Below are 144,179 nucleotides of genomic sequence, written 5' to 3' on the forward strand. Positions count from 1 at the left end.
TCGCGCTCCCTGCCAGGTACTCCGATTCCTATAGCTGTACGGCCAATGGTTCTTCATCGTTCCAGTTTTATTTAATTTGATGGTGGTTATTCCAAAGCCAAAACATGGTCCACAAATGGCGGCAACATGGGGGGACAAACGAGCCGCAGCTCTCGCTGAGCCTTGCAAACTAATTGCTGGCCAAAATCGCTATCCGAAGGTGACGACAGGTGGGTGATTCTCATGAAGCTGTAGTGAACATGTCCGGGTCCTATTTAAAAAAAAAACAATATTTTATTAATAGTAACTATTAGATTTTCTACGAAGACATTACAGAATACTATAGGGATATGTTTTTTATTAGCATTTTAACACAATATCATAGCATTTTAACGAAAAAGTATATATATATATATCACGAAATGTGTCCGGATCCATTATTCTATTTTTGTTTAATTTTCATAAAAAGTCCTTTTTGCATAAATTGAAGAAGATTATGTAAAGTTGTGTAAAAATGTCTTAACATTGATATTTATGGTATTTTGCAAAAGGAAATATTACATTTATAAAACTATTAAAATTATTAGTAATTATTGTGTTACAATAAATGTTCCTCATTATCGTAATGCAACTTAAAACTACATTGTTCCTTTAAATTAACAAGCAGACCCATGATGCATCACTTGGGACAAAAAGTTTAACATGGAATAAAGTTCAGTTGTTCTCTCTTCTCTCACATCATATTTGTGTTAATGTCATAGAATCTTACACTGTGGACTCTCATTACCGTTATGCTGCGGTATTTCGGTAATGAGAGGTAATTCATTCAAAATGTAAGTCAGTGCTATCCCTACCATGTGGTCTGGGGAGGGGGCATCCCTCATATGAAAATGTAAGAATACTTTTACAGCAGGATATCACCCACAATATAGCATGCTACGCTTTTTAATAAGTGACCATTTTGATTGTGGTATTCTCGGGGCGTCCACGGTTTTCCCATGCATTTAGGTTTGCTGGCTTTTTAGACCAAAACATTTTACTGCTACCTTAAATTTGGATTTAGCAACAAGTTAGAAATAATCGTACGGATATGGCATCAAATTATTTTTTGTCATGGGAACCTTGAGACTAGGATCTGACACTAAGGGATTATTCAATATGCAGACATGACTGATGTCTTACCTCAGTGAATGCCAACATGTCTCCTCTGATAAGGTTGTCATCAGAATGTTTTGTTTAAAGGACAGGCTAGAGGGCCATGATCCCTAGAGAGAGTGACAGAGACAAATGAGCATGTAGTGATCACCTGGCAAACACATGGCAAAGGTCTTGTCCTACTTGTCATAGGGTTCAAACAAATACTTAAGAAAAAATCAATACTATGTATGTTAATATATATATATATATTATACTAATACTATATATATATATTCAGAACCACTGGCTAGCTGGATATTTAAAAGAAAGTCACTAGGCTGATTAATTTAGAACATTCAAACAGGAGCATATTTTTAGTATGCGAGAAATTAATTTCTTCAAATCATTTATGCTCTGGGTTACAGGTTAATGATAAAAAGCCTAAATGCTAAACACTTAGGCTGAATCGTAAATATATTATATATTGGACCTGCTTGGGCCTTTGCAGTGGTCAAAAAACAAAGAAACAAACAGAAAATCACAGTATATGAGGTTAAATAACTGGCTGTTATTACAAGTACACAACATATATTAGTACAGTATACTGTAAGTCTTTTTCATTACAATTAATTTACAATACAACTAGTCTCATTATCATCACCTTGGCTTTTATAGGTCTAGTATGCAGGGTATTAGGACAGGGATACGTTAGCTTACTGTATAAACTACAATATTCAGTACACCTGAACTTAAGTACACTAAAAAGTTCAATTTGCTCTCTCAAAAACGCTGTGTAATCAGTTTACCAACTTCAATATTCACATACTATTTGTTCGTCCTTACACACAGCATGGGAAAAATACAAAAAAAGTGCAAAATACTCAACAAATTTGTGCTGATCCAATGCCACAAAGCACATGGTTACACAATACACTGGTTTCAGATACTGCCAAATAAACAATATGCTACACAACATATATTTTAAATATTAGCATACTGTTCTTAAGGCAAATTGTTATTAGCAATGATATGCAACAGTAACTAACTAAAGTGTCATTATGATCTCCGTTCCAGTAAGTTCAGAGAGCTCTTTACCTTGTCGGCCCTGCAGCATGCTGTCTGCTTGAATGACCCAAAGCTCTCAGCAGATCCCACACAGCCAAGGCCGGCAGGAGGGACTCAACTAAGATTCCTCAGTGTGAATTTTCACACTTCTGAATATAGGTCTTGAATTACATGACAGCACTAAGGAGCCCTGCCATGACTTATTGATCAAAGCAAGTATCTTGACAGGTGCTGTATTGTTCAGGCTTTCATTAGCCAAACAAATGGAGTATCCATTCTTATATTACACGATTAACATGCTTTAACGTAAGTGTTGATGTGGTATTAAGATATGTGAGATGCATTTGCATTGACATATCACTCTTATTCTAACACTAGTGCATTTCATTGGAGACGTCCACCATATCCTGCACACCCTCGGTACTGCTAACAACTTTTGAGCAGAGCTCATTAACAACACTATGGACATTTCACTGCACAAGTTGTCATGTCATTCCAACAGAAGAAAACATTTGTGTAAATACCTGGATTTACGTTTCAGACAGGGCTAAAGGGTCACTACAGAAATAGACAGAAGCCTGCCCCTTTTGAGTGTCCAGTGTTTAAATAGCCAAACAGTTACTTTGACGTTGATTCTGTCTTACCTTTCATCAGTTAATAGTAAAGTTAAAATATGTGAAATAGTATATTTATAACACATTTGGAAACATCTATAGTACAATAGAGGGCAATATAGGGGGTTTCAACATAGGTGAAAAAACATCTAATGTGTATATAATATAACAGTACAATAACTTGACTAAGGACACTAATAGACCTACTGTACGGTACATACAATCACTTGACTCATCTGCAACCCATTACCAGTACTCCTTAAATGGCACTGATGGCCTTGCCTCAGAGTTCCCTCCATGCAAGTCAATGATCAATGAAGGTGAAGCCACTTGCTCTTTCCATCAAGGATTGGGGGATCCCTCCACTCAGAGTCACATTCCTGCCTCGTCTCAGGTAACCTTCATTGGTGCCTGTACTGTGGGGGGTCTAAATGGTTGGGGAAGCCACTGTTGTCTGGGCCTCTCAACTCAGAAGCCATCTCATAGGGAGATAATTGGGGTGATGATTTAAGCTGGGTTTGACCCTTAAGGCAGGCCACATACGAGGTCACAATGCCACATATATCTGTGGTAAGGGACAGGAGGATGAGTGAACTGAAAGACTATAGATCTCATCACACCTCTGGTGACAGACTCTAACATCTTGGCAGTTGCACTGACCTGCGACAGACACTTCCCCTGAAATTATATACAGTGTCTGCAAGTACACTACAAGAGACACATGCTCAAGGCAGTCTAACTGAATTCAAACGCAGACGCAAATCGATACAAAATATGACCACCGCTCAGTCCTGCACATTCTCTCGCTTGTCAATTTGTCTTCATCTCCTACTCCAGCCCATACTCTTTAAACTTTTGTGTATGTAAGGTAAATGAGTATGTGCATAGTGTGTGTTTGTTTTTGTGTATATGTGTGCTTCACTGTGTGTGTACTTCTCTGTGTGTGTGTGTGTGTGTGTGAGAGTGTGTATGTGGGCAGGGCTTAAATTTCACTGCGGGATTGCGGGTATTGCGCATAATTTGTTCAAGTCCCGCAACTCTAGCCATCATAATGCGAGTGACGTTAATATAGCCTAATCATTAAGTGGCGTGAATGCGGTGCTATTGACCGGACTGATCAACTACCGAGTTGAATTGAACATAGCCTCATGCAGACGCACACACACACGGAGAGAGAGAGAGAGAGAACCACTTTGCGCTTACGCAAATAGGCTACGCTACCATGGCAAACTTTTACATCTGGAAAGAGCTCCTTGGTAACTATCCTGCTAGCTCAGGTCACGTCAACACTTGATCCCAGAAAGATTGTCTTCGACATGTCAACATTTATTGTATCTAATGACATAGAAAACATAATGATTTGCATACACATACCGCACTATGCACAACTTTTATTCACTAGCGACTACAGCCTAAAACCGTCAGGTTGAAGGGGGGCTAATTACTCCATAGAATTACTCTCAGGTATTTTCTTAAAGTGACAGGCACTCAATTACACCTACTCATCACCAATGTGCACTCAATTGGACCTACACACCACATTAAAGATATGCCTAAGTGTTATAGGTTAAACGTCAATATGAGGCATTCAAATGACTAAATATGTTTAGCTAGTAGTAATTACTAGTAAAATGCTATACTTTAAAAAATGCATTATTAAATAAATACACTCTATATGAATTCAAAAATATATGATAGAAACATATCACATAAGCTATCATTTTCAGTGTGTGTTTGTGTGTGTGGAGAGAGTCAAGCAGAATCTAGGATGTCCACTGTTGTGAATGATCCCACTACAGTATATATTACTGATGACGTCAGGGTGGTGGGGGCCCCAAAATCAAACACTTTTTTTTTTAAAGTATCGAAGTATTGAAATCGCAATTCTTGACTTGGTATCAGAATCGACCCCACCTCCCCCCAAATTGTGTAAATCCCCCCCTACATGAATAACCTAAGGGGGGAATTCCCCCCCATTTTGAAAAATGAATTTTAAGCCCTGATGTGGGGGTAATGGTGTGTGCGTGTGTGTATGTGTATTTGTGCTTGCTTGCCTGCATATGTGTGTGTGTGCTTGTGGGTGTATTTATGTGCGTCTGTGTGTATGTGTGTGTGTGTGTGTGTGTGTGTGTGTGTGTGTGTGTGAGTGAGAGTGTGTGCGTGCCTGTGTGTGTGTGTGTGTGTGTGTGTGTGTGTGTGTGTGCGTTTTTGTGTATGTGCATGTTTATCCGTGTGTGTGTACACTACCGGTCAAAAGCAACTGATCTCAGCTGGTATTCTGTCTATAATGGAGGAGAATGGAAATTGTGTGTATGTGTGTGTGTGTGTGTGTGCCCGCACGCGCATGCGTGCGTGGGTGTGTGTGTGAGTGTGTGCGTGCCTGTGTGTGTGTGTGTGTGTGTGTGTGTGTGTGTAGCTGATATGGTCCCCCATGAACGAAAGTCCAGGAAACTTGACATGCATTTGGAGGATGTCAAAATGATCCCACACTTCAAATTTCATGCAGTTTTAAACCTGACAGCCAAAGATACCTGCGATTACAACGCATAGTTTTTGCCATTTCATTTTTAACTAGGTGGCGCTACACCTCAAATGAGTGGATATGGGATGTGTTGACATGGCCCCTGGAGACCAAGATACCAAAATACTGTAATTTGGTCATCCTAGGCCCTACGGTTCTCGAGATTTTCACAGAAAGCTATTCACAGTCCCGGGAATCATTGACATAAAATTACTAAAGAGAAAAATCCGGAGGAAAAAAAAAACTCTGACTAAACCCATATGACCGCCGTTTCGCTAGTGCGGCGTTCATAATAAGCACCATCTGTTAATGTTACAATAAGGTAAATCATTTCAGGTTTCATATTCCTTATCTGAAACACTGATCGAATTGCATAGTCAAACAAGTAAGACACTGCACTCAGTTTACTAAACCCTTGTTTCATATTTTACTGCTTTGAAATGCAATCAAAAGCAGTTTCTTGTTTTGAAAGTAAATTACACTCAATACATCACTCCCAGTGGACAGTGTAAAAACTGACTTGTGCAGTGATTTAAGAAGACCCTTGGGGTCACTGGAGTGGGCCAGCTCAACAGGCCTGTCTCAGGCTCTTTATTTATGCCCACTGAGAAACAGATCACCTGTTCACGCTCATCCCACTCAAACAAAGATGGGGTTCCCGAGATCAAAGTGGCCAACAAGCTGCCCGTCTCTATCAGAGAGAGTGACCCCGCAAAAATTTCACAGGGTTATCTTTGTCCTCAAGGATAAAAGGAAGGAAACAATGCCATGTCAACAAGATGAGGCTGAGGATAGTGCTTTCATTGGCCATTTAGTCACTTGTGGAGAATGAGCCAGCGGCGACCTTGGCCTTGCCTAAGACCTCAACAAGGAACAGCTGCAACTCCCCTGCTGCTGCAAATGCTCCTTCTGACGCTTGCATCACACACTGCCAATCGGGGGAGGCTCAAACTAATTTCTGACACTGATAGTGTTATTAATCCTCTGTCCCCACTGGCCATTTCAGCTATGGATTTACAGGCTGGGGATGCACGAGACGGACCTGCATTAACATATCACTCATGTTATGACACCATTGCTTTTCATTGCATGAGGCTACTAGACTCTGGAACGTCTGGGCCTTGCTATCAACTTTTGACTAGAACAAAAATACATGGATGGAAATAGGTGGTTTACTGCACAGCAAGTATGCATGACAAACCACCTGAAAAAACATTTGTGCAAATACCCGAATTTACGTTTCAGACAGGGCCAAAGGGTCATCACATAAATAGTTTATGTAATGGTGATGTTGTGTCATGAAATGCATGGCATCTACCTAATAAGAAGGAATGCTGAGTGGTGCTGATGAGACAGTCTGAAACCGCACCCTGTTCCCTTCCCTCTGTCTCAGTTGAACTTATCCAGCCCATTATTCCTCCCAGCTTTGTCCCAGCCTATTGTCTGCCAAAGGGTAAGTACACAATACCTAGAAACCCATCCCTCTGACAAATAGGACTCTTCTTTTCTAATCCACCACACTAATACCTTAGGTCTATTGCCATATTTGAAAACCAGCGTTTCTATATAAAGAGACACCAGACTGAAGACAAAGAACAGAAATCGTCAATCTCATCCAGGTAGGATCATGGAGGCTGCCTTTTCTGTATGATGGGGGAACCATAGCATACCAACGGGCCAGGCTATTTCTTAATTTGAATGCAAATTGAGGGATTGTCATGATGCCTATATATTGTCATCAATTGTGTACTTGATTATGCATAGGGTTACCGGTTTATTTTTGATCATACAAAAATTTCAGTGCATCTTGCTTAACTGTTTTTCTTCATTTTTACAGGGTCAGTCACACATTTTTATCTTCTCAAGGTGAAAGGACAACTGGTGAGTTTTAATTTAAAATCTAATATAATGATAAATAAACTCATGAAAATATTCATAATAAGGACTGCAATCTCTTTTCCACAGACACAAAGATGGGAGACGCCGTCATGAGGGAGTTTGGGCCGGCTGCCCCATTTCTGCGCAAGTCTGACAAGGAACGTCTGGAGGCGCAGACCCGTCTCTTTGACATGAAGAAGGAGTGCTTTGTGCCCGACCCTGAGGTGGAGTACGTGAAGGCCTCCATTACCAGTCGGGATGGTGACAAAGTCACTGTCCTGACTGAGCACGGAAAGGTAAAGTGATTGCTCCACAGGGTACTACAAGTATACTGAGAAAAAACAACGGCACACGTTTTTCACTGAAATTGCCCTTGGTCTCTTCGACAGAGTGTGACAGTGAAAGAAGTAGATGTCCATCCTCAGAACCCGCCAAAGTTTGATAAAATTGAAGACATGGCGATGTTCACCTTCCTTCATGAACCTGCTGTGCTGTTTAACCTCAAAGAGCGTTATGCAGCATGGATGATCTATGTGAGTACACCGCAGTCATGCATCCTTACAGAATACTGGGACTGTGGTATGGACCATTTCTCACCATTCCTTCTCTTTCCTCTACAGACCTACTCTGGGCTGTTCTGTGTCACTGTCAACCCCTACAAGTGGCTACCAGTGTATGACAAGGAGGTGGTTGTTGCCTACAGAGGCAAGAAGAGGAGTGAGGCTCCCCCTCACATTTTCTCCATCTCTGATAACGCCTACCAGTACATGTTGGCAGGTGATCACATCTAATTGTTTTAACAAGTACTCACTACTCTCTTGCCTACCAGCACCTAATATGTGTTTATGTATGTGTCATTTACAGACAGAGAGAACCAGTCTGTCCTGATCACGTAAGTTTTAATCAGAAAAGCACAGCAGTCAAGCAGTCATTATTCATTTTTGTCTGATTATGATTTATATACCATCATTCTACTACTGTTTTACTATTACTGTTTTTTGTTTTAATTGTGTGACATGTGCTTCCTGGTTCATTCACTTCATGTATAAGTGGAGAATCCGGAGCTGGGAAGACTGTTAACACCAAAAGAGTCATTCAGTACTTTGCCAGTATTGCCGCTGTATCTGGGAAAAAAGATGCAGCCTCTGAGAAAAAAGTAAGTCCAAGGCAGCTATTTATTTAACTCTACTCTGCACTACATAGGCTACACCTAATGGACAAGCCATCCATGTAAGCATGTGGCCTCTCTGCTCTAAATAGTAAAATAATGTATTTCTGTGATATACAACATACATGGCAAGGCATATATTTCCAGCACCAGCTGTGCGTTGTCAAAGTCGGCTCAGACTATCTGTCTCAGGAAACAGCCACCTACGAAACACAGCTGGAAAACATCCCATTAATCATGCTCCAGCACACCATTTCTGTGGACAACCTATGATGTTGATGCCTGAAGGCATGTTAATCACTGAAGGCAGCTCTATTTTAACCCTTCCTGTATGGGGGAAAAGCGGTCAGCTAATGCTACTTTTGGCATGGCATGAAGATGAGATTCCATTTCTAATATTCTCACTACTCATACAAGTACAAAGAGATGGGGAAAGCTCGGTTGTCACAATGACAACTACAGTATATGTATGCAGGTTATCTAACTGATCTATTTTTTATCTTCGATATTAGGGAACCCTGGAGGATCAAATCATCCAGGCTAACCCAGCTCTTGAGGCCTTTGGTAATGCAAAGACCATCAGAAATGACAACTCATCAAGATTTGTAAGTATTACACAACATGTCAGAGACTTTTGTCTATCCTTAACTGCATGGTGTTTAATCTGTTCTTTGTCTAACAGGGAAAGTTCATCCGCATTCACTTTGGGGTCAGTGGAAAGCTAGCTTCTGCTGATATTGAGACCTGTAAGTAAGTTTAATTTGTAATGATTATTTATTTATTATTATCTCCAACTCATACTGAAATTTGACTCTGCTTTCAAAACATCTCCTTCAGATCTTCTGGAAAAGTCTCGGGTAACATACCAACTGAAAGCTGAAAGAGACTACCATATTTTCTACCAAATTCTCTCCCAAAAGAAGCCTGAGTTGCTAGGTGAGATGAAATACTGTCAAACAAATATGTTGGTGTTTAGTTGGCATACTTTTAAAATAATGATGGTATTACCGGTATTTGAAATGTCTTATTATGGTTGTTATTTTTTATTTTTTGAAAGAATTGTGAATACGCTTTATAGTCTACTGTATTTCTCCCGTCCTTGTCCTATGCAAGCATCCTTTGTTTATCCTTGAATTCAATGAAAGCCTGTCTAGAGGCCTTTTGCCTATCACCAGGTGTGAAATGTTAATGTTGGTAGACACAGTGAGGGGCCAGGCCTCTGAGGAACTTCCCAGGAAAGGGGGTAGTTTTAATTAAAAGACAATAGAAGCTGAGACTTGATGTCACCAAAAGGCCACACCCCCCCCCCCCCCCCCACACCACACCTTTACGTTGCATATTCATTCTAGACTCCTTCTCTTTGTGTGTAACTTTAAATATGTAGACTGTTTCTGTATAGTCAGAGAATACTGAGAATACTGGTGGAACCCATGATGGGGTGACACAAACATGTACCTCTCTCCCTTGAGGGCCACTGGCCCCTCATTGAAAATAATAAAGCCTGGATCCTGATTTTCCTTCGTCCTGACTGAGTCTTAAGAGAAATATGGTAGTAAAAATATACTATCATGTTTTACTGTAAGCAAAATTCTTGTAAAGGTAGTACATTGTTTACTACTATCTTGAATTGTTATTATGATGTTGTAAGTTGATTTGGACAAAAAGCGTATAATGCTACATTTCAAAACACATCAAATCACTGATGTTTAACAACTGTGCTTGAATCTACACTAGAAATGCTGCTCATCACCAGCAACCCCTATGACTATGCCTACATCTCCCAAGGAGAGACGACCGTAGCCTCCATCAATGATGCGGAGGAGCTAATGGCGACTGATGTAAGAAAACATAGGAAACTCTACAGGTCATATGAGCAGTTTACAGTAACAGTTTGTGACAAAAACAGCAATGGTCTGTTTCCTTACAGGAAGCTTTTGATGTCCTGGGCTTCACTGTGGAAGAGAAGAACAGCATTTACAAGCTGACTGGTGCCATAATGCACTATGGCAACATGAAGTTCAAGCAGAAGCAGCGTGAGGAGCAGGCAGAGGCCGATGGCACTGAGGGTGAGTTTGACTCACTGACTGGTACCTCATGAGTTTAAAGGTTCCAATCAGTTCCAAAGACGTTAAAGGTTCACGGTCTATAAAAGTTTCCTTTTCAAATCCACAGATTGCGACAAATCAGCATACCTGATGGGTTTGAACTCTGCTGACCTCATCAAGGGTTTGTGTCACCCGAGGGTCAAAGTAGGCAACGAGTGGGTCACTAAGGGCCAGAATGTCCAACAGGTGAGCAGCATGACCTTAAAGCCACCCTTAACACCATTTTCCCTCTATATTATATTGGAGTTATGTTCATACTTTGTTGCAAAAGATGCATATTTAGTTTGCTTATTATTGCGCTTCTCAACCAGAGGGGGACTCCAAGAGCAAACCTTGTTAAGGATCTCTAAATGAATGATGAACATTGATCTAAAGGGAAATTCCATGCCCCACCCTTCTGTGCAGGTGAACTACGGCATTGGTGCACTGGCTAAGTCAGTGTATGAAAAGATGTTCCTATGGATGGTGGTGAGAATCAATCAGTCCCTGGACACCAAACAACCTCGCCAGCATTTCATAGGAGTGCTGGACATAGCCGGTTTTGAGATCTTTGATGTGAGTGTGTACATAAGAATACCCACACTTTATCTTTAAAATGTGCTGTATACATCTCTCTGATTATTGTTAAATTGACCAAGCTATTTATGTTACAGTTCAACACTTTTGAGCAACTATGCATCAACTTCACCAATGAGAAGCTGCAACAGTTTTTCAATCATCACATGTTTGTGCTTGAGCAAGAAGAGTATAAGAAAGAAGGAATTGAGTGGACATTTATAGATTTTGGAATGGACTTGCAAGCTTGCATTGACCTCATTGAAAAGGTAGCAAGTGCTCATTGCGTTCAATGCAAAAAATGAATGCCTCTATATGACATCTTAGGGATCTTCACATACCGCATAATCAATAATACATGCTCAACTCAATCCCATACTGTTTTCTTTTCAGCCTATGGGTATCATGTCCATCCTTGAAGAGGAGTGCATGTTCCCTAAGGCCAGTGATGCTACATTTAAAGCAAAGCTTTATGACAACCACCTGGGGAAATCCAACAACTTCCAGAAGCCGCGAGTAGTGAAAGGAAAACCAGAGGCCCATTTCTCCCTGGTTCACTATGCTGGCACTGTGGACTACAACATCTGCAACTGGCTGGTGAAGAACAAGGACCCTCTGAATGAGACGGTTGTTGGACTTTACCAAAAGTCTACAATGAAACTCCTGTCAATGCTCTTTGCAAACTATGCTGGAGCTGAGTCAGGTAATAGTGGAAGTGTAATGGCCTTAGTCCAAACTTTACAACAGTATGTAGACTGGAACAGAGATAGTTAAAGCAAAGCTTTTTTTTTTAGTAATCAAGGATCTTTGACTGTAATACAGGTTTTTGTTAATATTTTTCTCTGTATTACATTTCAGATTCTGGTGGAAAGGGCAAAAGTGGTGGAGGAGCAAAGAAGAAGGGCTCCTCTTTCCAAACGGTGTCTGCTTTGCACAGGGTATGAACGCTATCCATAATCAAACAACATTTGCTGCCTTTCAAATGTGATAAGCTCAGATTCAGTTTGACATGGAGTCTAATCTGTTACAGGAAAACCTGAACAAGTTGATGACGAACCTGAGGTCCACTCACCCCCACTTTGTGCGCTGCCTCATCCCCAATGAGACCAAGACTCCTGGGGCGATGGACAACCCCTTGGTGATGCACCAGCTGCGCTGTAACGGTGTGCTGGAAGGCATCAGGATCTGCAGGAAGGGCTTCCCCAACAGGATTCTGTACGGGGACTTCAAACAGAGGTGACAATATTTAGTCTATTATAAACCATAAATCTTTCCATAAAACTTACTTCCATACTCTCTTTTGGGGACATACTTTTGTTAACATAGTGCATGAAACTGTGCTTTATTAATAATGAAATAACTTGTCACCACAATCCTGTTTCGGGAATTTGTATAAGATGGAAATGTATAATTGTGTACACATTACAGATACCGGATTCTAAATCCATCTTCAATCCCAGAGGGGCAATTCATAGACAGCAAAAAGGCTGCAGAGAAACTACTGGGTTCTCTGGATATTGACCATAACCAGTATAAATTAGGCCATACCAAGGTAAGATATCGTGATACAAATGGTTTATTATTTGGTTACTGAAACAGCTGACAAATTTGCTCATTTTGACATACAGGTGTTTTTTAAAGCTGGCTTGCTTGGTCAGCTTGAGGAGATGCGAGATGACAGACTGGCTCTGATCATCACAGCAATACAGGCCAGATCCAGAGGTTTTCTGGCAAGAGCTGAATTCCAAAAGATCCTTGAGCGCAGGTTGGAGAAATCAAAAAGTTTAAGTTTTAAAATGTTCATGTTAAATATATCTTCAGTGTTAACTTTCATATGCTAATAACAGGGATTCTCTATTGGTGATTCAATGGAATGTCCGTGCCTTTATGGGTGTGAAGAACTGGCTTTGGATGAGGCTTTATTTCAAGATCAAGCCTCTCTTAAAATCAGCAGAAACTGAGAAGGAGATGGCAAACATGAAAGAAGAGTTTACAAAGCTCAAAGAGGCCTTTGCTAAATCTGAAGCTCGCAAAAAGGAGTTGGAGGAAAAAATGGTCTCACTTCTCCAAGAGAAGAATGACCTTCAGCTACACATTCAGGCTGTGAGTTTGTAATCACCTATCAAATGTGTTCAATCAAATGTGAGAATTCCGGCGATTTTTCACATAGATCTCTGTTTCCGAAGGTCACCAAGTACTGTCAGTTGGGAAAAAATGAAAACAATCAGTTCTACCCAGCTGGAGTTGCTGCAGCCAACGGCTTGAGCTGCCAGCTACAGTGCTACACTCTGGGGGCATGTTCATGAGCCTCTGTATTCATGTCCCCAGAGTGTAGCACTGTAGCTGCCTGGCAGCTCTAGCTAGAGAAACAGAGAGCTGTGTGAAAAATCACCGGAATTCCCCTTTAATAGGGTGGAGATAGCTGCCAAGATAAATTGTTTCTTTGACTCACTGACAGGAGCAAGACAATCTCTCAGATGCTGAGGAGAGGTGTGAGGGGCTGATCAAGAGCAAGATCAGTCTTGAGGCCAAAATCAAAGAGCTGACTGAGAGGCTGGAGGACGAGGACGAGATGAATGCTGAGCTGACTGCTAAGAAGAGGAAGCTGGAGGATGAGTCCTCTGAGCTCAAGAAGGACATTGATGACCTGGAACTCACCTTGGCTAAAGTGGAGAAAGAAAAGCATGCCACTGAGAACAAGGTTTGTTTGTGTGTGTTTTTGGTGGAAGGGTGTGTGGGCATAGCTGTTTTTTTTTAATCACAATGTCTGGTATCATTTTCTAATTTCTGGCACTAAATACGCTTTTACCTTCAGGTGAAAAATCTAACTGAAGAAATGGCAGGCCTCGATGAAATCGTTGCCAAGCTTACCAAGGAAAAGAAAGCTCTGCAAGAGGCACATCAGCAGACTCTAGATGATCTGCAAAGTGAGGAGGACAAAGTCAACACCCTCACCAAGGCCAAAGCCAAGCTAGAGCAGCAAGTGGAGGATGTAAATACACCAATATAGTCATACATTTTGTTTTGTTTTTGTTGTGGGGGTGTAAGACATTGTTTTGATGTTTTGTTATTCCCCAACAGCTTGAAGGCTCTCTAGAACAAGAAAAGAAGCTGAGGATGGACCTTGAAAGAGTCAAGAGGAAGTTGGAGGGTGACTTAAAGTTGACCCAGGAGAGTGTCATGGACTTGGAGAATGACAAACAACAACTGGAAGAGCGGCTGAAGAAGTAACCATAGAAATGGAATAACTATTCAGCTGATTTATTTAAAGATTGTTTTTGTTTTTACTGAGAAGTTGTCCTCACTGACACATGCACATTTGCTCTCCACAGAAAAGACTTTGAAATGAGTCAACTCAACAGCAAGATTGAGGATGAACAGACAATGGTCATTCAGATCCAGAAAAAAATGAAGGAGCTACAGGTAATATTTTCAACTTGCAAACTTATAAGAATGATTCAAAGCCATTTAATCCAAACAAACTCTAGGTTCTGAGACGATCATATAATGTATCTCAAACATAGGCCCGTATAGAGGAGCTGGAAGAAGAGCTTGAGGCAGAGCGAGCTGCCAGGGCTAAAGTGGAGAAACAGAGAGCAGACCTGGCCAGAGAGCTGGAGGAGATCAGTGAGAGGCTGGAGGAGGCTGGCGGAGCCACTGCTGCCCAGATTGAGATGAACAAGAAGAGGGAGGCCGAGTTCCAGAAGCTCCGCAGAGACCTTGAAGAGGCCACTCTGCATCACGAAGCTACGGCCGCCACCCTGAGGAAGAAACAAGCCGACAGCGTAGCTGACCTGGGAGAGCAGATAGACAACCTGCAGAGAGTCAAGCAGAAGCTGGAGAAGGAGAAGAGTGAACTCAGGCTGGAGCTGGATGATGTGGTCTCCAACATGGAACAGGTTGTGAAGGCCAAGGTAAGTCTAAAACGAGTCTAAACATAACGTTTATAAAGTGCAGGAATGCATTAAATGCATGTGCAGAATATATTAAAAACACTGAACTAAATAAAACAAAGGCAAATCACTTCCACACCTCAGGCAAACCTAGAAAAGATGAGCAGAACCCTAGAGGACCAGATGAATGAATACCGAACCAAGGCAGAAGAAGGCCAGCGCAGCATCAGTGATTTTACAATGCAAAGAGCCAAGCTTCAGACTGAAAATGGTACTGTATTATACATATTACTTCATGTCTTCTAAATTATCTGGATCATCCTGTGGTCGTCCTCTAAAAAATGTTTCTCTTTGATTTGACTTAGCTGAGTTTTCCAGGCGACTTGAGGAGAAAGACTCTTTAGTCTCTCAGCTGACCAGAGGCAAGCAGTCCTACACCCAACAAATTGAGGATCTAAAAAGACAGCTGGAGGAAGAAGTCAAGGTATGAAAAAGAGTTTGACACATCTGGGAATTAATGTTATAACAGTTTGTTATAGCTTATTTAGATACAGCAATAAATGTCTGGATAATAAACAACGCAGAAGCATAGGCTAAAGAGGCGCTAACAATGTAAGCTTGGCTGCTGATTGTGTAAAGTTTTTTTTGTTTTTGTTTTTATTTCAAGGCCAAGAATGCTCTTGCTCATGCAGTGCAGTCTGCTCGCCATGACTGTGACCTGCTCAGAGAGCAGTATGAGGAGGAGCAGGAGGCCAAGGCTGAGCTGCAGAGATCCATGTCCAAGGCCAACTCTGATGTGGCACAGTGGAGAACCAAGTACGAAACTGATGCCATCCAGAGAACTGAGGAACTGGAGGAGGCAAAGTAAGGATTTGAAGTTTTTCTTACACACATGCATCTGATAAGTAGCCTAAGTCAACAACCTTAGTGGCACACTTAATATTTAAATATTTACTTAATATTTGATGCTGACTGTAACACAGGAAGAAACTGGCTCAGCGCTTGCAAGATGCTGAGGAAGCTGTGGAGGCTGTGAATGCTAAATGCTCTTCCCTGGAGAAGACCAAACACAGGCTCCAGTATGAGATTGAAGATCTCATGGTGGATGTTGAACGATCCAATGCTGCAGCTGCTGCCTTAGACAAAAAGCAAAGGAACTTTGACAAGGTACATAGGACACAGCCTTTTGTAAGCTGAACATGAACTTAAGGAGGGTAGACTATGGCAAGTATTACAAAGGGCTATTTCCAATTTAGGTCTTGGCAGAGTGGAAGCAGAAGTATGAGGAGTCCCAGACAGAGCTGGAGAGCTCCCAGAAGGAGGCCAGGGCTTTGAGCACGGAACTCTTCAAACTGAAAAACTCCTATGAAGAATCTCTGGATCACTTGGAGACAATGAAGAGAGAGAACAAGAACCTCCAAGGTAGGCTAGGCTAGGCCTACCAAGAATTGTAAGCTTAACAACAGGAACATCACGTGAATCATCCTAGCACAACCTAATAAACATACTTCATGAACTTGACATTTTTCTAATTCTGCAAACAAAATGTAACATGTTAATAGGCTATTTTAAATCTTTATCTTCGATTTTTAGTTAGCCTAGGGGTAGAGGGAATTCATGCTATGCATGATAATTAGCCTACTATAGCTTTTTAGTTCATTGTATTTTATTGTAGCCTACATACATTTCGGAATACCCCTGCTTGTTGAATCCACTCATTTTATTTATTTATTTTTTCCATATTATATTTTTTGAGTCACTTATTTGTTCTAAAAAGCCTTTCAAACACGTCAATGACTTCATTCATTAGCAGAAAGCTAGTGTGTTGTGGGCAACAACGACCCAACCTGTAAGAAATCGAAAGGACGTAAGTACTCGTTCATTCAACTTTTGACCTATAATCCATATTGATCTTGCAGAAACCACAATCCAATCTTCGAATTTTCAACGACAAAAGGTGATAGAGACATATTTAGCCGTCTAGCTCCATAGACCCCCATTGTTTTTGCACTTATTCGTGATCGCCCCTAGCGGAACTGTAGCAGATTGCAGGTACAATGGAGTTAATAGGGAGTGATCCGGCTCTCCGTAAACGGGCTCTGACTCAACTGCTATAACGAAAGTGCAGGTCGGGTCCTTCTAATGCATTTATTACAGACGGGAAACCCTTTTGAAATTAGAATAATTAACTCAGAGCCGTATAGAATGACGCCCCCTGATGGCATGGCTGCCTGCACTGAACAACTAACTCCACTGTCTGGAACCTTCCAACCGTCAACCGTTTCCACAGGCAGGTCCAAATGTATGTAAGCCCTGTCAAATCGAAAAAAGGCCAAATCCCACCGGTAAAAGAAAGAAATAAAGAAGATAATAGGCTATGTTTTTTAAGGCATTTATAATGAAATTGAATTGGCGCAATAGAGAAAAACCTTTTTACATTTACTAAATTAAATCATGCACAGGGAGATGGCATAAACCTTATCTTATAATCTTCTGTTTGTTCACTCTATCCACAAAACATCTGAAGGAACAAATTCAGTGTAGAAATATTCATGTTGTGTAAAGCTTATTTGATAAAGATCCTTATCCCTGATAATATTAGGCTGCTCAATGTGATCAAACTATTTCTAATTGATATTTCTTTCAGAGGAGATTTCTGATATCAGTGAACAACTTGGTGAGAGTGGCAAGAGCATCCATGAGTTGGAAAAGATCCGTAAACAGCTGGATCAAGAGAAATCTGAGATTCAAGGGGCTTTGGAAGAAGCAGAGGTACAGTATTTTATCCCCAGCAATATGATTGGAAGATGGTTGGATGGATGGATTGTTTGATTGATTGATTGATTGATTGATTGATTGATTGACTGATTGATTTCCATCTTTGAAAAAATCTCACCAGACTTCCTTGGAGCATGAGGAAGGTAAGATTCTAAGGGCCCAGCTTGAGTTCAACCAAGTGAAGGCTGAAATTGAGCGCAAACTTACTGAGAAAGAGGAAGAGATGGAGCAGGCCAGGAGAAATCAGCAGAGAGTCGTAGACACTCTGCAGAGTTCTCTGGAGTCCGAGACCCGCAGTAGGAACGAGGCCCTCAGGATTAAGAAAAAGATGGAGGGCGACCTCAATGAGATGGAGATCCAGCTGAGTCAGGCCAACAGACAGGCAGCAGAGGCCCAGAAGCAACTTCGAGGTCTCCACATGAGTCTGAAGGTAAACCCCTTCTGGATAGAACACACCACACAAAACACGACAATAAGGGCAAAAGACAACAGCAAACTCTTAACTTTTGTCTTTCAGGATGCCCAGCTGCAGTTGGATGAGTCTTTTCGTGCCAATGATGATCTGAAGGAGAACATTGCTATCGTGGAGAGACGCAACAACCTCCAGCAGGCCGAGCTGGAGGAGCTGATGGGTGTGGTGGAGCAGACTGAGAGAGGCCGCAAGCTGGCAGAGCAGGAGCTGATGAATGTCAGTGAGAGGGTGCAGCTGCTCCACTCACAGGTAAACCAAGCGCTCGAATTCCTGAACTTTAACAACATTATGTCAGTCATTGTCAGTCTTTGTCAGTACATTGTCAGTCTTTTCATCCAAATTCATCTTTTCAAAGAACACCAGTCTCCTGAACCAGAAGAAGAAGCTGGAGAATGATACAACCCAGCTTCAGACCGAGGTGGAAGAGGCTGTTCAGGAGTGCAGGAATGCTGAGGAGAAAGCCAAGAAGGCCATCACTGATGCTGCCATGATGGCAGAGGAGCTGAAGAAGGAGCAGGACACGAGTGCTCACCTGGAGCGCATGAAGAAGAACATGGAGCAGACCATTAAGGACCTACAGCACCGCCTTGATGAGGCAGAGCAAATCGCCATGAAGGGGGGCAAGAAGCAAGTGCAGAAGCTGGAGGCTAGGGTAAGTTTTGATGCAACAAAATCATTCAAACTATATTAGGTTTTGCTTCATAATTTAATGTGAACTTTTTGCTTGTCTGATATACTGTAGGTGAGAGAACTGGAGAATGAAGTTGAGTTGGAGCAAAGGAAGTGTAGCGATGCTGTAAAGGGTATTCGGAAATATGAACGCCGCGTCAAAGAGCTCACTTACCAGGTATAAGGGTTTTTGTTCTCCACTGAATAATTGAAAGTTCTTTCAAACCACCAAGCAATCTCCATTCAATTGCATACATTGAAGTGCATTTATCTTTACTTCTAGACTGAAGAGGACAAGAAGAATCTCACCCAGCTGCAAGACCTGGTGGACAAGCTGCAGTTGAAGGTCAAAGCCTACAAGAGAACAGCAGAGGAGGCTGTAAGTATCATCCCCATCCACTTTCAGACTCTCTGTGTGTGTACCAGAATATTGTGTTCAGGTCAGCAGTCAATGTTAATTCATTACTGATGTTATGTGGCACATCACAGGAGGAACAGGCCAACACCAACATGGGCAAGTTCCGCAAAATGCAGCATGAGCTGGATGAGGCTGAGGAGAGAGCCGATATTGCTGAATCTCAGGTCAACAAGCTGCGTGCCAAGAGCCGGGATGTTGGTCCCAAGGTTAGGAGCGCCCGCATAGAATACCTATTTCATTTTTATTCTCTTACTTATATGTTGAAATATTTTTTTTTTTCATTTACATTTTTCTGTTACAGATAGGACATGATGAAGAATGAAGACATGAGATGAGGCATATTACTTTGTGTACACCGTCTAGATTTAACAAACTTTGTGTAAAGTCGGTTGACTTAACTCTTCATTATGGAGGGATAACAAAACATTTACCTCTCTAATGTTAATGTCTTCAACTCTTATCCAGTGTTACTCCTCCCTGCATGCATTTCAGTAGAATAAAAGACTGGAGAGAAATACAGCTTGATACCTTTCTTTGCATTCAGCTCTGTCCTCTGAAGTGTTGCATTTCAGTAGCTGCAGAGCTGCTCTGTTTTGGTTCTAAGTTGCTCATAATAAACAACCAGAGTTAGAGTCATAAAATGCAAATGTCAAGACTTTTTTAACGTTTTTGTTATAAGACACATATCACAAAGATCAGCATCAACATTGCGACTATTACCGACTAAGAAAAGAAACAGCCAAGATATCTCACAGGATAAGGCATCAGCCATGATATATTATCATATAAGTATTATATGTGGGGAGTTTCAGTCTGTTTAGCCTGTGCCTATCACTTCAATACACCATTAGGCCACACAGAGGCAGCGCATATCTGCACTGAAGCACAGCCCCCAGCAACTGCACAAATGTGATGTAGGAAACTTAGATAGAATATCTCTTTGAAATAGCACATTATGAAAGGTGCATACTGTATTTTGGAGGATGAGAAAACTCAGCACAAGCACAAATCTTGGCTACTCTCTCTCTCTCTGCCTCTGTTTAATTTACTGATTTGTTAATAAAATACAAATGTCTAACCTGTTATTTCAGATGTTTTAACTTTTAAGGTCAACTTCTCCACTAATAAATATTTGTCAGATTCTCAACTGCTATTATACTTTGCTGCATACATTTTTACATCTTAAACACGCCATGCATCACATCATCAAGGCTCATCCCAGGTTTTATCATGAAATATATCTTTCTTTATCATGTGGCAGTGGTCTGAGTGATAGAAATGTTCATTAGACTTTAATGAAATTATGAGATCTAGTGAATACCAATAACCATTACAAAGACACGTAGCTACAGTAGCAGTTGTTGGCTTTCAGTTGTACATTAATATGTACTCATTTTGTGTTGTTCTTGTGTTATTCAATGTAGACTTACTTAAACATTACTCACAGTGGTTAAATTAATAATTAAATCAACAATGGAAGGGGTTGAGTTCATTTTAGCATGATAAGATAAACAACCCTTACCTCTTGATATCCTGAAAAGCGAGCTGACTCTGTGGGAGCTGTGCCATGCAGCTCATTTCTTTCCCATCCCATCATCCCGTCTTCAGTGAGGTACAGGACTAGGAGTGCCCTCAGAAATGGGATGTCTATTACAGATAGCTGATGATATAAACCCTCTTGTATGTCATAGCCCCTTGGGATGTGTCTGGCTTCATTTCCGTCTTTCATTGACACTATCCATAGCTGTCGGGATGATGAGAATGTAGATTTAAATATGTATGTTTTTCTTTCAGAGAGAGTGATATCGCAGAGCTTGATGGTAGACCAGACAAGACTTTGCTCTGGCGTGTGGAGTCCATAGTCAGCCTCAGTCCCAAGTACAGTGGGGGTGTGTGCATCTTCTCTTGAAAACATAAGCTAAGGGCTGGGAATGAAGACTTCAAGAGATGTGATGAGCTCAGAATAGAACTTTTAACTATTGGAGGAAAAGTTCTCATGGCCTGTCACTCAGGTGACCCCCAGCATTCTAATCTGTTATAGATACTGATGTATGTACACTACAGAAAACAGGAATTGTATAGAGCTATGTCGTTTTGGCATGTGGGTTAAATGTCACAATGAAAACAAAAACAATATTATAAAATTGTTTTAAAGTAATATTATTTTTTTCTTTTGCCAACTAAAAAAAATAATGTTATGTTTGATATATAAAGTACAGTCTATGGATTTATGTATACACAACAGGTAAGTTATCAGTATGTATGTCCACCTTTGTCTCCTCCCACCTGTTGCTGTTACTCTTAAGAGTGTAGCAACTATTGCCCTTCCTACTGAATGAGAGACATCAGGAATTTCACAGGGTTATCTTTATCGTCAAGCATGAAAGGAAGGAGCTTGTGTTGCATCAGGGAGCTGTAATGGAGAGCACACATGGCACATAAGCATGACTTCCTTATCATAGTAGAGAACAGTGAATCAAGTTGCCCTCTTGGAAGCTTCACTCATCAGCTTTCCCCCAGCACCAGGGTGTTGCCCATAGTGCAAATGCTTCATAAATGTGTCCCTTGCTTTTCTCTTTGGTCTTCCTAACACAAATCTACATGCAATGGATTAACAGTGCTACACAGATTTTGTACTGTGATTTCTGTATGTATTTGACCAATCCACTGATTGCTCTATTTTATGTAATAACAATGAAACAAATACCATTTTTGTTTGATTTTTATTTTATGATTAATATTCACATCACTAGTTAACAATTAAACACAATGAACATCTCTCAGAAAGAAAAATACATCTCAAAATAAAAGGGGAGACAATGAATCCAGTCTACCTAGACTGATGTCTACAGTCCATTGTCCACTGCATGCTCTTATGGTGTGTTAAATAGCAAGTACACACTTATTGTGCCTTTCGAGTAGATGCACAACTAGAGGGGCTCCTTGCTGGTTTCCAGGAGCTGGCTACCTACTGTAACACATGCCACAAGACAACTATAATTAGTCTCATATAGAGGTGGGGAATGGACATCTCAGCATTCACATTCACTGACTGTGTGTGTCGGGTGCAGCAGGTGCGGAATCACTGTTCCAGGGGGTTACTGATGACCTTTAACCTTTCTCGTGCACTTCCTGAATGCTGTCTGTTCCACACGGCCAGTTACAGGTGTTGTGACGTTTAAAAGCTCTCTCTACATAACACACAAAAGAGTCAGGAATGCTTGTGGTGTGAACTTGAAGTAGAATTTGACTACACTTATGCGCAGTTGTTTGAGAAGTAGTTACTCTTCATGCAAATTTAATTTGAAACCCTAAGTAGGATGGGGTATATAAAAGAGCAATGTGCACAAGGCAGATTGTTAGCAAGGTGGTAACCCTGAAAGTCAGCACCTTTAAATCAGCTGTCCCTTAACTAAACAAAAGGATACCTCTAGCTATCTAGTAATTTATTTAGTGAGTGACTCATTGTTATCTTAATAACAGACTGAAAAAAATCCTGTATACATATACTGTATATTCCTTGCATCTTACTTAATACATTGCATTTTTAAAAACATTCTTGTTCATCAGCCCTTTTTAACAAAAAGGCAGACACGCTTAAGAATAAAACACTGTCCAGAGAAAGTTATGTAAGAATCCACAGCTTTTCTTTCATCACATAAGTTAACATCCAATCAAGATTTGATTTTTTACCCTCGTTCCCTGTCGTGATTACTGTAACACTGTGTGTGTTGTCTATTTAACAGTGGGGACCTGTTGGAAGGGTGCAAGCAGTGACTGAGCATCCGAAAGGTGAAACACCCGGCAGACACGGAGAGAGAGAGAGAAGAACTGACTGACTGTCTGCCTAACTGACCGACCGACTGACTGACTAACTGACTGGCTGGCTGGCTGGCTGGCTGATGAGTGACTGAGTGACTGAGTGATCAAAGCAGATAGAAGGTACTTTAAGCACAACAACCAAAGACAGATGCAAGCACTGCTAGGTGCACACTCACCACCAAAGGGACAAAAGACAGGTCAGCGGAGCACACTCACTCACTACTACACTCACGGGCAAACAACCTGGAGTTCTCACAGCTATCACACACACGCCACCTACGCACTACTCCATGGCTATACCGTTGCTGTGACTCCTTTCAATCATTTCACTTTTTTTTTGTAAAATCGATTCAAATCTAAAGAGAAGTCTGGGGTATTTTCTCACTGAATACACAAATTATAATAAGGTGCTTTTCAAATGATTGCTTTACTCCTACTGAAGTGGTTACTGAAAGCTTTCTACTTGGCCAACATACAGTATGCTACATTTGTTTCACTGATAATTAAATGACCAGAATGGAATTGACCAGAGGAAAGTTTCAAAGTACTTTCTGTTGAATAGTAATACTTTTTGAGGGGTATAATATACCTAATGCTCGAATGCTAGCGTACTTGACAAGCATTACTGGTACACGGTCAGCAGCACTGTTACAAGAGGGCTCCTCGTCATCCAACCCTCCAAAACTTGGATCACTAGAGGATTTTAAAGTGTACAAAGCGCTCACACTGTGCCATTTAAATGTCCATACTCATCACAAATAAAACACAAGAAAAGCTCAATAAAATACTGTCCAGTACAATAGTAATTGCAAATATCAAAAGTCAAAATAAAAATTCACAATCTTATATCTTGACATTTTGGGATAGGAATTGGTCTTACATCCTGTGTAGACCATGGTTCCCAATATTACCCTTTAGCACTTGACAAAAAAACTGGTTGTCACCAGTCAGGCAAATATTATCCAATTTCTCATTTTGGTGATGCTTGTCAACATGTCTCCACCAACGAACTTACAAGTTAAACAGTGATTTTTGATAACACTAGCTCCCAAACCATGTCATTCCAGAGACAGGTAGCATAGGTGGTTTATCTATTACACTGTGTGCCATTTTTAGAATATGCCTTCATCATTTGTGGTGTAAACAAAACCCCCTGCTCACTACCAGCAGGTTTGCTCTTCTGCCTCCTTACATCTTCCCCTCTCTCCTCCTACCTCATCCTGCCTGTACACCCTAAGTGGGGATGCATGTGTTGATCTTGCTGTACCATGGTGTAGCTTTTTATGTACCTGTGCACTTGAGCTTTTTTTTTGTGCCCCATCAGCCAAGACCACAATATTGCTTCGAGAGAAACGGTACAATGAGAGAAAGAAGTAGGCTGATGATGAAACAACATATGATACAGCTCATTTGTTACAGTAAATTCTTACGCAAACACGATACAGAGAAGTAAATATCCTACTGTTCAAAGAGCCTACAAGTTTCTAATAGTTCAGAGTGCTGTTTAGAGGGCGACCACGGGGTTATAATCTAAGTGAAGAATCAAGACATGGGAAGAGGACAATGGGGAGAGACTGAGTGAATGTTGGCTGGTTAGTCCTATTTTATTAGGATTCAAAGACAGCCCCACATGCTCACGATAAAGGCTTCACTAATTGCCATAGTATGATGTAAGAAGCTACATCTCAAGTGAATTCTGGGGTTTCATTGGGGGGGGGGGGGGGTGCGCTGGCCGTCAGGCGTGCTCAGATACGGCAGTAGCTGGTGTGTAGCATGTGCTTGGGTCAGTCAAAGGGAAAGCACTGGCTCACACCAGTCAAAAGGACAGCAGTGAGAAGACACTAAATGCCCACAGGAAATCAGGGATAAGTGGTCTTAAGAAAGCAGCATGGACACAGGAAGTTCTGTGCCAGGACTTGTAGGAGAAGGTAGGATAACTACACTCGTTTCACTGACTAACCTAGCGTGACCTCATCCAGAAGGGCTCGATCTCAAACTTTTACCAAACACCTTATCCCGTAGATTTGAGAAAAAAAGCCTGCACAATCCCAGAGGAGACCGAAACCCATGTGTTTGAAACCGTTGTCTTTTCAGAGCTCCAATCTGTGCTGAGCTTCAGCAAGACATCAGAGCTTATGGAGATAAGTCCTAGAGGACAGAGAGAATGACAGTGATGGTAGAGGATAAATAAAGCTGAGTAAAAGGTGTATGTGTGTGTGTGTTCTTTTCTGTAAATGCCTGGAGTGTGTGGTAAAAAAATAAACAGTTGCTGTCCTGCTAGTGTGTGTTTTCTGTGTGTGTCTGTGTGCGTAGTGCCCGTCTGTCTCTGTGGAGACAGGTGACAGGTCAGGCGGACTCGGGGTGAGGGTGGGCGGAAGATGGCGGACCCCAGAGAGACACTGAGAGAGGTGCTGCAATGTGGGTAGGGGAGGGGGGTCGGGGCGGCTGCCACTCGGGTGGGGGAGGGCCAGGAGATGATGACGGCGCTGTGGTCCGTGCGAGCTCGTGCGCTCCCGCCAAAGCTCCGCTGGTAAGACTCAATCTGAGAGAGAAAGAGAGAGAAAAGAGAGGGATGAGCAGTGGATAAAGAGAGAGAAAAGAGAGGGATGGACAGTGGATAAAGGAAAGGCATGGATTGTTAAAGACCCCCTCCGTTGAAAATCAAGTTTTAACCTTGTTAACATGTCCGTTTGATGTCAGCTATGATGCGGATGCGTATGAGCGTAATAAGCAGTCAGTGTCATGGCTGAGGATTTCTGTTTTGGATGTACATTTCGACCAATCACAGCCAAGGTGGGCCAATTCAGGCATCAGTCCATGAGTGCGTCATAAGAATAGAACCAATCCTGAGTACCTGAGGGTGGGACAATTCTTCATGACACAAACAAGCTAACTAATGTGCCAGCTGCAGCAGCCACTAGCAGGTGAACAGTGTAAAGCCATTTAAGACCATGAGGGGATTTTTTCATGAAAACAACTTCTGAATGTACACTTTGGAGGAATAGATGAGTGATTTAGGGGTGTAATGAACTGCTGGAGTATAATAAATTATGTACAGATGTTCAGTGAAAAGGATTAAGTCTACACCCTGTACTTTTAGCAGTGATATCTGTAAGGTAGATTTAAATATATTCTCACACCACTGACAGCCACAGTTCTCAAAAGTGTGTGGGTAGAGACAGAGCTCATGCTGTAGCTATGGGCCACCTACTTGTCCCAGTGATGTGCTTGTCCATCCCCTGTGGAGGGTCTCGGAGCCCCTCGCCCACAGATGGCACTGGCATGGGCATGGCGGCGCTGTCCTTCACCCCATTCTCCTTTGCCATGCTGGCTGACGCAGCTGTCTGGTTGGTACCAGGGGGGGATGGGCTCTCTCCTGCCTTCTCTTTAGCCCCTTCAGCCTGAGGACAGACGACATGCAGACGGATGAGCAGCTCAGTCAGTAGTAACCAGATAGAAACCAGGATGTGGAAATTTAGAGAGGGGCTCTGACTGGAAAATATGGGGACTATTTTCCTAACATTGTTTTATATGAATCATTCTGGTAAAAAAAAAAAAAGAAACTGGATAATGTAGGTAAAACATGACGAAAATGCAAGAAAAGGTCTGAAATGTAATTTGGCAAATCACATCTATGACTGGCCTCTGACTCACACCTATACAAAAGCCCCAAGCACCTCTGTGTTCAGATTGCAATTTTGCTGAATCACTGAGGCCTTGTGTATTTAAAACAAGAGATGTCTGCCCTCTTGTGGCCAAAAATATGGCAAATGTAGAACAGACAGCAGGGTCTGGCTTATGCAAAGCATGTTATAATATTGCATTTGTGGCAAAGAAGACTATAGCCTATTCCACAAGCAAAATTAGCGGAAATGCTGAAAGAATACAGTAGGTCAGACCTTCATCTATGTCCCAACATGAAAGAGATTCTGTCACAGGCCTGCCATCATTTCATTTTATGTGTGTGCCATGGGTGCATCTTTGTGACAGCATCTTTGTGACAACATCTTTGTTTGCATCCACCAAATTTTCTCTTTTGTCAGAGGGATTTATTTGTACAGTTGAGATTCACCCTTTGAGGCTAATTTTATGAGGACTTATTTCAGAGTATACTGTCTGCATGCTGGTATGCTGGTATATTATGCGAGTGGGGAAAATTATGGTTTTTACCTTGCCATTGTCAACTCCTGATTCATGGCCAAGATTGTCCATGGATCCTATTTTAGACTTGGCCTTGATGTTCACCTTGTGGGATTCTATCTTCACATCACCACCTCCTGCCATGTGCAAAGCATTGCAGTTACAAGAGGAAAGTAATCTCCCATGCTATCCTCTAACCATACCATGCATCCATGCTTTCCCACCTGGTTTGTACTTAATATTGTCCTTGGAGCCACACTTGGCTGTCACTTTGCTTACATCCACCTTTTTAGTGAGAATCTGAACCTGTAGATAAAGATCACAAAAGGAAATGCTGATGACTTACAGTATATCATGTCTGTACTGGTGGCTCAGCCACTTCCTGAATGCCCACAGATATTACCATAAAAGCTTGCCATGATTTTGCACATTTCAGCGTTCAATTTCAACAACAATTCTAGTACTGTATGTGTAAAAAAATACAAATTAGTTTAAGAAAAATTAGTATACAGTGGTGTATAAAGCATGCACATGCTAGGGGTTAAAATAGTGTTTCTTTTGTTTCATGCAACACACACACACTCACACACACACACACACACACATCCAGAACCCAAATGCAGTGCACACAGCTGCAATCTGTTGCTATGTATTTAAAAGGGGTATATGCTGTACCCAACATCTGGGTCTGGGCAGTGAGACACAGTGCACTTACATTCCCTCCACCAGGGACATGCTTGATATTGTCCTTGGAGCCACAGCGGGAGGTGACGTGGCTGAAGTCCAGCTTTTTGTGAACTATCTGAACCTAAACACAGCACAACACCACAGAGGACACAGGGTCATTGGGGGCAGCCCGGCAGGAGCAAGGACATGAGGAAGGTGGTCGTGGAGGTCAAGGGCTCTACATACATAAGCCATAGTCATCCTCACTACGGAGGGATTCACTCATAATCATCATGTAATGGAATCATCATGTTACTGTCAGGGGGAGACGCAAATGGACTGAGAAGTATGTTCATGGAGATGCACAGCCAGTGGGGAGGTCATTTAAGCAAGGCACTCTGAAGACTAAGATGTGCCTACAGTAGGTGTGCGCCACAGGTATGAATTTATAGTCATGACTACCTGTGCATGTCAGCAGATAGGGTTGTCAATGTGCCACTGCTTTGAATTCTACAGGTATGTGTGACGATTACATGTGAATGCTTATAAAAGGATTCAATGATTCAAGGATTTTTTTATTTGTCACATACATAGAGATATAGTTGTAAAACATGTAGTGAACTTTAATGTGCAGAGGTGTCTATTTATAAGGGTAAAGAAAAAGATTTAGAAGAATTTAATAAATAGATTGAGAGAGAAGGGGGTAAAAGTGCAGTGTGTGTAAGTGCAGTATGGCAAGTCCATATACTAATGTAGCTTAAAGAGTTTTATGTGTTAAGGATGCAGAAGGTTTGAGGAAAGAGACTCCTCCTCAGTCTTTCTGTTTGAGCCCTATGGGAACATGCTGTATGCCTGTTATTTTCCCTTAAAATATTCTGTATGGTTTGTAAACAGCATAATAATCAATCTTTGAGAATATGATACTAATAGGGAGACTGAATGGTACTCTCTGATTGTTTGTCTCAGGGGAGTCCGTTCAAAAATAAGCAGTTGCATTTTCTTCCCAACACGGCTAAACTCCTCTTGGACACTAGGTTTCACACCCTCAATGAAGGTGTGTGTTGTGTGCTCAATAGTCACAAGTGTCGTTTTTCAGATTACTAAGAGTCATCTTCTTGAAAGGTACCTCTTAAGAAAGATATTACTGTCTACTACAGCTGGTGCTCTCAGCACGGAGGTTAGAGAAACTCAGTGGAGTGAACGCTCAGGTCTTCAACACACAGTGTGTTTCACGATGAGCGTGAGAGCTGAACAGGGGCAAAAGGGCACCATCATGATGATTATCCCACCATGGCTACTCTGACAGTGGCGGAGCACTGCTAAAGTATCTCTGGAGGCTGAAGCAGTGGAGTTAGGTGTAGCACCACAGTGAGACGTGCATTTATAAAACCCACAACATCAGAGCAATCAAAACATCCTGGGTCAACATGAGGAAGGGTTCCTATTGAGATATATAACCACATATACATCCACACATGCAGACAACACACACACACATACTGTATACATCAAAACATATCTTAAAATATACAGTAAAAAGGATAATCTATAGTATAGTATTGTTAAGGCTGTGAGGCTGTATGTGTGATCCTGGGAATGTATGAACAGTGATTTCATTTTGATTGATTGGTTAAATCCAATCCAATTTCTATGTCAACAAATGTATTCCACAACAAGTTATTGATTGTGAATGGTAAAAATGTGAATCAGCTGATGTGAAATAAATCCATGTGAGATAACTATTCACCAGTTGTTCCCAGGGACAGTCACAGCCTCCTAACAGAGTGCAAGAGTTAAAGAGAGAAGACCAGCAGAGGAAATGTCTATAGAAATGAATTGATTATAAATCAAGCATTTTAAGTTAATCGCTTTAGATAAGGATCATTTCAAATTGAAAAGTCATCACAATTGAGCACAGCTGTGTCAAGGCACACAGCTTTCACTTACACGTAAAAGGTTATCACATCATCTACTTACTTTGTGTTTGTTGATGAACCACAGTGAGTGGTGTGTGTAAATCAATATATTTTTCAGTTTAAATTCTATATCTGGAAGATCACTGAAAGTGACACAATGTCTAGTATTTTGATAGCAAACGTGAAATAAATAGCATGAGAATCAAGCCATCACCCCTTGCCTAACCAGGCAGTGACAGAAATTGCTTTCTTCATAGCACACTGCACTAAGTAATGATTGTCTGGTAAAATGCTCATATAACAGTATTGGTAATGTTGTCTGTATATCTATGTAAGTGTGTGTAACATCAGGGAGACAAAGCAGGGAGGTAACGGACAGTGCAGGCTAAGTGAACAAGTTAGAGAATGTGTGTGAAAGTGAGTGAGTAAGTTGCGAGTGTTAGTGATTGGGCAAGTGAACAATAAGCCAATCCAGGGGTGAAAGTTAGTGAGAGGGTGAATAGATGTGTGAGACGGAGTGAGTGAGTGAGTGAGTGAGCAAGAGAGAATATGAGAGTGTATTTGTGAGAGAGTCAGTCAGTGATTGAGGGAAGAAAGTGAATGACAGATTGTCTGAGTGAGAGAGTGAAGAATTGAGTGAATGTGTACATCTATGAGTGAGAGAGTAAGTGAGAGAGAGAGAGAAAGAGAGAGAGAGAGAGAGAGAGAGAGGGAGTGAAGGGGCGAATGATAGAGTGAATACAGAAGGGAGATGGCGATGGGCGGGACTCACTTTGCTCTGGCTGGTCTCTTTGGAGAGGGAGCCCTTTGCCAGAGCATCGCTCCTGCCCTGGGATGCGGACACCTGAGGAGACAACCACCCACGGGTCAGAAGGAAATGCCCAGCGGCCCCAGGATGGTGAACAGCAGGTGTGCATGGAGAGGAAGTGGGGAGGGCTGCCCCTTGCCAAGGCCGCTGGTAGAGCAAACTGCCAGCTTTTATTATTTATTTATTTTTTGGCACGCGGACATCCACCACCGTACAGGTCATCACACAGGACTCAGGTGTTTTTTGAGAGAACATGAGGTGCAGGTATGTCAGCTGTATGGAGCCCCTGAATTCCATGGAGGGCAAAGTCAGTGCGGCAAGGAAAGGGTCAAAAACACACAGACAAGGGTCAAAAACACACAGACAAGGGTCAAAAACACACAGACGAGAGAGCAGCCATTTTGGAGAGGGCAGGACAAACATGGAGGAGGTGTAGCCTGAGCTGAGATGCCCTCCCTGGCTGTCACCAGAGATGGGCTCTCTCTCCGTCGGAGTGGTGGCACTGCCAGTGACCTTTCTTACTCGCGAAGCCTCATGAACTCTGAATGCTGCGCTAGCGCATCCGAGCACACTGCATGCAACACGGTCTTGTTGGCTTTGAGTGCAGATGTGGCGCCAGATTTGTCGACGGTCATTGAACAGCGAGGAGGAAAAGCATGTGAGCTGAAATCCGCCCTGAGGGGTGAGACTGATTTACACATTAAAACTGCCACTGCTGTGCTTTGACAGTGATGGTGATTGATCAAGAAGAGAAAACAGCTTGTGGCAGGCTCTCTTATGGTGGCATAAACAACGCGGGTGAAATTTGGCATGATGCACTCGAGTATACAACATGGTCCTTCCTGCTAATACAAACATGATATTCCTACAGAATAAGCTCATGGGCACGGGCTGTTATTGTATGTCAGATCAGCCGTAGAGACAGCTCACAGACAGACGAGTAAAAGCCCACGCAATGTAAACATGATATTCCTACGTAATAAACTCATGGCCACAGGCTGTTATTGTACTGTATGTCAGATGAGCCGCTGAGGCAGCTCACAGCCAGACAGAAATAAAAGCCCAAGCAATTCAATTAATACAAGGTCATATTGAAAGTGGGATGAAACTTTATATACAACATGTGACAATTTTTGTATCGAAAACCAACTTTTGTCTTGGCGTACTCACCCTTCCACCACCAGGCTGGTATTTCATGTTGTCCGTCGAGCCGATTTTGGAGCGGACGTTCTTGAGGTCAGGCATGGGTGCGGAGAGGGGCTTCCTTGGGGCCCGTGGGACGGGCGGCTTCTTCTCGGGCACTGTCTGCTTGGGCACGGGGGGCTTGGTGATACGGGAGCGGCGAGGGGTGCCGTTGGTGGTTGCTGGTGTGGCAGAGTCAGGGGTCGGTGTCTGGCTCGTCTTGGGGCGAGCTGAGTTTAAGATGGAGAGAGAGAGGGGTAAGAAGAGGGGTAAGATAGAGAGGGAGTGAGAGAGAGAGAGTGAGTGAGCGAGTGAGAGAGAGAGAGGGAGAAAGGTGGATACAAACACAAAGAAATGAATGATGATATGTATGCACAATCAATGAGGAAAAATATAAAGCAGAAATAATCTGCCCAAATGCCTTATCTATATCTATTCCAGGGAAAAGAATAAATAATGAAAGTTGAGATGATTCCACCTGTTTCATTTAGTCATCAGCATCTAAACTGATGACTAACAAACACTTCAGCAGCTAGCCCAGAGCTCCTGGCGGCTGGGTTCTATTTCCACTGCAGGGAGACATTCCCTTTTCCTCCTGACTCTTAACATCTGTCTCTGTCCTCCGCTTCTCTTAACCATGGAAAATACTGCTACGCAGACTTCAAAATGCCTGAAGCTGGTACTGTGCTGAGGTCAACCTTCGAACGCAGGGCTGTCTCTGCGGTCTGGCTCTCAGACTAATGGTCTCTGAGGTTGCTAAGTGCTTTTTTTGGGTGATTCTGCTGTGGGCGCTCAGTCAGATGCATGGCCATGCTTACCTGCTGTCGTCTTGGCTGTGCTGGGCTTCTTCGCCTCGCCTGGTTTACTCTCGGCCTTTGAGGCTGCAAGGCAGGGTACATTTGGATCACTTAGACTCAAATTCACCACCATCACATGCTAGTAAGGACTACAATGTGTGCGTGTGTGTGTGTGTGTGTGTGTAAGAGTGTGTGTGTGTGTATGTGTGTGTGTGTGTGTGTGTGTGTGTGTGTGTGTGTGTATGTGCAATTGTATATCACAAAGAATTGTATCATTGACCTCTGCAGATATTCCTGGCAGATAAATGGCCACGGCTATATTGGAACAAACTGTTAGGGCTTCAGAGAATGCGTCCTACAGATCTGTTCAAATAGGATGTGACCTGTTTTTTTGTTTGTAAAATGTCATGTCATCAAATTGCATACACATCTACACACAGTTTGAATGTCTAGATTTCTTAAAGAATATATTTTGGGAAGTGTACAACAAATAGGCCATCTCAATGGCTAATTCTTAAAGAGAAACCCTTTAGGCCAGTATCTTCTAGATCCGTGCTCTTAGAAGTATGGGAGCAGACTCATGACTACCTGAGGAGCGGCGGGCGGTGTGTGTGCCGGCTGGAGCCCCATTTTTGGGGGTGGTGGTGCGAGACGCAGGGGCACCATTGGCCTTGGACACTGAGGGTCGCTTCTGGGCAGTGCCATTGTCAGGTGTCTGATGAGATACACAGGCTATTACAGAGGGTCGAGGATATCCTTCAATCCTCATCACTCTTTCTCAACATCTTTCGACACTCACTCAATCACACACACACCAACTCATACACAATTATCCAAGAATAAAACACTGGTTGAAAATGAGACAAAGAGGTATGTATGGCAGAAAGACACATTTCAACAGAGGAAAAAATAACAACAAAATCGACTGGCAATTAAGGACTGATCGACAAATTGGACAAAACTGTGCTGCAGTTCTGTGAAGGAAAAGATGGAGAAAACAGAGAACTGTGTAGAACCATTTCAGAGAGAGAGAGAGAGAGTAGTAGAGAAATAGTCAGGAGGCAGGTCAAGAGTGTCAATGGCCATTACAGACCCTTCCTCCTGGACGCTGTCCCTGTAGATGAGACAGAGTCTGGCGTGGGACCACAAAGATGGGGTGGACCTGACTCACCTTCGCCTTAGCCTCACTGGGAGTGGTTCGCTTCGGGCCACTAGACGGGGTGCTGGCCTTGGGGGCCGGGCTTTTTTTATCAGCAGCAGGCTTGACCGCAGAGGACGTGCGATTTTGGGCGGCAGCGCTTTCTGCCGTAGACAGCGAGTTTGGTCTTGTTTTGGATGCACTTGTTTTGGTTGACCCTACAGTTATCTGTCAGTGTGACGTTTACACACGAGAGAAAGAAAACAAAACAGTTGCAAAGATGGTGAAAATGAAATCATGGAAAGCAGAAAAAAAAACCCAGCATGAATCTAATCAAAGTAAACAATGATATTAACAAAAAAAAACCGCATAAATGATAAGCAGCCATTATCAAAATCAACAGCGCTAAGTGAGATGAACTGGAGCAAGTGCATGGCGTGTGCTCTGAGGTTTACCTTGGCCTTGTCTGGGCTGACCAGGTCTTTACTGCCATTAGCGGTCGGAGACTTGGCGGTGCCCTTTCCAGCCTTCTCGTTCTTTTCTGCTTTGGCTGCCTTGTCTGTCTTCTCGGTGTTGGCCTTCTCCTCCTTCTCCTTGTTGGTCTTCTCAGGCTTGTCCACCTTCTCGCTCTTCTCCGCTTTGTTGTCGTGTTTCTCCATCTTGTCGTGTTTATCCTCGTCTTTGATGATCTTCTCACTCTTCTGAGTCTTGTCCACGTTTTCTATCTTTTTAGTTGCGTCCTCTTTCTCCTTCTTCTCAAAGGTATCCATCTTCTCCACCTTCTCTGGTTTGTCTGTCTTCTCGAACATGTTGAAATTGTCTCCCTTGCTAAAGGGATCTGCTTTCTCCTGCTTGAACATCTTCTCATCCTTTGCTGTAAAGGGACAGAGGAAACATCTTTCACTTCTTACAGCATACAAAATATCACTCTATGAGCACCGCTGTCTTACAGCTCACATGAGAGGAGAGGATATATTCAGAGACAGCAGAATAACTCCTGGAAACATTTACATGCACTGTATTCACTTAGCTGACACTGAATAACCACCTCATGCATTTCAGGACAGGTATAATGGACTGCTTGGTTGTTCAGCTATCCTCCCATAGCGTCTTTGAAATGGTGCACACACCCCTACCTCTGAATAATGTTTTACTGATTCCCATATGTTACTGACTTTACTGAAGTGGGAACTCTCAAACGTTTCATGACACTTCTGAAGCCCCTGGTTGGTTTTCGGTGCTGGGGCATCCGAGTGAGGTCACCGAGCGAGACTGAGAGGTTGGACTGACAGGAAAGCAGAGTGTGGAGGAGCACAGAGTGCACAAAAAAGCACATTGTTGGCACGGGTGCCTTACATAACCTGGCACTGCTCACCCCACAGAGACAGAGAGAGAGTGAGGAAGAGAATGAGAGGGGGGAGATAGAGAAAGAGAAGAGGGGGAGAGAGGGAGAGAGAGATCAATGAGTGGCACAGACTAGAGGACAAAGTGGCATTAAGAGAGAAGAGAGGAAGAGGGCAGGATGAGAGATGACAAGGAGTGCCTCCTGTGTTTGTCTTTGACATTTTAACAAATAGACAAGATGGCCTCAGCTATTTTATTTAAAACAACTATGCTGCAGATGTAGAATGAGACATGGAGGGGAATACACATTTGTCCCCATACTCTTTATTGAGCCTTTTAGGCAAATGGCAGTCAAATGAATCATTCTGCTTTGATGACACATATGGTCTGCTTAGAGATGAAGCCAATCAAAATGAGAAAAAAAAAAAAAAAAAAAGACTGAGCATGATATTCCCATGGAAACACCATGAGACACTGATATGTTCTAATTGGAATTATTATTTTATTTTTTTTGATGGTATATTATTGAATGAAGTCCTTAAACACTGGGCGACAACTAGAGCTATCTTATTATTATCACCTCTAAACCTTGATACAAACACAATGACAGGGACCAAATGACTTAAATGACCTTCTAAACCACAAAATATGACACACCCCCAGTCACACATAAAGATACAGTACAGTACACATAATCATCATCCCCAATCACACACACACTCACACATACACGCACACATTCACACCCACACACACGCCTGCACAAATTAGGAAAGCCTTGGGGGTAGAGCCAGAGGTGTTGGCAGCTGCGCGACCCCATGCCTGCCCTGTCTCTCTGCTGGCTGAGCAGCAGCATCTGGGCACACAGCAGAGGGCACCTTGAGCACCATCTCGCCGCTTCACTTCACTCAAAGGGGCTGTCGTCCCCAGAGACGCTAGGTCTGCCCCAGCCATTTTACCACACAGATGCAAAAACAGCACTCCATCTCTTCGTCACCCCTACACCACAACGCACACACACACACACACACACACACACACACACACACAGCCTTCTACACACAACATCCAGCCAACCAGACAGTAAGCCACCTCGAGTCACCACCGGCTAGCTGCAGACAGGTCAGGGCGCTTTCACAACAACAACAACAACAACAAAAATACCCCCCCTCCCCCTGACACCCTGGGTGGCGTCCGTTTGCTGAGTCATTCCCTGTGATGCATCGGTAACAAGGTGGCTCTCGTTTCCTCTCTTCTCGTCTCATCTCATCTCCTGCCCAGTGGCCCCGGGTGCGTCACCTACCATTCATGGCTGCTTTGGCGTGATGGCTGCTGGTGGAGGCGTCGGGGGACACAGCTGCCGCGGGCGCTGCCTGGCCTGGCTCAGGTGTGGCCGTGCTGCAGGTGGGCTGTGGCTGCGGGGAGCTGCAGGTGGTCCGGCCGGGGCTCAGCGACGGGGCAGCCACGGGAAGGAAGGGCTTCTGCTCCACGGTGGGGGAGCGTTTGGGGGCAGACTGCTGCTGCTGCTGCTGCTGCTGCTGTTGCTCGTGCGTGGCGGCGGGTTTGCCGGGGTATTTGTCCGGCAGCTGGGGGCTGGTGGGCACGGCGAGGCGGGAGGAGTCTGAAGTGGTGCGCGTCACCGTGTGGCGCTGTTGTGGCACATCTCTCGCAGCGCCACCTGCTGGCCACGCCACGCTCCTATCGTCATCGTCGCTGCTCACATCCACATGGCTGTCGGCCACCACATCAATAACGCAGTAGTTGGGGCCCAGAGGCGAAGGCACTAGAGAGGGAGCCGAGCCGCTCGTCACAGCCCCGGAGGACACGCCCCCGGGCTTGGGATGGCCGGAGGTTGGTGGGGGCAGGTGCAGGGCGGTAGGGTGGAGAGAGATGGAGGCTCCCGGGGCGAGGCCAGCGCTGCTGCTTCCGTTGCTCGGGTGCGGTCTCCCGGGTGACGCCGCCGGAGACAGCGAGGAGGACGACAGCGGGCTGGTGGGGCTCTCCCCCACGCTGCCCAGAGACGCCCTGTTTCCCTGACAACCCGACACCTTGAGCTCCCCCTGCACTTTGCCATGGAGACCCTGTCCGTGCTGTTCCCCTGCCGGGGCGCTTGCCCGCGGGCTGCCAGCCTGCCCCTGGTGCCAATCCCAGCCCTGGGTAGAGGGCACTGGGCACAGCTCACTGTAGTCCGAGCGCTGAGAAGACATCCTCCCTCCTCTACGCACGTCTTCTGTCCTGATTTTGTTTTTTGGCTGCTGTCGTTACTGTTCCTAAAATCTATTTGTTTACCCTGTTTCTTAAGATGCAATTGTGAATGTGAGGTGAGCGTGTGTGTGTGTGTGTGTGTGTGTGTGTGTGTGTGTGAATGTGTATGTGTATGATATTTCCCTTTTCTGTACCTCCCTGCTCTGAACAACAGTGAGACTGGACTGCTCTCCTTGCGCTCTCACTCCCTCACACAAACACTCTCTCTCTCTCTCTCCCCCCTCTAATCTCTCTCGGCAGTCTCTCTCATTCTCTCTCTCATCCTGCTCTGACATCACGGCTCTGCCCGAGACTCATCACATGGCTGCCCTGATCTGGCTCTCATTGGCTGCCGAGGAGTTGCAAGCAATGCCAGCAGCCAGCAGCCCGCACACTCAGATACGCACACACACTCACTTACCACATCTTTCATTCAGGCATGGCTGATGATTTCTTCCAGAAGGATCTAAGCCCTCCAAACATATGCAAACACACACACACACATACACACACACTTACACACATAAAGTCATATTTAATATGGCATTTTAAGCTGCAAAACCAAATTTATGACTATTTTCTGCTATATTTTTTGCTGCTTTTCACAAAAGGCACCTCTAAAAGGTATACTGAATTTGAATTGGAGCATGTTGTTAGATGTCAAACATGTTAGATGAGAGTGAAAGTGACGACATCCGTGTGGACATCCATATCGCATGACTAGCAAGATGGACTGTCAGACTGATTGACTGAACATAAACTATAAGGGCATTTGGAAAGAGCAGACCTTTGTCAATGCCTAATGCACTGTCTAACAATGTTTACAAAAGTGAACTACAAATTGTGGATCCATCCCATGATCCAGATCCACTCCAAAATGTAATGAACTCTTCCTGAGCCCTTTCCGCCGAGTGCATTTTAAACAATCCTGATGACAGCTAGTTAGTCAGTCAGACGAACAAACCAACTGAACTGAAAACACCACCTCCTTGGCTGAGGAAAACTAACAGTTGTTCAACAAACTGGCTGACTTGGTAATTGATGTATGTCACTGTCATTTACATTACAATTACAGAGATGAGCTGCATTGCCATCTTAATTCAACACAGAAATCCACTAGCACCAGTACAGAAACACAAACACACACACACACGCTGCAGTGCCACTCAGAAGCATCAGGGTCACATTACAGTAAGTAAAAAAGTAATTAACAGTGACATGATCGATAGATGCCAAGCTGAGTTATCTGCACACTGTTGAAGTTACAGTCATAGCCACTAATGGATTTCTATTCTGCGTTAGCAATCAGTCATTAAATATAATCCTGCCATGATCCTGCCAAAATCTTCAAAACATGTCCCTGCACCAGTGCTCATCATTGCCAGTCATATTCCCTCCTACACACGCACACAAACACACACACACACACACACACACACACACACACACACACACACACACCAACCAAACACCAAACCAAGCAAAGCAAAGTATGACACAACTCTTTCATAGACCAAAGCCTCTCCATCCAATTACCCCAACACACACATAACAGTTCTACCCCCGTCTCAGATGGATGCCTGCCTGCACTGGGGCTCCACCCTCTTGTACTGGTCCAACACGTGACTCCGCTTTGTCACCACTGGCACCCTCCACCAGTCACAGCAACGCAATTACTGAGCGCATTCTCATCAAACATAAATGAGTGAGCATTATGTAATCTCTAAAATAGTCTGCCGTTTACAGTACAGGGGCTAAACAAAAGTGTGAGGGGGGTTGCATTATGCAAGTGGTACAAGTGGAGTGAAGCATTCTGGGATTCCACAGATTCTACGGCCCGCAGCTGACCTCCGGGATCTGGCAGGATCCCCTAGTTAGTTCTCATGCCGTCACAAATCATTTTTTTCCCCTTGGCCGAGCCAATAATTGCAATACGTAATGTGTCACTGCGCTGACAAAACATCTCATTCAGTCACAATCAGCCACGGTCTTAGTCTCAGCCATTATAGGAACGTGAAGGCAAGCCATTTCCAACTGTTCCCAAGCAGCCCTGCCTCAGAATCCAGTCAAGTTAACCAACGAGGCATTACATACAGTCTGCTGCCCATCTACAGTCACCCTCCAGGCAGAGTGTTTCTACATGAACCGCATGTGCAGCTGGTGTGAGGGGCAGACGCATGTGAGCACCATAATTGGGGTGCAACTCACATGTACTACAATGCATCTGCTACAAAGCAACCTCATTCCAGCTCAGTGACAGAGCTCCCCTCCCCCCAAAAAAGAGACTCTTCTATCTGATTGTTTCATCACTATAATAGCTCTGACTCCTGTGAATGGACATTGTTACATAAGTTTGATGCCTGATGTATTCCTCTGTTTACATCCCCCAAAGACAGAACATTCCAGCGAGCCGCATGGCCCAGGCCCTTCAGCTTCTCTCTTTTCTGTGTGCCGGATGGAGACTATGTGCATCATCACATTTGGATAACATGTTCAGTCTCTCCTTTGATTACTGAGTTTTACTCATTACAATGAAAATATCAGGATTTCGTCACTTTGCCGTCTTAAAGGTCAGTGGCATCATTCTCGGCTATGTGTCATTCGGGCAATAACGCACAAATGGATGCATAAGAGCCTTGCTGAGCATTTTGGATGAGGGATAAAAGGCTCAATAGTTTACAAACCGCTTAATGTTCCCAATCATGCATGCTATTAGCATTCTAAAGCCAAGCTCAAAACGATTTCGGAAAAGAATGGTTAAAAAAATACTTAAGCCGAGGGAATGTGTTAAGAGAGTTGGTGGTGAAGGAGGAGGTGGGGGAGGGGACTGGTGTCTGTCACTGAGTTTCTATTTCTGGACTCCATCCTCCAGTCACACCCCATTTCGTTCCTCAGCAGATCCTACCCACTGCATCTCCAAGGAAACCGCCTCCCATATCCATGGCAACAGGCTACCAGTCAAAGCAGTGATGGGGGGCTGTGTCATGACGGCAGTGCGGGAGAGGATGACATAGGAGGGGAGCGGGCATTAGGGAAGGGATGAAGGAGAACGCCAGGGAGTCGAGGTGACCCCCAGATGAGTAATTTATCATTACTATGTCGTCCCATGGATATCAAAAGATTCTGTCATTACCCGAGAGAAACAAAGCTAAAATAAAAAAGCAAAATCTCTTTTCCTCCAAAGTACTATTATGTTAGCTGATCATTTTAAGCTGTTTTGCTGCTATTATATACTGTACGTGGTATGTTTATATGCTGAGTGTTTATATTTTTAGTTTGATTAGGAGCTGGCTTCAATTTGACATGTCCTTCTTAGTGGTGTGAGTTTAGCTGGAACAGGCCCAGGCATACGGAATTAAGCCCACTAAATCTCCCTGATGGCCTGATAAAGCTCCCCGTTTGGGTGATGGAGACTAGGCAAGGGGGAGAGTCAACCAATGTGTCAGATTTGATGAACTCACAGAGACCCATATTTGGATACCAAAGGGTCCAGGAAACCATGAAAACCACACAGTCTCCTGCAGTGGGGGATTTAACCACCCAAAGAGACATAACATTTTCTTTGAAACAGCCAGAATTGGGATTGTGGTGAAACATTGAGGGATAAGTCTGAGTAGTAATCAATAAATTAAACTGACAAGTCTGATGTGAATAGGATGACATATCTCCTCCTCAAGGATTTGGGATATTACTGTCAGAGTCAGATGAGCATCCAAATGCATTTTTTTTCCTGACCGCCTGGAGCAGACATTCATCCATCAATAATTAAATCACATTTGCCAGTGCTGAACACCCACCCCCATCTTCCTACAGCAGCCATCCTCTGACAACACCATTCCACCAGCGGCATGTTGGGATGCATCCACTGACTTGCAGCCATGAAACACAGACACACACAGCCCTTCGACAGGCTCGAACAGTCTGGACACAGCCTGGCCAGAGGAACACGGAGCGCTCTGGGCCTGATCTGTGTCCGTCTTTGTTCTGGAAAGGTCACGAGGGGCTACTGAGGGGCTTTGTTGACCATACTGAGGAGGACCACAGTGCTGAGGGGGTTGTGGATACCAGGCACCAGGGCGGGTGGTCAGGTCACCACCCCCCTGCCAAGGCGCCACCCAGTGGGCATCTCGGCATGAGGCGATGACGCCCCCGTCCAACACTTGGCGTGGCAACTAGCAGAGACTGCGGCAGCACACCCTCCGACCGGCTGCTATAAAAAGACTTGCATGTCTTACGTAAGCGTGAAAAAGGCCCTGACATCAATATTGCATTAGGCACAGGAAGAGGGGAGCAGAGGAGCAAGATGATGGGGTGGAGAAACACGGAGAGTAGGGGGATGGAAACAGGCATCTACATTTCTCCATCTATACATCCCTGTCATTTCCCATATACACAATGCCTGTGCCATATACAGCAGCCCGCTATGCAATCATGATGTGTGATGTTGGGAGTAGGCGACAGACAGTGATGGATAAGGATCCTCCTCAGGCAAAGACAAAACACTCGGCAATCCTCTGAAATGACCCTTACATTTCCTACGGCCAATTAACAAGAGTGGCTCTTCACTACAGAGAGTGTAAGAAACTACCGTATGTCATTAATTCCATACGAGTGAATGGAAGGGATGAATGAGAGACACAAAAGTCTCCTTCTTATTCAAAAGACTGCAAACAATATCTGGAGCAGTATTGTTATCATGCAGGCATTTACTTCAAGACCATTTTGCCATCATTTTACCACAACTATCATTTCTGCAAAGACCAACAAATATAGAATAGGAAAATTGGCTTACCTACTCAATGTCCAGAGGTGCAGATTGTTGTGAACATTTGAGAGAAAACAGAAGAGAAAACAAAACAAACAAGAGATATTTAATGAGGACTGACATCTTTGGAAGTAATACACTGAATGCAAGAAATGAAATGGAATTTATGACAAATACTGCATACCATACTTTCATGAAAGAAGACATACCATATCATAAAATAATTAAAGACATTCAGCATTAGGCCTAGTTTGTGCACACACACACACGCATCAGAAAGGGTTATGCAATGACAGTACAGAGCAAGGCCAGAGCTACAGCAGAGACAGAAGAAGATCATTTAGAATAGCAGGGGTTAAGGAAAATCACTCAGTACACCCATGATTAGTAAGCATTTTGCCCCACATAAACAGCTACTGTCAAAACTGGTGCATTCTGGGGGATTCTGCAACAGAGGGGTGAGTCTAGCAATATCCCAAAAGACAGTCAAGAGCGATCTCGAACTAACACACAGCCGGGCGAGTAAAACGCACAGAGATCAGTGTGTTGTGACAGCACTGACAGATTTGGCTATCACATCCTTGCTACAAACATGGCATGCAGGAATCAAAGGTCCAAGCTATTTAAGATGGAAACATGGTGAGAGAAAGAGAGGTAAAGAGACAGAGAGAGCGCAGCGGAGAATTTAGTGCATTATTACAAAGTAACTATAGAGAGAGAGAGAGAGAGAGAGAGAGAGAGAGAGAGAGAGAGAGAGAGAAAGAGAGAGAGAGAGCTAGGCAGGATAGAGGGCCCACTCCATTGAGCCATGCACTACTTCAAGCATCCCACATACAATTACTGATTGTCCCCTCTTCTGTGTCACCAACCTTCCAGTAGGGGGGGCTCTGCCGGCAAGGGGTCCTGGTTCTCTGAGAAAGATGGGATGAAGGGTGGGGCCGCTGGGTTAAGGCTCGAGCTCACGGCGGGGCTGGGGGTGGCAGGCAGGGAGGGGTGACTAGGACCCGGGAGGACCTGGGACGTGGAGCTGGAGCTGGAGCTGGAGCTGGAGCTGGGTGCTGGAGTGGCCTGGGAGCTAGTGCTAAACACCACGGTGGTGCGGGGGGAGGAGGGGCGAGCTGCTGTGAGCTCCAGTGTGGAGGTGCTGGAGGTGTCGGATGCTGTGGTGGTAGTGGTGCTGCTGGTGGTGGTCTGTGGAGAGGAGCTAGCAGCAGTGGAGGCCTGGGTGGTGGAGCTCAGCACGGCTGGGGCTTCGGGAGTGGAGCTACTGACCACAACGGTCTGCAGGGGGGCTATGCTGACGGGTGGTGTGGACATTGGGAAAGGGCTAACAGCTGAGGTGACCTGGGAAGGGGAGCTGAACTCCACAGTGACGTGGGAGGAGGTGCTTTGAGCTGCTGTGGACACTGCTGTGGCTGTGGGAGGGGGGGTCACTGCTGGGACAGATGGGAGTGTGGCGCTAACGCTTGAGGGGGTGGTGGTGAGGGTAGCGCTAAGGGCCGGAGTCATCTGGGACGTGGGACATGTGACTGGGGTGGACTGGGAGGGGGTGCTGGTGTCGGAGGACGTCTGCAGGACAGAGTCCAGAAACATGACCGTCTGGGAAGTGGGGCTGAGGATTGGGCTGGCGCCTTGGTCAAACTGGGAAGGAGGAGGCTTTGAGGAGGAGGACAGAGGGCAAGGCTGCTCTTTGAACTCTTTAGCGGAGTCCACAGGCAATGCAGGGGATACTGTGAGGGCCGACGGGCGAAAACCGGGGAACATGGAGTCATGGATGTCTCGGTCAGTGTAAGGCTCACCCGTGGAGGGATCGGTGCCCTCATTACAGGTCAGTGGGTCAGTGCTCAGGATGTCAGAGAAGGGAGAAGCCGACTCCGACTTGTAATCTACTGTCAAGGGGCACTGCGGGGGAGCACAGGCAGGGGACTCTTTGGAGAAGGGGGTCATGGGAACTACGCCTTCTGGGGGAGCCTCTCTACTACCACTGCTGTCGGGGAGGGCTTGTATGGGGGCAGTATGCTTGTCTTCTTTACCTGAGAAAGCATTTGTCCCGAGGAGACCAAAGGGTGCATGGTCCTTCTCCCCAGACCCCTCCTTCTTGCCAGCAGAGTCACCAGCGGAGAGGGCACTGGTGTCCTTCTGGTCAGAGAGTGCAGTGGTGTTTGCCTGACTGCCTGGCATGAGGGTGGATGTGGATGTGGATGGTGGTGGAGGTGGCACAGAGGCTGCTGCTGCTACAGAAGCAGGTTTGGGGCCGCTGTCCTGCTCTGCACCGAGGAAGCCCATGGAGGCCTGAGTCAGGGAGCCTGAGTCGGGGTCAGAGGGAGAGACGGCGCCCATGCCCTGCTTCACAGGTGCGCCCCACTCCTCGGGGAGCTTCTTCCTGCTTTTATTCCTCCTGGCCCTGATCCTGCCCCCGCCCCCCCCCACCCCCACCCCCTCCCCTGCCCCGTATGTCACTTTCCCAGCTCTCCTCCTCCTCCACGCTGGGGGGCGAGGAGCAACCCTTCGGGGAGCCCTCGGCCGGGGCCTCCTCCGACTCGGGGGAACCCAGGCTCTCCAGGAGGTCATACACCTCCTCCCTATGCCTTCGCTTCTTCTTCTTCCTTTTCTGCTGCTTGCTGCCACTGCCCCCTTCGCTCCCCTTCTCCTCGCCAGAGGCGGGGTCTTGGGACAAAGACCCCTGGGGGGTGGAGGGCTCTGAGGGGCTCTGTTCCATCCTGTCGGCATGGTGACTGGTTCCCGTGGTGACGGAGGGGGCACTGGGCAGGGCCGTGTCATGCTTGTCCTCACCTGCCCAAGGGTTCCCCCAAACTTCTTGGTGTACAGAGAGGGAGAGGAAGTGTCACCACCAACATACACACACTATCTGTCAACAATCCCAGAGGACCTCCCACCATTAGAAAGGAAGACTATAAATCTGTCCAAACAACTGACCCCTGACAATTACCATACTAGCATAACTTAAGAATAAGCCTTTCAACTCCCCCCTCCCCTTTCATACCAACAAATCCATGAACGTAAAATCATCCAAAGAATGCCCTAGATAATCCCTTCTGATGTGCTTCTTTATAATGGATTATATCACAGCTCATTGCATCCAGTAAAAACATGCTGTTAGGTGGTATACAGATTGAGGCCCTTCAAATGTACTGACCAATCACACCATGACTAAAGGCAATTCAGCTTCATATATATTCTCAAAAAGGGAAAAAAACACAGGACTGTCCTGAGTCATGTAACACTGCAGAGAGCTGAGAGAAAATGTCTCAGACAGAGATGTGTTGGCGGGAGGAGCTCTGCGAATGGGCAAATGAGCAAATGAACTCATGAGGACATAACAGGCAGACTGCAGTGCAGCAGCAGCAGTGGCAGTGGCAGGCCGCGGAGGCGCACAGACACAAACAATGGAGGTAGAGGGAGCAGAGAGAGGGGTCATATGACATGGTCTGTCCCGCACCACTGATGCGGTAATGGCTGAGAGAAGGTTTAACACAGACTTGACACAAACAGCATCAAATATGAAGACCGACAATACAAAAACCACATTCAAATACAGTACAAATAGGACACACAGAAAATGTTATACACTAACTGCATTGAATGGGCACAGTAAATAACACAAATTTTACAAACGGTTGGTTTCCAATATTTTCGAAGCATGTAGCACAGCTGAGAACTCAGTTGGAGTCAAATTACTCAGAGCTATCATGGTCTTTGTGTTAATTCCGACTCTCTTTTCTCCAGTCCAGAGAGAGGGAGCACGGCCAAGATGTAACAAGGCAGAGCTGAGTGGCCCTGTGGCCCTCAATTGATTATGGGGCTATTTATAGTCATAAGGGTAAGGACTGCACTAACGGTCATTTATATTTCAAATTATATTGCTGTTTAAGAGCTGAAGAGTTCCTTCTGATCCACATCCTGGATCACTGCCAGAAGGTGCATTACTTTCTCAACCTCAGCACTGGGCAAAGCAACGGCTGATGAATCATTGAAATGGCTCTAAAAACACCTGCAGGGCTTCAACACAAACTGTGCAATGGGCCATAGCATAATTCTAGGAACAATTCAATAATTTCTTTCTTTATTTCTTACTGATTGAACTGTCATAGGTGGCCATGAATAGTTAAGACCAAATTGTAAGTGGCTTCAGTAAAGCTGAAATAGTAATATCGAATTGCAATGCTTTCTTATCGTATCTGCTATCATATTGGTGGATATGACTAATCATCAAAAACTCTAACCAGCATGAGGAAAGAAAGTCTATTCAATTAGTCTGCATTCTGCCTTTGGTTTTACCTACAGGCTTAGAGATGATGAAAGCACTAAGAAAGGTTCTGAGAGGGATCTGAAAGCAGTATAAAATGGCAGAGTTTTTGCTCTCCTCCAAAACAGCATAGATACAACTGTTTCATAACAACCTGCACTCCCTGGCTTCTAGCTGCCTGATGGCAGCATAGGCTACTGCAAGTGAACTGGGGTAGTGACCCTAGCACTGCAAAGAAGCCCTCTACTGCAAGACATCAGCCACTACAACAACACAGCCCTTTATCTCGCTCCAAAAATCACCGCAGTATCTGAGGATTACTCAAATCCAAGCTGACTTTCCTTTAATGTAGCCTACGGTGGTTCTTATTCATGATAGCTAAAATAAACAGCAGTATAGGGCATGTCGTTACCTACTGCATGTAGGTACTTTAGTGTCACCTGCAGACCGAGCGACTGGTCTTACCTACAGAATTGTCCTGGATGTTGAAGGGGTTGGAGTCGTTGGGCTTGCCCAGCATCTGCGTTGACTTCGGGGGCTCTGTGCCAAACAGAGGCGAGGTCTTTGGAGGCTCGGCCATGCCAGAGGGCTTGCCTGACTGGACAGCAGTGAGGCCCGTACTCATACCCATGCCCATGCCTGTCTGAGGGAAACCTGAGAGGAGAAACAGGAAAATATTATGAATTGATTTTTAAATAAAAAATATTATTATTGACTGATTTCTGCACTAGTGAATACCTACAATATCAGTTCCATTATAGCATTACAAACCCATAAAGGAGTCCATGCTGTTGTCCTTCATCTTGGAGCCCATCTGCTGGCTTCCCCACTGGTCAGGCATTCCCATCATCGAAACTGGACCTGGACAGGCAGTACCAAAATACACACAAAGTCAGACATATGTGAGTGGTATTTTTTCTGACACACATAAACTGACTTTGTGATATTTGTTATGCATTATTCGAAAACCTGCTTAACTTTTTTAATGTAACCTGGCAGTGCAGCTGTTCTTACCTGACAGGAAGTCAGCGCTGTAGTTCTGTTGCACTGTGGAGACGGGGCCCTTCTCTCCCTGGGGCTCGAGCCTCATCCCCCCCATGTGCACTCCAGACATGAAGCTGGACTCTGTCTCAGAGCAGAACAACAAAGCCATCAAACAACAAACAATAACACCCCACAACTCAGAATGGTACACTCACACACATGCATTCCCATTCAGGGGCATTGACCTTTACTTCTTAAAAAATACAGCAGTACCCATTACATCACATCCAATCAGTGGCAGATGGACACACAGTCCTAATGAGGGCTGTGGCTGCAGTGACATCCCTTTGCAATCCAACAGGCGTGCCACTGCCTCCAGTGTGCTGACAGGTCTCATGGGATCCTGTTGACACGTCTGATCTAACAAGTGCCTGGTCAATGCAGATGCAGGCGACAGCAGAGGCAGCCCCTAAACCCAGACCAGCCAACACGCCACCACACACACCCTCCCACCACCCCTGCAGACGTCATGTGAGGATCGGTGCAGTGCTGGCCACAGACTGGTGATATTGAGACGAGGGGACAGGACGGGATGGACCATGGGCTTGTTTCTATGGTTACACAACCAGATGTGGCTGTTCGAGGTCCCCGAGGCAGCACTCTCTCTCTCTCTGTCTGCATGCAGACTGACTGACATGAAAACCCTGCTCTCGCTCAGATGTCAGCAAGCACATGAATGGTGCCCGCTGCCTCCTGAAGGCCTGGCTGTACCAGCTCCTGTTAACTGTGTGCTGATTGGTATAGGCTACATATATCTGCTCAAATGTCAAATTACATCAGCTTCTGTCAGGCAGCATTTTGTGTGTGTGTGTGTGTGTTCAGCAATGACAGCACAGTAGAGCATTTTAACAAATGCAGGAGGGCAGTGTGGTTGCAAAGTGAGTGATTACCACAGGAGAACACAGTAATTTAGCAGTTACCAATGCAAACAGTCTGACTGCACACACCCACACATCGTCGCTCAGACACAGTGATGATGAATATCCATGGAAGACTGGATGCACTGATGCTGGTGTTGCTGTCTGTGGTACAGAGGGTTGCCCAGGACAGCCATGGCCTAAAGGTGCTGTGTGTGTCTCACACGGCACACCCAGCATGTCCTGTCATTTGCATCTCCCTCTCTCTCTCTCTCCCTCTCTCTCTCCCTCTCTCTTTTCTTTCAGTCAGTACAGTTCTGTCAGTGCTACTTAAACATGAGAGCAGTGTCGCTGATGCCTATCTTGTCTAGCTAAAACACATCTCACACATCCACACACAGAGCCTGCAGCATAAACACCTCCTTTAAACACGTTGCAGAGTAGACACAATAAAACAAGCTATTATTCACTAGGAATCCCATTAGTCAAAATAGTTTCAAAAAACCTGGATGGAAGGACACTTGTAAGCAGTGCCCTTTCATAACCCATGATGCAACATTCTGCAGAGCATCCTTAAGAGACGTCTCAAAGAGGAAGAACAACTACGGGCTATGAATCATCTCTTATGCTGACATAGGCAGCCAAGGGTGGTGGGGGTGAAAAATGACTTGCACAAAGACATGAGAGGATGTGGCAGGCTCTCTGGGCGCAGACATCTATGTCAATTTTTAAGTTGTGCGATCCTTAAGGCCTTGCCTTCACTGTTATATAGAATTATAAAGAACATCTACTGAGTGAATTTTGTTTTGGACATGGTCAGTTTTTCGATATTACTGTAACATGCATTGCAATACATATCATACTGTGGCATTGTGATACATATTGTATCGTGAGGTTGAAGGCATTACATCCCTTGTAGAGACAGACATGTGTTGGTAGAGAAGGCATTAGTCCATTAGTATTATCTTGGTATTATGTTGCCATTTGTTGGTAGAGAGCTCATCATAAGTGTGGAGAGGGGTCTGGAACTCCACACAGCACTGTTGAGCCTTCTGGAAGTGTTGTGGGCCTAATTCTATAAAACATTGATGAAGGAAGGGGCCTGCTTGATAACCCCAGTGAAATGCTCTCAAAGGCTGCTCTGTTAGCGATTTGCACAAATAGATGAGAGGATGTGGCAGGCTCCCTGGGCGCAGACGTCTGTGTCACGTCAGGTAAGAAGGCCCTCTGGTCAGAGCCAGCCCGCTGAACATCAGACATTACATAATGCAATATTGACAAAAAGAGTTGCATCCCTGGTGGAGACACAGGGGGTATAAAACACAGGGTACTCTCTGAGGGCACATGTTTATGGCGTAGTTTAAGGTCAATATGAACATTTGTGGAAGAGGAAGATAAATGCGTCAGCAATGTCTGCAGCAGGAGACGGAGTAAGAGCCTCGTTTTAAACAAAATTGAGGTGGTGGATATTTAAAATGTGTATAAACACAAGCATACACTATTCATGGGTTTCATCAGGTCCCTTTCCACAGGTGTATACAATCAAGCGCCTAGATTATGAATGGAAACTGCATGGTGCTTGATTAATACACCTGTGGAAAGAGACCTGATGAAACACATCAATAGGAAACTTGCTGGTGAAAAATAATGCAGGGATGTGCAAAGCAGAAGGATGCCTTTGGAAAATGTTTATTTGAAAAATAATGACCATTGACAAATCCTGAACGTAAGATTTACAGTAAATTTGAGAGGGACTAAAGACAAAGATCGACAAGTGATATGGTCAGTTTATAAATAGCCAGACCAAACCAGGCCAACAAATATAACGCCAAGAATAGAAGCCACATTTATAACCACAGGCTCATTATATATTATACATGCACAAAACATTACCAATTCAAGATGCTCCTGCATATGCTATAGGGCCTTCCACGCCCACGTCTAAAGTTGCTTAAGATGTTTTCAGGCAACAACATTAGTCTCAATTCTAGTGCTAGGTGTAGCATTACGATTCTCTTTCTATGAAAAGATTCATCAGGGTAATGTCTGACTAGTGAAAAGTAGATAGGAGAATTGGATGAATAACAACATTCTGAAGATGTTAAGAAGTGAATCTGATCAAGACAAAATTTTCAAAAGGCAGATTTTCAGGCATATAGTCCAGCCTCCAGCATGTCCTGGTAAAACATACTGTAAGCCCGTCATTAGCTCTGTATAACAATGCAAATGCATGAGGCTGCATCCAGGCCCCATCTGACCTTCCAATGAGCCACATACTGCAGCTCCTGACATCTTCCCTGTGCAACAAAAACATCCATCATATTCACATGCTGACAGATGCCTTGGAGTCAGTTCACACAACCACACACACGCACACACACACACACACACACACACACACACACACACACACACACACACACACACGCGCGCACACACACACACACACACACACACACACACACACACACAGACACACATTCATTGATTAATTCAATCAAGCAACATTATGAAGCGATTGAGGTTGTGCACAGAAAAAAGCAAAGATCATAAGAAAGAGACAGCAGACAATTTTACTGTAAGATCTCTGTGGGCGACTTTTACAGTTTTTGCCCATTGCTTGAACACTATAGACACATGCTTAGACCAAAGTAACACAACTTGAAGCTTTTGTTACTACACCTTAAACACAGTGTAACCATACCTTAAACAAAAGCGCTGCTTTGCACTTTAGTTGCAATTCTGTAACACACTTGCTCCTTTCTGCAACACACTTGCTCCTGCACACTACACACTATTTCATACATAAGACACTTTGTTCATAAATGAAATCTCATGGGTAATATTGGGACAACACATCTATTCAAAACACAAAACACATTGGGTGATTGAAAACACTTAAACACACACCTGAAATACCAATCAGCCAGCCACAAATAGGCCTCAGTTGAGCCATTTTGAGAACTTAGTAAGCATGGAAGCAGGGAAGCATGGAGAGCAAGAGGTAGAGCAAGAGGAACACAAAGAGAGAAAGGAGTAGGAGGTGGTCGAATGAAATAGTATGTATGAAATAGTATGTATGAAATAGTGTGTATGAAATAGTGTGTATGAAATAGTGTGTATGAAATAGTGTGTATGAAATAGTGTGTAGTGTGCAGGAGCAAGTGTGTGCAGAATTGCAACTAAAGTGCAAAGCAGCGCTTTTGTTTAAGGTATGGATACACTGTGTTTAAGGTATGGATACACTGTGTTTAAGGTATGACACTGTGTTTAAGGTATGGATACACTGTGTTTAAGGTATGGATACACTGTGTTTAAGTGTTGATGAGTATGAATGAACAGGTACAGTATGATAAGGGATCAGATTCCAAAAATAATTCTGTGGAAATGCATGGATTCCAGTTGCTGCTACTGGAAGAAACTGGAATCCATACATTTCCACTGAATTATTTTTGGAATCTGATCCCTTATCATACCTGTTCATTCTTACTCGTTACACTGTGTTTAAGGTATTTTTACACAAAGTATGGTCACACTGTGTTTAAGGTATGGATACACTGTGTTTAAGGTATGTGTTTAAGGTATGGTTACACTGTGTTTAAGGTATGGATACACTGTGTTTAAGGTATGGATACCCTGTGTTTAAGGTACTGTATGCAGGCCCGTCGCTAGAAGGCAAGCAAACCAAGCAATTGCTTGGGGCCCCGAGCTGGCCAGGGGCCCCAAGACAACGACTGGTTAAAAATAAAATGCAACGACAAACTGTGAGCGCCCCTTTGATAGTCAATGCAGTAAAGTGCAACGACACTGTTACCGGCAATACCGGGATCCTCCTCAAGGGGGCCCCTCTCAGTAGTCGCTGACAGCAGCCAGCCAGCCAGGTTTGTGGTCTCTGCTGCTGCCGTGAAAATATAACACCTCGGCAGTCATAATGAAGCGGAGTTATGCGTCCGGAAGCCAGAAGAGAAAGGAAGAGGATGACAATAAAAAACAAGATAGTGGTAAGTGATAAATTACACTGGATAAAATAGCTCTACTTGTCTTGTACAAATGGTGTAATGTCGCAGCAGGAAGGCTAGCCTAGCAAACATTTTTTATGTTAACTACCTGCCTGACGACGACCCATGCTGCTTGTAACAAACTAGTTAGCGCAACTTTTTTTTCCCTAACAGGACGGAATATGGTTACATACTGTAATATGTTTATTAACGGGATAAGGAAGACGCAGATCTGTTCCAGAATCACTGTTTATCGAATTTAATGACATAACATTGCTATAGCTTTGTAATAGGTTTTGATGAAAGTGGCATAGCTTCTCTGCTATACTAACTATTCGACCGTGATATTTACCAAATGGGGGTTAGGAAAACCACACGATAAATTATGTGCGTCAAAGCAGACTGGAACATTCATGTCTAGTAGTATTCATGCACGCCAGCTGTTTACTGTCTTTAAAGCACCAGGTGCGTCTGTCTAATTCTCAAACAGCAGAATGCTTAAATGCTATGTTAAGCTACAAGTAGGCCTAGGTCAATGTATAACATTAGCTTGGGATGTTTTTACAGTAAGCATTGGTAGTTGTGAAAGCAGCTGCATCCCTTCTAAATATCAAAATATGGAAATGCTAACATATGTTTTCTTTCTCCCTCAAGGTGCTTTGCTTAAATTTCTCAGCCCTCAGGCTCTTCCTAAGCATACCTCCACTGATGAAGATGGCCTGAAAGGTTAATCTTATGTGTGTGTGTGTGTGTGTACTTGTATTTATGTTGGATTTTTAAATTGCTATACAACCTGCACTCTATAGTTTGAACAATGCATCCTTTTTCTGCATAAGATGGCAGTGTTTTATTTTCTCACTTTGTGAGAACTGAAAAATGTTAATGTGAGTGTGTGTGTGTGTGTTTAAGTATGTTGGATTTAGTTATTGTGCACTTTTTTACATTTATATTGGATTTTATGGTATGTTGGTGTTTTTGCAAATGTTCAAAACTAATGCACAGTATATATATGCAACTGCAGTATTTGCACTGTCAAAATGTTGTATTTATATAAACTGTGGGTGAACTTAAACTGTATGGCTATGCGGTGGTTCCTGTAGGCTTTGCGTGCGGTGGGGGGGGCTCCATGTCCATTTTGCTTGGGGCCCCCAAATTCCTTGAAACGGCCCTGACTGTATTGATACACTGTGTTTAAGGTATGGTTACACTGTGTTTAAGGTATGGATACACTGTGTTTAAGGTATGGATACACTGTGTTTATGGTATGGTTACACTGTGTTTAAGCAGAGGCTTTCTAATGAGGAGACACAGCACTCAAAAAATCCTCCATAGAAATGCATGGGGCTAGTTTGTAATGTCAATATGGCCGTTACTACACATATCACACCCCTTCCTCGGCAAAACGTCGACATGTGAATACATTGAGCCAATCATGTGGTGTGATGTGAATACATTGAGCCAATCATATGGTGTGTTGTGAAGACATCGTGCCAATCATGTGTTGTGATCTCGCCGCTGGAGCAAGATTGGTGCCGTGAAGCCTTGCGCACGCGCATTTCTGCCGAAATGGATGCCCGACGAGTGCCCAAAAAGCGTTGCCATATGGCCGCTGAGTGGAGGGACTTGCCTAAAAGGACTTTGGTTTAAGGTATAGTAACAAAAGCTTCAAGTTTTGTTACTTTGGTCTAAGCATGTGTCTATAGTGTTCAAGCTATGGGCAAAAACTGTATATAGAATTATACAAATCTGTTGAGTGAATTTTGTTTTGGACATGGTCAGTCCAACCAGTGTAACATGAATTGCAATACATATCATACTGTGGCATTGTGATACATATTGTATCGTGAGGTTGAAGGCATTACAGTACATCCCTTGCAGAGACAGACATGTGTTGGTAGAGAAGGCATTAGTCCATTAGTATTATCTTGGTATTATGTTGCCATTTGTTGGTAGAGAGCTCATCATAAGTGTGGAGAGGGGTCTGGAACTCCACACAGCACTGTTGAGCCTTCTGGAAGTGTTGTGGGCCTAATTCAATAAAACATTCATGAAGGAAGGTGCCTGCTTGATAACCCCAGTGAAATGCTCTTGAAGACTGCTCTGTTAGTGCTATTTTTTGCCCAGCAAGGTTGCTTTATTAAGATTTTGTTTTTGTTGATAAATAGGCTTTGTTGTTGATTGGCTGTTGTGGGAAATCCCCTATCTACAGCAAAAGGAATTTAACATCTCTGACTGTTGTGTATACTGCATCTAAAAAAAAAAGCAATATCTACCGGTGGGTTAAAAAAAAATTATTCCCAAGACCTTCACAACTAGCCTGCAATTAGTCAAGTCAGTCATGTGACCATACCAGGGTCATTAGACTGTACTGCATGTGGCATGTAGTAAACACTTCTGAGATGTAAACACTGAAGTACATGTGATGAAAAATTACCGACATATTTATGCAACGTGAGGGTGAAAAAGTTTGCTGTCAGCCCGATTCAGCATTTTTCTAGGGTATGTTTGAAACGGCTAGGGCACATGTCAGTTGACTGCTAGCATTGCCAATTTTTGCCACAAGTGGTTGATTCAACTGTGAAAATATGCCTCTGTGCACAATAAACAATTAATTTTGAGTGTAAACAAAACTGATGGCTATAGCTCAGGGACAAAAAGTGTGTTCATGTCCACAGTGTGAGGGCCCAGCTTTCATGACACATTAGGCCCTTCCATTGTAGACAAAAGCTAAATAAAAGGCAGTTTGAAAGAGGCCAGAGGTTTTTTTTTAGGGAAAATCCTCTGATAAAGTCAGGGAAGTTGCCACCCAAGATCAAGTTCACATTCAGGAAAAGTCGCCCACAATAACAGCATGGTGGAATCACAATAACATTATTACCCAGTCATTCAGAAGAGACCAAGTCCTGAATCAAATATTTTTTTTCACACGAAGGAAAACACTTCTACAGTTGCCTCAAATCAACAGGGAAAAAAACCTCCAACCAGCACAGACAAAACAACTAGGAAGCGTTCAAATAACCGCAATGCATATAAATACATTATGGTGCTAAGTCCAGTGGGAAAGTCAGATTGTCAGCCCAGATAGCCCCGTGGTGAGGAAGGAAGACAGCACAATAAATAACAGAAGTGAAATGGTGGGTGGGCCTGTTCCTCAACATTGTCCTGCTTGGCTTCTCCGTTCCTTCGGGACCACCCTTTTAATTATTTAGCCCTATGTGTGCATGGTGTGCTGCTCCCGCTATGATACATTTCACTGTAAACACAGCATGCTTACTCACTCGTGCACACACACACACACACACACAAATGTAAACAAACATCTTTATAAGGTTTCACTGCAGGATATCCTGATGGTAGCTGCCAAAAACTAATGAGCATTTAGCAGCCTTCCTAAATGAATTAGTGGCTTTTTGTGGGTCTTAGGCTTCACTGACCTTTCCAAATGGACATTCTCCAAACCATTTTTAATAATTTATCTGGAGTTGTCAGGATGGGGACATAAAACTGATAGAAATCGGAGTCATTGCATTATTTAGATACAGCGTTAATGCCATTGGCCCATTACAGCAAACAGTTTGGAGGCAAGAGAGACAGATATGAAGTGATGTCCAAAGTACACGCTGCCTCACCTTCCTTCTTCCCATCCATGCGGTCCATCAGAGGCCGGTACTCGGCCTTGCCCACTTTCTCTCCTACTTTGTCGTCAAACGTTTCTGCTTCCAGTCCCGCCACAAAGTCCCTCTTCAGCAGAGACTCTGAGCCCATCTGAGGCTTCCCGTCAGTGAGAGCGTCACGCAAGCTCAAGTCCATACTCCTACGGGAGAGGGTGATGGTGTTAGATGGGTTATGGATTACTACATACACACATACACTATTCACACATACTGCACAGAGAGCTGTTAATGGGATCCTATAGCAGAAACTAAACTCTCTCTCTCTCACTTTACAGTTGATTTCAAAATGCAGGTAGCTTGTGTTTTTTTGCGTGTCTGTCTGTGTTTGTGTGTGTCTTTGTCTGTGTGTGTGAAAAATAGACATTTCTGTTATTCATGACATAAAGGAAAAACAATGACGCACAACATTTAATGCCAATCCAGCATGCACTGTGCCCTGGCTTTTGTTCTTATCATTCCACACTGTGGCTTCCAGCCATCCTCGCCATTAGAGATGTAACACCAAAGGCCTGGAACGTGCTGTCTGGAGGGAGCCGTGCCAGATGTTCCCACACTGTTAGCATGCAATGCACAGAGCACTGTGGTTTTCTGAACCAATGGCACAGGCTGAAAATAGTGAGTGCCCTCAAGTGAATTGGATCTGTAGGGGGCCCAAGCTGCCGACTATAGTTACTAGCACGCACGCATCTCCTCTCTGTCTTTACGCACTTGGGTTCCTCCTCAAACAATGAACACATAGCTGGGTGCCATGTTAGCCCCTCACAGGAGCCCACACTATCCTACACACAGGCCTGCTGTTGTAGTAATGAGCTACAATCAAATACAGTGCATGTATTGCTCGAGGTGAGAGTAGCTGGGAGGTAGCGGATCATGAAAGGGAGGGTGTGATTGTAGGGGAGTCGTAGGTAGCACCCCACAGTCGCACACCAAAGTGGCAGATGCACACCTGTGTCTAATGAGGCTTTTAACCGGGGCTTCAGGTGCGGCAGCAGGTGTTACCCGCTTCTCATGTCGCCATGTAGCACTTACCCAACTCACCACTTCGCAGCTGTGACCGCAGCCAACCATTTCAGATGGACACATTAACTCACATCACCTCACAGAGAGAGAGAGAGAGATGGAAAGGGGGAAGTGCTCTTCAGACTAGGAACTGCCACAGTGGCACCACAGCGATACTATTATTTGGGTCATGATGCAATATTAATGTGATTCACATTTTACAATACAGCAAGTATAGCCATTCAATTCTGAGATACATTGTTAGTTATTTTCCCCCATACATTTTGCTTTCATACTGGGAGTCTCTGTTGCCATTTTGATCTAGTAAATTTGTTCTTGACAGACATCCCTTCCAGTTTCCACTGTGACACAAGAACAAGGAAGCACAAGAACAATAAAATAATAAATTAAACCATACTAAACTAGATGTACTGCAAAGTGGTACAAAGTATGACCGCCACTCAGTCCTGCACATTCTCTCCGCAAAAATAAATCACACTTGTGAACGAGTGTGTGCATGTGTGCGTTTGCTTTTGTGTATATGTGTGCTTCTCTGTGTGTGTTTTCGCTTTTTTCGTGGAGGGTGTCATAATGATCCTACGCTTCAAATTCTGTGCAGTTTTGAACCTGTCAGCCAAAGATACTGTACCTGCTATTACAATGCCTTGGTTTTTGCTTTTTCATTTTTAACTACAGTAGGTGGCGCTATACATCAAATGAGTGGTTATAGAATGGGTTGACATGGCCCCTTGAGACCAACATACAAAAAATGTGGTCCTCCTAGGCCCTACGGTTCTCGAGATATTCACAGAAAACTGTGTCTGCCCTACCCTCCTTTCCGGAGGTCCAGTCCAGCGGAGGGGCCACAGATCAAAGTGAAAAAGCGATGGTTCCGTGTCATCCTTGTGGGCTACATGCCCAACACGTTTCTTCCCGAAAAAAAATCCGGAAGAAAAAAATATTGCTGCTCGGCGGTCATAATAAATAAATATCATGATACTTTATGCCATGGATTAGTTATAAGCTTACCAAAAAATCTCGATCTACCATGTGTCAACATCAATTGCTTTGTCCTTACTCTCATCCAGATACTGCACATGGCTGGACTCTGTCATCAGCTCAGCCCGCCAGCCACTCACAGTGCAGCCTGGTTGGGCCATCTTCCAAGCGCTTAGCTGTAAATTGCTGCTGCATTTGTCCAAGCTGCTGACAGTCAGTTCAGTGAGCAGCAATCCAGTGTGGGGTTTCTGTGTTTCCCCTTTGTTTATGTGGAGTGCGTAATCGTGGGTATGGGCCACCCCGGATCCCATCCTCCCCCACACTGACACATTCACAAACAAATAAACCTCTCTCTCTCTCTTTCTCTCTTTATCCCTATCCATCTCTCATCATCTATTTCCCTTCACACACAAAACAATTGTTCATTGTACCAACTACACACACACACACTCACACACACACACACACACACATTCAAACATCCCCATTTACACATGCAAATTGCAAAAATATATTTACACACACACACACACACACACACACACACACACACAGACGCACAAACAAACACACACACACACACACACACACACACACACACACACACACACACACACACACACACAAACCTACACTCAGTAAGAGTATGCAGAGAGGGGCCATCTTCACCTAGTGCAGTGAGGTTGCTTCCCATGAAGGGAACTCTGTGTCTCATTGTTTGATCAGTGACCACACGACGTACAGTAGGACAGGGCCGAGCATAACACACACTGGACGGCACACTGCATCGCTCCAAAAACAAACAAAAAATGAGTGAGACCCACACACAAACAAACAGAAAAGCCCCCCATCAAAACACACCCGGCCATAACCTCACCAAACAAGCATGCATTTAGGCTGGTTTAGGGGGCTGCGGACCCAGCCTTAAATCACAAATAACTGGCCATCTTAGACCCCTCGAAGGGCTTCTGAGCACACTCCGAAAGATAGATAGATCAGCAAAGAAGGGCAGAGAGAGGGGTAGAGAGAGAGAGATGAAGGGGAAGAGGGGCATTAATATGATTATGCAAGTCCATTCGGGAGCAAAAACACAGGATTAAAAACGCCTCTCAACCCATCCCCATCGACTGATGCCAATCCCTCCCCGGTTGATCCTGTATCCTCTCTCTCTCTCTCTCTCTCTCTCTCTCTCTCTCGCTCTCTGCCTCTGTGCTCCAGTCCTGGCCCTGACGCTGTGCTGCCTCTGCTGCGCGCGCGTGGCAGCCAGTGGAGTAATGTGAGATGCTTTTTGATATGGTGCAATTCTACTGATGCCCTGACTGACGGACGGTAAGGGGGCAGGGGCCCAGCTGGTCGGAGGGATTAGAGAAGAGGAGAGCTCCCTTCTCTTCCCTCTGCTCTCAACAGGCACTCAACACCCAGCCCCCCCCCCAACCCTCCCTCCAGCATCACAGCCATCATCCCCCAAAACACACACACACACACACACACACATCGCTGCACTGTATTTTACTGTACTGTACATGCTGTTTGAGTGAGTGTGGCACAGGGAATCACTCAGCAACAGCTGTTTGACCGTATGTATTGAGGTGTATCCAAGATTATTTGTCCAGAGTATCAAACTACTCCAAACAATAGTGTCAAACTGCTGTAAACAATACTGTTGTTTTAGGAATGCCATCTGGTTTTACTCTCTGACAGCAGTCACCAAAACTAGTGTATGTGTGACTCTAGGGGCGATCTGTAATCTTCAACCACAGTGCGGCAAAGTCCACCTGTATAAACCTATCAGGAAGCTTCTAGTGAGACCTCCAATGAGTCTGCACGTACACCATACTCTAGAGGGAGGGGGTGGACTCTTACCATGGATAAGTCGGGCAATGAGTTTGCATCAAATGCAAGACCACTTATAGCAGCTGTACACTGATGCTGATTCAAAATTTAGTTAGATAACATCATAGAACCACCAACAGCTGGACATCTAGTCTTTGGACTCACTTTACCTTTAGGACTTTTTCTGTCGTTTCCGGTTTTCTGTCCTGTGAAAGGCATATTCCAGTGGTTAACACTATATGACAAATCGGTCATCTCTGTCACCAGGCAGGCTGCAAACCCCTTGGTGTCTTGGACGGACATAAAGGGTCAGCACTTTTCCACTTGAACGCATGACACAAGCAGTTCCTGTCTTAGGCTGACATCAGGTGTTATCTGGTCCTCTCCAGAGACACAAGAGGTGAATCTGGTTGCATCCAGTCTCAGTCCTACAGAGCTACAAACTGCTTTGGACTTCCTGTCTCCTGTGAGGTTGAGCTTGCACATACAGCAAGCAGAGATCAATACAGAGACTATTGTTTCATGAATTTAATATGATGCTGCAGATGTTTCAATAACATTACAAGCAGAGTATGGCACCCAAATCTACATTGATTAAAAAGCAAAGTGTGTAAACTCCCCAGTTGAAGTGATCTGCATTTGTGCCATCCCAAACTCTATTGTCTAAAGTTGGCACGGATGAGCAGAGAAGGCCGGCGCTTAGGTCAGTGGTAAGGGGAGGCCAATGTTTTGAAGTATTTGTGAACTTGAGGGGATCCCTTTGTCATTTGTGTCGCTACACAAACTCCCTGTTCTAACATTCCAGTATGAATTCACATAGGATGTGGGCTGGGAGAACTGAGCCAATGCATTCCATTGTGAATGAAAAGCTATTGAGCATGCGTTACTGACTGTCACTCATTGTGGTGGGCTTTAAGTCTCTGTATCCCACTCTCTTTCAGCTATTCTGAGTAAGCACAAGGCCCCCCAAACACATCACCAGCTTCAGTACTAGCAGATGATTAGATAAAGGCTTTCTTTTAGTGAATAAATCAACGGTTGTCCAACCTCCTAGTCAAAGGAAATGCTCCAATCTTTCATGAATTTCACTGTTACTGTCATCAGGCACATGGTCCTCCATAAGACAGTCTCTCCATCTAGTCATTTGTTTTCACCATGTTAATGAACAGCCTCTTGTGAGGATTTCACACTTTTCCAACGATAAAATAATCCCATGAGCGAGCATCCGTTGATGAACACCCTGGACCTGGGTCGCTGCAAAAAGGAAAGGGCCAAACGTCGACTAGGATTATATTCAGACGTCGTCGCTTTGTAAAAGGGAAATCGTCCATGACAGTACGCCGGGCATCACAACAGCACGGCAGGCCCCGACCTGACACGCCGACAGAGCACTGGCCAGCCTGATGCACACCACCGTTTCTATTGCAACAAACATATGATGTCACTGTGGATTTTGCTCAACTCGTAATGAGAGAGTAGAGTTAGGTGAAAATAAAGTCTTTCATTCCAAATAAACGGTTTGTTTTGTTTGGAGCCAATGCCTGGCAGGATGCAAACTTGGGTTTTGTTTTCACTTCAGACTCACAATCGGCAAGAATGGCCAATTTGTGCCACTAACCTAAAGTCGTCTTGCCCGCCCACCGTATATATTTAAAACTATTTGTATCAGCAAATATTTACGTTTTAGAGGGCACGGCTATAGGCCTATGCCTTGAGCACAGAAGCAACCCACAAATCCAGATGCCAATACGCAGTAGGCTACACTACATCAACTGAGTTTCATGACAGACCTTAAAGACAAGGAGGAAATCATTACAGCATGGCATAACTCCACATTATCGTTCGATCCAAACACGTCTCCATAAGTTATGATTTGACGCAAAGTTGATCAGTTTTACCCAAAGGCTACCCAAAGGCTTTAGGCCAAGAGTCTGGAACACACCGATGAGGGTACAAAATGTGACAGCACAACATCCTTGCTTATCACAGGAGTGTCTATCACATACTGCCTAAAGAAAACAATGCAGTCAAATTGTTCATCTATAGGCTACGTAAATACATAGTTTACCAGAATAAAGAAACATCCAAAGCTATCAGCAGTCTAGATCAATAGGTGCACGTCTAAACCCATTTATTAGGCTTTTGTTAAGCTATCATATCCACATTTAAGCATATTCCCCTCTATTGACATTCGGTGGCCATAGGTACAAGTTTTTGGTGAATTGACGCGTTAGTCTACACTGGTTATGTAACAATAACAATATCAGATGAGCTCGCATGCTCTCGGAGTGCTGCGGTGGACACCTGTCCTCAGCCAGAGCATCTCCGCTGAACTGCGGCACCGCGGCAACAAAGGAAAATAGCTGCATTGCATAATCGCCAGAGTAGATTGAATTAAACGCAAATATATTTCCTCTAAGCCACCCTGGAGCAATGCTACAGCAAAGAAAGAGCAGGCTCGACAACAAATAACTGCGACTGTCACCAAGATTGCGACTGCACCCTGCATCGACGGACTGTGCCTCTAACAAACCCTCCCTCATCAATAATTTAATTTAATCACTGGATATGTCATCCAGTAAGAAGACATATATCTACCATTTGTCGATTCAAATTGAAGGCAGCTGATAATTACAGAGTTTAGTTTTAAAGGGGCACTCACCCGTTGCTGTTTTACAAATCAGTTATCTGTCGTGGATGTCGTTGTAAAGAATCAGAACCGCCCTCTCGTACAGTGCGCCTGAATGACTGCAAAGCAACACCCCACCTCTTTGCAGAAGCAACCAATCTGAATTTAAGGAATCTGCTGACTTGTGTGTGATCCAATCACGATGGACTATTGTGATCGCTAAGGAAGGCAGCCTTCGCTAGGATTAAAATTGTAGCGTTGCTAGCAAATGGATGGTGCTCTCCTAGATATGGAAGGACAGATCACTTGCTCAATGAGCGTTGTTTCCTGAAGCTGAGAGACAATGACTACACCCAATCGACCCGAGAGAACAGTTTGTTCTGCTAAACTCAAATAAAGAATGACATAACATCCACCAGAAACCAGCATCAAACATCCCACAAGTTAGTGGGGAAGAATATAGAACCTGCAGGGGCGTGGTGCCTGGCATCAAGTCAGCTACTGTATGCATCCGTTTTGTAGGCCAATGTAATAGCTACAGTAGCACAACAGTCACCTAATTGCAAAATATAAAAATTACCATGACATTTGACCCTAATCCTAGCACATTGGAACAAACTTTGCTTGGGTATATTGATGGATAATCTGTTGAGAAAGTCTGCAGATTCAATATGAGGCAAATCATAGCTTTCAGCAAATGAACAACCATTTATTATTTCCTTATTCAAGGCTGCATGGTTTCTCTTTCTCTCTCTCTCTCTCTCTCTCTCTCACGCACACACACACACACACACACACACACACACACACACACACTTTGGACTTATAGTCTCAGTCAAAACAGTTATTATCAACATAGTAAATGTGTAACAGGGCAATCAGCATTTTTATTACTGGTCACATATTATGTTATAACCGGACATGCTTCTTTTTTTTACTATGTGAATTTATGTGTCGTTTTCCAATATTAACAGAATAATGTCAGAACTGTTCTGTGCTCAGCACAATGATCATTGCTACAGTATTATAAAGGCAATGACAAAGCAGGGGTTTATTTTCACTTAGTAAGGGTGAGCCACAGTCTAAACTCTCTCAGGACCTTGATGGGATTGCCTTACCTTAATCAAGCAGTCACATGACCAGTGGTGTCAGCATACATGCACTCCAGACAGTTCAGATAAGCACATCAGAAGTTAGACACTTCATAGAGAGTAACTTTAGAAAACTGATTGTATCCGCATAACCTTCTCAGCCTACTCATGCTACCACCAGTTTTAGAAATAACCTGTCGAGCCAGACCAGTTTCCATATATTGTGTCTGAAAAATTGATGTTGATACACTGTTGGTCTTGGGAGTTGTAGTCTTTTAGGGACAACATGACTTTGGACCTAAGGATTATGGTGTAATGCTGATTTAACCTTGGGCATAGTGCCTAATCCTCAATAACATGAAAGAAAAAAAAAAAAACACTTTAGCTCGCTGTAAAGTCATGAGCATCTACATGTGCTTCAAGTATGACATGGTGGGTCACTTCTATTGGTAAAAGATGAGCCTGTGGAGACATGCTATTCTTCAGGGTGAGATTCTGGCGCTATGTTGTGGTTTATACACGATTAGAGGATTACCGGTCTCATTTGATTCGCTACATATTATCTCTGGCAGATCAACCTAGTAGGGACACACTACTGGGAAACTCTAAGTGGCTGGAAGTCTTGGGTTTCTCCATGTCTTCTTATTTGTTAATAGCTCAAATTATGCTGTATCCTGTTTATGTAAGGTTAATTGTATGTGACTTATCTGTCAGTAGTTTCATTATGTGTTTATATAATTCTAATAGACATGTGAATTAAACATGTGTACATCCATTACATAATTTGGCTATACTTGAGCTATGGTAATCCCTGTGGTCAAAAGTAAACCCTGACTTATTAGATTAATGGCAACAACAGGACTTTATTATTATCCCATCAATAAACAAACACACTATCTAAAAGTGCAAGCAGATTATACACATAAATCAAAACCAATGATATTGCTAAACATATCACCAAATAATGATGTAATAACAAATAAAGAGTAGGTAAATAAGGAAGGGAGGCTTTGATAGAAAATTATTTGCCCAAATCACAATATCTTACAATAACAAGATATTTATTTTGGAATCAGGATAATTTATAAAATCATACATATTACAAGAAAATCATGTTCATAAATTCATTTATTTCAAGGATGCAAATAAGTTATTTTCAGGTATTTAAATGTGTTACCTAAATTTCATTTAATCAATAAATACTCTACTTATACTGTATATTGCATAACATTCTATGACACATGTACAACTATATTATAACAGTAATTATTCTCAAGAAAGTTTATGCTTGCAATGTTAGAGTGTCCTCTAAACATGCTATAGCTGAGTATCGTATTATACTATATATTTAGCTTTGGTCAAATGTACAATTCAATTATTCTAATTGTGGCCTTTCAGTCAGAATGCATATCTACATATTATTCTACATATTATTTTCTGACAGCAACTTTTTTGTCAACAAGTGAATCATAAGAGAATTATAAGAGAGTTTGCTGTCTAAATCAGACACATGTTAAGTAATTTCCACTTTACTCACATTTCTCATTTTAAACTGATGGAAAATGCAGTGTGAATGTACCCTCTGATACTTTGAAGGGCAAATGATAGAACTTTCTGTGCGGCATACCGGTAAAAGTTATCACATTAGTTTTCAGAGAGAATGGAAGAGTTCACAAGGTGCTGGCCTTGTGGCTTGTTGCATTGATCCATTCACAGGACAAAATGTGAATGGGATATGTTCTTCATACAGCATCAAAACACCCAACTAAATAATGACAATTAAAACATAGCTATCATGAGAATTACATCACAGAGCACAACACAGTGATTGTGTTAGACCTGCTAACACCTACATCTGACACCACAAGACTAGCTCCACTCACACAGAGCCATCAGTGTCAGCAGTGACTCTGTCCTGCTTTCATTACAACTTATGGCTAACGTACATTGTGATCAGTGAACACTCTTGTTGATGGCTTTAGTTTCCACAGATATGCCCAAAATAGTGAGTTGCCCAGCAGATCCACGTCCTAACTCCCTGGGTCCGAGGCATGCCTCTGAGGGCCACTGGGGTCATCCAGGACAGACTGCTGACCTGGCAAAGAGAGCCGCCTTTGATATCCGGACAGGCTTGAGCAGGCTGACCTTGTCTCTGACCCCAATTCTGCCTGGGGGCCAAAAGGGTAGCAGTCCATGGGTATATGCTCCGAGTCATTAGCTAGGCTTTGGGCTTGACTCTCTCTAGGGTCGTATACATTTATTGATATACTCTCTGAATTGATGTCCGGTGTTACATCCAGGCGGTTCAAGTTAATATCACTTTCTTGGTGGATTCCAAAGATACTGTGGTTCAGGGCCTGATTCTTTGGTAGATCTTGAGGAGGAAGTACAGATGTCTGTAGTTGCATAGCCGCACCAACATCAGAAGGATTAGAAGACCCCCCATGGAGTTCTTGCTGTGCTAAAACCTAAAGTGGAGATACGCAAGGCATGAAGTATCAAAAGAAACATTTAGAAAGGCAAATGTTTATCCGGAGCAGGAGGAAATCAGAGTGAAAAGGAATCAGTCACATGGTTCATAGACACCCATACAGACAGTAACTAATGAAAACATATTTGATATTTCACAAAAAAATGCTGATACAGCTATCCCTTAAGCAGTTCCAAAAGAAGGGTACCGCACATCCAAAAAAGACTTTATCAGGTGTCAGGTCTGAAGTGTCAACAGTGAAAGGAGGATAGAGGCCTGCACACTGTTTTAAAAGCTCCCAGACAACTTTATTTTAGCAACGTTTCGACCCATGAGGGTATTCTTCACGTTGCTAAAATAAAGTTGATAAAGTTGTCTGGGAGCTTTTAAAACAGTGTGCAGGCCTCTATCCTCCTTTCGATACAGCTATCCCTAACCATGTGCCCTAACCAATCCTGACACTATTAAACATGTTTAGGTATAATTGGCGCGTTGGAAAAAACATTTGGCAAAAGAAGCGTAGGATTCCCCTTATTACCTGTCTCTCTGTGTCCCGCACAGGGACAAAATGCATCATACTCTGGTCCAGTGTGGGAGGGGTGGCCAGGATCTGAGATGGTGATGACACTGAGCTGTATGAGGGGGGAACTACAGCCATCTGTCTCTGCAGCAGCTGCATGATGGCCCCAATGTCTGTTGACATGCGCGTTTCCAGCCTGGAACAGACACATACACGCACACACACACGCACACACAACACACGCACCCACGCACGCACGCACACGCGCACACACACACACACACACACACACACACACACACACACACACACACACACACACACACACACACACAGCATGTTAACAGGAGCAGTCAAAGTCCCACATTAGCACATCTATCAGGGGTTCCAGGAGCTTGGCAAGGTAGTGGCAGAGATGTATGTATGGTTTGTGCCATGAATTTGCATGCCAAAAGTGGCGCAACAACACACAGATGAAATCTGACCCATAATAAAACCTCTGGCAAGAGACTGGGATTGGGGTTACTGTTAATTAAACATTGAAGGGAAGAGAAAAGTTGGTTGAGGGCTGGAACTGTTGCTCTGCTTTGTGTTTGTGGTAAGATGCCTTCTCTTCACCACTAGGGGGCAGTGAGCCCGTGCCGAGCCCGTGCTGCTGAGCCGTGTTGATAAACAGCGAGGTCCTGCACCAGTCTGGCTCAAAGTCATGCACGTGCAGCCCTGTGATCAGCTGGACAGCCGTGTCACTAACCTGTTGAGCTGACGCTGCAGCAGCTCCAGCCGGTTCTCTACTTGGCTGCGCTGGCGGCGTGTGTAGCCGTGCAGGAGGGCGCTGGACGGAGGGGCAGGGGGCGCAGTCAGGCTGCGGCTGGGAACCTCCTGGTACTGAGGGCTGCGGTTCTCCCCCCAGAAGCTGAAGATGTTGGACACCCCTGAGAAAGCCCCTACAGTGCGGTAGTGGCACCACGTTAATGCAATGTGGACATGACAGAAAAAAAACTTCACATCGTCACAGAGATGTTTTGGGAATATATATGAGTACATATTGTGCATTCTAATCCTCAAGACCGTAATCGGAAACATATTACAATGAGTAGATGGTGAATTAAACAAAAACATTGTGAATACAAACAAAACCATCATTATGACAAAATATTAACCAGGAAGTTATCATATATGAAGTACTAAGTAGACTACTACGTTTTGATATAATGATTAGCAATGATAAGCTTAACAAAGATGGAAAAAATACCCAGTCCTCCTCACCTGACAGGGCGTTACAGCTGTTGCTGCTATTCTCCTTCTCCAGCTCCGCAGGGTCACTCATGGTCAGCGGAGTGGACTGGCTCTGGGAGGGGAACGTCAACACGGACTCCTCTTCCTCCTCGTCATCGCTACTGGAGCCATGAGGAAAAGAGCTGGGCCCACCGTGCCCTTTGACCTGGGACTTGGGCTGGTCTCCGGGGCACTGGCTGCTTTGATGGGCTGCGTGGCGAGCGTTTCTCTGGGAGTGTGGAGAAGCCCCCGGGCTGCTTGGATCTGATGCTGAAGGCATGAATAACATCCCCTACTATTAAGAGGCTTGCAGTTGTGATGGAATTACAGGAAATTATTTGCATCAATTTGAGATTGTTTGCATAAATAGGTAAGACTTTCAGAAGTAATCTTAGTGAATACTGGCTCTGATATTTGACAGATGGCTGGTGCACAGGTTCATAAATACTCTACATGTAAAACTGAGGTAGACCTTACCTTTGCGATTCTTGCAATATAAGGAATACTTATTCCTGCTATAGTTGTGAGTGGGACTATTGCTGTCTGAGTCATCACTGCTTCCTGAACTCACAACCATGTTGGTCTGAAACATGAGGACACATGATCAATTTCCTGGGAGCTGAAATTGCATCCACTTACTCAACACTCGTCAGATGAATTCAGTGGTGCAGTGAGGGACTCACATCACGCAAGTTAAAAGTGATTTCCAGGTTGCTCCAGAAACAGTCTGAAAACTCTGGGTACATGTTCAGAACATCCTGGACATCCTCCCTCTGGATCTTGTGCAGGTCGCAGTAGGTCAGCGCTCGGACATCTGCAGTGGACTTCCCCGGTCTGGTGTACAAGTTTATGGGCTCCCCAAAGATGTCATTCTTCCCTAAAAAGTAAAAAAAAAAAACACCTACAGTATAGCTTTTTCAAACCATACTGAGCATTTCACCACTAGATGTATATTTTAAGGCCAGTAGAGGGTGCTAAGAGCATTACAAATACGGTTGCACTCTTATCATTAGCAATGATACGGTTACACTGGTGGATGTCAACAAGGGCAACTGGTTTCCAAATTCTGCTATAAAGGAAAGCTCTTCTCTGCTACTTTAATCTAAGCAATCTGCAAAAGCACAGATAAACATACATTTGGTATGCAATATTTACAGCCATGTAAGAGGTTTCCATACATGTAGCACCATGATGAACCACAAAAAGCCTCAGCAGCAAAAAGCCACTGCACATTTTTCTGATGCCAACCTATGGCTGAGTGACATTCAAATGAGTTGACGGTCATACTCAAATTTTGCAGTGGTCTCTTTATTTTGAGTATGACCGTCAACTCATTCAAATGTCACTCAGCAAACGTAGGATGACATCAGCAAAATGTGCAGTGATCTCTTTTTACAGAACTGTATATGTGCCCCAGCAGAATTATATACCAGCAGAAAAACCTTCCTCTGACCCCCACACAGATGTCTCACCCAGAATGGCCACCACCACGTCGTCACGGAGGATTTCGATGGAGCCGCGCGAGATGAAGTAGAGCGCGGAGATGACGTCGCCGGCGTGGACCAGCGTGTCCCCTGGAGGAGCGTGGGTGGTCTTGAACCTCATGGCCAGAGCACGCAGGCAGCCCTGGGTGGAGCCCTTGAAAGCCTTGCAGCTCTGCAGCAGGGTGCGGTTCAGGTGCAGGCAGATGTCGGCCTGGAGGCATTCAGGGAAGCCCTTCAGCACCTGTCAATGCAAAAGAGAGCCGTCCAGGTTTCCAAATATGTTTAGTGATATATGTGATCCTCAATGTTTTTTTTGTTTGTTTTTTTTATTTATTTTATCTAGTTTTAATTTACTTATGCATTTTATTGATGTTTTTATCCAATGTGACTTACAGATACCAATTGCAATAGGGGGATTCGATGTGCATTTTGTGTGCTGTGTTATTGCTTAGCAGTACTTTCATCTTCAGTGTGTGCAATGTTGATACTCACTGCATTCATGTCTATGCCATTGGTGTAGGACCAGGCGTGCTGGAAGTACTCCTCCAGTCTCTGGCGCAGTGGGTTGGGGATCTGGTGGAAGCGGATGAACTCTCGCACCCTCATCATCTGGGCGTGGTACCGCGCGGTTCCAGAGTAAAGCCGCTGGATGATGGCTGAAACGTTCCCGAAGATGCTGGCATACATCAACGCTGATGGGACACAAACAGAAACAGCTTTAGTTCTTTTTGTTCTTACAGTGCACAGTAATAAGCTTTATTTGTATAGCACCTTTCATACACAGAATGCAGCTCAAAGTGCTTTACATTTGGAGCATGTAACACAATAATAGTCAGTCAGTCATTATCAATCACTTTCACTTTTCTTCATTGCTGTGGCCGTTTATGATCCAATCAGCAACATATCAGAAATATAGAAAATAACATGTAACACAGTTACACAGTAACACAGACAGTGCAGCAGAGGGCTGTGCCACTATTGATGAGGTGTTGTTGACCATCTTAACTGGACATGAATAAGCTGACAGGAACCCTGATCAATGCTGTAATGTACTAGGCCTTGTTCCATTTCTGAATGAATATTAATAGGTAAAACACGTCATGATCCTCACAGCCAATGAGCATGACACAGATGGAAAAGATCTTCTCGGAGTTGGTGTTGGGCGAGACGTTGCCGAAGCCCACACTGGTCAGGCTGCTGAAGGTGAAGTAGAGCGCTGTCACATACTTGTCCTTGATGGACGGGCCCGAGCCGGGAATACTGTGGTTGTAGGGCTTCCCCAGCGAATCGCCCAGCGTGTCCAACCAGCCAATGCGGGCGGCGCCATTACGCTCCACGTTGCCAATGGCGTACCAGATGCAGGCCAGCCAGTGGGCGATCAGCGCGAAGGTGCACATGAGCAGGAAAAGGACGGCCGCGCCGTACTCGGAGTAACGGTCCAGCTTACGGGCCACTCGCACCAGCCGCAGCAACCGGGCAGTTTTCAGTAGCCCGATAAGGGTTGTTGTCTGGAGGACATGATAAGGTGCATGAGTATTTGCGATTTGTTAACATGTATGCTTTTACAACTTCTTCTCGAGTCGCCTTATCAACAAAAACTATATCCGTATAACATGGAAGAAAAGTCAACACATGCACCCTTGGTCTTGACTGTTTCTACTATCTAGTGTTTAAAGTGCCTGTATAGGTGCATGCACAAGCCCCATCCCTTACCTCTTCCCCTGACCGGTAGATGAGCAGGTCGAAGGGGATGGCTGCCACCAGGTCGATAAGGAACCAGCCCTTGAAGTAGTGCACAGCAATGCGAACCGGGTGGCTCACCACCTCATCATTGCTGTTGACATACGTTGTGCGGAAGTTGATGATGATGTCCAGGATGAAGAGAATGTCCACGATGAGGTCCACCACGTTGAGCGGGCTGCAGGAGTAGCCACAGTGCTGCATGGCGGCCTCCTCCGCATCGCTCAGGAGGAAGGCCGCCGAGTAGGGCGTGAAGATGGCCGTGTAGATGACCAGCAGCAGGATGACCCAGTCCCACACCGCCTTGAAGGGGCTGTAGTGCAGGATGGTCCATTTGTGGATCCGTGGGGCCTGGAGCTTGTATTCTGGTAGCACGTCAGCACCGAGGGAGAGGACCTGGGAAGACAGTTTAAAGATCATTGGATATCTGTGATTAATGAGATACACATTGAATGAATATGTTTCAATTGTCACAAGTTGAATAAATGTGTTTTAGGTGCCTGTGAAAGTAGCTAAATAAAAATAATTTTAAAGGTTACATGGTATGAAAATGTCACCCTTTCAGTGCTTTTTACGCATGGATATCTGGGATGGCTACCAATGCTAAAACTCAGCAAACCCAGTCATTCCTTTATGGGCTGCCTAGGTCTGAAAGTGTGTGAGTTTAATCAGTGAGATTAAAATTAGCATTTCCTTTCATGATGTCAAGAAGCAAAGTTCATTAAATACAACCACCTCAATTTTACCTTTCTGGACCAAGTCTCTACTCACGACTGAAGAACAAAAGTGCAAAAGTTTGATTTTATTTCTTAAGCTTGGACCTGGACCTGTTACTAAAATGTCAAAGCAAAGCTATCGTGTAAAAATGCTTGTGCTTGTCAAGGAACAGGCACACAAATGGGGCACTCTGAACAAGGTTCTTCAGACAGGGATGAACAGCGCTGAAAATACCAAAAGGAAGAAGCACCTCAATGAAATTGGACACAGATGTTTTATTAAGACCTCAAGAAACTATTTAAAATTGTGGAAAAATGGGTAAAATGTGTTTAAACTTTTTACATACATACATTTACATACATAGGGCGATATATAAGCAATGCCCTTTTTCACTGCAAGCTCAAATGATATATGGCAGTATTGGCAGTGTAGTGCTGCGTTCACTGCCAGGCTCTCTGGCGACAGTGTTGTGGATTTCCATTACCACACAATATGTGTCACACGCAAGCCCACAGGCTAAACAGTCTGTCCACAGTGTCACACACGCCATCCTTACATGGTGGCACAAAACTTACCTCTGATCAGCATTCTCTGACACACATACAACACAAATGCACGTGCACACAAATACACAAGTGACTGTTAAAAAACAGCACTCACTGATGCACTTATTGTACTCTACCTTTTTTAAATTGTCCTAGAAATGTTGAGAGAATTGCTTTAAAAAGCTTAAAGCTTAAACTGTTTACCATGTTGTTAGTCGCATTGGCTAAAAATGTGTCAGCCATATGTAATGTAAATGTAAAATGTAATGTAAATAGTAATGTAAATATACTGAATATGAAAATACTTAGATCATTCTTCAATAGATTTAAAGGGGTCATGCCACAGGAAACTATTTTTTCTGGCTGGCTTTGAAATAAGACTAAGATAAGATGTCGATTTGACTAGGGGGAATACTGGGCTTTTTAAAGTGGATTGTTCTTTTCCCTGCCTCCATAGAAATTCTCCACCACAGCAGTGGCCTACTAACCCTTGACAACACTGATTCGCACGGTGGCACGTCATGGCTCATTGAGAGACATACTTACACCAAAGCCAATATAAAGTTTTTCGAGCATGAATTACTAAGGTAAGAGTACACTCATAGCTGCAGTCCCAAGTGACTGAGTTTTAATTACTACAAGGCCATCCACTAATGCCTGTGCACAAAGCCTAATTTTTCACCAGCCCTCTGAAACGTCAAAATCTGGTATACTTACACATATACAGTACACACATGGTTAGCTGTTCTGCCTACTCCAATCCAAACTTCTTTTTAAGTCACAAGATGATATATAATGAGGTCATTTTTTACTACACAGAGAAGGTATAGCTTGTTTCAACGCATGCATCAGAGTGATACCCAATGCAATCATGTGCCCCAAGCGAGGCTGTTCCTGCATCATGTGTCAGCTATATGAATTCCCTCCATTCATTTGATGCACTGACACATGTTCATAATTCATTCACACTAATCTAATGTTTCTCTTGCTCATTACCCCCCATTAGAGCGGTGAAACACATCCGCAACAGGCCCCTAGGAGCAGAAGTCCCCTTAATCTATTTACACAGGGACAGCTCTCTATTCCCAGACATTCTGCATTCAAAAACCAATTATATTTTGGGAAAAAATACCCTCTGATTTTATCACCTACTTTCATTGGCCATGAGATGCTTATGAAACCCGCATCCTAGTTAGTGAGTAGATTTAGAATATTTAATTGATGCTTCTATTTCTGTATCTGGGTTAGAGTTAACAGGCCGCTGTGTATAATCTATTCACATGCCAAAGTTTATTTGACTGTATGAAGAGACAATATAGTCAGATGTCACAAATATTGACATTTCATTGAATATAGGTTATTAGTGTGACACTTGTCATGTTATAACTGCAATAGGAATAGCTAGTCGAAAAGACCTATTGATCAAGTTGTGTAGCAACGTTACAATATTCCCCCAAAATGAAATGACTGCATGTGCTGATGTCTGCCTTGGTATCAAATTCACTGTCTGTCTCTTGTTTAGTGATATCACCTCACACTGGTAATACTAAGCTTCCCCAGTGTCTACAATGTCCCTGCCAAGACAACTCAATAAAGATTAGATACCAGCAACAATCAAGTTGGTCAACAGTCAAGCTATATTTACAACAAAACAAGCATGCGTGATAATCATGCTATACAATACACATGTATCATCTATGCTCTTTGGCTTGAGGAGCCCTTTCACCTTCACAATTACACCTTCACTTTCAAAGGGAATCCTTCATGCTAGAGCACTTCTCACTTCCTTACTGGTTCTGCTGTGCCCCCTTACCTTTCCATCCTCTGGGGACAGGTGTGGGCTCGTCGTTCCCCAACACCTCAGCTTGAGAGAACAGGGCACGTCACAGGGCATGGGGGCAGAGGAGCGCGCAGGATGAGCCAGCAGAGAGGGAGAACCGGAGCGAAGGAGAGCGTTCAACAGCTTCAGGGCCAGGGTCAAAATCATGGTCCCCGGCAGCAACAGCGCGCAGAGGAGCAACCCACCAAGATGAATACCAGGCTGGGGCACCCGGGTACCTCTGCCTCGGCCCCGAGCCAAAGCACCATCCCAGTGGCACGAGCGAAAAGCCCTGTCCTGTTCCCCGCGCTCACTTGACACCTGTCAAACGCCACCTGAGGTGTCACAACTCTGCTGTCTGGTGCGTGCAAGAGTCCACACAGCACAGTCCTAGGACGTCGAGTGATAAGACTCCACTCCCTGTCTTGCGACTACACTGGTGGTCTGGACCTCTAATTACATCACTTCCTCCCTTGGCTTATCTGTTTACTTAGACTTGCTCCGTCCTCAGGCAAGAGGACATCTAAATGCTGTCTATACAAATAAAACTGAGCAAACAGCACAAGAGAATGTTTTAAAGGAAGAATTCATCTGAACACCAGAATTCAGCTGTGGTTGTGTTCCAGGATGCACAACCTAATTTTGATGCAAAATAGCACTCAAGGAGAGAGGGAGAGAGAGAGAGAGAGAGAGAGAGGGAGAGAGAGGGAGAGAGAGAGAAAGAGAGAGAGAGAGAGAGAGAGAGAGAGAGAGAGAGAAAGTGGATGAAGGAGGGGCAACTGAGGAATGAGAGTAACTTTACCATCCCATTGGGATTACTTAAATATGTATTGTGTGGATTCTTGAGGCTACGGTATAATGATGACATCTTTCCTTCAACAATTCATCCTGTCTTTTGTATACTTTTGTATGTCTGTTGTATACTTTCAATGAATACATAGCATTTCTTAATGTAGTTTAATGATCACTGTCAAAGCAAGGGACCCTGTATATTGTAAAGGAAGCACTGCTAAGCTGACTTGATGTGTGACATTATCCACTCTACCCATCACATGTCCACATGTTTTTTAAAACAGACACTACTGATACAAACACCACTGTGCTCTCACCGGGAGTTAGCAAAGGCCACACTGATAACAATAAGATATCGTGCTTATTTACTAGTACATACTGCAGGGTATCAAGGTCTGGGAATTCTAACGCTCAAATGGGTGAATCACTGGGTCATAGACGATTAGACTTCCTGTGGCGACAAATAACGTGTGCTTCATCTAGGTTCTTATAGTCACAGCACACCTCATGCTTTAGTGTATGAATCAGCTTGTATTAATAGCATGTGTATTTATGTCTATATCAGTATATTATAACAGGCTTCTTAGGTTCAACTACTTTCATACTTGAAACAAGCAGCAGATTTGCTTTAATTGCGAATGAGTCATCAGTTTTCATCCCAATATCCCACTGTGCATACCCTTCACCACCTCTGTGTCTGACCCCACCCCCAGCCCCACAACACCAGAATAATCCCCTATCTGCCTCTCATACTCTGCTCAGCTCTGCTTGTTTTATAAGGCCAACATTATAACCACAGACTTTCTAATGAGGAGACACAACACTCAAAAAATCCTCCATAGAAATGCATGGGGTTAGTTTGTAACAACAATATGGCAATTGTCTATGCATATTCCGCCCCTTCCGCGGCAAAAAAATTGAAATGTGAATACATTGTGCCAATCATGTGGTGTGTTGTGAATACATCATGCCAATCATGTGTTTTGATCTCGCCGCTAGAGCAAGGTTGATGTTGTGAAGCCTTGCGCACACTCATTTCTGCCTGAATAGATGCCCGATAAGTGCCCAAAAAGCGCTGCAATATGGCCGCCAAGTAGAGGGACTTGCCTAAAAGGACTTTGGTATAACCTTCAGCAGAAGTTTGGGATTGCACCTGACCACACACACACACACCGTAAGGTTTGGTCCTTCAACTGTCCCTGTCAAGTGGCCTGCAGCTCTCCCCTGCACAGCTGGTGTGTGGTCAGCAGAGAAAGAGCGAGGGAGACAGAGAGAGACAGAGAGTCAGGAAAAGAGAGTTCGGTAAACCCTCTCCAACTATGACTGTGTTTAAGTCCCCCAAGTGCTCTCAGGTGCTAGAAGGCTGCACAGCATTTTCAAACAGCCTGTTCTTTCTCTGAGGGGTCATGTCACCTTCCAAGCAAGAAGACTGACCCAACTGGGCTGCATGGTGGAAGTAGACTTCTCTATTAATATCGACCATCATTATTGCATACGGGCAGCAAGCTATGTAAAGTAGCTAACGTATTAAAAACATGTACATATACTGTATGTAGCATTCATTTGGCAATGGTTCTGTGACATTGCTTTAGATAGTGAATACACATCATTACAGAACCCAATTCCTGAACTTGGATTGCTATAAGCTTACAGCACCTTGACATATGGATCTAAAACTGGAGAAATGGTTACTCTGTCCTTGAAGTGTTCATCAGGGTACAGCCATACTAAACACTCAAAGGGACAAACAGACACAAGTGACAGATTTACTGCACTCATGTGATCGATGGAGAGGTGGAGAAATTACACTGGCCTCGAGACGTCTGAGTTTTCAGTAATTGCTGTCAATAGATGACAGCCTGGCTGTGCAACTGAACTCACAAGCAGCAAGCTTAACAATGCAGTGAACTCAGGTAAGCAGAAGCTAATACTGTCAATAGATGCCTATATTAAAATACAGTATATGTTGCCTAATGAAGTCATGTAATATGGAAAAGTTAAACATTATGGAAACATCTCATTCTCACCCACTTGAACATGGGACCAATTCTAACATTTGTCCAGAGGGAGGCAATGCTTGCCTGGTAATACCCACTCACGGTTTCCATGATAACATATAAACAATCATATACAACAGGAAAATGAAACTCTCATACAATCGCACAAGTAGCACTACAGTAAAGTGAGTTATCCCTGTTGTATAACATGAGGTAATGTCCCAGTTGCATAATGTGGCAGAATCACTGAGTTGCCTTTCAGTGTGGAATGGAACTCCACAGAAGAAAAGACCATGGCAGTGGTGTATGAATGACCGCAGCAGAGAGATGTTTCTTTCCACTTCTCAATTCATTCATGCTGGATAAAATAACATAGAAATCATGTCTACACAAGTATCTAAACTGATCAGTTCATCACTCAATAAATTCAATATCCTCAGGGTGAAAATTCAACATCTCACTGTAAAGCACCACCAAGACAAAGGTAGCTAAAGAAAACATTATTGCGTGCATTTTGCTGCATGGGTACCAGTTCCCAGGTGTGATTCTTGGCTATAGCCATGCCTGTGAGATTAAGTGAATCACATGGGTTCACACACAGGAACTGTAGGGTCTGCCATCCGTCTGCAAAGTGTAAAGGCCTCGGGGATGTGCAGTGCAGAGCAACACAAGATGGACTCCGAGCCTCAAGGCAGGGGAGCCGCACCATTCAAGGTCAGCGTTTCACAGAGATGGATGTTAGAAGCCTGACCTGTGGACCACGACTGCTGTGAACACGGGGTTCGAAAGCGACGTGAGCATAAGGGCCGTGAAGGAGAGAATCTACTTTAGGCACCGGTCACTTACTCATTGTTTCAAAGGCAGCAGAAAAAAACAGCTACAAGCTATAGCTACAGCTACTGAGGAAGAGTGAGGAGAACCTTATGCATCACATTAAGAACCCCGAAGCATTTAAGTCTCAGAAGAAGCTTGGAAAAAAAATGTTATCTGCAGAATGTGTGCTGTAAACACAGGAACTTCATGGACAAACAGCAGGAGTATACAGAGCAAAACTACAATACTATCAAAGTGAATCTTATGTTCCACAATCTATGGGGGGGGGGGGGCTTTGATTAAATTCTGCTATCATCGATTCTTAACTCAAAATATCACAAAACCCTGTTCTCAACATGATCCTCATTAACAGGAACCTGATATCCCCCCTAAAGCATGTTTACTATCTATCTAACTAACTATTACAAACTGTCCTGAATTGATGAGATGCCAAGAATACAAAACTGGTATCTCTCTAGGGTGACGCAGTACATAGTTTCTGCTGCCTGGACTAACCCTTTTGGACCATCTGTGGGTGCCTTTCACAACTGGTCCTCCCTCATTAAATATAGAGCTCATTCTTCATTAAACAGACTGATTGTCATCCATTAAACGCGATTTATTCACATTAGTCTGACTGGGCTCCACAAACAGATGGTGCAAGTCCCAGTTTAGAGGCAGCCTACAGCAACAACAACACTCAAGTTTTCTTATTTCACTTCATTACCATATTTCTATCCTAAGGTTGGAAAGCAGTTTTCATGTCCTCCAACTGTCCAAGATGTTCATAATAATTAGATGTAGCCAACATACTCCTAATGGAAATGTGTGTCGTGACAACACAAAAAATGTTCAGACATCACTTTCAGAGCATTTTTTTAATCAAAATGTTTTGTCTGTTTCTTCTATTCCTACTTGAACATATAATAACAAACAGAGTGCCTATTTCTTTCACTTGTGGCCATATAAAACCACTGCATCTCTAAAGCTTCATATTGCCTAATTCTCTATACAACTTCTTGGAAGTACAGCACATTCACCTGCAAAACTAATTTTATCTACAGTATATACTCAGTGTTGCGTGCCAATTCTTGACTAATTACTTTTCTTTTCTCTTCTGTCCTCACACCCAAGTGATGTTCCTAAGATGAAAACACTTGCCATTGTTCCAGTGTTGCCTCCTAAAATATTTTTTTTTTGTCTCATGCATTTGTGAGCTGACTAAATGATCTCAGTACAGACATGGTCACTGGGTATACTGCAGGTGTATGAGTGAGGAGGTGTATATGAACTTCAAATAACATTTAACACAGTTTGCTCAAATTATATTGCAATATAAAATACTCTTACTAACAATAGAGAAAAGAGTGCCATAGGACATTGTACAAATATCTATAAAATAATACTGGAGTTCCGGTGCTTATTCAGACCCTGACAGTGACAGCCCACCTGCGTTTCCTGCTGCTTACCCCTGTACGTTCACCTAATGGAGGGGCACTCACCTCCTGGGCGACTATGCTGGAGATGCGGACGGCCCTCTTGACGCGCGTGTTCCTGCGCTCAGCACTCGCCAGCGTCCCCTCCTGGGGAAGGCTCCCTCTCTCGCTGAGCGACATCTCTCTCCGCTCTCGTCTTCACCTCCGCCACACACCTCCACTCATGCCAGAGTTGGGGGTGGGGGGCACACGCTGTGCCACGGACAACTACCCGCTCTGGCTGCAGTATGTATCGAGCAGAGTAAAGCGACTGCAGGGCTCCCCAGGTCTCATGTGATCCTCTCGCTCGTCTGGGAATCCCCCTCCCCCCTCCCCCCTGGTGTGGGCTTGTGCGTGTGCCTACGCCTTCGGAGTCAAGTCACAATCAGAGTGGAGTTTGTCACATTCCGTTTCTTCAGCCTCGGTTCTTGTGGGTTCTTTTATCACTGTGAGAGTCCTGCCTGGAGCTCCGCACTTGAAGTTATCTTGAGTTCTTCGTGGGTAAGCGTCATCTCCCTCGGTGTCTCTGTGAGTCAGATATCATGATCTCGGCTTACTCGTTTCCAGTTGACGAAGAATGGTCTACATTTTGATACAGGGTGTTGAATAAGCATTGAATATTTGCTGTTTAGGTTCACAGTATAACTTCCTCTTTGTGTGATATAGTTTCACAAGTAAATCTTCACTTCACTCAATCTTCACATCCAAAAGTGCATGCTGCAGTAATGTCTCACTCATGTCTTCACTTTTCTGCCTTTTCGCCCACTGGTGAGAGAGGAGCAGAGACATCTGTGATCTCTGGATCTCCCCGCTGTGAACCTGCTTGGGCAGCTGTGCCACTTTTCATGAGCTTTTCAAACAGAGTAAACTGCCTCTACGGTCCACTCTCTCCAGCACTCTCGCTCTCTTCCTCTCTCTCTCTCTCTCTCTCACTCCCTCTGCTCTTCAGTGTTCCCTCCTTCCTCTCTGCCGCTTCAGTGGCAGTCCCACTCTGAAAGAGCAGTAATTACAGTTGGCTGCTGGATCCTCCTCCTTCCTTCCAACACCAGTCCAACGGTGGAGGCAGATTGATGAGCCTCTTTCCCCTCAGTAAACACAAACAGGCTTACATTGAGCATCCTCTGACAGTGCTCTCTCTCTCAGCTGCAGGTGTGTATGTGTACTATATTCCTTCATGCTTACTTATTCATTAGGTAAGTGGTCAACACTACACAGGACACTGTTTTTGTTTTGCTAACTGTGTAACTGTGCTATTGCTCTCTCCCAGAGTATAAAGTTGTATTGATCAAAACAATTGACTGATAGCGTGGATGGATGCACTCACTCCCAATATACACAGAGCCTCCAGGAGTTGATGATAAATGACCTGTATAAGCAACCCAGCCAACCTCTTATTGAAACGTCACCTCACCTGCTCAAACTTGACCTCTTGTGTGTGTGTGCGTGTGTGAGCTCGCCTTTCATCTGCGTCAGATGGGCTCAATGGACACTTTCGCCTATGGGTTTGGTCAGTTGATCTGGATGTCTGCTGTCACAGTACAGTGGGTGGTTTAGAGCCCTGAAATGTATTATGAGTCTCGCCGGACTTTAGGGGATTAAAGGCGCAGTCAGCGATTGCGCAGGAAGTCACGTTTGTTTATTTCTGTATTTTCCTAAAATTATTAGGAAACATTTTTTGTCCAAAACAATGTACATTAATTTTTAACTAAGGACCAAGCAAAACACACCAGGGGCCGGTTTCCCGATAACGTTCACTCTTAGCAAGCTATGAATACTCCAAAGGTAAACCTTACCAAAGCTTTAGCTTTATAGTCGTGGTTCCTAAACTGTTCCTTAGGAGTCTTCTTACGAAAAGCTCCTTACGTCCGATATACAAGGTACTGTCCACCCTGAAGAGGCTGAATTGGTTGACACTGAAGGTTCAGAAATCGATTTTTCACTTCACACGGACGGCATGACAGTGTTATGGAAGACAGTGCATTCTTTGCACACACAAAAAAAAAATTGCTCAAATATTGCCTCCAGTAACATTTAAGCTACTTCAACATGGATAAACTAATTAATAGCATACGATGAGTAAAAAGTAGAAATGAAATGATCTACCCTTAATTGACACAAAGTCTGGAGGGGGAAGCGACCCGCAATCTGTCGGTATGACAACTATAACCCCCTAACACCTTTACCTGTTACGCCTTCATCACTCCATATCAAGTAAATATTTGAATAATAGTATTTTTTTTTAATCACAGCTGATTGACCAGCAGCCTCATTTAATTCAGTATTTTGTGTCATTGGTTAACATTATCAATAAAAACATCCCCTCACCTTAAACATTGTAGAAGATGGCAGGGGGAAGCAAGAAATAAGAGAATAAAGCTTTTAATTATGTTCAAATGCATGCACATTTTATTATTTGTGTGAAAACATTTCCAGAAACTCTTTTCTTAATTAGCCTAATTAAAATCATTGGTGAACCAAAACAGAATTCTAAGAGTGCTCCACACCACTCTTACCAACGAACGACATACGAAAGACATAGGTAACAAAGTACCTTTCGGGAAATACGTGAAAATGTTAAGGTAGAGCTTAAGTTAGAGGTTACTAACTATGCATTAAAAAGGTTTCGGGAAACCAATCCCAGAAAGGTAGCTCAGTATTCCCAGAGGAAATCAACACAGAGTTTCATTTTTGTTTGGGGTGCATGCTGCCCCCACTTTGTTTCCAGTTTTTAGACCCTGGGCTGCCTACAAAGACCAGGGTTTTTTTACAGTGTACTCACGGAATGCGCAGCTAGCAGATCGTGAGGAAAAGATTGAATGTGACAAAAAATGTCATGGGCTTGAAATATCGCTGACTGCACCTTTAACAGCAGAAGTAGTTTTTTTGTTTTGTTTGGGGGGTAGTAATAAGCCACAAAGTGAACACCCAATCACTGACATCTACAGATGTACACACAATTTCCCTTAGGAATATAAGGGTGTTATACTGTGGGCCAGATGTACGTACATTTGCGAACGTAGCGTTATCAGCGTCATGGACACACCGCAGATTGCGAACGCTGTCAGACCCAAGTTTCCGTCATATTTATCAATCGTTCAATCCTTAGTGTAAACTGCGCCTTTCTCTGCCTTTCTCCGCCCATAAACGCAATTTACAAATGTCCACAACTGAATGGCAGCGCCTACATACAAGCGCAGTTGAATAAAGTTAACTGATGACAACATTAAAAAGAATCAAACGTTTAGTGATCATGAAATAATACCATACATGATAAGATGTAAACAAGCAGGGAGATAATGAAGATCAGTAGTTCTACTCAAACTACTTGTGCACATAGGCTATGGAAGATTGGTCAAATCTAGCAAGTAGGAAAGTTTAAGTGAATGACGTGAAAGTGAAAGTAAGACAATCGAAAGGCCAACGAAGGCCAACGAAAACAACCTTAACAACAAAGTTAAGGTTGTTTTTGGTAGTACAAATACTTTCACCACAAAAACTGGTGCTCTAAATAGCAATGTTGTCTTTGAAAGGTTCTCTTATTGACACATTGAACTGCATGGATGCATTTGGATTAACACCTGCTTTTACAAGGGGGAAGTATTTAGGCGCAGAATAGACGTGCGCTTTCAGGAGCAGTCTTTGTACATACCGCAGAATACATAATTAGGCGCTCTTTACTCTTCCCCTCCCATCTTTTTACGCTAAACTCCCACTTTCCCCTGGATCCTCCCATGAATGCATATGCATGACATGACAAACGCAATCTGCCACTTTCAGCTCCCGCGACAGGCAGTTTGCTTTTTAATATCATTGCGGCCTGTTTGTACATACCTCGCAATGATTTTACACGCACATTGCGAAACAAATACGCCTGAAGTGGGCGCAAAGCGTTAGTACATCTGGCCCTGTGAGTGTAATTCAAGTCAATTGCTTTTGATGTGAAAAATCAGCAAACAATACAACACAAGAAGTGGAAAATGTTTTTAAAAAACCTCCCCTCATATTGTTAAGAACTTCTTTGGCTCAGACTCAGACACTCGGGAGAGTCATAACCACAATACTGCTACACTGTTTTCATTACAGGAAGCAAGATAAACAGTGTGTTCACACAGTGTTCTTCCTCATTGTACAAAGATGATAGGGAGGTTTTACAAGAGCGGCAAACATGCACACTCTACTACAAGTAACAACTACATCAGATAGATACTGCTATTATAGCCACTGCATGTGTCAACAGGGGTATTATTAGGACTTACACCTCTTGACATGTACCACTCTCATGCATGCAATACATCAGACTATTCTGATAAAGACTAAGTATGACACTGACCTAATGGATAAACAAAGCTAGACTGCAGCAGTGCCATGAAATTCTATCACAGTGCGAGTGTGGCTGTCTGCACAACGAAAAATGCAAGCGTGGTTGCTGTTCTCTAAAACCATAAAACAGCATCCAATATATTTCAGATTTCTAAACGTTTCATTTGAGCCTAAAGCAAACATATTTGAATAAAGACACTCCCACGGTGGAACAGTGTATGCGTATTGTGCATGCAGCATTCCTCTTCCTTCGGCATCATGATAGCTTAAGTGGAATGTCTAAGCGGAGAGAGTTTTAGTGTGGAAGGGAGCAGACCGTATTTCTGAGGTCTTTTCTGCCTCTTATTCTGTGAGTGTGGGGGAGCATAGCATCAGTGTCTGAGCCATTTAATATGTTTCCTGAGAGAAACAGGTCCCTTTTAACCCAGGTGTGAGTTGCTCTGTTTGACAACCTTTGCTTTGTAAACTGAGAGGGACACTATCATCAAAATTCTATTTATTTTCAGCCAGTGGTTTGGTTATTATTAAACAATTCCAGTAGACTATACCCATAAGCTGTCTCTTCGTGATGTCAAAACAACACAAGAACTGGCTTTTTCATGGAGCTGACTCTGTAGGCTGCCAGGGTGATTAAATGCGAGTTTGGTGAAGGACAGAAAAGCATTTCCCATATGAAACATTAGCAGTGGTTCACCTTGCTGGGGATCGCTGAAGGCACAATGGATATCCTGACAAATAACTGACTTTGAGCATACAGCAGTTATGGTGGCTTTACTGCACACCATCCTATGTGGTATCACATTTGCCCCTCCACTTAAGACCTAGTATTAGTGTTGTCATCATCTGTATCAAGGGAAGCCAATCATCAAACGTGACAAAAGTGCATGAGTCATTCTAACTTCATCTTGACATGTTGATGAAACCAAAAATATGGAAGTAAAATAAGTCTGGACCTCGCTCGTCATCTCTTGGAATAACTGAGAAGTTATGGAATGATAACACTCCCCATAAAAAAAGGCAATTATCTCAACAGTGATTCCAAAGGCCATTAAGTGTAATCTCCATCATCTGTGCCTTTTTTGCGCCTGAAATGACTTCAATAAGAAGTAAAATAACGATGGGAATGAGCTCATTTAACATCTCACCACGCTGAGCACAGGATAAGAATTAAAATGCTTGGAAGCTGAAATAGAAGTGTCACCATGGTATATGTCGATGCTGGTGTTGGAAACCAGTTTGAGATTTTCTGAGCCACTGTAAAATTTTTAATATGCAGTTACCACAGAGATCTATCTGAAGTCTTCTGCACAGGACATAATAATAAATACAGCGACAGCATATTCTAAATGTTAATCAGTAATAACTTTAAACCTAATACCCTAATAAAGATTGTGCTCCTACTGTAGTTTGAAAACACAACTCCCTGTCTTGATGAACTGCTGTTCAGGCAGATCAGACAACACATTAAACCTCTGGTGCATCTCTGATATTATCAGACTGTTCTGGGAGATGTGTCATTCGCGTTGCCTCCCTCAGTGCTATCAGAGCGTTCGTTCTGAAATTGCCTTGGGCTTCAATTTAACACGGGCAGGATGTACATAGGGTCAAGTTTTAAAAGGTGCTTTCTGCACAAAAGGGAGAAAGCTTTCATCACTGGGAGAATGCAGCCATTATTATTCAAACTGCTGCACTCATGTTGTCCTGCCCACGCCCATGGAAAACATGCTAATTCTTTGTTTTTTCAAAAATGTCATGGCCCTATAAAATAATGGGGGAGGGGGGGGGGGGGGGCAGACACACTGGTCTGTAATGATATGCTAATAAGCACTGTATGATTCATTGCCACTATATAACTTGAGGCTCTTTTGCAGGATATGGTATGGATGGCCACTGTATTTTGTTAAAAATGAGGCTCTCGCCAAAGCCGCAGAATATATATTGTACTAAAAGAATATACAAAAATCTCACTACATAATAACAATTAAAAATACAATGCATTCTCATAGCACAAAATTATACTGAGTATTATTCCATGTCTACCATGAATGGATCTGGGTCACATAGTGGAGTTTTAATTCAGCTTCTGTTCTCACCTGTTTACACAATGGCCACAAAGTGCATTCATAAGCAGTATGCCTCCACTCCACACATAAATAATTTACAGCTTTACAAACACACACGCACAGAGACACAAAGACACAGGCACACACGCACAGAGACACAAAGACACAGACACACACGCACGCACACACTACGAAGAGATGGATTTGACTGTCCCCTCCCTCTGTATTCCTCATCTATGACTACACATAGGTTCCTTTGACTAATAACACAGCAGAGTTACGATAATAAGGTGAACACTGAATGAGGATGAGTTCACGTTGACCAAGTATCCATCATTCACTGAGTGGCCTACACTGGAAGAGGTCTTCTAACCACCAAGTAACAGAAGTAACCTCTATTGGCCTTGGTTGTTACTAATGAAAATAGATTCATGCTCATGAGTCAGTGGAACGCCCAAGCTGATCATATGTGGATTAGTTCAAATCTGGATCAGATACAAAACAGTTGGAACAGTTTAAGGCAGAATTCATATTGTTTGTTTGCGTGGTAAAATATAATATAGATGAGTTGTTTGCAATATTGAACCAACTTGTACTGTATGTAAATCCAAACAGTTCTGCAACACTGTCTATGTAAGATATGCCAGTTAAATCATATGAATCCTCTGACACAATAAGCAAAGCGCAAAGACAATAAGCAAGGTGGTACATTGAGTAGGCCTATTGTGTAGGCTAATATACTGTTGATCTAGTCTTTCTGAGGTCTAGTCTTTTTTTTTTTTTAGCTAGGTGGTCCGTGCGTTTCTTTTTTATTGGTTAGTTAAGTGGTCCTTCGTCTGAAAAAGTTTGAGAAACACTGTCGTAGACCCAAGTATTAATGTTTTACTCCGCCACGCTAGATGGCGATATGCGCAACACATTCCCCAAACTTTCCATCTCAGCAGAGAATGTGATCTTAGCTAACTTGCTAGCAAACTTTCCATATTAGCTTACTTGCTAGCAAACTTTGCATCATCAGTGTAACTAGTTAAATAGTTGACATTCCTTGCTAAAAATTTTCGTATGGATATTCTGGGGGATGTTAATTTGTATATATATGAGAGAAGCTTCAACTTCTGGGTATGTAGCATTGTGGCATAAATCTTTAGTTAGCTTGCTAACTCTGACAGAAATCTCCGGTGTTATTGTTCCATGTAGTTTCGTGTTGCAGCCACAGGGTTGCAGCAACAGCACAGTCGCACAGTAGACTAGCCTACAGGAAAGCTGCTGCGCATGAACTCATTTGGAATATTTTGAATAACAGCTAGATATTCTGTCTTCTCATTTTGTAGACAAAATGAAGAGATATTTTATCTTTATATTTTTATTTCATGCAAAACATTTTAGTCTCGTCTTTTTTCGTCAACAATAATGAATCTTAAAGGAATACGCCACCCCTAGGTGAAATTCCCTTCGTGTTAATTTGCATTGATATTTGTACTCGATGTGAATACAGGTTACGAGAAATAATTATAAAAAATCTTGAATTATTTGATTAACTTTTGCAACGACATGCTACAGTAGCTGGAATCGCCGGATTACAGCGACTACGCTAAGCTAAAGCTAACCGGGCCGTTTCTAGATTAGGACAATGGCTGGGTTGGCTATAAAACGCTTTGGCTCACTCATCCAACTCTAGGGACTGCGGGGAGTGACCCAATTTCACCTAGGGGTGGCATATTCCTTTAAGACAGTCTTAGTCAGTGTTTCAGGACATTAGTGCAGTCTCGTCATCGTCTCGTCTTAGTCATGAAAAAAAAGGTCGTTGACGAATATATTTCCTCTCGTCTCGTCTGACTAAATTAACACTACTCTGGTCGGGTAGCCACACTCTAAACCGTAGGGGCTTGGAGGACCACATTTTTTGTATGTTGGCCTCACTGGGACTGAGTCGGCCACAGACTCTGATGAGTCCTGTAGCTGGGTCAAATTCAGGGGCCAGCTCAGTCAGTCAGTCGAGTTTGAGGGGAAACTTCTCAGCCACTTTTTAAGGAATTAGTACTCGTCAATGAAGTTGAGAGGTCCAAAGGCAGATTCTCAGCAGTGGCGTCAAGCAGCTCTGACCAGGTGTTAAACTGGGAGTAGTCAGGTTTGGAAGGGCTGTCAGGAACTTGGACATGTCCACAGAATAAAGATTTCCCTACTTCTGACATGTCTTCATTAGAGAATGAGACTGGGAGGCTTGGCCACTGGGATGAGGGTAAGCATAAGAAAGGTGGACCGATTGTGTTTGGTTCGTGCACTATCCATCCCAGGTGAGTGTGCAGGGCAGCTGGGCTTCCCGTATGTCTAAATCTCACTCGTTCTGTAGAGCTCAAGAGATGAGGATGATCTGCACCCACCAGAAGCGTCGGTTGGATCTTGAGGAACTCCTGAAGCGGAAGATTTCATTTCTTTATCTTTAGCACTCTCTTCCTGACTTACACTCTGAAGGAAAGTGGTGATGGGGAATGGTGGCTTTGAAGGTCTTGCCTTTGCTACTGCAGACTCACTTACTTGAACAGCTAAGCTTTGGTATTCTGCTTCTTTCTCAAACCAGTTTGAGAAATCTATTAAAATATAAGGAACATCTAGTCTAAGAGTTCTAGCATGTCTAGCAAAGCTGGCAACATGCTCAGCTGGGAGCTTACTGAGTAACTGATGGACATGGGATGCGCACGCCAGCTCTGTTTCACCCTTGTCACGGCCCCAGGACTGAAGCATGCCGACCAAAACTATGTACGGCAAACTGGCTGAACTAACGAGAATCTCCAGGACGAATAGTTGGGAGGCTCTGAATGGAAGCAATTTCTCTTAACACCAGATGATGAGGTTGGCCATACTTCCTCTGAGCATGTAGCTTCTATTGCAAAATCATGTCGTTTTATGCTTTACAACATTAGGAAGATCAGACCTTATCTGACACAAGATTCCACACAACTTCTTGTTCAGACCATGGTCATCTCTAAGCTGGACTATTGTAATTCACTATTAGCTGGGTTACCCGCTTGTGTAATAAGATCATTACAGCTGATTCAGAATGCTGGAGCACAAAGAGAAGCCAAAGAGAACACATGTAACTTAATTAACTTAACAAAGAGAACACATGTAACTTAATCTTTTAAGGAATGGGATTGAGGGCTTTTCAACACATGCTGACCTCGAGGACTCAGTAAGTGGGTACGCTATGTTGGGCAAAGACACAGGCATCTGGCAGAGTCAGCAGCCACATAGGTCAGCAGTAGGATGATGCTGAACATTTCTAAATTGGCTAGCTGTATGCTCTACTATGGACCCTTTCAAGAGAGTTCCATTATCAGCATCATAGTTGGCCCCACAAGACTTCCTTTTTAACTTTCCATATGTTATCTTAATGCAGAGGAAGTAGATTGGGGCCCAAATAGAACGTTCAAGCATTGTTTTTGTTTACCTTGTTGAAAGGGTCTATAGGTCTACCAGGGTCATATGCTGCTGGAGCTTGGGACAAAGGGCGAGAACTAATTGCTGATATGCCTGCAGGGTCACTAGAGGTGGCTACCACTCTAATCTGTGATGGCACAAGTGAAGCTCTGCAGTCCACTGGTGGATCCTTCTTTGTGGCACCCAGGGAGCTGTGTTTTGAGCTGGCTACGAAGGAGGCTTCTGCTTCTCGGTAGCATATCCCTTATCATTTGGGCCATCCCATAATATTTCTGCCACACAGGAGGCCACATATTTCTAGAGGATTGCTTCAGCCTTTCATGGTTATCTTCAGTCATCATTCCAGCAGCCTCTCTGGCTCGAAGGACTATGTAAAATATTAGGGGGTTTTGGCTGGTTTGGGATTGGTGCTGCCAGCATGAGGGGTCAATTAAAACACGGGGATCCAGTTTTCCAGTTAACTTTGATTTCATTTCCCAGACTGATTTCTTTGAGTGATATTGTTGGTGTCTATAAACAAACAACCAATAAAGCAATCATAGTCTACACAATCATAAATGAAATACACCCATATGCAATAGCTATTATTAAACAAAGAAACATAAATAAGATCAATCACATCACAAACTAAATAAATCCACATTGCTCCTATGAACTGAAATGGTGAATAGTGAAGCAATCAAACAATGCTGGAAACACATGGCGTTCACATTAAAGTTCCAAACGGATATTCAAGGAACAGTCAAAGGAGCTTCGAGGATACTTTACAAATACTACATTTCAACAACAACAAACACGATAAAATATAATATCTTAGCATTGTTGTCAAACCATTATATCACAACATCATCAACAGCTTTAAACGAACAGCCCAGCAGGTGCTACAGCTTCATCCAGCTAGGCGTCCAGGAGCCGTCTACTCCTACTGGCAGGTACAGTCTTCAGTAGAGAAGAGTGTGCAGAACATGTATTTTTAAAGCCTGGTTGTCAGGGCGCTCGCCTGTATCTGATAGATCTATTTGTGCTGGAGCCAGACCCTCTGGGGAGGAGAGGTGCAAAGGGCATGAGCCAAGCTAGCGGAGCTGTTATGAGTAATATAGACCAGGAGCAGTTTCCCTAGCCTCAGCAGAAGTTGAGCAATAAAAACACAGAGTGAGAGAGAGAGCAAGAGAGCGAGTGAGAGAGTACAAGAGAGCGATAACGAGTGGGAGGTTTTTATCACAGCCAGGGGCTTCTCTGAGGTAACTTGGGCTTCCCCACTTAATTCATCCCACATATTGTGGCAACTCAAGACACTTCCTCATATGCACTGGTGGTTGAACTGTATAATCTACATTAATGGGTAGATTTCAAATAAGATTTTACATGGCAGCCATTTTGGGGGTAAAAAAACCCCAGCTGAAGGCCCTTCATTGCTTGCTGGCCTGACAAAACATCCTCACCAGAATGAAAATGGCGTCAAACAGCCCCCACTCTACCTGGCAGCCCTGTGAATAAATGTCCATCACTACCACCAGGGCTGGGAAGCCAGGCCATATGGCTCAGCGAGCCGCAGATGATCCATCAAAGCCGCACACTCCTCGAGGAGTCCTTGATGGTATCATCATGGTTCTGTCATCCCTGCCAGCTACGCAGGTGGATCAGGAGGGAGGAGGGAAACATCTAAGCCCACCGAGTGTTTACAAGAAACTTCATCAACGCAACCGGCAAGCTCTACCCATCACACAGGCTCTGCACGCACACACACACGCACACACACACACACACACACACACACAAAGTCTGGACACACAATTATGTCCACGACAGTCCCTGTCGGCACCTCTCTGTCCAGTCCCTGCATAATGGATTTTGTCCTTGGCAACAGCATACAGGCACAATGCAGTGCGTGCAGTATACCAACAAACAAATATGCACAGTGTAAAGACTTTACATGTTGACACAAACAACAGATATGGAGATAAACAAAAGGCCAGTGAGGGACCGACAACTGATAACTCCACCCAACACACACACACACACACACACACACACACACACACACACACACACACACACATAAGGGCATGTTGACACGCGTGCACTCCAGTCCTTTGGGACTGCCAGGATGATTAATGATGTGGGGCTGAACTGGGTCAGGGCCCTGGAGAGGAGAGGAGCAGAGCGGAGGGTAGAGGGTGGTGGTGGGGTGGGGTCTGCAGGTGGCTATGGTGGTGCTGCAGGACCGTGACAGGACTATCGGGGCACATCAGACACACGGGGGAGGGGGGGTGACGGTTCCCTGTCTTTCCCCCAAACATCACAGTCACTGGATGTCCTATCAATTCTCATTTAGAGAATAGCATGGTCCCTTCACGTACCCAATAGGACAGGCATCGGCTCGCACTACAGCCCGGGACCTGTACGCTCTCCACCACCTGGCAATGATGCACACACCTAATCGTCTAGCTGCTAGTCCACAACACACACAGGCTCAAACACTGAAGAGGAACTACAGGTAGGAAGGAGGTCATCATGAGGAAGAGTTGCCATTTTTCATACTTTCCGCCTCCATTAGATTAGATGTATAACTTGGAGAAAATGAGCAGCCATGGAGCCTTGCGATCATGCTTTATTAAAAAACCTGGAGATAAACTCAGCAAAATCAGCACATTCTCATTTTTATCTTCTACTATATAATATCCTGTGAGGGCCCCCTGTCTTGGTTGTACTGTAGCCTCAACTGGAAACACCTGACTCAGCCATTCAGACCATTTAGGACCAATAAAACCATGTGTGCTCTATTGGAATTGCAAATGAAGAAGATGTCGACTACATTATCAGAAGAAGCCTAGACACTCATTTATTGCTTAATATTTACAGAAATTATTAATTTATTAAATGAATTAGGCTCTCACTCTTTTTTTTTCTCACAGTTCTCACAGTAGGCTCTCACAGTTTTTATTTTCACCGACGAGATCATTAATGCTTTATTGCCAAAAATATGTAAATAAGGCTTGCTTAGCAGAAATAAGAAAATTGCAGTGTCTTACCAAAACTCAAAAGGGACAAAGTGAAATGGAAACAGCAAGCCACTAACAGGATCATGGACGAAAGCCAAGCTTTGCGTCAGCTTTGGAAGATGCTACTTTAACATGTGACCTGAGATGATGTACTCAAGGTCGTGGTGTGTCGAGGGAAGGATGAGTGTGTGCATGCCTCTCAAGGACATGCTGGTAACTCCGCAGGTCGATCCTGCGTCACGCTCCCTCTCCTCTGCACAGCTGTGCAGCGGCCCTTGGGGAATCAGTCAAAGGCCCTAGGCCTCCAAGCTGCACCTCAGTCAATCACACTCACTTAAACGCTCACAGGCAGCCACAGCTCAACACAGGCACACTGCAGGTACAGCTGGAGAGGGGACGTCTTTGTAAAAGACCGTTTACATAATCACGTACTGTATGTGGAAATGTAATGTGTATACACTGTTTCCATAATTTTTAATCTCATTGTACCTAAAATGTTTCTGATTCTAATTCTGAATGTTTATGCACATTAGGATATTGCATACAAATTTCAAGTGTTTCCAGTCAGGATTTCTAATTTAGAATGATCAAAATGCAAATTAAGAAGGTGAATGGAAACCCAGAAATGTCTCAGTGCAAAGTATGATGCATTTCTGAAGATGTATCTTTAACAGTTAACATATCTATTTCAGACAGCAATGAAAGTCATTGATTAGAAAGCTCTATTTTTGGCAGGTTGATTCCTTTGTGATCTTTCTCATATTCTGCTGGTCTTACTGTCAGGAGTTGTTACAAATTGAATTTCCTCTTGGGGATCAATAAAGTATCTATCTATCTATCTATCTATCTATCTATCTATCTATCTAAATTACGTAGATGTAAAAAGTGTGAGACAGCACAGCATGTCACACCAAGGCTATAGGCACATAACTGAAAAAGTAGACATATATACAGTACAATATATTATATATTCTATTAAAGATAAAATATCAAAATATTATATATTATTATATATATTTATTCCACTGCTTGGTTGAATTTTCCATTGTCCTACGTAATTTAGAACGACCATTAACTGTACGTAATTCGCTGAACTCGAGTCGTTGTGAAGTTTAAATAAACCGTCACGTTGCATCCGTGCTGTAAAATGCAGACGTTCAGAACATAGTAACATTGTAGCATATGACGGAGGTGGCTTTTAGCTAGATGGATGACAGCAGGCTAAGTAAAATAGCGATGTTTCAAAGCTAAAGTTCATCAGAATCTTGGGATATGCCCGCTTGACAACGGGAGAGATAGAACTAACGACTGGCCTTTGGCCGTAGCAACCATCCATTTAGAACTATTAACGGCAGTTTGTCCTGCAAGTTAGTTAGAAATTAGTTGATATGTGTCGGAAGAAAGTAGTTCTACAAACAAGACAGTTTTAGCGATTAAAACGTTTAAATTGTAACAGGAAATGAACACAATGCAAGTGGCAACAGTGGAATAAGCGGGATAATGGACTCCACGGTGGTCTGTTCACAGAAATTAATGCACTTACCACTTTCGTTCCTCCGCTTCGCGTCGGGGCCGTTTTACAACCTCGACCGTGCATTAACTTCTGTGAACAGACCACCGTGTCGTCCATTATCCCTTACATATTATTTTGATCTTTTATCTTTCATAGACACTAAAGTTAATATTATTTTTATAATAAATGTAATCATTCACATGATTATATTCTTGCGTGTTTTGTTTTTATCTTCTGTGCCTGTGTGCACTCTACAATGTCTACGCTTGCTCACACAGTGTGTCCATATGTTATATATGAGGTCTGACATTGTACAGTTCAAGTTGAATTTTTCCAATTTTTCAATCTATCCATCAATATATCTATCCATCTATGCATCTGTCTATCTATCTATCCATCCATCTATGCATCTATCTATCTATCTATCTATCTGTCTACCTATCTACCTACCTACTAACAAGGCTGACGTATGCCACTACATGCCGATATTCCATGTGAATACTGCTATGGTCACTCAGCACAGTAGGTAGGATGACCGGCATTCGAATGTCCTGCATATTTTCCCTGTAAACCCCGAGGGAAGCGCAGCCGGCCCCTGTAATGGTGGGTTAATTCTGCAGCAGTAATGATAAATGGGTTGTGGCTATGGATCACTCTGTCATAATGTTGCGACTCGCGTGTAATAGTCCACTCAGTGCAGGGAAGACATTGAGCTGCCATGTGACCTCCTGACACGAGTGAGCCCTACTGGGACTAATCTGACTCTGAAGGGGCCCACACCCACTGGCTGGACTGGACCCAATTGGCAAGCAGCACTGTTGGCCCACCAGGCACTGCGTTCGAGCTTGTAGTCCGACAACCTTGACCTAGTATTGTGGTGAACACACAGTAACAAAAAAAAAGCCATGACCAGAACAGCTGGCCCACAGTTTGGCACAGTGGCAGGATTTGTGAAAGAAGTACTGTTGCTGACTTTGGTTAGTGAAACTGTGACATTTCTGAGTCAAACTGTAAAAATAGGTTGACGGTTGAAGAGAGCGGTCAATGAGAAAAGTCAGAATTTTCTCTTTCTGCGCCTGGACAGACCTGCCAGTAAAAGCTCAAACAGATATAAAAAGTGCAACAGTCAGCATCACCATCACCTCACAAACAACCAACTCATTTCTCACAGCCAAGCCACTGCTTACCCCATCTCCAGCTAATTCAAACCACACAGATAAATAGAGCACACATTTGTTTGCAGCCAATCATGCGCTTTAGTTTCTGACTTACCTGGGTGACCTTGTCGGTCACGTTGTGGGTGCGATCTATGAGTTTGCAGGGGGCAATGATGTCGATCTCGCCGGGCGGGTGGGTGACGTAGGGGTCCGTCTTAGAGTCGCCAAAGCTCTGGCTCCTGCTGAAGGAGCGTCGGCGGATCAGGTCGGAGTCTGAGGTGGAGTTCTGCATGCCCACTTTATTGGTCACAGCACCTGAAGGAGCAAGAGAGAGAGAGAGAGAGAGAGAGAGAAAGAAAGACAGAGTGTGTGTGAGAGAGAGAAAGAGGAGAGAGGGAGAGAGAGAGAGAGCAAAAGAGCTGTTTCTGCGAGGAGAGTATGTGATTATGTGGTATCTCTAAATCACCACAAGAAACAAACTCAACTAGTGTGTCCAACTTGTGTGTCCTACCTCATCTACTTTCCCCTCTCCCTGTGTGTGAGTCTATCACTAGTGCTATCACTAAACATGCCGCTTTGCTCTCGGTCTCTCAGGGTCTGCGTCATCTACACGGGCTGTGTGTGTGTGGGAGGCGTTTTGCACTTCCACTGGAAAACACCGGCATGCAAAAGAAGAGAAGGACTCTCCTGCGTAGGGCAGAGATCTCAGGGGGTGGATTCAAATTTCAAAGTTAACTCTCGCTCAATTTCTGACTCTCTCCCTCTTTTACTCTTTCTCTCTCTCTTTCTCTCTCTCTTTTAGCAGTCCCATCTCTGCAGACAGCACCCCTGTTATCCTCCCACTGTTTCCCTCCGCTCCCACTCACCTCCACATCTCTAGAACTCTTCCAGCTCCGTACGAGGAGTGAACACTATGCTTGCCTGCGTGTATTGCCTTCTACAGCTCTACACATAAGTATAAGTATAAGTATAAGTATAAGTATAAGTATATATACTCTTTTGATCCCGTGAGGGAAATTTGGTCTCTGCATTTATCCCAATCCGTGAATTAGTGAAACACACTCAGCACACAGTGAGGTGAAGCACACACTAATCCCGGCTCAGTGAGCTGCCTGCAACAACAGCAGCGCTCGGGGAGCAGTGAGAGGTTAGGTGCCTTGCTTAAGGGCACTTCAGCCGTGCCTACTGGTCAGGGTTCGAACTGGCAACCCTCCGGTTACAAGTCCAAGTGCTCACCAGTAGGCCACGGCTGCCCCACACATTAATTGTGTGTTGAGATGTATGAATACGGAGGAACCAGCAGGGAGTGGTGGTGAGGTTCATGGTGTTGGTGGTGGTGGTGATCACCTCTGACCTGTGCTGCTGGGCCGTGTGGTCAGCCTGCCGTCCCAGGTGAAGTGGCGGGGCGAGCGCATGGGCTGCAGGCTGCACAGGCTCTCGCAGCTGGACGGCAGGTCCGCAGGTCGCGTTGTGTCCAGCCGCGGGGAGGACTGGGAGAGGCCCTGGGAAAGGGGGCTCCGCAGGGCTGGCGACTGGGGCTGCCGCTGCTGTTGATGATGTTGATGCCGCTGTTGATGTTGATGCCGCTGTTGATGTTGATGCTGCTGTTCATGCCGCTGATGCTGCTGCCGCTGCTGGGGGGCTCTGGAGGCGCTTTGGGAAGCCTCTTCCCATAGGAGCAGAGGTGGCTGTGGGGCCACCAGCTCCTGGTGCTCTTGGAGGGACATGAGCTTGTCCAGGGCTACCGATTCACGACCCATGGAAGGCAGGCCAAACTCGGTGTCGCCCTGCAGCGAGTGCTTGCTGCCACTCATGGAGTGCAGCAGAGGCAAACGCAGCCGGAACCCGCCGCGCCGACCTGAAAGAATGAAGAAAAGAAACACAAACCAAATGAACAAAAAGAAGGAAACATAAAACACAGCTGAAATATATGAAAGGTGGTTCAAATTACACATCCATTGATGATGACTTGTTATACGTGCTCTATACTCTCTCTCTCTCCTGATTCATGTAAATAATATTTTCAAGTCAAATAGGGCAGCACAGCAGCCATGACAACCATACATTTTAAGCAGCAGACATGCCATACCAATGGAGAGCCATGGAATGGGCAGCTTGTGGTTGAGCTCTGTGCTGGGGGAAGAGTTCACTGGGGGGTCAGCAAGCTCAAAGTTCAAGATAAACATGATCACCAGGCCTTCTTCGTTCTTGACCGGGACCACATCCACGAAGCAGGGAAAGCAGACACCTGTTTGGAGAGGGCACACAAATATACACCTGCGTTAAGGCAGGACATTTAAATCTTTTACTTCAATCAATGTACTGGCGTGGACAGAATATTTCCATAGAGGTATCACAGAATTTGCCTAAATGCCACAGTGGATCTGGCAGAGGGAACATGGCTGTGCTCACAATCAACACTGCACACTTCTCTAATTTCCACTAGAGGGAGCCATACAACAGCAAGCAGCACATCCAACTCAATGAACAAGTTACATGTTACAAGTTAGAACTTACACAATCTCTTACCGTAATTTCTGATTTCATCCATCCGATGTATAAAGTCAACGTTCATGTTTGGAATAACCACAAATGTACTGATAAACCGAACTGTCATTGTAATTTGTATTATTCATTCACAATATAGGAAAACTATAGTGACATTCATTCCATGTAGGCTTTTAAGATTAGCCATGTTAGATCTGGCTGTGCACTGTGAATGTTAAAACTTCCCCACCTCCTGACCTGTCTTATGCCTGCCCAGCCAGCAGTACCCCTGGGCCTGCGCCACCCTGAAGGCCAGAGAGGACGTGCGCGAGCCTCTGCATTGTCTCTGGGATTAGTGTGCTGGATGCTGTTTTAATACAGTTCCCTGATATCAGCAAGGTCTGCCTCAGTGCCAGGGAACGCCAGGGTACGCCCAGGAATGGCTGTACCATCTGCTGCTGGACGTCCCCTGACCCCTACTGGTGTCGGCCCTGTGCCTGTGGCATCCCTCACCCCACACTCATCACACTGGAGGAGATCCTCTAACCTTATTGGCTACACAGTCCATCAAACCAATTCAGAGTTTGTATTGGGTGCTAACTTGAAAAGGAATGTTTCCAACCCAAGTAATTTGAACTTTTTGGCTTGTTCTGGTAATGTGAACCTCACAACAGTAGCGATGTGAACCTTAAAACAATAATTATTAAGTAATATTATTCATTATGTATTAACTATAGTCATAATGAGAATTTGATTATACTGGAGAGCTATGTTATGACTTTAGTACACTTTAGCAGGGTTTTGCTGCATCTCACCCCAACACCAAAAGGAGAGCCGATATCACCCCACTCAGAGAGCTCAGAGCACACTACCTTAGATATAATAGGCCATGCCTAAATGTTGAAATGCTTACAATGCAGCCCTCTGTTTCAGCGAACCATGCTTCTCCTCTAATCTGCATGGTAATTCATTCTCCCACTCTGTCATGGAATGATATATTGCACTTGAAAATGAAAATGAAAATTCAACAAATTATGTAATGCATGCATGCATGTCTTATCTGAATTGGCTTCCTGTTTTAGACAATAACATTTTGATGTCTTACACTATTGATATGGAATAGCCCAAAATTATGCTGTGGAACGTTTTTGACCATGGGTCCATATCAAAAATATTTAATTAAGCAGAGTAATGTAGCCTATTTTTTGTATTTAAATTTCCCCTCAAAATAAGGTAAGACTCCATGAATATACTGTAACTAAGGAGGACTAAATGTGGTATCAACATCTTTAATTTGTACAGAACGCAGGAAAGAAATGAAATATCAAGTGTAGCACTACCACACGTCCCAACTAGAGGAACACGAAATATTCAACATATTTATTCCATACAACAAAATAACAGACACTGCCATTATCATTTGTTAAAAGTCACAGTCACATTGTTAACACCTGTTGGAGGGGTGATAAAATTTAAAATAGATGTATGACTTAGCCTATGACTCCTGAGATTACAGCCTGTCACAGTAGGGACCATACTCAGTATCTAAATAATTTTTAAAAAAATAAAAAAAGATGGAGCTCAATGCAAATTAGGTCATGTCAGCATATGATGACCTCACAAGTGCATGTGCATTTAGTGCATGTACAGCATGATCATAATGTTTGGAACAGTTTTTTATTCCTTTTTTCCCCAGAGATTTTTGGTTGGGAATTCCTTGGGAGACTGACACAGATGAGACTTGGTGTGCATGTAGCCCCCCTGGGCCAATAAGAAGTAAGAGAATGTTTTGGTCTGCAGGGGCCAACCCTTCGTCACAGACATAGAGCCAAAGGGGTGTCCGGAAATCCCTGAAATCTGATTTGACAGCCCAGGTGCCACCCCATATTTCATTTGCTATTTCTGGCAGTGTACTGATGATTGACATCTCATTACGCGTCTTGTTGAAAGAAGCTCGTTTCTTAAGTGTAGGCTATAAGGAAGTAATAAGGAAGAGGGGATTTCCTAATAAGTCCCTGTTTAAAAGTATTGACCATTTTTAAAGTATATTTTTATGAGGTAGCCTACAGTAAGCGATTATTTGCGATTTCAAGCCCATAACATTTTTTGTCATACTCATCTCTTCACGACTGCTAGCTGGGGGAAAAAACGGTTTCTGTAGGCAGCACAGGCTCCGAAAACGGGAAACAAGTTGGGGCAGCCTGTTTCCCAAACAAAAACGAAACCATGCATGGAGTTTCTCTGGGAATGCTGAAAGTAGGGGTGAGCTAGCCTACGTCCGCTTGGTAGGCCTACTTGAGAGAGAGAGAGAGAGAGAGAGAGAAAGAAAGAAAGAAAGAAAGAGAGAGAGAGAGAGAGAGAGAGAGAGAGAGAGAGAGAGAGAGAGAGAGAGAGAGAGAGAGAGATAGGGTGGGATCGGGAAATTATCCAGTTCAGACTCAAAACCAGAAACCATATCCTTTAAAAAATGGTTTGTATAAGTCTGACTTACTTTACAGCTCATTATTTATAAATAGCATCATTGCAATAATAGCCAATAACCTAACCTGTGACTTTTTAACCAATTCAACCAATACCACTCTATGACACATTTCCAATTCTGCCCCCACTTGTGGGTGTATCAATGACATGGTCTAGCCAGCTACATTAGAGAAGATAAACAGGCCTAACAGTTTCCCAAGAGAAAGTCTGAAGCTGAAGTTCCTTTCAAACCTTTACTTAGGATTCAAAACTAAGCAGACCAACAGAGTACCGGTACATCCAGACATGGGGGACTCGAGTCACATGACTTGACTCGTGTCAGACTCGAGTCACATTTTTTAAGACTTGAGACTTGCTTGATCAACATGTATAAAAGACTCGACTTGACTTGCTATTCATGACTTGAGACTTGACTTAGACTTGAGACACATGACTTGAAATGACTTGACTTTTTATTTTTTTAATAGATATTAAGGAGTTAACTTTACGATTTTAGAAAATCTGCTTAGGTGCTGTTGCATGCGTCACGCGAGCGAACCTGTCATTGTAGGCTACCAAGTGACGCGACGCGACAGACCAACAGCAAGTGCCAGATCAAATGAGACAGACTGAGGTAGGCTAACTTGCAAATATGGAAGGCTATACGTTTATACCAAAACATAATAATGTTTGGCTTCACAGATGATGTATCTGACAAGTCAAAGGAGAAATGAACAGCAGTCTGCAAGTGTGCAAAATAGCGACATAACCACCACCACATTGATTTTCATCCAAAGTCTTGTTAGAAACCTAACGTCAAATTTGAGGCATGGTAAGAGTTGGCTTTGAATCTATTATGCTTTTTAGTTAACGCCATATTAGGTTAAAATGTGTGAAATGGCAAAGTGAAACATTTTCTTGTCTAAGTTTAATCTTGATATATAGTGAAAATGTTGCCAATGTAACCTAAAGTAAGCGCCTCAAAAAAATTTCACTTTTGTAAACTTTATACTTGTTGCGATATTAACAAAAAACAAGCTTATTTTCCCCATAGACTTTGCATTGGCACTATGACATCACAATGGGCTAATTAACTTGATTTGCACCTGTATCAACTTCCAGCTGCTCAACTAGGCCCCATCAAAAAGCCAGTTAAACTGATTGCACCTGTATCAACTGCTTTCTGCTCAACTAGGCCAACTCTATCTGTGTATCCCCATTCTAGATTGATAGATAGATAGATAGATACTTTATTGATCCCCAGGGGAAATTCAAGGTCTCAGCAGCATACAGACAACACAAACCCATTCTTTAACAGCAGAAAGAGTAATTAAAGTATATAATATAAAAACACAACTAAGCAATAAGGACAGTAAAAGATAAAGAATATGCTAAATATACTAAAATACAAATTATACTAACACTTAATCTAAATCAATTCTAAAAACAGTATCCACATAGTGGTGATTAATCAATCAGAGGCGCTTGCAATGACTGAGGCAGGGACTGAGCCTGTGATTCTCTATGCATAGTAAGGTAAGGTAAGGTGCTCTGTGTGAGTGAGTGTCATGGTGATAGTGCAAATGAGTAAGTCCAACAGTGCAACAATGCAGAAATAAAGTAAAGTCTATATATCTATATATTTAACTATTTTAAGAAAAGGTATAAGTGTGGCCACAGTTCGGCTGTGGCATGGAGGGAGGGGTTATGCATATGTGCTAATGTGCTAATATAGCACGCAAACAGTGAGGCAGAAGACAGTGGTAAAAGTGGCTAGTGGACAGACAGTATCCAAACATGGAGGGGGTGAAGAGGCAGACAGACTATGCAGAGAAGTCTATCTCTCCTCTTCCCTTAATTGAAGCATTGAACAGTTCAGTGGCCCTGGGGACAAATTACTTTCTCAGTCTGTCTGTTGTGCAAGGCAGTGAGCGAAGTCTCCAGCTGATCAGGCTCTTTTGCGTAACAATAGTCCTGTGGAGTGGGTGACACTCATTGTCCAGGATGTTGATCAGTTTGTTCAGGGTCCTTTTGTCAGATAGTGAAGTGATGCACTCCAGTTCAGCTCCCACTACAGAGCCAGCTTTCCTTACCAGCCTGTCAATTCGCAACGCATCCTTCTTCCTTGTGCTTCCTCCCCAACATACTACTGCATAGAAGAGGACGCTGGCAACAACAGATTGGTAGAACATCCTGAGGAGCTTGCTGCACACATTAAAGGACAGCAGCCTCCTCAGGAAGTACAGCCTGCTCTGCCCTTTCTTGTAGAGTGCATCAGTGTTGGCTGACCAGTCCAGTGTATTGTCCAGGTGGAGACCCAGATACTTGTAGGTGCTAACCACCTCCACATTGACCCCATCAATGTGGACTGGTAGCAGAGTGGGCTTAGACCTGCGGAAATCCACCACCATCTCCTTGGTCTTTGAAGTGTTGAGTTGAAGATGATTGAGTTTGCACCATTGCACAAAGTCCTCCACCAGGCTCCTGTACTCCTCCTCCTGCCCGTTCCTGATACACCCCACAATTGCAGTATCATCAGAAAACTTCTGCATGTGGCATGACTTGGTGTTGTAGCAGAAGTCAGATGTGTACAGGGTGAACAGGACTGGAGAAAGCACAGTTCCCTGTGGTGCTCCGGTGCTGCTGATCACGGTGTCAGAGAGACAGTTCTTCAGTCTGACGAACTGTGGTCGCTCGGTCAGGTAATCTGTAATCCAGATTACCAGGTGATACAGGCTACAAGGATATAAGGCACATTCCATCCAACTGTCTATCCATTCATCCTCTTCAAACCATTCCTCATCCACCCATTAAACTATCCATCAACATCCATTAAACAATCTGCCTATCAACATCCATTAAACAATCTGCCTATCAACATCCATTACACTATCTGCAGTCAACTTTTAAACTATCTCAGGCTTTAAGGATACAATCTGGCTCTCTTAAGACTACAGATTCTGTTCAACTATTTCCTCCGCCCACAACTGTTTCAAAATAAATGTCCTCACTACAATAATTCACCATTAAATAATTTAACTATTTAAACTACTCAACTATTTAACTGTTCAGCCATTTCAACTGTCAGTTGTTATGAACTATGACTCCTGCCAACTGTTTCCAAATAAAAATTTGTTTTGCATTTTATGTTACTATACAGTGTGTTTTGCATTTTCATGCATTTTCTAGTTATTCTTCCCACCAAATTTCTGTGTCTAATTCAGCTTCAACCGTTTAACGTAGAAACTTCGTTCAAACTTTGTAACGTAGGTCTTGAAAAGGACACTTGAGGAATGTATTTTTCACTTTTGTAAACTTTATACTTTTTGAGATATTAATAAAAAACAATCTTATTTTTCCCCATAGACAATGGGCTAATTAACTTGATTTGCACCTGTATCAACTTCCAGCTGCTCAACTAGGCCCCATCAAAAAGCCAGTTAAACTGATTGCACCTGTATCAACTGCTTTCTGCTGAACTAGGCCAACTCTCTCTGTGTCTCTCCATTCTACAAGGATAAGACACATTCCATCCAACATTCATCCTCTTCAAACCATTCACTCATCCACCCATTAAACAATCTGCCTATCAACATCCATTCAACTTTCTGTCTTATCAACATCCATTACACTATCTACATTTAACTTTTAAACTATATACTCTGTCTTAGGCTTTAAGCATACAATCTGGCTCTCTTAAAGGTGCCATGTGTAAGAATTGAGGTAAAAATATCTAAAAAATGAGCTACACGTATTAAAAGAATGAGAAGAAATAAGGGCGATGATGTCATTAAAAAAATGACAAGGTATAGTGCAACAGAGATATCAACCTGAATTAGCATGCTAAATTACTAGCCACAGCCCGACAGGTGTCATAATACCAGTTTCGGCCAGGGAGGCGGTATGCGGGCAACATAACCGCCAGCCAAACTGCAATACACGTGTCTCGGTTGTTACTCTAGGGTAGACCAACTCACTTTCTGGAGGTATACTGCCCCCATCTTTTATGGAATGTGGAGTATGAATTGATTTTTTGCCGGACATTACACATGGCACCTTTAAAGGAACCATATGTAAAAATGTATTTCAATTAATCATAAAATGGCCCTGAAATGTCACTAGACATTAAGAAATCATGTTAATTTCAAATACTTATATCACTGACAACAGTAGTCCGGCCAGGATATTGTCATTTAAAAAGTAAAGTTGCAGCCCTCAACTGATGTTGATGTTGTGTTTTGTCATGTCATGTTGTGTTTTGGCCTGATGCGCCACCCTCCACCTATCTACTAATCACAAAGTCAGTAGTGTTTCGGCATCTGGGTTGGCAATCTCGTGTCAGGGGCGAGGGGGAGGGGATAAACCAGTCTACAGTAATTTGAAAGTGATTGCAGTACCAGTTTTGCCCACAATCTTACATATGGTTCCTTTAAGTTAAGACTACAGATCCTGTTCAACTATTTCCTCTGGCCACAACGGTTTCAAAATAAATGTCCTCACTACAATAATTTACTGTTAAATAATTTAACTATTTAAACTACTCAACTAATATACAGTATGTTTTGCATTTTCATGCACTGGTAATTTCCTCAAAATTACATTTTCTAGTTTCCCTCGATGTTTTGTTTAAGACCAATCATGTAAGGCTAGCATTCCAAGTTACAGAATAGAAACTAATGTGTTAGCTTATGGCTAATGTATATGAGAAATCCCATAGAGACGCTAACGGTTAGCATATATTGATAAATGTAGATAATAGATCGAACTTCAGTCCATTTAAAAAGGGTTACATGAGAAGAGTTCTTTGTTTACAACTGACTATTAAAATACTCAAAGGCTAATGTTTTCTCTCCATATAATACCGTGTAGGAAAAAACGTGACTGTCTCATCAATGCTACTTGAACAGAAGTAGCCTAGCTAGCCGCACAAAATCCCAAGTAGGCCTACTTCTGCTCAAGCTTCTGCTGCATAAAATAAACATTAGGCGTGCGTGTGACAATGTGAACCCACTAGCGATCATGTAACGCATGCTCTGCTGCAGCCAGGGGCTTCTCCCGCATACACCTCTTGGATTTAGTGAATGTATGGGGTTTCAATGCGTGATTTCAAGTGTTTTTCCCCATATGTAATGATAATGTCAATTTTCACATTGTTAAAACAACAATCACGATATTATCGCAGACGATCGCCCACCCCTAGATATTGCTATAGGAAATTACAGCTATTTTACTTACACTCTAAGTTACTCTAAGGCTTGCCATGATCTAACAAAATGTTTCATTGGCTGGTAGTTGATTTTAAAGTAGCCTACAGAATGAAAAGGGGGATTTGAAGCTTAGTTAAATTTGTGAGTAACTGTGAGTAACTAAATTCTGGGTAATGTGCTACTGTAGATACCTGGCTGTCTTATTTTTGCATAGGGTCAGTTAAAACAATAAAAAAGAGGAGAGAGATTAAAAACTTTAATTAAAGAAGAACAAATCAAATCACTCATACAGTACATCAAAATGACAAATCAGACTTGTTTGAACATAATTCTTGGGCTAAGACAAAAGGATGGCTATTTCAGAGCTGAGAAAAGAGGAGAACCCTTTTCTCTCCCATAAGTAAGGTGTGTGTGCTTGGACCATGTGCATGTGTGTGTAACGGAGGCGAACTGAGCTAGCGTGCTAGTTGCCCTAACCGCTGTGTTGGAAGCCTGGGCTTTTAGCTCAGTGGTTAGAGCGTTTGTCTCCCATGCCGGTGTGTGTCGAGGTGGCGGGTTCGAGGGCCGTGAGCGGTGGACGAATTACGACCTCTGTTACATGTGCATTAAATCTGTTTGGGAGCAGCATGTATTGTGCAGACTCTAGTCTATAGAGTATACTTGAGTCTATATCACCGATCTCACTTATAATTGTGTCCAGTGCCTAGGACTTACGAGGGCAGCCGTGGCCCACTGGTTAGCACTCTGGACTTGTAACCGGAGGGTTGCACCTAACCCCTCACTGCTCCCCGAGCGCCGCCGTTGTAGCAGGCAGCTCACTGTGCCGGGATTAGTGTGTGCTTCACCTCACTGTGTGTACACTGTGTGCTGTTTGTGTTTCACTAATTCACCCTGTGTTTCACTAATTCCCTCACGGGATCAAAAAAGTATATATACTTATATACTTATACTTATACTTATTTATGCCTGGACCTGTGGGGCTTTTTGATGTTTACACACACACACACACAAAAAAAAAACAGACACACAAACAAACACTAGCACACAGACAAACACACACACTGTGGTACAGTTTTGTACATTTATCATTCCATGTGGTGATGCTATTCATAAACTAGATGTACCGCAGAGCGGTACAAAATATGACCGCCGCCCAGTCCAGCACATTTTTTCCACAAAAATAAATCACGCTGAAAGGCCTATATGATTCTGTCTCACTAAATTGCATTATCCACACTCAATTCTCACTGGTATCTGCTAGACAACAAGTACCAAAACATGATTAGTTCATAGATTTCACATGTAAAATTAATTTTATACAACCCCACCTCCATCTTGCCTGTTCATAATTCTGAGAAATTCTTGAATTGTGTGCATGTGTGCATGTACATGTTTATGTTATGTGTGTGTGTGTGTGTGTGTGTGTGCATGCTTGTGTGTGTGCCTGCGTATGTGCCTGTGCATGCATGCGTACATATGTCTACTGTGTGAGTATGTGTCATACGTATGATTACTGTGAATGTATGTGTGTGCGTGTGTATCTGTTTGTGCACATGTGTGCACATGAAATGGGTTAACATGACCCCTGGAGGCAAACATACGGAAATAAATGGTCATCCTAGGCCCTACAGTTCTCAAGATATTCACAGAGAACTGTGTCTGCCCTACCCTCCTTTCGGGGGGTCCAGTCCAGCGGGGGGGCTACAGATCAAAACGAATAACATAAATTATTTTATTGTAAGGCCCCCCATGAACGAAAGTACACAAAACTTGGCATACATTTGGAGGGTGTCATAATGATCCTACACTTTTAATTTCATGCAGTTTTGACCTTGTCAGCCAAAGATATTGTGATGAAAACACCTAATTTTTTGCTTTTTAATTTTTAACTAGGTGGCGCTATACATGAAATAAGTGGTAATGGGATGGGTTGACATGCCAACATACATAAAAAAGGTGGACCTCCTAGGCCCTATGGTTCTCGAGATATTCACAGAAAACTGTCTCCGGCCACCTACAGGCCAGTTGGTGTATAGTAACATAAATTAATTTATTGTGTGGCCCCCCATGAACGGAATTCCACAAAACTTGGCGTGCATACAGAGAGTGTCATAATGATCCTACACTTCCAATTGCGTGCAGTTTTGACTATGTTAGGTCACAGATACCTGCGATTACAACACCTCATTTTTACTTTTTTGTGTTTAATTAGGTGGCGCTATAAATTAAATGAGTGGTTATGGAATGGGTTGACATGGCCCCTTGAGATCAACATACAAAAAAAATGGTCCTCCTAAACCCTACAGTTTTCGAGATATTCACAGAAAACTGTGTCTGCCCTACCCTCCTTTCGGGGGGTCCAATTCAGCGGGGGGGCTACAGATCAAAACGAAAAACGATGGTTCCATGCTATCCATGTGGGGTTACAACTCCACCAAGTTTCGTGTACCCCGGTCTTTTAGTGTCCCTGGGAATCATTGAAGGAAATTTGGGCATGTGAAAAAGAAAAAAGAAAAAAAAAAAATCTTCGCTGCGCGGCGGTCATAATAATATGCCTCCCCACAGACACTATTGCTCATCGCTCTTTCCTCAAAAGTGGAAAGAGGACATTTACAATTAACATTTACAATTAACACTTCTCAATACACTGTTTTTCACAAATTTTTTGAATTTCCCCTTGGGGATCAATAAAGTACTGTATCTATCTATCTGTGCTATACACTCGGTTCTGAAAAATTGGAACATGGAATGCACTATGATATTGGGATTATTGTTATTATAGAAAGTTTGAGGTGCTGTCTGACTTATCTGTACATCTGTCATATATTGGTGGGCTTGCAGCTTTCGAAACCAAGGACAGAACTAGATGTAAGTACCATTGCAGATTAAGCCCATGGAAGGGATTACATATTTTATAACATACGCATATAAACTGATATTAATGATGGGATTTAAAGTCACACTAGCCCTCAACTCATTTTCATTGAACCTACCTGTTTTATGCTTTCCTGCAAATTCCTTTACATCCTCTGAAAATAAAACAAATACTATCCTACTATCACAAAATATATCACGAGGCAACAAGTCAATCTATTGGCCTGCCACGAACTAACAGAAAGAGGAAACAGTCATGGTGATGTGTTTGACTCAACTGCATTAGCAGCTCGAGGAGCCAATGACTTATCAACGCCCTGGGAAACAGACACTAATCAGTCAGCACTAGCTATTGACTGAATTCATAATACACTCAGCCCACACACACGTCAATATAAAGGCAAATTTCCCTAGGTGTGTCTAAAGAACCCCTCCTGCATTAAGATGCTTATTGGTGCTTGAATAAGCAAACTGTTAAAAGAAGTATGGCTGTGATATAAGGCTACCTAGAGATCCATTCAGTGGTGTTGCTTTTTGACATTGTCTTTTATTGACCATTTTTGTACATTTGTCTTTCCTTCGGACACTGGTCTCTGCTGTGATCGATTAAGCCAAGGTTGGTCATCACAGAGAACAATTCCCTAGCCTGACGAGCCAGACCCACATTAAAATGTAGGGTCTGGGCACTCACCGTTCGCAGTGCTCAGTCCGAGGGGCGGGATAATCAGTTGTCTTTCAAATTCCCTCTGCACGCAATAGGACAGCGCTATGAGTCCCATGCGTTTTCCCACCAGTGGAGCTAGTTGGCTAGTTCAAACTTTTGCCAACTTAAAAAAAGCTTAACTCGTGTCACGCTGTTCGCCAACAGCCACATCCATCTTCTTTGTTTTCAAGTAGCAGGGAATTCAAGCCAAACCGTTGCAACTCTCCCATCAATCATTATGTTAAGCCCGCCTAACGACTCTATACACGATTTGATTGGCCTGATAGAAGTTTAATTTTTCGAGCTCACAAGCCAACGGAGAGTTGCTAGACTCCCCTGGCTGTAAATGTAATAACGAGTCTCTAAGGACATAGCTGAATAATGCCATCTACACTAATATCTGATCAAGGGTTACCCATGCAGGACCCACCCTATAGCCTTTTTACAGTAATTTCCTGTGTATTAGCCCCATTGTGTATAAGCAGCAGGACAGTGCTTCATGCAAGTTAAAAGAAACAAAACCATATTAATGCCATATTAACTGCCCCCGTGTATTAACCTCGAAATTTAGCAAAATCAATGTAAGCTGCGGCTAATAGTTGGGAAATTACGGTAAGTGTCCATAATTCCCCGACCTAGAAAAACACTAGCATTGGGTTCCCATTCAGAGTCTCTCATGAATATTATGTGTGATTGCGTAGCCCTGGTGAGTGGTCAGGGAAGAAAAACGGACGGTTCAATGATTAACTCCCCAAAAATGACTCCAGTCATTACTCTGTCTAATTATAGCCAAGGAGGCCATGTACAGATTATTATGACGGATGATGAGGGTCATCCTCTATGCTCTAGAATCCTCAGTGTACTGGAACCTCACAAAGGTCAAAGAGATTCTACTCTGCATTCTCCCCTTTTCCTACAAACCTAAGGATTAGGTGACGGACAAATCTCAAAGATAGTCAATCTGCAAGAACTCTAAAGAGGACAGCCATCGCAAAGAGGTCTCCAGGTTGGCTTGGATAAGCATTGTGGAGTACCTCATTATACAATATGAAAAATAATCTACCCCTGTGTGTACATTTTTGTTTTAGTGTTGCTTTGGTTCTAACCATGACCATGGTTCTTTTAAACAAAAAATGTTACTTCATGAAAGTATGTTTCAAATAATGATTCATGAATCATTCAATGATTCACACAAAAATGTTCATGAAAGATGCTTCATGAAGGTTCTTCATGAAGTCTTTATATCCATTGTACATATACAAGTTTAAGTAGGAACTATCTAACTATCACTCAAAGGTGTGCTCATTTTTTGTGATGCTCAATCTAAGTGAAGTTGCCTAATTTCTTTTCACATTTAATGACATATCTATGTGCTCATTAAGTACATATTTAACATCTAAAATTAGTGTTTAAATGAATACTGCAATTTATCATTGAAAAATAGATTTTGAAAAATGTATTCAAAATTTACAAGATACATACTCCTTTATGCTGTATACTGTTGTGCTAAAGGTGGATGACTCTAAATTCAGAGAAGCCCAGACAAGTTGAGTTTGGTGTAGCAGAGCAGGGATGGATGGGGCATCCTCTGTGAGCTGGTGTACAGGCTTTAGATTGTGTCAGCCCGCAAAGGTACTGAGGTGAATTGTTTGTATCTCTGCTGCCCACACCAATAAATAAAAAATGTCTGTGATAGTGCTATAGTTGTTATTGCAGGAATTTCTGTATTGACTTTTTGGAGTTTTTAAATTTAAACACACCAAAGATAATCAAGACTTCAGGCTGAGAATAAAGACTGACTCTTTTCTTTCATCAACATATGAAAGTGGTTGACCTTAGTGAGTCCATGAATAATGCCTCAGGGGGAAATAAAGCTGGCATAAGTCTAGAGGAAGAACAAGGGCATTATAATGAAATTTCAAAAATAATCTCTTTAACGGGTGCTGTCTGTGGATCATGCGCTGTGTCGCCCCTCTCATGTTATTCTAGCAGTGGGAATTTACTGTGATGTTTATCTCAACCAAATGCTTGTGATTTGATATCGGAAAGTCTTTTCCTATGTCTAATAAAAACCTAAACGGTATTCCTCTAAACTATGCCAGCACATGGGTGTGCATTGCTATCATAACTCTCCTATGCTATCCATAGCATCTATAATCTATGGATGGATAATTTCAAGTTAAATCCCAATGTGTCCCATGTGAATTATGAAGGTGACCGTCAGCCCCTCATCGCTTGCAGTAGGCTAATACCTCACTGATCGTGCCTGATCTTGTCAATCGAATGGTTGTTCAATGACTTTTCTATGGCTTGTAAGTTTAGATAAGAGCTCCACCTATCCAAATTGGTGGAGCTCTTATCTAAACTTACAAGCCATAGAAAAGTCAACAGTAATAGTTGAATTGACAATTTTCAAAAATCCATTGCATTCAGTTGCCTTGATATGTTCGGTTTTGTCTTCTTTTGTACAGCATTTTCTTCTACCCTCAGGTACCGTATTTACTGTGCAAGGTGTCTCACTGCCCAAGCATGGGGTCTCTGACAGCCCTGAGGATCATTATGCCTGCCCTTCTCCATTCCATGGAGACAACTTCATTACGGGCTGTTAGACTAGTGGTTGGGTGGGATGGGGGGAGGGTGGGTCACTCCCATTAAGCCAGGGCTCCTGGAGATTTATTGCACAACCCCCCAGTGTCTCAGCATCACTCATAAATCACATCAATGATACCTCAGCAAAACCTCACAAGTTGTGTTCAGTCACATTCAGTCACATTATTAGAACACAGATATCAGCTAAAAGATAAGACCAAATATTCTGTAGCCTCAAGGTTCAGAGTAAATCACGCCTGTGGCTTGTAAATTATTCCTGGGTGGCGCAGTAAAACTTGCATTAGGTTCATAAGTAAACAACAGATCATTACTCTTAAATACAAATCCACACAAAAGGGTGCCTGCCAAAGTTGACTTATATTCATTAATTCTTAATGAAATTGTGTGCCTCTACAGTGTGGATAAATCTGCTTTCAGTTGCTCTGGTGCTCTGTGAATCATTTCTACCATGTGATGCCGTCATACCCCAGAGGCCACCGCATATTGGTTGTCCATGGGTGAATATCTGGCTTATAAATAATATATCGTCAATAAAAGACAGAAGAGGTTGGGAGAGGCAAAGCTATACAAAGAATTATTAAAGTGTAGTCTCCAGTATTCTAATACTAGAGTTATAAAAACTGTCAGAAGATTTTCACAAGGACAAACACCAAAATCATCTGAATATATGAGTTGAAGTTCACCTTAAAGTATTGATGGCATTCTACATTACATTTTACTTCCCCATTTTTTTGTATTAAAGAGAGTGACTTTATTCATGAAAAATATCTTAAAAATATCTTAAATACAGTATAAAATTGAAGATAATATTTGTGGTTTATTTAGGGATTTAATTAAACAGAGATCTCCACGGGTGGTGAAATACATATGGCTGAAGTGAATACATGCAGTTATGTGTGGCTGAGGTTGGGGGAGTGAGTACAAGTCAGATATTGCCTTTCCTACAAATGCACTGAAATTCAATTCATTCGTTTGACACTCTTATTATCGAATCAATCTGAAAATGTGATCAGTCAATTAATACTCATCACCATGAAAGCATACTGTGATAGAACACACTAAACACTACTACAGTCTGTTTAACTGCTGTGAAATAATGAAAAAGGTTTATAAAGACTGAAGGCCATTAATAACAAGAAGGGCACTCGGGAGTATAGACCTTCGCCGAGGTCAGCATGCCAAGGCCAGCAGATGGCGCCAAGGCTGGAAGATGTTAAAAAATGCCCTATCTAACAACGTTAAAGAAAGTGGAAAAACCTCTTGGATCTGGTCCTTGATATGATCTACTCTAAAATGTAATACATTTTTCCTTGGCCCACGCTAGACTTCCACCAGGGTTTGTGAAAATCAACCTGGATGTTTTGTATAATCCTCCTGACAGACAGACAAACAGCCTAACAGGAGACATAACCTTCTTGGCTGAGGTAATAAGTACCATAAACATCCACAACTAGAAAACACACACACACACACACACACACACACACACACACACACACTCACTCACTCACAAAAGGATAATAAAGTGGAAATAAGGAATATTATTTTACCCCAATCTGATTGAAAGCCTTAAACCTTCATTGCAAATTCTTCTAAATATTTTAGTCTTTTCCCTACTTAAGGATAATTCCTTACAGTAATTTGATACAAAAGCATTAGATTTCATGAATCAGCTGAGTGGGTGCATACCCATGTGTAAGCTTACAGCAGCTGTGTTTGGTGTCTGTATGCTCCTCAGGACTTGCAGTACACAATCAATACAAAGCCTCTAACCCCAAGCTGGCCTCCTCTCAGAGAGATGCATACAAATGTCAGCTTCATTACTCGCATGCTTTAGGTTCTCAATATCATTACAAAAATAAATATTGATTGAAAGAGCAATTATTCTCTCAAGCTTTGTTTTTTTCTGTGTACTCTTTTTAAGACCTCCTCTGGGGATCAATGGAAGAGGTCACTCTGTCACTTTGACTTCTGGCTGTACAACCCTCTCTGGGCCTGGGATCATAAAAAGCAAGAGTGCCTCTACTGCAAACAATGCTGCATGGAGAGGCTGTGGAGAGGAGGGGGGGATTATGGGCTGTTTAATTACTGCTACTCTTTGCTCTCCAGCTTACCAGATAAACCTTGCCCTTGAAGTAATTTGTATATTCGTGCTACTTTTAATTCCCAATCTTCCCCCTTCAAAAAAATACAATTCTGTGCTCGTCCCTAAAGAATAGTCCATAAAGGTTCTCCTTTACGGTCTCTGATGAAATCTTGTTAGTTACTTTGGAACACATCTATGAAGAACTTTTTCTTATGCCAGCATATTTGTCCAACTCCTGTCAAGGCAGGTTGCTATAGCTACATGGAGCACAAACCATTTAAGAGCTGGCAAACGAGATTCTGGGTACAAGCTCTAGTACAGAACCTTTTAAGCGTACTGCAATTCCAATTCCATCTATCGTTTTCTCAGTGAGGTATTTCCTCACATTAATTTCCCTCAGGGTCTATGTTTTGTACTCTATGCATACTCTATGTTAAAGGACACTGTGTCAGTTCTTATGCAACCATAGGAAAATCGAGTGGTTAGCTCTGGGATTTGAGCCGTGTTATGAGTAATCGTCCTTCAAGCGATCACGACTCTGTGTCTTCTGCTTCTATTGTTCTTATTCTCACTCTCCCACCTGTCCTAAAAAATCAATACATCATCCAGACAAGCTGATTCTTTAAATAGGGAACAGCAGGGGTAGCCATAATTAGGATAGCACCTGGTCTGGTCTGTAATCCCCCATATCTATGGACAGCCTCATTGGAAAGGGCATATGGGAAAGTGAGGCACAGGAAACAGAAGCAACAAGAAGGGCTATCCTCTGACACCATGACATCACATGAGAAGAGCCTGAGGTCACAGAGTCTCAATGTCTGCCCATAGGCACGGATCAGGCAAACCACATGCTTTGTGTAAGGAACACCATTGATAGCAATGGAACATGAGAAAACTGTCAGACAAAACAACACACAAGACAACCAAAACAAAACAGTAGAGGATCACATCAAATCCGATGATCTGAAGCATTGAAGCCAGTATAGCTTTGAAAACATATCATTTTGACAGACAGTTGACTGCACAGCACAGCTTAATCAAAACATAATAACAGAGAATGCTCCACTGAAACTCTCCCCCTTACATCTGTCTAAGAATTTCTTCTTGTTAGCCAGTTGCTTTATAATGTGTATAAACACAACCTACCAAAAGGTTTCTAGCTACTTAATTATTACGACAGGAAAAAGCACTACAGACTTGTATGCACCACTGCCTACCGAATATGTATGACACTGCCTACTGACAACCTTGCAGTTGCCTGTCCACTGATGCCATGATGCAAAGAAACTTACTATAGTACTCTGTAAACAGACAGCGTCTCACCATCTTTCCTGTACAGTGCGATCTCCACCTTTCTCTCCTCTGAGCCCAAAAGAGCTTTGGCCATTTGCGCCACGGCTGGGCGCCCTGTGTGAGGGCCATATAGGAAGCTGCAGGTGCAGGGCTTCTGCGTCACCTCGGCACGGGTGTAGCCCCACATGTCACAGAAGCCGTCATTGCAGAAGATGATAGCGCAGTTCTCCACCCGAGCGTTGGCAATGACGAATTTGCGATCTAGGGAGAAACACAAGGCCAGAGCAATGTTAGGAAGACAACACCTGGCTCCCAAACACATCCATATATCTTTGCAAGATAGTAGCTGTGATTCCGACAGTGATGGGTGCAGGGTGTGTTTTTACAGAAGTATAGCCTATAAGCCCATATGCACATGTCTAACTTTAACAGTAGGCCTATTGTTTCATGTAATATGGGCTGTTGCTTTTCATTAATGTAGAACTGCTAAAATGTAAAATACTGTAATGTTTTCATTCAAATAACCTTTTCGGCATAGCCTAGAGCGTGAAACAGGTAGGTAGGCTATATGAATTCTAGGCTACCATACGGCTGCTGCTTTATATAGCAAACTATTCATACATGATCAGATATTCATCAGATTTACCTTTAAAGAAAAAAAGTACTTTTCACACATTTGCCGACATTACCACAAGAATTAGGCTAGGCTGACTGACTGTCTGTTTCTTTGAACGTACAATAAAGTAGGCTTTTATTAATCTAGGCTATACAATGCGCAAACTTTGTCCGAGACTTGTTTTTCTGTAAGTTCATTAAGATACATAAGTTGACTACTCACTTTGGCCATCGAATTTTCGGATGATGGTGTCCAGAAATGTATTTTGAGGTGCAACGTGTCCACGTCGAACAGGCATCCTTCCCCAATAAACGTTTAAAAGTAGCCTAACTTTCAGCTGTCTAAGGTGTCCTTAAGATGGGCTATATGCCTATATTGCATTGATTAATTCTGTATCAGATGTCATATCCTTAGCCTACTCGTCTAATTGGTTTTAAAACAACAAGCGTTATACATAACTACAACGCTCGGAGTGCCGAAAGTTCCAGTTCTCCAATCGGAAGCAAGGTGTAACCTAAACTTGAGTGGAGAAGAGTGATGCAGAGCGACCCGTTGTCATGTCAAGCGGCGTGAAGTTGTGCGTAGGAGCCACGAAACATTTTCAAATGCATCTGGTGACGAGGGGGATCCGAAGAAGTGCGGAGAGGTTAGCAAGCGCGTGTGAAGATAGTAGAACGACATGGGGCGAAGCGACGAGCTCGAGAGAGAGGAGGGTGTGTGAGAGAGAGTGTGTGTGTGAGAGAGAGAGAGACCTAAGTCTCATCAATGAAATCAAACAGCGTAAAAAGCAGTCGTTTTCGAATGCCTTTATACAAGTTCATCATTGGTGGAATAATTTAGGCTATGTTCAATTAGCTTTTTAAAACTTTGTTTTGAAATATCATCTTACTTTTACATTGTTCATATACCCTAAGAAATCTGTCCTCCAGGGAGACTCTTTTGGATGTGACTGTCCCGTTTTCATCCTTGGCCTAGATAGAAAATGTGCTCTGATTTTAATGTAACAGTGCTCTGCCCTAATGTCAGCAGTCAGCCAACCTCTTTTGTCATGTGCATTTTGCGTTTTATGTGCATTACCAACATTTCTGTTTCCTATTCTGGTCATTGACATTTGGGGTAGGCCTAATTCAGATTTACTGGAGACCTACCTTTCCTTTTCCATGGTTCAAAGGACCAAAAATAGTTTGTGTTCCAAGTTTGTAAGGAGTTGCTTGCATATAGTCTATGTCGACTATTGCCTACCTCTGAGCATGTATGGTTGTCTTCCTGAACACCAGTCATTCAATAGCATTAACTTAGTATAAGCCTTAACCATTTTGTTTTTTCAGCTTTATTCAGTTGGTAATAAGTGTTTGTTTTACAGTAAAACTGTTTATGTCTGCAGGCTGTTACATGTATGACATGCTTATTTTAGGCAAATATTATTTTAAAGGAATATCAGGAATATCTTCATCATGCCCTTGGATCACTTTGGAGAAAAATTATAAAGACGTATTTGAACAACCCTGTGGTTTTCCACGAATCATCAATCACACGTGTTTATATTGGAAATAGCTTGACCTCTGCTCTATGGCGACACAACATATCTGTGATGCTCTGGGTCTGTCCACAGCTCGTCAGTCACAGTGTCTGCCATCTAGTGGCCACAAAAATTACTCGACTGGCCGTGGTGGTGTGATTCCACTGTAGGCTACTCAATAATAATTTGTATTTCACCCCAAAGGTCAAAGATGGAAGGGTATTGTGGAAATCATTGAGGAAATAACCGGATGCTCTATTCCCCGTATTTTATTCCTGTTATCTTTCCAAGTAGCCTAAGTCTCACTTAATGTTGTGATTGTTTTGCCATACCGCCCAAAGCCTGAGGGAGGCAGCACTGGTCACTCAAAGTGTGGTGCAATGCATAGAGGGACCTTTACGTGAATATCATGTCACTCCTCCCATCCCATGACATGTTTAAGTGGAAGTTATTCATTGCATGAGTTTTAGGAACTTTTAATCTGTTCTATTTTTTCTTTGAGGTATTTGAGTTTATTATGTTCTATTTCCTTGTGGCTTTCCTTGAACTTGCACAGGGTGGTTCTGTTATAAATGTCTACTGGAGGCATTTTGATTAAGGGGGTTTTGTCTTTCATTATTTCTCTTAGGTTTTATTGCTCCCACTGTTCTTATTTTTTAAAGAAAAGCCACACTGCTCCAGCACAATAAACTTATTAAACCAGCGTTTTCCCATTAATTTCGTTGTTCCTTTAATTTGAAAGGGAATTGTGAAGACTACTGTTAGTAAGGCTATCATTTTATAAAAAAGACTTTAAATTGTTCAAAGAAGTATAGTAACATTGTTCATGTGAGTCAATACCTTTGTCAGCTACCTGAAGTACAAAGAAAGTCACTTATTAACCTTTATCAGCAGCAGGGAGAAAATGGCTGAAGATATCGGATGAAGCAACATTTGGAATTCTCATAAATATAGACATTTACATTCATTTTTTATTTATTTTTAGTAGCCTATAGTGGCTGTATAATGTGACTGTTCCATGTGTTTCCTCCTGGAAGCAAATCCCATTGGTGTTGGGGGAGGGTTGGAGCATGAATGTCTTCCACACTGTGCTGCCTTTTGTGCTGATTATCATTACACTGGTGCTCTGTGGCCAAGCCCTCAGCCCCTCCCCTGTCCCCGCAGGTACAAAGAGGAAGGGATGAAAACAAAAAACCAGGAAGCACCCCCACCCCACCAGACTTGTTGTAGAGCTCTCACGCCGACAAAAGTTGTGCAACGCCCCTTATGTGGATAGAGAAGATCACATGGTTCCCAGTACCTACAATTAGCAGTCGTGGTGTGTGTGTTTGTGTGTGTGAGACAGAGAGAGAGAGAGAGAGAGAGAAAGGAAGACGGAGAACTTTGTACCGAAGCAGAGGGCGGTGAGAGGGTCACATATGCAGCAGCACATGGTGTGAGTTTGTAAAAATGCCCACCAACTTCACCGTGGTCCCAGTGGAGGACAACATCGCCTCGGGCCAGGAAGGGGCAGCGGAGGGGGACGCCTACGACTCTGCTGAGGAGCTCTCAGGCAGACCTAGCTCAGGTGAGGAATGCCATGTTGGGATTCACACCCATAGCTTCACAAGGCTGGCCCAGGCATGCTGACACACAGACAAATCAGCTCTTTGTGTTGTCCTGTGAGTCATGTTAAGCTACTGCCATGTACTACTACCATTTCATTGCAAGAGTGGCCATTTGAACCTTTGTTAGTCTGCTGTGGGAGTGACAATAACAATAACAAGTCTTCTTTCGTTTAACTGCTCCTCGTTATTTTCTTATCTTCCTGTGCTCTCTGTCTTTACTTTATGGCTATACCTTTATGTCTGTCCAGGTACCTGTGTGTTTCTTCTTCAGCAAATTTAAAAAAACCTCAGGTTATCACTTTTCTTCTGTGCGTCTTTCTGTCTGTGACTACCGGTACTTCTAATACTTTTTCTCATTCTTTCTGGTGACTACTCTGACGTAGTTAATAGTTAATGGAGTTTTTGAATGAGCAAATATGGAGTACTTATGTTAAATGAGTGTTTCATGGGCTCTGTCCATTGTAAAAGCATTTCATACACTTCATATTGGTAGTTGAAACAATATGCTGTAAAGGAATTTGAGTGAAGTCGTACAAAACTGTATAGCTCTCTTGCAGTAGAGAAGATGGTATACATCAGTTTGTGTAATGGCCGCAAGGCACAATTCTCACGGGAAAGTTACGGTAGGCATTCCTTTAGACAGGAGTTTGCTTGTGTATGTGTGTGTTACTGTTTTTTTGTTGTTTCTCTCTCTCTCACTCTGTGTGTGTGTGTGTGTGTGTGTGTGTGTGTGTGTGTGTGTGTGTGTGTGTGTGTGTGTGTGTCTGTGTATGTGTGTGTAAATGTAAGTTATTCAGTTGTACTGAGGTATTTGTTTTGTCAGCTGACCTTGGGCTGGTTCAGTTAGAAACTAGAACCTCAAAACTGTAACTCTCACGGTCTATAACAGTTATGAAACTGCAAAATGAGCACTCGCTAACACCTTACATTCATAAACAATAAAATCACATGTACAACTAGTGTCAAGGTGTCAATGCAAAACACTTTACAGAAGAGAGCAAATCAGACTGTCGAAGTTAATAGTAAAAAGTTGTGTGGTGTTTGCCAGGAGTAGTGCTGACAATATGTAAGGGTGCATGTGAAGTCTAAAGCAGGGTCTTCTAGGACTGAACATGAGATGAGCATCTATCAGAGTCAGAGCTGTTTGGTTGTCAGAGCTACAAAAGAAGGTCAGAGGATGAGGTAATTATGATGGTGTGTATACAAAGATTGTTTTTTTTTCCTTTACAAAGTGGAGAGTGATTTAAGTCGATGATATTATCGTTATTTAGCACTTACAACCCAGGAACATTTTGTTTAAAATACTGTAAATATTTAAAAGTATAATTACAACTAACAAACCGATGTGAAAAACATTGCAAGGCAACAGGACACAGTGAGTGGAAGTGATAGTTATAGTTACCTTGGGGGCTTTAGAGCTTCCTTAATCTCTTGTTTCCAGGATGGCACAGACTGACGTAAAAGGAAAGTTGTGAGTTATTTCAGATGCCAAGCATTTCAGGAAAGGGATGTTTGGGCTGTTTTACAGTCAAGGTCTTTGTTCTCTAATCATGTAAGGATACTTTAATAGAGTGAGGAAACAAACAGACAAAGAAATCAGGTTTACTGGTGGTCACATTAACAGGTAACAACTACACTGAAGATGATCCCATATGCTCACAGCTCATGACGTCAGCAAAGCAAGGCAAGATATCATGTAGTAAATCAAATGTCCCTAAAGAAATAGGACCAGAATACAGAAGAGCCTACATCACTACAGCTGTCTCCATCTACATATCTAAATATAACTGTAAGCAGCCATGTGGGGGCCTAGGTAAACATTAGCCTTGCTAAACATTGAACTACAGATATTGAACTAAAACCTCCCCATTACATGTACACATCTTAGAATTTTAGATGTGTCAGAGGAGTTACATATCTATAATATTATTATGGAATGGCAATCATACACCTAGCCGTTTGCAGTAGTCGTCTGTGATGTGTTTTGAGTGCTGTGGCTCTCATATTAAATGTTATATACGATCTTCAGTATGATGGGACGGCAGCCATCTTGGTTGTGTTATTCTTACACCAAAGTTAACAGCCTTTGGCTCTGGAGACTGATGTTTCAGAGCTTGGCTCCTGTCGCCCATACAGTTCAGTGGACAATAGCAGAGTGGTGTGGGTGTCATGTTTCAAAGCATTTGCAGAAGTGTTCTTTCAAACATCAGAACATGTCAAAACTGTTTACCATTTGCTATTTGTGTCATTTTTTATTCTGGATTTATACAGATGTTATTTTAAGACTTTAAGACTTTCCCCCCAGAGTTTGTTGAGGTTTCGACGAAAAATAACCCTTAAGTTACAGAGGAGAGTAGGTGTTACTTCTGTCTCATTCAGCTTTTTCCCTGAAGTGAAGCCAACTTCACACGTCAGATGTGTCAAATCCTGTCCAACGCCTGCTGCGGGTTAATGTTGCCTCACTCCATGGCCTGGGTGATGAGGACAGAGGCTGACGCTGTTAGGGCTAGTCCCAGTCCCATTCCCAACAGCTGCCTCAGCTCTGAGCAGAACGCTGTCAGTGGAAGGGTAGAGGGGAGGGGAGGGGAGGGGAGGGGAGAGGAGGGGAGGCAGCCAGTCCCCACAGAGAGGCTGCTGCTGCTGACACACATACTGGAGGGAGCGCTGTATTAGAGCAGACACACAGCCTGGACTCCAACCTGCCTGATCCCCAGCCCCGCACTGGTCCTGTATTATGGAGTGCAGTGGGCGGTGAGAGGGAGCAGACACCACTGTGAGACCGCCAGAGCTCCGTCTCAGGGGCAGGCAGCGTCCCAGCCGTGAGGGACAGCGGTGTGAGTCAGGTCAACAACACTGGGAGTTTGAGGTTAGGCCGGGTCTCCCTGAAGCCAACTTCTTTGGGAGTTTTGGCAGACGTAGGAGGGTTCCGTCCCTCTCATGCCTGCGACAATGGAGCGTGTTGGAGGTTCTCTCCCAAACCAACCAGGTGAGCGCTTTATCAGAGCTTTCGGAACGTGACTCTGGGAAGTTTGATAGAAATTGTGATCAAAAAGGTAATTTAGGATATCTTGTCAGAAGTCCACATATAAGTACTGTTTGTTTGCTTTTTGGAAGTCAATACTTTATTTTATTTTTATTTTTATCCCGACACAATGTTGCTTTGACTGTGCTGTAAAATGTCAGTAGTAGAGGGAAGTTTACAGTTCACATCTTAGCAGTTCACATCTTATAGAGCTTTGCTAGCTTGAGAGTGTTCCATTGTAATCTGGCCATTTCATTCTCTCATTTTTCTTATCAGTTGACTGGTCTGAATCCCCTTCCCTCTCTTGCTTTCCCTCTCTCCCTCTCTCTCTCCCTCTCTCTCTCCCTCTCTCTCTCCCTCTCTCTCTCCCTCTCTCTCTCTGTGTCCTGCCTGTCTGTATTTGTCTCTCCTGCTCACTGCCGTCTCACCTTCAGTCTTGTACACAGGTGCACTAGGCAGCTTACTGATCGGCCGCTGTGAGGGCTTAAGTAGTTATAAATAGCTCACATTATCATTTATTACCATAGAGACTTGGGCACTTCACTCATTAGCAGGTGTTACCTGATCATATCTGACCAGACAGGACAAAACAAACTTTTAACCCCCTGCCCAAGCACTGTCCCTTTCTTTATTCAGTCACTCATGATTGCATACCTGCGCATGCTGCTTCAGCTGAACACATGTGTGCAGATATGTGTGCTTAATGCATGATTGACATTACTAATTACTCTAAGACTTATTCAAGGGCTTGGTCGAGCTGCACTTAGTTCTGATTTTTTGTCATTAAGTCAATAAATGAAAGGTTAAATAAACAGATAAGCCAGCTGAAATAGTGCCTATAATGTCTCAGTATGCAGCAAAAGTGCATAGGCAATATGTAGCTGCAGAAATCAGAAGCACTTCTCTGCTATTACCCTTGGCCATGAGACAGCTAATAATCTGTTCTGGCTTGAGTGCTTGAGAGCCAAGGTATGTATTGGTATGAAATTGTCTGTGTTACTATTGAATGTGTGTTTGTTAGTTGGGTAAAATAACAAGCTGTGAATGCTGTGTGTGTTTAGTGACAGGAGCTGAGACGCCCAGAGAGAACAGCCCTTTTATCAACAGCATTGATCCTGACAGACACAGCTACTACGATGGCAAGAACATGGCCCTATTTGAGGTGTGTTGGCCTATTTGGTTAAATAAGTAAAATGAGTGATTAAAAATCCAGTCAATAATTTAACCTTTGTCTAAACAGTGCTTTTCATATTGATTTTAATACTGCCATGGTGTCATGCAAACCAAAGTGGAATACATGTTGTTTGCCTTGAGGTCCATCCCTGAATTGCGTTTCAACAAAATCCATACGCTCTCTTTCCAACATGACAGGAGGAGATGGACAGTGCCCCAATGGTGTCCTCCCTCCTCAACAAACTGGCCAACTACACCAACCTCACCCAGGGGGTGGTTGAGCATGAGGAAGACGAGACCGAGGATGGAGTCAAAAAGGTCACCGTTAAGGTGAGTTAGGGCCGCGTTTTCCCAAAATCCTGTGTGATGTATGGATGAACAATGAGCATCTGTGGAGGGGGAAGCTATAGTAGGGGGGCCTTCCTATTTAATCTTTATATTCTGAGGCAGATTATCCACTGTACTTTGTTGTGACAAATCTGCTCAGGGGGATGTGTGAAATGTAAATGATTGAGAAATGATAAATCATTCCACAGTTTAGTTGGTGACAAAGAAGCTTGGTTTTAATTTAGTCAATTGCAGTGCTTAAGCCAGAGGCTGAATGCTGTCACTGTCAGTGTTACCCCTGGGGTGAAGAAAGCATACCTTTCATTAGACTAAAAAGGACCAGATTGTAGCTATTAACAGGTTATCTGCTTGGAGTGAGATTGCATTGCACTCAATGTGACTTCACCATCTGAATGAACAGTTTCCACAAGCTTGCTTTGGGGTACCTCAAATGACGAGTTTCTGTCATGCAGACATATAAACCTGAATTGAAAAAGCCTCCATCTGTCAGTCAATAGGGGACATCGGTAGTGAATGTTTCATTAGTCAGATACCTGTCAGATATTAGTCAGAAACTCATGGGAAGCTGTGCCAGCCACCCTGAAAACTAGAATGACAGGATCTACTGTTACTGGAGAAGATAAGTTCCATACAGGTGATCATATAGTGGGGATAGGGAGGCAGCTGTGTTTTAAGAATGTGCAAAATGTTACTAGTGGTTTTAAGAATGTGCAAAATGTTACTAGTGGTTTTAAGAATGTGCAAAATGTTACTAGTGGGTTTCAGTATCTTCAGTGATTTCAATACTATCTATGAAGAGAGTTCAACAATGGATACACATCAAAATCCACATCACCTTGGGTGCTTTCTGACTTTCACAGATTGAGAAACAGTCATGCTGCTATTTTTATCCAAACCCTTCTGTCACCAATCCGAAGCTTGGGCATGCTATGAAGGCTATGGATGTTAAAGTGCTAAAAGTGTGTGTGTGTGTGTGTGTGTGTGTGTGTCTGTGTGTGTGTCTGTGTGTGTCTGAGTCTGTGTGCGTGTGTGTGTGTGTGTGTGTGTGTGTGTGTGTGTGTGTGTGTGTGTGTGCATGTACTCTTCTACTCCACTGTAACACAAGGCAGTAGTGAGACTCCTGTGGCTCAGCTAATGAAAAAGAGTTTTTCTGCTGCACATGTGATCAAAGTTGTGCTAAGAGGAAGGTACAGTTGAATTTGTGCTAGAGTCTCATGAGGAGGTTGGCACAGACTCCATTTTTTAACACAGACAAAACTCTGTGAGGACTACAAAAATGTGATTACAAGTTGGATGATTGAATCTTCTCTGGGGCCAGTGTTTACCTTTTTACTCCTGGCTGCTCCAGTGGCTTGTAGTGTGGAAAACTACATAATAAGGGAATCTCAGTAAATGCAGTTTTATCTGATCTCCATGGACTGTTGCTGAGCAGTAGTACTGTTTTGAAGACACACAGGCAAGCAGGGTTTAAAGGCTATAGTTTGTGTCTAATTTCCTCTTCTCATCTCTTTTTCTCGTGTTTCTCTTCCCACCTCGGCCTTTTCCTGTGCCATCCCCACAGGGTCCTCAGATGGGCACCTTTATTGGTGTCTACCTGCCCTGTGTCCAGAACATTCTGGGAGTCATTCTCTTCCTGCGACTCACCTGGATAGTGGGCACAGCTGGTATCATGGGCTCCTTAGCTATTGTCTTCATGTGCTGCACTTGTGTAAGTCAAATTAAAGGCAACTTTTACCACCATTATTGTTACTACTACTAATTAATACACTACCGGTCAAAAGTTTGGTGTCACTTTGTCCATTATAGATAGAGATCAGTTGCATTGTTTTTTCAGATTACATTATGTGTTTACATAATTGCAAAAGGGTTCTCCAATGTTTTCTCAGTTAGTCTTTTAAAATGATATCAGATTAGTAAACAGAATGTGCCTTTGGAACATTAGATGATTGGTTGCTGGTAATGGGCAATGTACTGTAGATATTGCATCAAAGATCAGCCATTTCTTTCTACAACAGTCGAGAGCCTTTTTTGCCCTGATTAAAAAGCTGCTTTCAGCATGTATTCTGTCTATAATGGAGTGGAATGGACATTTCTAAGTGACCCCAAACTTTTGACCGGTAGTGTAACTAACTACATCTAAATCTGCTAATTCATTGCCAGATTATTTACTGTGAGTGTACCATAGTGCTTACAAAAACTAAAAACATGTTTTTATTACTTCTCCTCAGACCATGCTAACTGCAATATCCATGAGTGCCATTGCAACTAATGGTGTAGTGCCTGGTATGCTTTCACCTTTTTCATGAATAGTGTTATAGCAGCTAAGTTTTATTGAAACCTCATACAGTATGACAGGATTCCTGTTTAATTCCTCACATGCTTGTATTGCAGCTGGGGGTTCCTACTACATGATCTCCAGATCTCTGGGTCCTGAGTTTGGGGGAGCTGTAGGCTTGTGTTTCTACTTGGGCACCACGTTTGCTGGCTCTCTGTACATCCTCGGCACCATCGAGATCCTCTTGGTAAGAGAAAAACCTGTTGTTTCAATGTCTCTATGTAGATGATTTCATTATACACCTACATGTGTGTCTGAGATTTCAGAGGCAGATAACATGGTGTCAGGAAATACAGATGAGTGTCTTGCTTGATTATTTTCCATTCTTTCGTTATACATTTGGACTCATTTCGGCTTCTCTTGTCAGACCTACATTGTGCCGAACGCAGCGCTGTTTGTGTCGGAGAAGCCTGAGGGGCAGCAGAACGCCATGCTGAATAACATGCGTGTATATGGGACCTGTTGCCTGGTGCTCATGGCCCTGGTGGTGTTTGTGGGTGTCAAGTACGTCAACAAGCTGGCCCTGGTCTTCCTGTCCTGTGTGGTGCTCTCTATCATGGCCATCTACGCAGGTGTCATCAAGACCATCATCGAGCCCCCTGACTTTCCGTGAGTCTGGCATCCGCTCTGCACAATTTCTTCATCGAGTAGCCTACAGGTCGCCATATCACAGGGCGCAAGTGTCTATCTTTCAGCAGTGCCACATAGCCACAGCGACGGCTGCGTAAGCGACTACTTATATGCAGTACAGTACCTCATGTCTCACTGCAGTTTGTTAATAACTATGTCTTTGTCCCTCTGTAGAATCTGTCTGCTGGGAAACCGATCTTTACAGAATTGTGACTTTGACTTGTGTCAGAAGCTGGAGGTGGTCAACAACGTGACGAAAACCACACAGCTGTGGGGGCTTTTCTGCGACAACACCACTGTGGACGCCACCTGCGACGACTATTTCAACCTGAACAACGTGACTGAGATCCAAGGCATCCCAGGGCTCCTGAGTGGGGTCATTTCAGGTATTTCAGCATGCGCTCTTCATCATGACTCCATTTATAGGTGTACTGAGTTATAGTTAGCAGAGAGGCATTCTGATGTTTGTTATGTTTGAGGTCCATTTACAATTGACTCTCCAAGGGGATGTAAGGATTTATTTCCATTGTATCCTCAATCCACCTTGTATGTCACATGTAGTTAATCATTTATTGTATGAGAAAACACTCTCTAAGCCTAGGAAAGTTATAGATTCTTTAAGACGCCAAATCATTGTTTTTCCACAGACAACATGTGGGGGGACTATGGTCCCAATGGAATGCTAGTGGAGAAGAAGAACCAGCCATCCATTCCAGCAGATGACAAATTTGAGGACAAATACGAGGGCCCCCCGAGGCCCTATGTGTTCAATGACATCGCCACCTGCTTCACACTGCTGGTGGGCATCTACTTCCCTTCAGTTACAGGTGAGTGGTACACGTGGTGTGGTTACCAGACAAATCTGTTTGATGAATGAGATGAATAGAAAGCGACATGACTCTCTATCAATGGAGTAACACCCATGGCAGGCTTCGGAGGGCAAAATAAGAAAGAGTCTGTATGAGACCGATGTTGTTGCTGTTGTTGGCCCCCCCATAATAATATATTATGGAGGGGAACATTTTCTAGCAGTGCCCCTGCTGGATAGGGTTATTAAATGTGTGATCTGTGTTGCAGGAATCATGGCAGGGTCTAACAGGTCTGGAGATCTCCGAGATGCTCAGAGGTCCATTCCTATTGGCACTATCGTGGCCATAGCCACTACATCATTCATCTGTATCCTTTCAGAGGACTCTCTCTCTCTGTTTCTCTCTCTCTCTCGCTCAGTGTGTGTGTGTGTGTGTTCATCCATAATGCATTGAACTATTTTTTCATAACCCAACTTTAGACATTTCCTGTGTTGTGCTATTTGGAGCCTGTATCGAAGGCGTGGTTCTCAGAGACAAGTATGTTTTTTTCTCTTTTTTTCCTGTTATTCAATGAATACCCAATGTATTTATAAATAATATAATGTTATCCTACCTGCACTCTGCACTTCTATACCTGTGAGACAGTAAGGTTTCTTCCATAATGGCTGCACTTAAGAGACAGACATAAAACACTGCAATTCAGATCCTTTCCTTGATAATATCCATGGGGATCATAACTTGGGCATCAGTTTGCATGACTCTGCTGACACAGACAGATTTATATCAGTTACAGTTCCACTGCAAGCTCACCATCCCCTATGTAAACAGTTTGTATGAGTGATAGAGAGCACAGAACCAGCTTTAAATTCTGCTCATTCTGTCTCTCGGGGTGTTTCACTGGGTAGTTACAACACTAGACTGTTGAACTTGCTATCCCTCTGATTCCACCCAAAAGTCACCACCGCTAATACTGAATCGAGCTCTTCTAACATGCCTCAAAACAGTCTTGAGACCAATGTTCATAAATGCCCAACATTATGAGGAAATTAAGTTATTGCACAGTAACTGCTTTTTGCAGCCAACAAACAGAAATTAGGCTACTGTATGTCGGCCCATAACTGATCATATTTGGTCAAATTTACTTTGCCATGTTTTAGTTTCTTCCTGTGGCTTAATGTTTGGCATGACAGTGTTTTCTTCAGACTTCATTGTCATTTGTCAAAGTCATTTGTTGACACATAATCAAAACAGAGGCTCAAAAGCACAAGTCTCCACTTTGACTAGTGTAACATGGTTATTTTTGTCTTTCATGGTTGGCTGGTTTAGTTATATGGCTCCAAAACCCTATCCATATCCTCACAGTTTTTTATGCTGCTTTTTAAAACCTCTCCTCACTGTTACACTTATCTTTCTGTCTGTGTTTTGCTTCTGTTGTGCTGTTTGAACTACTTTGTTTTGTCATGTTGTTATGTCATTGACTGTTTGCCTAGTGGTTGAATATTTCTTTAAAGCAAACACTGTTTTGTGAAAGGCTATGAGAATATGAATGTATGTATTTTGGTTGTGAAATCTGAAGAATGCATGCAAATATTGTATGTGTCAAACTTTTATCTATGTTTTCATCATGTGATTGTTTACTCTTCAACAGGTTCGGAGACTCTGTAAAAAGGAACCTTGTGATTGGCACACTGTCCTGGCCATCTCCATGGGTGATTGTGATTGGCTCCTTCTTCTCCTGCTGTGGGGCGGGACTTCAAAGTCTCACTGGTGCACCACGTCTGCTGCAGGCCATTGCACGAGACGGCATTGTGCCCTTCCTGCAGGTGTGTGGGCATACACAGGCATATTCAGCTACAAGCCTACACACACACACACACACACACACACACACACACACACACACATGGTATGGTGCCCAACACAGTGTGCATACTTTGTGCAGACATCATCATTTGTCAGATTTGTCCGGAAATATTGCATTCAATTCACATTCGATAAGAATGGCCTTAGAATGATGGGTATAACACTTGACAGTATCGACATAAGAGTGACATGACACTGTTATGAACACATGACACTGTCATGACACATTAATCCTAACCCTAACCCTAATCCTAATCCTAACCTCTAATCCTAATCCTAGCCCTAACACTAAATCCAAACCTAACACCTAACCCTAACCCTAACCCTAATCCTAACCCTAACTTGTTATGACAAAAACCGAATGAAATTTAATGACAGAAGCGTTATGTCATAAACGTTTATGACTTGTTCATGACACGTTCATGACAGTGTCATGTCACTCTTATGTCGATGCTGTCAAGTAAAGTGTAACGGAATGATGACAGTTTAATGATGCGCTGTTCCTCTGACTGAGATTGAATGTGATACTGTACAGGTGTTTGGTCATGGGAAGTCCAATGGAGAGCCCACCTGGGCTCTGCTGCTGACCGCGGGCATCTGTGAGATTGGGATTCTGATTGCCTCCCTGGACTTGGTTGCTCCTATCCTTTCAATGTGAGTTCACCTCTACATGCACCCACACACACACACACATACAAACAGAGATAGAGAGAGACAGAGAGAGAGAGAGAGAGAGAGAAAGTAAGAGAGAGAGAGATTTCCTTGTATTTAACCTTGTAACAGGGACATGTATTTTCTAGTCAGTAAGTTCTATTGTACTTCCCTTTAAATGACCTTTCCTCTCCTTTTCTGCTTATGGTCCTATTGTGGTGTATTTTGTTGGTCTTGTCATCTGTCTTATCCTGGTCATCTGCTGGCAGGTTCTTCTTGATGTGTTACTTGTTTGTCAACTTGGCCTGTGCTGTCCAGACCTTACTGCGCACCCCAAACTGGAGGCCAAGGTTTAAGTTCTATCACTGGTGAGTCATGGCCACTGTCACACCCTATTAAAGTTTCACATTTAAATTAACATAAAGAATTGTGCTGTCTCTCAGTCAAACAACTTAATATCAAATCCATCACTGGATTTCAGAAGATGTCTAGTAGTAATTACACATTCCCTTTTAAATGTGTTCATTCCAAAGATTTAATTATTAACAACTTGGTGGCAGCCTTATCTGCAAAAATGTCATACTCGTCTTTATTATGGTTAAAGGCTCTGTTTATGTTCTCACAGGACTCTGTCATTCTTGGGAATGAGCCTTTGCCTCTCCCTCATGTTCATCTCTTCCTGGTACTACGCCTTGGTAGCGATGTTGATAGCTGGATGTATCTATAAGTATATAGAATACAGAGGGTAAGATGGTTTCCTCCATTCACATTCACATGTTTTTTTTTTTTCAGTTGTAATATTTCTGCTGAATCAGAGTAGATTGATATCAGGCAGTAGATATGCAGTATAAAAACATGTTTGTTGCTGTGATAGCATCAAGATAACACCATCGGTGACAGAACTGTACTGTACAATCCATTTCTGTATATTATTTACATGTATCTTGTGTTTGCTTATGCCATGAGTTTGCTTATGCCATGAGTACCATGTGTTTCCTGTATTCTATTCTCAGGGCAGAGAAAGAGTGGGGTGATGGGATTCGCGGGCTGTCGCTCAATGCAGCCCACTATGCCCTCGTCAAACTGGAGGAGGCCCCGCCCCACACCAAAAACTGGAGGTAATCTGGAACATGGCTAAACGGATAGACAAACATGCAGTATAAAGATATGATGTTTCCACCACACTTTCAAACTGATGTTCACTTACACATAGAGGAGGCAATACTGCTGTGGCTCGAAAAAAGCAAAAGCTTTGTATTTTGTATCAAAATACTTTATATATGTATTTTTGTAGTTTAAAAATACTGCCAAATATTTTTGGTAAAACCAATAGTCTACTTTTGGTGATTAGGCATCTGACTGGTGCTTACTTAGTAATTTGCCCAGACTTGTTGTGATCATAATATTTAGATTAAGAAAGATGATCCAGTGCAAGATGAGTAAGATGAGTACAAGATGGACAAGGTTGCTCACGCACACATTACACTCCCTCTCATACCAACCTCAACTTTCTTAAGAACTTTAATCATCCAATGAAACACATTGATTCCCCTGCAACATTGCACAACCTGGGCATGTGACGTTTTGAGTACATCTCTGATACAGTATTTAGGCTATGAGATGTAACAGGCAGGTTAGCAGAGCTGACTTGTGGATTGTTTGCAGGTTATGACATGTCTCGTAGGCAGAGAAAAGCTGTTGTTCTTAATCACAATTATCCTAAACATACAGCCAAACAAGGTAAGAAATAGTTAACCGAGAACAATATCAACATGTTAGAGTGGCAAAGCCAGTCCAGACCTCAATTTGTCAAAAAAGTGAGCACAAGGCCAGAGTGATGGCAAATAATCATTCCTGACTCAAAACCCAGATTGCTGTTAAAAAGGTGCAGTCTAGAATCATTGTGAAGTCATGAAGAGGCTTGGTAGGTATTATATGAACCATTTAGATAGCTGTGAATGCAAATAAAAATGTTTCTATTGATTATTTAAAAAGGGTATGAATAATTTTCGACATGCCATTTTTCATAAAAAAAAAGAAAAAAAAAGATGAAAACGCTTTTTTTTTTATTCCATGTGTCTCCAACATTGTCTTGCAACTTTTTGGCATGTGACATTGTCATTTTCAGTCAGAACAAACATATTGGTCAAGAGAAAATCAACATTAAATCAATATTTTATGAATAATTTTGTTCTTCTTCTTTGTTCTACCGTTAACAATCTACACTCAACAACAACTCATCTACATCCAAGCTGGGTTTGAGGCTGCACACTGCACAGATGCACAACAAATGAAACAGATGAAAACAAAACTTTTAATATCTTTCTCTCTTTTCTGACCTATGCTTAACCCCCCCAAGGCCACAGATACTGGTACTGCTGAAGCTGGACACAGACCTGGCGGTCAAGCACCCTCGCCTCCTCTCCCTCACCACCCAGCTGAAGGCAGGAAAGGGCCTGACCATAGTCAGCTCAGTGCTGGAGGGCACCTACATGACCCGACGCGCTGACGCCAAGCAATCTGAACAGGTGAGGCTCCCGTTACACGGACACAGACAGAGACAGGGAGTGTGAGTGTCACTTTTGTTGAAGGACAGTGTTCAGATGACACTGTGATAAGATGACACTGTGATAAGGTGATGACCCACACTTACACTTCAGTTACATTTCATAGCTGCTATGCTGAATTAAGGTGTACCCCCTCGTCAACAACCTTTGGTCCACTCACACACAGCTGGTCATCAGTTTGGCATATTAATCTGCTTCCTGGTTCTCAACGTTTCACTTTCCGCATCAAGTTTAATTGGTTTATCTGCCTCGCGGCACAGATCAATGTCTCATGCCTTGCGATAATTAAAGCACCCAGAGGTCAAATGCCAGGCAAGGTTATTCACACACACACACACACGCACACACACATGCACACACACACACACACACACACACACACACACATACACACACACACTGACCGTGCCTTCCAGTGCTGTTATGGTGACACAACATTTCTTCTGTCAGCATTCCCATGATGTCATGTAATGACACTGAAAATGACTTACAAGTTCACAGCTTTTTTGTAAATAGGATGGCTGTAGTTCATTTTTGTCTTGGGTCATTATCCAGTTTTTAGGGTAACCATAATCTATTTATCATTTTGTTGTGTGACCTCTTATTTATGTAACCTTACCTTACCTATGTCTAAACATGTGCCAGTCAAGTGGAATGTTAAGAAATGAGAATAAACTGGTCCGTTGGGGTAATTATGCTGATTCCACAGCCGATGATTATGTGGAATGGTTTAAATTGGACTATAGTCCCTGTTTCCCCAAATCAGCAGACACGCTCAACCCTCTGTTGTGGAATAAGATTATGAGATTATTGAAGACAACATGCTATGTTATGTGTGCGCTTCTCTGCTTAATACTTCCATTCATTCCCCTTCCTCGACCCATGGTCTGTTCTTTTGGCAGAATGTGAGGGCTACAATGTCATCTGAGAGGACCAAAGGCTTTAGCCATGTGGTAGTCTCATCTAACCTGCGGGACGGCTTCTCCCACCTCATCCAGTCCGCCGGGCTGGGAGGCATGAAGCACAACACAGTGCTTATGGCCTGGCCCGTCAACTGGAAGCAGGCAGAGAATTCCCTTTGCTGCCAAAACTTCATCGGTGAGGGACACTGCACTAAAGCTCCATGTTATGGCCTTAATTATACATCTGAGATCATAATTTCTTTACAGAGATCAAGTCAGTTCTGATTGTTGTATTAAAAGTAATTCAACAATGTTATCCCTTAATCTAGCCAGGTGCTGATATAATAACTGGTATGACTAAGGAGGCCAAATCATCACCAGCCTATTGTAAGAAGAATCTGTGTACTTAAGTGGATGCTACGTCCTGACCTCGCTCTTTTGATCGCTCTCAACTCTCTCCCATAGAGACTGTGCGTGAGACCACAGCAGCACACCAGTGCCTGCTGGTGGCTAAAAATATCGACCACTTTCCTGCCAACAATGAGTGCTTGAATGGAGGCACTATTGATGTGTGGTGGATTGTCCATGACGGAGGCCTTCTCATGCTCCTGCCCTTCCTAATCCGCCAACACAAAGTATGATCAAGCACATTTCACTCATTGACTCTCATTCACTCCCTTGCTTTCTCTTTCACCTACTTTCAAAGTCCCACTAACTCACTCACTCATTGCTTCTTGCTCTCACACACTCATCAACTCCTACTTATTTAACGCTTTCACCACATTGTTTCCACTTCTCATATGAAACAGTATTTTGTTTCTGTTTCCTGGTTTGGGTTATTACACCATTTCATCTCCCTGCGCCCTTTTCTCTTATCTTTTCAAAAGTTTCAGCCACTGAGTACACCCTGTTTGTTTATATTTCAGGTCTGGAGGAAATGTAAAATGCGTATCTTCACAGTCGCACATTTGGATGACAACAGCATCCAGATGAAGAAGGACTTGCAGAAGTTCATGTACCATTTACGCCTAGATGCTGAGGTGGAAGTTGTGGAGATGGTACGTCTCACGAAATGACTTGATATGAAACAACAAGTTTGGTGGGAAGACTTATCAAGACTTACTAGTTACTTACCAGCTACCTGCATAAAACTATTTCATAACTAGGACATTTCTCATGTTAACATTTATGAATTATTAACATGATTGTGTTCCATTATCTCTGTACAAATCAAGGTTTGTAACTCAAAGCATAACCTGATTAGATATTGGGTGTATTGCCTTTCATTCTGTTTTTATACCTTTGAAGCACGAGAGTGATATCTCAGCCTTCACCTATGAGAAGACCCTGGTGATGGAACAGCGCTCTCAGATGCTGAAACAAATGCAGCTTTCAAAGACAGAGCGGGAGAGAGAGGTACTGTGACTACAAAACCTGCAAAACAATGAACCCCTTGGTGCTCGCCTGTGAACCTAACCTTTTGTGCTTGCTCAGTAGTTGCATTATTTTACAAGGATTTTATAGTGGTGTGAAGTTCAGGTTCAGAGGGTGTTATCTTGTCTTTGCTCCAGGGCTGTTCTGACTGAAAGACAGTAACTCATTAACTCATTTCTTCAACTGGTTGAACTACATTGACATTTCTAGTAATATCCTTGGGTTCTTCATTCTGGTGTGGTGTTGTGTATTAGCACTTAGCACAGTAAGTAATGGTGGCCTCTCTCACCCTGCTGCCAACCCTGTGTGGGGAATGTACACCTTTTAACGGCTCTCCAGATTCAGAGCATTACAGACACTTCACGCAACTCCATCAAGAGGAAGAAGCCACCTACAGACACTACTTCCCCAAACACCTTGCAGGTTCCAGTCATCATGCTCACTATTGACAATGAGGTAGTTCTATGGTGTTCTCTGGATACCACTGCTCAGCCATGCCCAGTCTCCGTCCTCCATTTCCACTATGCCATTCATCCAACTATACCTCATCTTTTGGTTTATCCCTCCATCCATCCATCCTTCCATCCATCCATCCATCCTTCCATCCATCCATCCATCCATCCACTTCAGCAGTTTTCCGCTCAGTCTCCCCCGTATGCATTGCTATGAAATTTGGACCTATTGCCATTGCTTACATGCACTCATAGTAACAGCATACGTATGTTATAGTTTTATAGACCTGATCGAGTAACAATTTCTTGGCACCATGCCTATCTAGGAACTTGGTAGGATCTTCTTCTTATAACAAGACCAAGGTTGCCATCAGGTTGCAGAATGAAAGTTTTTGAGGATGCAGAACAACAGTGTAGGAAAACAATTTATTCAAATATATATCAAATTATTGTTTTCTGGTCAAATTATTGTATTGAGGAACAAACCATTTATGCTAAGTTTTTACATTGAATCCATTTGCTTAGTCAACGTGATGGCATAATGCCTGTGGATGAGAGTGTCAAACCTACTTGCATTTTAGCACTAGACACACAATTGGTTCTGAATTTGAATTGGTTTTGAAACCACACAGTTCACACAAAAAAAGGGTAAACTTTTACTTGTAGGCCTATGCATATTCTAATACGATTAAAATATCAATTATAACATATGTATAATAAAGACATCCTGTAATAGGCTGCGTGTGCATCTATTAAGTAAATACCATTGAAATTGGAGTAAATTTACCGTAATTTCCCTGCTAACCCTGCAAGGTTTAATAATTTCCCTGCTGCTAGATTTAATAATTGCCCTGCTAACCCTGCTAGGTTTAATACTTTCCCTGCTAACCCTGCTAGATTTAATAATTGATTTTGCAAAATGTCTTTAGCTATGAGGTTAATACACGGGTGTAGGCTATACATGGGAATGCATTTGTTCTCTTCATTCTTCTTTATGATTAAAGCACGATCTTGTTCTGATTCATTGGGCTATGGGCCACTGCGGTTAAGACATGGGTGTGGTTAATACATGTTTTTCTTCATTTGTATAAAACACTGTCCTGCTGTTTATACATGGTGCGGCTAATACATGGGAATTAACTGTAAAGATTGTGGACAGGTGCCTTGCTGGACACAGTGTTGCGTTGCATCTCACTGCTTTTATGTTCTCACAGGCCCAGCTGATCCATGACCGGAACACAAAGGCCCACGCCTCCCTGAACGACAGAGCGACCACCAGCCCAGACAGGGTCCACATGACCTGGACCAAGGAGAAGCTTGTGGCAGAGAGGAACCGCAACCGTGAGGCCAGCATGGCAGTGCGTGACATGTTCAACATGAAACCGTAAGTGCGCCCTCTGGTGGACGCTGCATTGTGTGCTGTAACAGTGGCCTACAGTATTTCCTGTTCTTTAACTGAACAATTAGAAATGCTTGAGCACTCCAAAGTTATGGCACACATAACACTGTACACTGAAGCCGATTAGCAGATCAGTAGCTATGTTTTCATTTTTTAACTAACAGTGAGTATCGTGTGTTCTTTTTTTGTTTCCTCCTCTAGAGAATGGGAGAACCTGTAAGTCAAGTTTCCCTTTGTATATATGCATGTTGGGAAGGTTTGGGGCTGTGACTGACTTTGCTACTAATATACAAATGATTTGATGCATGATTTTCAGATGAATGATATGCTACATCATTTTGCATGCTTAAGACACTTTTAATCAAAGCTGACTTAATAGAGATTAAAAATGTATTAGTGTGTGGATGACAATGTTGTGGCTAATAATTACCTGGTAACCTGATTACTTGGTAGCTAAGAATTGTAGTGATCTGTATGCTTTGTTTCTTTTTCTTTTTTACTGTTTATTTCTCTTAGTTAACTCCTGTTACGTATGTTATTTTCCAAACCCTCATATTCAAAACTCAAGTAATCATTACTTTAGTATTGTCATTTGAAATGATAACAAGATTCAGCAGAGATATCAATTCTGTATGCAATGTTTGACAACAGAGATGACTGCAGCTGGCAAAGATTTTAAAGAGTTTAAGGAACTCTTTAAAGAGTTCCTTAAAAATCTGCTGCCATTACGCACTTTGACAGGCTGGTGGAGTCTTCCTGTTTAGCCACCCCATTCATGTCTGCACCCGCTCTTTCACAGAGCGTCTGTATTCACCCACGCCAGAGTAATGTGAAATATTTAACCAACGCTTCTCTTGCTGTGGGCACCAACGCTGCGTCTCTTAGGAACCAGTCCAATGTCCGCAGAATGCACACAGCAGTCAAACTGAATGAGGTTGTGGTCAGCAAATCTCAAGGGTCTCGACTGGTGCTGCTCAACATGCCGGGGCCACCAAAGAACAGGGGCGGTGATGAGAACTGTATCCTTTCATTACAGTGGATGAAACCCATTCCATAAATGAGTCTCCCGTATAACAGGAATATGCAAAAATGATGGGGTTATCAAATCTAGTGGAGGGATAACATTCCTTCTGAAGTCCACAAGATGGCACAAAACCTTGTGCTTCTCTTGTGTGGCAGTGGAAATAGTTGACAGAATGGAAGGCAGTCACACTGTAAACCTGAACTTTCAAACTAACTCTAGAATATTTGAGAAAACGAATTACCTTAAAAATGTGTATGTATTTACTCAATCAATTTAAGACAAATATTTAATTTGATTTCTTGTAACTCAAATATTTAGATTTAAGGTGACTTAAGGTGAATAAGGTCAATAAAGTTCACTGTATATGCATCAAACAGCACGTGTTCACTATAAAGACACAGCCCCAGTCCAGCATTGCATTGGTATTTTAGAGCAGCCAACTGTCAAATGCACACCCACACACCCTGCAGATCATGGGTACTTTAGGTAACACTTGAAACAGTTGAGTTGCTCTTTCAACTACATATTTTTCAGTCAGGAAAAAAATGTATGAGTTAGTTTCAGGTTTCCATGACCTAAGTTGTGTTAAATCATTATTTTGAGTTAGTTTGACTTTTTGGGCTTACAGTGCAGAGTCTAGGAAAAATTGCCATGCCATGAGGCCTAAAAGTACAGAGTTTAGTTTCATGTGCTCACGTGAAAGATTCATGTGCGCACATGAAAGTTTCATGTGAAAAGGTTTTGCGTGTGCACACAAAGTTTTCATGTGCTCACGTGAAACTTTCATGTGCGCACATGAAAGTTTCACGTGAGCACATGAAAGTTTCAGGTGAGCTCATGAAAGTTTCCTGTGAGCACATGAAACTAAACTTTAGATTTTTTTTGCTCATGTCCCCTTAGGGGCTCCGTATAAAAGAAACACCCTGTATGAATCGTAAAAATATTGCACAAATGAATTATAATGTATTGCAAAATCAAATTCTGCTGCTGTGTCATAAAATGCGGGGCTGCAATGCTCCTGCTGCGTCATAAAATGTGAAGAATCACAATAATATTGTATTGTGCGTGTCTTACATTTGTTGCCTCACTGGCAATCTACACCCCTAATCAAATCAGCAAATAGTCATACACATTCATTTATGTTCCGTTGTATCTGCAGTTTATATAATAGTCGTAGATAAACTTTTCTAACGCAACGTTCTTTGCATGTGTGAGCTACATATCTCCAGAATGTAAACAAAAGTGCCCTCTAATACTGCAGAGGCCTGGAGGCAGCATTTCTCCAGCGTCATCATGTCACAGCCCAGTTGTCCTTGACACGCCTCTCTCAGACATGGAGTTCCTGGAGGTTCTGATCGAAGGTCTGGACCGGGTGCTGCTAGTTCGCGGCGGGGGCAGAGAGGTCATCACCATCTACTCTTAGCAACAAGCAGGACACCAAGCAGGAGGGGGCGGACGGGACACCGGCTGGCAGAGGACCTTGCTTGCCCACAGTGGTCCCCGTAAGGCCCTGGGCACAGCCTCAGCCAAAGCGGAGCCAGAGGGGGAGAGAGGAAGGGGGAGAGAGGACAGTGTGACCAGCCTCGCAGCACTGAAGAACTGATGAGGGAGGGGAGCCTGTCTCCCCATATGACCCTCACACTCTGCCCAAGTGCAGCAGGGGAACTCAGGTCTCTGGTCACTCCTCCCAGTGTATGCGTCGCCCTCTGTTGGTTGGGGTTGTAGTCCAATGCATTGTTTCAGTAATGAGGAAGATGCAATATATATTAGTGTAGGAGTTTTGTATTGATAGAGTAATCCGCTAGTGTAGCACTGGTCCTTTACTGAGACTGGATTCATGTTGATGAACACAAACCTGTGTGAGATGAGGTGTTTATATGCACAGTGAAGGCTCTACCTTTGCAGGAGCCACAGGGGAGATTAATATCATTTATTTTCAACTATTTAGTTTTAATTTCATAATTTCCACAGTTGAGACAAAAAGTGGGAAAACAGGGTTCTGAGAACCAACACCAAGTACATTGATTTGAGACTGAAAACGACTGTGCACATCATAATTACAGTGGAATCAATCACCAAGTTGATGCTGATTATGGTCCTTTGGATTTTATTGCGGCACAATACTTGAAATTAACCAGAACTACTCTAAACTAGAAACTATCTAGAGTCAATTTCAAGACACTGAATGAAATTTCATATGTTGTGGCCCATTTTCTTTATGGTACATTTCCTTAGTCAGAAACAAATTTGTATGTAGTTGGCTGATGTTGTGCTTTTCATATCACATGTTGTGGGACTGAAATATAACACTCAGTACTTTTGTTTGTTTGCCATGTGACATTTGTGCCCTATGTGTTTCTGTTGGTCGTTGTATTCAACTGTGGAATTGCAGTCTAAATCGTATGGTTGTGTGTGTTATTTGGAAGCAAACTTTCATTTCAGTATTTATATTCAAGTAAATTCAAATTCAAAACTTTGTATTTATAAAATTGCAATGTTATTGTGTGAGCTGTAGGTGATAATAGAAGATTTGCCAAATATAAGTCTTAATAAGTCTTAGACCAACAGCAGATCACACGCGTGCACACACACACACACACACACACACACACACACACACACACACTGTGTCTGCACTGTCTGATTCTGCCTATCCACAACGTGATGTGATTTTCATGCTGAAACCTCACTGTGTTGCATAGTATAGGGTTGGTGTACATTCCAGTAAAATCTTTTTCATTGTAATGTGATGTGACTCCATGTGTGCCAAATAATATTGGATAAAAGTAAATGTTGTATGATTGTTATCTGTCATTTGCGTATGAATGAGGGATTCTTTATAGTCTCCCTGGAGTTGGAATAATTCATTAAAACTCAAAGGCCCATTTTGGACTGGGACTGAGAGGAAATAATAGGATGCACATTTATCTGTGATTACAGTAAATAGAGATTTTACATACACTGGGTGTTTGTTGTATACTGTGGTTATTAAGTTTGTGTTGAATCAAAAATGCATGTTTCTTACCACTCTAACATCTTGTGGTGTAATATTTAAAAAAATAAATGCAAACCTTCAATATGTTTATTTGTAAACTTAAAAACAATTTGCTTATTACGTCACCAAGACTTCACAGAGCTTCAGAAGCCTCTAGAATAAAAAAGAATAAAAATTGGCAGACATCTACAAAATCAAAAAGATGGCCTTAAATCAATTTGTCAATGTTCATCTAAAATGTGACATTTTTTCACTTAACAAACAAAATCTTAAAAAGAATGTCTTGCTCTTCACATAACTGCCTAACAGACTATTAATTTTCTCATATCATATGTAGGCCTACACACAGTATATTGGATGGGAAAACAAGGGGCTTGATTTGGAGAATATATTCTTATATAGTAGCAGAAAGATAAGAAAGGCTTCAGCCTTTTTGTGATGTAATTACTACAGACATAACAGTATAAAAATCCACGACAGCACCATTTCCCATACCTGTTTTCAAATTGAATTTCTCCAAAAATTGGGCACAACTTTCAGCCAGCAGATTAAATTTCACATGAGGGTCTATTTTCAGTTCCCCCCGCTGTTCTGGCATTTCTTATCATGTGCCTGGTAATCACTGGTTTACAACCACTCTCTGATTCTACATTTGTCCCCATGCAGGCAAGCACAGAGAGCTTCTGTTCTGTGTTGCTGGGTATGACTGTGAACTGCTGAGGTTCCTTTTAAAAATCTTGCTCTCAGCCTTTGTTTTAGGTTCACTGTCATGAAGTCCTGCCTTGATGTCGTCTGAGAAGGTTGTGCATGAGCATTATGCTCCCAGTCATTTCCAATTTTTGCTTCCTTTTTGCCAGTTGACCCAAATCATTATCATCATGACCCAATCTCATTAGAGGAACTACAAGGGGATATTAGTCAGATTCAATATTTTTGTAAGTCTCTTGCAGTAAGTCTGTAAGTCTCTATTCGACATCACAATGGTAAAAGGCACAAGTCTAGAACTTTCATCAAGCAAGAGAAAATAAGCAGTACAAATGTAAAATGGTACATGAAACATGTCCATGATTGATGTTTGTAAACACTGCTATCCCAATGCGTGCCTCTAACTAACAACAAATCCATATTAGCACATATTTATCTGGGTCATGCATTCCAGTGGTGAGAGCTTTTTGATCATGAAGTTTGGGTGTGGATGATAAAGACTGAGTTCAAATCACTGAGCTGTACCAACGTCATGCTCAGTAAGCAGACATCCCAAGTCTCCCGGAAGTTCCGGGAGTCTCCCGCATATTGATAGCGGCTCCCTGACGCCCGCAAATTAGATAAAATCTCCCGGAATCTAGAGTGAGCGATCAAGAGCGCGCATGCGAGACCGCGTGTGCATCTGAGTGTAGCGCGCACACGAGGGGAGAGAGAGAGAGGGGTGGTGCGTGTGTGTCTGAGCGCATCCAAGACAGAGAGCATCCTGATTGGCCTGTTTCGCTAAATCAACCAATCAGTTTTCAGTGTAGGCGGGCTTTTATGTCTTTTCTCCCGAACTTAATTAATCAGTTCAGTAGAAACAGGAGCGTCATGGTAGTCAGTGCCTCATAAAAAGGAAAATGTAAGACCCATTTCAAAGTGTAGGCTACCCTTGTCTCATAAGAGTAAAACATAATGATGGACCTAGTCTTGCACGCTGCACTGTTTGTAAACAGTGACTTTAGCATTGCCCATAGCGGGTTAAATGATTGAAAAATACATGTTGAGGTGAGTTTAACAAGTGTCAATTCATGTGCATATTATTCAGGCCTATAGCCTACTAGATGGCTAGTTGCCAAGGCTACATGAAAAGACCAAACTACCAAAATCTACATATTTTATTTTCACAATTTCTATCTATAGGCCTTCCTTATTTGTTGTACTGACATTATTGTATAGGCTAAAGTTCGTGATGCCTCCCTGAAATTACTTTTTGCAAGTTGGGATGTCTGAGTAAGGGTTTCATCCTCTATCAACTAGTCAACTACTAAAGTCACTATAGTGGGTGCTGCTCAACAAGTTAAGGACAAAATGGCTAGAGGCTAAATAGGCTAGTTATTCCTATGTATGGAAGTACCGCACCAAAAATTAGATCTGTTCCGCAGTATAGTTGTGTACAACTGTACTAACATACGATAAGAACATCTTTGCCGTGGATAACCATCTAAGGATGAAACACCTGCTGCACACAGCTAACTCTAGCAGTAATGTTAGCACTAACACTGGTACAACTAGTTGACTAGTAGAGAACTACTATGAAAAACTATTAAAAATCAGTAGTCATGAGACTCCTACTCTGCACAGGACAACCATGGCACAATAGAGTAGTTTCAGTCATGAATGAAGGAAGTGTAAGCTACTGCTTTTTAAGCAAACAAGCTGAATATAACAGGAGCAGAGCACAGTCGTAATACAGACTGAGTCAAGGCAAATTCAAAGGATGATCACATTGGCATGAAAAGAGAGATTTCTTACTCATGGCCTAAATCAAAGACTATTTTTGAGCACTCAACCTTCAACTTGTTAATCTCAATGAAAACTCAGTTCTTTCAATAACCATGTAGCCAAATAACCTTGAAGTTGTTGTTCCAGGTTTCACTTTAAGGTCAAAGAAGTCTCCTCTTGGCTATACTGTACCACAGTGTTCAACTTCCCATGCCTCTTTCTCCTTCTCCTTAGTTGAAAACTTCCTACGTCACTTTCTCCTTCTCCTTAGTTGAAAACTTCCCATATCTCTTTCTTCTTCTCCTTAGTTGAAAAACACTTTCTCTTGATAGGACCTGTCTCTCACTACAGCTGTTCATTTTACTACTGGACTCAAAGTTGCTTTTATGTGGGCTTTTGAGAGGAAGTCACAAAGCTCTTCCATCAGTCAGGCAGAGCACTGCTCTCCCCCTGGGCCTTTGATCACCTGAGGGTGGGCAGAGAACAGCGCTTTGTGGGGCTGTCAGCTCAGACTGGCTGTGGCGCTCCGCACATTAAACAGTGTCATAATCCAGGCGCTGGTATGAAAGGGGAGAGCCTCTCTTAAGCCTGATGCCACAATCTCAAGGGACAAGTCAGTCTTTTGACAGCCTTTTCAGCTCTGTGTGTGTGTGTGTGTGTGTGTGTGTGTGTGTGTGTGTGTGTGTGTGTGTGTGTGTGTGTGTGTGTGTGTGCATTCCACAAGCAGGTGCCCTGTTGCAAAACTCGATGGCTTCAACAAGAATGGTGGCACATAATTACAACACTGGTGTGACATGTTATTTGATGTATTCTGAAAGTATAAGTATATATACTCTTTTGATCCCATGAGGGAAATTTGGTCTCTGTCTTTATCCCAATCGGTGAATTAGTGAAACAGAAACAGACACAGCACACAGTGAACACACAGTGAGTTGAAGCACACTAACCCAGAGCAGTGAGCTGCCTGCTACAGCAGGACTCGGGGACCAGTGAGGGGTTTGGTGCCTTGCTCAAGGGCACTTCAGCCATGGATGTGGGCATGGGAGAGCAGTGCTCAACCACTTCCCCCGCCCACATTTTTCCTACTGAGTCGGGGATCAAACCGGCAACCCTTCGGTTACAAGCCCAAAGCCTTAACCAGTAGGCAGCTGCCCAAAACTAGTAGGCCACAGCTGCCAAAAAGCACTGAATAACCACTTATATGACATTGCAGTATATACTGTAAGACCCTAATACATTTTCTTTCTTATACAGCACCATCAAAGTAAGGTACCAAGGTATTTCCACCTTTGTGAAAATGTGTCATGATTCTGTTTGTGAATGTTGTCACAACAAAAGGAGGGTGTCTAGGGTTACTTAGTTTTGGAATCTTTAAAATGCATATGAAGACTCATCTGTTTACCTTCCATACAACTAATACATTCTTACAGAGTTTTGGTTTGTATACAGTATGTTTGTTGTTATTGCTATTATTCTGATAGATTTGATCTAGTCTATTACAAATATATTTTTATTTAGTGCTTCCTGTTCCTAGTTTTCCCTGTCTCCGCCCCTCACCTGATTTGAGTTCAATTCCCTGATTATTGTTTCAGTGTCCACCTGTGCCTTAACCCTGTGTATTTAAGCCTTCATGTTTCCTCCGTGCTTTGTGAGTATTTGTTTGTGTTAGTCATGCTGTCCATTTGTGTGTTTCATGGTTTCCTAAAGCAAAAGCGCTCTTCATTCAACGTTTGTTGTCTTTGTTGTGTGTCTGGGTCCAAACTCCTTGCAATCCATGACACTTATGGCCTTGTTTTTCATTATGTCCCTGAGGTCATGCTTGAGGTCCCTTCCGGCCTCCTTAGAGTTAAGACACCATTCAAATGTTATTTCTGTAACTTTATTTTCTCTATGCTAATGTGGGCCTTGTGAGATTGTGTTTTTTTTCCGTTACTTACACCATGCAGTAAAACAAGGTCCCCACTGTGATCAGTTCGTAAATTAAGACAATTGGATTGATGAGATGGATCCTGGGTAATTGGTGGCGCATGCTGAGAGAG

General features: G+C 43.0%; 4 protein-coding genes across 5 annotated transcripts; 2 read left to right on the top strand and 2 right to left on the bottom strand.

Moving 5' to 3' along the window:
• Positions 1-7,289: 7,289 nt before the first annotated feature.
• LOC121716136 (myosin-7-like) lies at positions 7,290-19,704 on the top strand. Its single transcript, XM_042102343.1, has 37 exons — positions 7,290-7,490; positions 7,584-7,727; positions 7,815-7,971; positions 8,059-8,086; positions 8,245-8,350; positions 8,875-8,967; positions 9,045-9,108; positions 9,200-9,298; positions 10,097-10,200; positions 10,290-10,428; positions 10,535-10,653; positions 10,873-11,022; positions 11,121-11,291; positions 11,416-11,725; positions 11,881-11,960; positions 12,053-12,258; positions 12,451-12,574; positions 12,651-12,787; positions 12,870-13,125; positions 13,481-13,723; positions 13,838-14,014; positions 14,104-14,249; positions 14,355-14,445; positions 14,547-14,936; positions 15,060-15,186; positions 15,281-15,399; positions 15,583-15,779; positions 15,899-16,082; positions 16,172-16,337; positions 17,563-17,687; positions 17,815-18,123; positions 18,211-18,414; positions 18,521-18,817; positions 18,908-19,012; positions 19,118-19,213; positions 19,324-19,458; positions 19,554-19,704. The coding sequence occupies exons 1-37, from the start codon at positions 7,290-7,292 to the stop codon at positions 19,572-19,574; spliced, it is 5,820 nt and encodes a 1,939-aa protein (XP_041958277.1). The 3' UTR covers positions 19,575-19,704.
• A 2,254-nt stretch (positions 19,705-21,958) lies between these two features.
• On the bottom strand, positions 21,959-62,486 carry map4l (microtubule associated protein 4 like). The gene is given in 18 exon segments (XM_042102319.1): positions 21,959-25,616; positions 26,286-26,475; positions 27,245-27,351; positions 27,439-27,520; positions 27,930-28,022; positions 30,569-30,640; positions 31,775-32,016; positions 32,605-32,667; positions 33,172-33,298; positions 33,755-33,949; positions 34,177-34,595; positions 44,108-44,495; positions 44,497-44,891; positions 46,807-46,995; positions 47,113-47,202; positions 47,356-47,466; positions 55,870-56,054; positions 62,408-62,486. Coding segments are annotated over 17 exon segments (2,949 nt in total). The 5' UTR covers positions 56,051-56,054; positions 62,408-62,486; the 3' UTR covers positions 21,959-25,611.
• A 2,056-nt stretch (positions 62,487-64,542) lies between these two features.
• Positions 64,543-115,543, bottom strand: kcnh2a (potassium voltage-gated channel, subfamily H (eag-related), member 2a). Its single transcript, XM_042106152.1, has 15 exons — positions 115,164-115,543; positions 114,356-114,586; positions 96,695-96,853; positions 95,960-96,463; positions 94,721-94,920; positions 70,928-71,350; positions 70,326-70,722; positions 69,707-69,906; positions 69,203-69,455; positions 68,414-68,607; positions 68,208-68,313; positions 67,722-68,000; positions 67,207-67,399; positions 66,474-66,651; positions 64,543-65,933 (listed from the first exon to the last, which is right to left on the bottom strand). The coding sequence occupies exons 1-15, from the start codon at positions 115,237-115,239 to the stop codon at positions 65,496-65,498; spliced, it is 3,831 nt and encodes a 1,276-aa protein (XP_041962086.1). The 5' UTR covers positions 115,240-115,543; the 3' UTR covers positions 64,543-65,495.
• A 2,135-nt stretch (positions 115,544-117,678) lies between these two features.
• On the top strand, positions 117,679-139,757 carry slc12a7a (solute carrier family 12 member 7a). 2 transcript variants are annotated; one of them, XM_042100624.1, is made up of 26 exons: positions 117,679-118,027; positions 122,151-122,251; positions 122,461-122,592; positions 124,172-124,318; positions 124,839-124,893; positions 125,002-125,132; positions 125,313-125,554; positions 125,750-125,961; positions 126,223-126,402; positions 126,653-126,751; positions 126,864-126,921; positions 128,033-128,207; positions 128,783-128,901; positions 129,168-129,266; positions 129,524-129,643; positions 129,912-130,016; positions 131,258-131,426; positions 132,368-132,563; positions 132,833-133,002; positions 133,294-133,425; positions 133,676-133,783; positions 134,141-134,257; positions 135,468-135,637; positions 135,854-135,868; positions 136,538-136,671; positions 138,008-139,757. In XM_042100624.1, the coding sequence occupies exons 1-26, from the start codon at positions 117,910-117,912 to the stop codon at positions 138,097-138,099; spliced, it is 3,396 nt and encodes a 1,131-aa protein (XP_041956558.1). In that variant the 5' UTR covers positions 117,679-117,909; the 3' UTR covers positions 138,100-139,757. The 2 variants fall into 2 exon arrangements, with proteins under 2 accessions (XP_041956558.1, XP_041956567.1); XM_042100633.1 differs by lacking the exon at positions 134,141-134,257 and having other exon boundaries at positions 117,680-118,027.
• Positions 139,758-144,179: the final 4,422 nt, after the last annotated feature.

The sequence above is a fragment of the Alosa sapidissima genome, chromosome 1, assembly GCF_018492685.1.
Source record: "Alosa sapidissima isolate fAloSap1 chromosome 1, fAloSap1.pri, whole genome shotgun sequence".
Taxonomy (NCBI): domain Eukaryota; kingdom Metazoa; phylum Chordata; class Actinopteri; order Clupeiformes; family Clupeidae; genus Alosa; species Alosa sapidissima.

What these genes read in the sequence shown, in the direction of transcription:
- LOC121716136 (XM_042102343.1), top strand. Translation starts at nt 7,290, where the DNA reads ATGGGAGACGCCGTCATGAGGGAGTTTGGGCCGGCTGCCCCATTTCTG. An exon ending in AGGGCCAGAATGTCCAACAG is followed by an intron (nt 10,654 to 10,872) that starts GTGAGCAGCATG and finishes CCTTCTGTGCAG; the next exon opens with GTGAACTACGGCATTGGTGC. An exon ending in CTGGAAGAGCGGCTGAAGAA is followed by an intron (nt 14,250 to 14,354) that starts GTAACCATAGAA and finishes TGCTCTCCACAG; the next exon opens with AAAAGACTTTGAAATGAGTC.
- kcnh2a (XM_042106152.1), bottom strand. Translation starts at nt 115,239, where the DNA reads ATGCCTGTTCGACGTGGACACGTTGCACCTCAAAATACATTTCTGGAC. An exon ending in CGCACTGTACAGGAAAGATG is followed by an intron (nt 96,854 to 114,355) that starts GTGAGACGCTGT and finishes CTCTCCAAACAG; the next exon opens with GTGTCTGCTTTCCCTGCTTC. An exon ending in TGACCGACAAGGTCACCCAG is followed by an intron (nt 71,351 to 94,720) that starts GTAAGTCAGAAA and finishes CTGTCTTCCCAG; the next exon opens with GTCCTCTCCCTCGGTGCTGA.
- slc12a7a (XM_042100624.1), top strand. Translation starts at nt 117,910, where the DNA reads ATGCCCACCAACTTCACCGTGGTCCCAGTGGAGGACAACATCGCCTCG. An exon ending in CTACTTCCCTTCAGTTACAG is followed by an intron (nt 126,403 to 126,652) that starts GTGAGTGGTACA and finishes TCTGTGTTGCAG; the next exon opens with GAATCATGGCAGGGTCTAAC. An exon ending in ACGCCAAGCAATCTGAACAG is followed by an intron (nt 131,427 to 132,367) that starts GTGAGGCTCCCG and finishes TTCTTTTGGCAG; the next exon opens with AATGTGAGGGCTACAATGTC.